Source organism: Hydra vulgaris, chromosome 01, assembly GCF_038396675.1.
Source record: "Hydra vulgaris chromosome 01, alternate assembly HydraT2T_AEP".
In the NCBI taxonomy this organism is placed as follows: domain Eukaryota; kingdom Metazoa; phylum Cnidaria; class Hydrozoa; order Anthoathecata; family Hydridae; genus Hydra; species Hydra vulgaris.
This window is the reverse complement of record NC_088920.1, coordinates 19522761-19666939: the sequence shown is the minus strand read 5'-3', so window position 1 is coordinate 19666939 and position 144179 is coordinate 19522761. Positions and strand designations below refer to the sequence as shown.

At 27.6% G+C, this 144179-nt stretch overlaps 5 protein-coding genes across 28 annotated transcripts; 2 read left to right on the top strand and 3 right to left on the bottom strand.

Annotated features, from left to right (window-relative positions):
- Positions 1 to 10272: 10272 nt before the first annotated feature.
- LOC136074186 (uncharacterized) lies at positions 10273 to 12182 on the top strand. Its single transcript, XM_065786490.1, has 3 exons — positions 10273 to 10554; positions 10675 to 11820; positions 11923 to 12182. Exons 1-3 carry the CDS (start codon positions 10284 to 10286, stop codon positions 12180 to 12182), a joined length of 1677 nt encoding a protein of 558 aa, XP_065642562.1. The 5' UTR covers positions 10273 to 10283.
- Positions 12183 to 39045: 26863 nt separating this feature from the next.
- On the bottom strand, positions 39046 to 80213 carry LOC136075178 (uncharacterized). Of its 24 annotated transcripts, none has more exons than XM_065787621.1 (5): positions 80088 to 80213; positions 57927 to 58036; positions 40688 to 42178; positions 39428 to 40057; positions 39046 to 39301 (listed from the first exon to the last, which is right to left on the bottom strand). In XM_065787621.1, the coding sequence occupies exons 2-5, from the start codon at positions 57961 to 57963 to the stop codon at positions 39207 to 39209; spliced, it is 2253 nt and encodes a 750-aa protein (XP_065643693.1). In that variant the 5' UTR covers positions 57964 to 58036; positions 80088 to 80213; the 3' UTR covers positions 39046 to 39206. The 24 variants fall into 24 exon arrangements, with proteins under 24 accessions (XP_065643693.1, XP_065643677.1, XP_065643688.1 ...); XM_065787605.1 differs by lacking the exon at positions 80088 to 80213 and adding exons at positions 60298 to 60365; positions 60455 to 60619 and having other exon boundaries at positions 39046 to 40183; positions 40310 to 42178; XM_065787616.1 differs by lacking the exon at positions 80088 to 80213 and adding exons at positions 60298 to 60365; positions 60455 to 60607 and having other exon boundaries at positions 39046 to 40057; positions 40562 to 42160.
- LOC136074992 (uncharacterized) lies at positions 70540 to 71857 on the bottom strand. The gene is made up of 3 exons (XM_065787174.1): positions 71532 to 71857; positions 71071 to 71347; positions 70540 to 70838 (listed from the first exon to the last, which is right to left on the bottom strand). The coding sequence occupies exons 1-3, from the start codon at positions 71775 to 71777 to the stop codon at positions 70540 to 70542; spliced, it is 822 nt and encodes a 273-aa protein (XP_065643246.1). The 5' UTR covers positions 71778 to 71857.
- On the top strand, positions 74786 to 94302 carry LOC136074185 (uncharacterized). The gene is made up of 13 exons (XM_065786489.1): positions 74786 to 74789; positions 75053 to 75151; positions 78438 to 78536; positions 78864 to 79204; positions 83130 to 83188; positions 87510 to 88179; positions 88343 to 88431; positions 89350 to 89494; positions 90315 to 90338; positions 90509 to 90757; positions 93041 to 93310; positions 93495 to 93771; positions 94004 to 94302. Exons 1-13 carry the CDS (start codon positions 74786 to 74788, stop codon positions 94300 to 94302), a joined length of 2625 nt encoding a protein of 874 aa, XP_065642561.1.
- A 9066-nt stretch (positions 94303 to 103368) lies between these two features.
- On the bottom strand, positions 103369 to 105043 carry LOC136074184 (uncharacterized). Its single transcript, XM_065786488.1, has 3 exons — positions 104361 to 105043; positions 103900 to 104176; positions 103369 to 103667 (listed from the first exon to the last, which is right to left on the bottom strand). Exons 1-3 carry the CDS (start codon positions 104604 to 104606, stop codon positions 103369 to 103371), a joined length of 822 nt encoding a protein of 273 aa, XP_065642560.1. The 5' UTR covers positions 104607 to 105043.
- Between the last annotated feature and the right edge of the window lie 39136 nt (positions 105044 to 144179).

Below are 144179 nucleotides of genomic sequence, written 5' to 3'. Positions count from 1 at the left end.
ACGATACTAATATCTTTCTATCTCATAAATGCATAACAAAATTGTTTCAAAATATGAATACTGAGTTAACAAAAAGTTTGTGACTGGCTTAAAATGAATAAATTGTCACTTAATATTTATGATATGAAATAGACACATTTTCATCCAACTTCGAAAAAAAAAATACTGCCTAATGAAATGATGTTCTTTTTATAGACAAAATGCAAATAAACCTTAGCTGGAAATATGACATAGAATATTTGCGTGACAAAGTTGCTAAAAGTATATAAATAATGTATAAAGCCATAAATACTTTAAATATACACACTTTAACACAACTATTTTTCTCTTTTATCAATTGCCATATAAATTATCCAAACATTTCCTGGGGTAATACTAATAAATCTAAATGATTACCACTTTATTGTCAGCAGAAGCAAGTTCCTCGTCTAACCAATTGTAAAGAGAGATTTGCTTATGCCAAGCCTCTATTATTTGAAATGAGCATTCTTAATATTTTTCAGCTGAATATTTTTAACATACTTTGTTTTATGTACAAACGTTAAATTAACGTATCTTCTATTCCTTTTCATAATCTATATATATCTTAAAAAAATAAAAGTAAATGCAACTTAAGAAATAATAATTTATTTCAACAACTTTTTTTAAACTAATTTTAGAAAGTCAAGTATTTGATTTCGAGTAGCTTTTCTTTGGAACAGAATAGTTTTGAAAAAACTTTGATTTTTTCTTCGAATCGAGTTACTCTTTATTCAAAAAATAAATAAATAAAAGAAATCATTTTATTATCGAAGACACATTTTTATATTTTTAACACTTTTATGTAAAATGAATTCATAAAACATATATTATACAACATATAAAAGTGTATTGGATTCTCATTCTATGTTTTTTTAAAAATGGTATTTTAAAAAGTATTTTGAGATAAACAAGTTTTTTTTATATACTTACGAGATTTTTTTCTTGATATTTTCCTGGTATTTTGTTTTTCTAGATAATTTGCTATTTCTTGATATTTTTCTTTGATATTTGTTTTTAATATTTTTTATATTTTTTCATTGCACATTATAAATACTTTATTTTTAAAACGTATATCGTGCTAAACAAATCGATGTTTTTAAAATACGATTATTTATGAGTTTAGAGTAAAGTTGTAAAACGAAAAATAAGTAAGAAAAGAAAAAAATAATAAATAATAATAAAATAATAAAAATATTTAAAAAATATATATAATAAATAAAAAAACTAAAATAAAAAAATAATAAATTAACTATGTGTTTGCCTGTATATGTATATATTTATGTATATGTGTGTATTTATGCATTTATTCATATATGTACATATATGTCAATGTGTAGGTGTATATGTATGTATATGAGCTTTAGTTTACTTGTACATAAAAGCGCATTTGTATCTTTGAATTTATGTATGTGTAGATATGTATACCTGTGTATGTATATAAACTTTTAACTAACCTGTTTTGCTGTCTTCATAAACAACCTGTTTATACATTTCACAACGTCGAAAAACGTTGACAAAAGAACTTTTATGATACACGAAGATCTGACAGACACTTTTTAAGAACTGGATGAAAAAAAATTAAAAGGGCAAAAATTACAATAACAATTTCAAGAAAAAATTATAATAATAATTTCAAGAAGCCTATTTATCCACGCGAAATCAAAATATCAAAAATGCTTAACCACAAACTGAATACAAAAATGTCTAATATATAAATAGAAAATTAAAACATGAAAATTAAAGTGCACCAACTTTAAAAAACGATTAAGTTTATATCTAAAAAATATAAAAATCTGACGAATTGACCGTTATTAATTAAAGGTATAAAAAATAAAAAAGAAGAAGCGATACTTGCTTGAAAACTATTGACATAAACATTTATGGACTGGAATCAACTTCTTTTAACTTAGTAAGAAATACTCAATCATAAGATTATTCTAAGCACCCCAAACACCATAAACTAAGTCTATTTTTTTAGATAATTGATTATGCGTATTATCGATGTATATCAATGATGTGGAAAAAAAAAAAAAAATTTAAGTTTAAATTTAAAGATATTTAAAGTAATGGATATATCAATTTAATTAAAACAATTTTAACCAGAGATAAGGTGCAGAATATTTAATAAAAAATTTGTTAAACTTTGTTCTGAAAATTTGTTCATATACAAAATTTTTATTTCTAAGTAAATATTTAATTAATTGGGTTTAAAAAAAAAGGTCTTTAAAGATGAGTAAAATTAAAGTGTTTTTCCAAATGTATGTAAAGCATAAATCGTAACAAACATTCAGTTCGAAAATATTAAGTATTTTTATCTCTATAAATAGGATAGATTAGGGTAATATGAGCACCTAGGTAAAATGAGCGTACTTAAAGATTTCTTAGATGTAAGCAGTGAAGTTAAAGTTGCTTTGTATTTTTTGAACTGACTTTATGTGTTCATAACAGGAATCAATACAATAAGCGTAAATTTATATGCAGAAATTAGCGGCTATCATCTAATTAATTTTTTTGCATTGTTAAAATAATATCATCTCGCATGAATGTATCTGTGGCACGAAATTTTGGTACTAATATTATGAAATTATTTTTTCATAAAGAAAAATATGTTAGCTAAAAATCCGTTTTATTTTTGTTTAAAAAACAAGCGTAGAAATGATTTTATGTAAAGATTTTTGTGTTATAAAATAACAGTCTTATACAATTTTGTGTATTAGACTTTGTTATTTTTAGATGCTTTTGAGCAACTATAGTCAATAAATAGTTTCTATGTAATTTTTGCCTCAAAAGTTTGCAACAAAATCTGTCTTTATTTTAATTTTATAAAAAAAATAATACAGGCTACTGTTGTGGTAAATATCGTATTTTAAAGAGCCATTGAAAAACAACCCATTTAGTTTTATTAATGCTTAGAGTTCATTAGTATGCTTTAAGTAAGAAAAATTTGACACCTAAAATACAGTAGGCAAACAGTCGCGCCTTTTTGAGTTTATTAAATCTAAATTCGACTAAAAATGATATCGCCAACTCCAAACTACTTTGATTTACATTTACACATAAATTTTTGCATACATATTATTGGTCACTTTTTGCATGTTCTGTAACATTTTATTCGTGTCTGATCTACACGAATATACCAAAGATACTTCTGCTGGTCATTTCAGCACACCAAATTAGGCTTCGACCTTTATAAAATATTTTTGCTTTTTTATATAAAAGTATTAATTACATTTATAAAAAAGAAATCAAAAACAGTTTTTTTTTTTTTATACCTAAAATTTGTCGAGATGTAAAAGTATGCATAAAAAACACTAATATTAATTTTTTATTATGTGATATCATTCACAGTTTTAACGATAATCATTTGTATATATTTTATTATTATTACCGGTCGTCACTTTTATAATCACTTTAAGTGCATATTAGTCATTAATAATTTCTTTATTAATAATCTTGAACAGCAGCTGTGCTAAATAAAAGTAATACAGTTCAACAAAAAACGTATAAACTAAAAACGATTGCCTCCACGAGTATTAAAGATGCCATTATAGCTGATGATTATTATAGCTGTATTTATATACACGCACTTTTTTAACATATTAGTTTATTTGAAATAAACGTTTTAAATTTTAAAAAATGAAATTAAATGAAGGATTTAATATCTGAAAGAAAAACCTTGTTTTTTTAGATGTTTTTGTTTGCCTAAAACACATAGTATGTTTGATTTTTCATAAAACAATGATGAACATATTAACTATTAAAGGTGAAAAACTTCTGATACGAAATAAGACACTTCAATTAAAAATTATGTAAATCACATTTTTTTAAATCACGTGTAAATGATATACTATATATTAAGGTTAAGAGTTTGATATTGACTTATTCTATGTAAAAGAATATGATAAAAATTTTCTATAGGGTAGATTTGGGTAATATTTACACCGAGGTAATATGAGCATATCAAAAGATTTCTAAGTTGCAAGCAGTGAAGTTCAAGTTGCATTGTATTTTTTTAACTGACTTTATGAGGTCATAAAAGAAAGCAATATAAATAGCGCAAATTTATACGCAATAATTCGTTTCGTTTCGGCTTTCGTCTTTTTTGTTTTTTTTTGTAGTTGTTTTAGGTGCTCCCAGAAGTCCTTACGGTCTAATCACAGAGCACCACAGGAGAACATTTAACAAGAGGTTCACGCCTCCTTCCGTACCAATGTCGCTTGTTGGGCTAGAGCTGGTCGTGAACGACGGACCTCAGGGTTCTGAGCCAGAACTCTAACCACTGCGCCACGGCTGCTCAATTAAAACCGGCTTTGTCAAAAGTTAAAATCGGCGTCATCTAATTAAAACGCAACTCAATTTTTTGTGATTTTAAATTTTTATAACTACACATAAAAAAATCAAAATTTTGATGTTGAAATATAGATTAATTTTTCTTCGTTAAGAAAACAATATTAGCTATAAATCCGTTCCATTTTTTTGACTTCATTTAACACCATTTTCGTGTAATATGAGGATGCTCAAATTACCCAGTAATTTTTTTTTTAAATATCTAGTTTAAAGTGTTTCAATAAAAGGTAGCTTAAAATTTGATCTTTTAATAAAAAAAATTTTTTATAACGAATCATTATATTTCAAAAATTAGTTCTAACCCAGCCGGCTTGTATCTTGTATTGTAAATAGCCAGAGTATTTATCACGTATTATATACCGCTGTTGATACCAGAATAATGCGCATTTAGTTTCAAGTTTTATATTAAAACGTATATATAATACGTACATATAATACCTACATAAAGTTATACGTATAATTCAATAATACGTATAATTGTTCCCGGTTTTTTATTTAAATAAGCAGAAAAATTAAAATTTGGGTGCAAAGCGCATGGGTACACTTGAATCGCAAGATCAAAATTAAATTATTCAAGAAGTTCAGTAAGAAGACTTTATTTAATTTATGTAACTTTTAAAATTGTCTAAAATTATTTTTTTGTTTTAATAAAAACTTTTACTCTATAACTATATTCTGTCAGGAATATTCAGGTATATAGGAGTAAAGTCTGTATATTGCTTTTGTGATATATGTGAAATGTTTTAGCAGAACAATATCGCTTCAGAAAAGATATTCTTCTAATAAAGTATTTCACATGTATCAATCCCTTCATTTAAATAATACTATACAATATATAAATAATATTATATAATTGTGTTATATATTTACAAGTTCATTTATATAATATTAAGTTATAAGAAAAAATTTCAGTTAAATCCTGTCTTATAACATAATCGTTCAGTTAAAGCACTATCACAGTTATTATTTTAATAAATGATGTTATCATTTAAATCTCATCAGTGCAAATCGTAACGCGAATTTATTTATTGTCACATAATATAAGTGATAATAGACAGAAGAAACAAAAAAAACAAAAAAAACAAAAAAAAGTAAAGATAGAATAAATCTATCTATACTTCAGGGTTTTGCATATTTGCAGTTGTTTAAGATAAACAATTTTTTGCCTAAATATATGTCTCTGTTAGACCTATTTGTTTATGGTTATTAAATTTTTTAATTTTAACTTATTTTAAAGAAAAAAATTAAAACACGGTGTTTTTAGTCATCCTGCAAATTGGGGTGAATAGTACTTTAATTTCATGTTTTTTTTATTGAAACAAAACGGGGGTTGTCTCAAATCAGAAATTTTTGATCAGTTTGTTTTTTCAGATATGGAAGAGCAACTGCCAGTACTCAATCTTCAAAGGAATCAAACCGGCTAGACTTTGTTCGATTGTACCTGGCGTTTTTTGGCCCACCCTCTGTCCAGCTTTGGTACAAGTGCATTGCCTGTACACAACGTAAGGGGGTAAAATAGTGCCATCAGCAGTGGCTGCAAACATCACAGACGTAGATGCCGTTGATAAGATATCACTCACTTATTTCAACTTAACTTACTCACTTTCTTTAAAATGTCACTGAAAAAAGCTGCATTCAAACAAGGCGATCCAGTCTCAACACTCAAAGATCGCAAAAATAAGAACAATATATTATATAAATTGCACTTATTCAAAAATGGAAAGCCTTGGCTCCAAATATTCAATTTTAAAATCAGGTTGACTGTGCACGATAAGTTTATTTAACAGCTGAAAGAAATATCTTTATCCAAAACTGAGCAAATTGGTGATATTATAGTACTAGATGGGCATACCACTCACATGAGTTTGGAAGCATTGTTACTGTGCAAAAAATACAAATTAATCTCGATTTGTCTCCTAGAGCATTCTTCTCATTTTCTAAAACCATTTGATAAAAGTGTCTATTGCCATTTCAAACAAGCGTGGAAGTAAAAACTTTCCCAGAAATACAAAGACTCAAAATGTAAGAATTTAGGTAAACAAAATTTTCCACCGTTGCTCAAACTGCTGTACGGGAGTAGTATATGTTTTATATGTTTACATGCAATCGCTTGCTTTCCTTACACTGCCTTATTTCCACTAAACAAAAACAGCATAAATCATAAGGCATTAGCAATCACACAAACGTTTAATCCATTATCATCATTTCTAACAGCAGCATTAGTAACATCTTCCTCAGTCACTGCATTATCATGATCAACCGCCGTCGCAGCGCCTACTCCATCTACACGCCAGTTATCATCTCTATTAACTACGCCAGATTCAAGTTTTAATAACAATCAAGCACGTGTTGACTCAACACGTGTCTAATTGCTAATAAAACTTGAAGCTGGCGTAGTTGGTAAAGATGATAACTTTAGTAATAACAAAAAAATACAAGAGGTTGTTAGATAAAAGTAAAGAAAAAAACAGCTAACTTTCTGGAGGGTTAAATTAAATAGTGGAGGAAGCGGCTTTTTCTTTGGTGTGCGTTATAGTTGTAAATCCTATATCCTCTAAAGTCTGCTTTTCTAAGGTTTTGAACGCATGAAGATTTCTTTCGAACCATTTTGTAGAAACATCTATATTTAATTGAATAGTTTTTTATAAAGGAAGGTAATTTAATTATCATATTTTAGAGTTTATACAAATCGAACGTGTTTTACTCGAGCAAAATTGTTTTTAATAGCTTTTTATTATTATAATTATTTTAGATAAAAGAAAATAAATTAATCATATTTTGTTTCAATTGCTATTTTGTATTATTTTATTTTTATTCAACGTTCTCAATTACAAGACCTAAAAGATAAAATAATTAAACCCTTTTTGGTTTAACTTATAAACATTAAAATGGCATTAAGGCTGCGACGTAGTGGTTAAAAGCTTGCTTCGGAAGCAAGAGATATAGGGTTTGAAGCGAGCTCTGGACATATTTTTCGCCATCGTTAAGGTAGGAGACGTAAACTTTCTAGATAAACGCTCTTCCGCGGTGCTCTGTTACAATGCCCTAAGTTCTTTTTGGGAAACCTAAATCAAAATAAATAAATAAATGAAACTTTAAGTAAACTTATCTCAGTTTAATTCCGCGAATTTTTGAAAAACATTTTATTTTGTTTAAACATCAAAAAAAAATCTGCCCCATTACTGGTTCAACTATTTCTAATAGTCTATTTGATACTTTTCCACAATTAATAACATTCGTATACCTGGTTCCAATAAAAAACAATAGGATTAGTGCTTAACAAAATATATTTCTGCTTTACTTATTTCCTAACTTTTACAATTACTTCAACACTTAAGTCTATCTACTCTTCGTGACATGGAAGATATTGACATTAGATCTTTAATTAAGCCGGTTACATTAAACAGTCAGTAATTCTGAGTAAAACAAATATTGGTGATTGTCTTGAATTTTTTTAAACTTTGTTTACTAAGAATACAGTCAAAATGGTTCGAATTATTTAAAATATTGTTGAAATTAAGTAATGCAAGTTAATATGTATAAAAAGCTATACCAACGCCATTCTAGCGTCTGGCCTGGAAACCAAGGCCAGGAGCTAGTATGACAAACCAACCAAGTTTTGATCGTTTTTGCCCCCTTCTCCCTTCCTTTACTACAAAATCGTAACACTTTAGTAGCAAGTCTCGTAGGAGCCGTCATAAAACCATTAACCCTCCCCCTCCCCTTACAGCGTCACGCAATCTATAAACGACCCCTAAATTCAAAAAATAGTTCTCAAAGTCTCCGATATGCCGAATAGAGATAGATAGTTTGAATCTCTTTTTTCCGACTATAAAAAGGTTCTAATTTGACGACTGAAGGTACAATAAAATTCATTTGCCGAATAATGGTGTATATAATGGTCTTTTAATAAAGGTGGCTGTCACACTCCCTACATACCCACTTCGTGCCAGCCTTTTTGGCAACGCGGAACAGCGGTAACCACCCAAAGTGCTGTTTATGAACTATTTCCTCTTGCCTTCCTCAACGGTGACGCTTTTATGGTTATAATACGAGAACAATGTATATTAAGTCCAGGTTGGCGAATGAAACTATCACTCAAATGTCGATCAAAGTCCACTTGTAATTATGCGTAATTTGCTTAAGGTATAATTATGCCAGTTAAAAAATTCTAATTGCGCGAATTGAAGAGGCTCTTAAAGGAACACAAAAATCGAAACGATTAAGAATGGATGTGGCAATGAAAAGGTAGTTGTAATAAGTTATATAGGGTTTCCATTAGTTAATTTAACAAAACATGAATAATAAAAAAAAAAAAACCAAATAGGCTAAATAGTATAATCAAATTGTTTACTATATATTACAATAATAATATAATAAAAGTATAGTTTTGGTAAAAAAAAAATTTTAATGAAAGTTTTGAAACATAATATTATTGTTATTATTATTATTGTTATTATTATTATTGTTATTATTATTATTATTATTATTAATACTATGTATTAGAACTTTCATTTTTTTAATGATAAGCCTATATATATATATAGGCTTATCAATAATAAGCCTATATATAGGCTTATCATTAAAAAAATGAAAGTTCTAATACATAGTATTAATAATAATAATATTAATAACAATAATAACAATAATAATAATAATGATAATAATAATAATGATAAGCCTATATATATATATATATATATATATATATATATATATATATATATATATATATATATATATATATATATATATATATATATATATATATATATATATAACTTATTATTTTAGTTCAGATTTATCAGATTATGATGACATAACTGACACGTCGAATGATGAAGCAGAAGATTTTATAAATGTGCAGGGTTATTTGATTTATTTTTTGTGATTTATATCATGTTGCATTATGTAAAAATATTAATGTATTTGGTACAAAATGCATGTTGGGTAAAAATATATGAAATCATCCAGACCATGACACCCTTACGTCTCAGAATTTGTTTATTTTTACACCACTTGCAGTCCATATCAAAAAAATAATAACTGCGAAAATTTTAGTTAAAAATACCAATGGGTTCCGGAGATATCGTCACTTGAAATAATGCTGACTCAGCATTTTAGTGATTTACTGAAGTGACTACAAAGCAACTTTGACATACAGTATCTTCATAATGGCTTGGGGAAATTTCCTAAAATTTGGTACTCTAATAGATTTTAACTTGAGGAATCCAAAAAAAGCACCCTCGAGACTCGATTATTTCAAGAAATGCCTCATTTATCCAATTTTGTTCAAAATTATTGGCTTGTAAATTAGTGATTTTTGGAGGTAAAATGAAGACTGTGGCCCAAAATTCCGAGTAAAAAGTTTAATTGTATATCAACATTTCATCTTAGGTCTACTGAAAAAAATTAGATTCAACAATTGTCTCTCTAATACGTGATCAAAATTTGCATTTAAAAATGGTGTCTTTTTAGAAAAATTTAAATTTTGTAACAAAAGCAATTAAAATATTTTTTAAAACATTTATTTGAATAAAACATCAAATAGTGTCATTTATTGACTAGTTTAGGACATTTATAGTCATGGGCAAAGGGAGATACCCTCCCCTCCCACGGGAGGCCCCTACGCCCCTCCCATAATCTCCCTAGATTTTTTTTTTTTTTTTTTTTTTTTTTTGCATAAAATGAATAAATAATGCAAAAACATACAATTTAATTTTAATTTTGAAAACAAAAAAAAATTTCATTATTTCAAATTGGTGACTTAAAACCTCCTTTTATATAAAAAACAAACAAGTTTTGTTTTGTTCTTTTTAAAGGTATATACTTGTTTGTATTTTCTTAAAGAATTACTTTTAATTTTATAGTTTTTATATTATTTTGTTAGGTAATAAATAATAAAAATAATTAATATGGAGAGATGTGACATTGGAAAAAGTCTTAACATTCATTGCCACAAAACTGGATTTTCAAGAAAACAAGGTTTTGTTCAATTTAAAGATCTTCCTTGTGAAAAACAAGAAGAAATAATATGGCGAGCAAATTTAAAGGAAAAATATAGTTCAATAAGAATTATATGTTGTTATCATGAGCAATTCTATGGAAAATATTTTGAGAGAAAAATTACAAAGTGTTGCAATCCTTTTGGAACACACAAGGAAAGTAAAAAAATTGCTATAAAAGGTAATCTTACCTTATTTACAACAGAATTGATATGGAAATTAAAAGAAAAAAATTTATTATTTATAAAATGTTTGATAATTTCAGTTATTTTAACCACGTAAAACTAAATTTGTTTTTTAGGTAATATAAAGATTTCCATAGACATGGCAAACTATTTGCAAAAAAATAATGTTTATGTAACCCCAGGTTGGAAATTCTGCAGTAAATGTTACAAAAAAGCAATAGAAACTGATGAAGATTTAAATTCACAGGAGGAATGGGAATCCAAAAGTAAGAAAAAAATTAAGTTAGATACCACTATAGAATTGCTTGGAATTTCACCAGTCAAACTAAAAAGTCTTTCAAAACACAGCAAATTGCCTGTAGCAAAACAAAAGTTTGAGAGCACTATTGATAGAGTTGCAAAAATGGTCTCATTAGCATATAATATTAAAAAAACTTTTTTAACAACAGAAATAAAAAACCCCATTTTAAACAACAACATTAACAATGACCATGATCTAGACATTTTAATGTATGAAATAAAAAATAAAATTTCAGAGACTGACTCTTATTGCCATAAGGTGCAAATGTTAACACTCGCACCAAAATCATGGACACGTAAAAAGATATCAAGCTACTTTGAAGTGTCTGAGTATCTTGTTCGAACAGCAAGAAAAGTTAAAAATGAGAATGGAATTCTATCATTACCCGGAAAAAAAACTGGAAACCCACTTTCACCAGAAATAGTTAATTTAGTGATTAACTTTTATCAAAGTGATGAACTTTCAAGAATGATGCCAGGAAAAAAAGATTATGTAAGTATTAAGAAAAACCAACATGTTCAAAAAAGATTATTGCTACTCAATCTTAATGAATTACATGTTGCATTTAAAAAAGACTACCCTAACGTCAAAGTCAGTTTGTCAAAATTTTGTACTCTTAAACCTAAATGGTTTATTACAACTAATGCGTTAGGTACCCAAAATGTATGTGTTTGCATACATCACCAAAATACAAAATTTCTCATTGATGCCATTAGGTGGAATAAAAGTTATAAAGATTTCATGGCATTGATTGTTTGCTCTCTTGAAAATGCAGAATGTATGTTGCATCGATGTAACCAATGCCCTGGTATTGAAGTGTTAAAAAGTTTTTTAGTGCAGGAGTTTATGGACCATGAGCATGAAAAAGATGTAGTATTTAAGCAATGGCAGAGTACCGATCGTACAACACTACTTTCACAGTCATTGCCACTAGATGAATTTAATGATTTATTATGTGACAGCATTGACAACCTTACCACTCATTCATAGATTGCAAAAACACAAAGTAGATACTTAAAAAACTGTAAAGAAAATCTTAACCAAAACGAATGCTTAATTTTAGGAGATTTTGCTGAAAACTATCAATATGTTGTTCAGGATGAGGTTCAAAGTTATCACTGGAGCAAAAGTCAATGCTCACTTTATACAATTGTACTTTATTTTATAGAGAACAAACTTCTCAAACATAAATCTTTTTGTTACCTTTCAGAAGATGTTGATCATGACACAGGATTTATTTACAAGACTCAGGAAGATATAACTAGATATATCAAAGAAAATCTACCTGATGTATCAAGTGTGAAATACTTTTCCGATGGTTAAGCAGCACAATTTAAAAATTTTAAAAATTTTATCAATCTTTGTCATCACAGTAAAGACTTTGATTTAAATGCTGAATGGGTATTTTTTGCTACCAGTCATGGTAAATCCCCCTGTGATGGTATTGGTGGGACTGTTAAAAGAGTAGTATGTCAAGAAAGTCTAAAACAAATAACTACTGGGCACATTTTAGATGTTAATTTAATGTACTCTTTTTGTAAAGCCAAGATAAATGTAATTTATTTTAAGTTATTTTCAAAAGAAGAAATTGATCATACACGAGCACAATTAGAAAAAAGATATTTAGGTGGAAGAACAGTTCCTGGCACAAGGATGTATCATAATTTTATTCCAATTGCTCCAAACACTATAAGTTATAAAAAAATAAGTACTGATGCATTGATGCATGCACTGAAATATTTGATATCATTCCAAAAAGCAAACATTATGTAGATATTTCATTAAATATTAAAATAATGGATTATATTGCATGTTTTTATGATGGATTTTGGTGGGTCGGGATTGCTGAAGATGTTAGTGAGCTTGATATAAAAGTCAGATTCATGCATCCACATGGACCAGGTAAAAACTTCTTTTGGCCAATGAGAACTGATGAGTGTTGGGTGCTCAATTCTGAAGTCGTACATAAAACATATCTGATTTAGATTTGAAGAATATAAACTGTTGGTTACAAAAAAAAATTAATTATGTTTAAAATAATTTTGTTTTTATTTTATTTACCTATTTTGCATTTAAAATGTCTTTTATTTTTTTCAAATTCTTGAATTGTAGGCTGAGAAGGAGGGGTGGGGGTTTAAATAAATCACAAATCACTCCAACCTTATTATGTCAATGACTATATTAGTCTAAAACTACATAAAGATATTGATTGTCAAAATGTTTTAAAAACGTTTTAATATCTTTGGTTTTAAAATTTATGACTTAAAATCGTAAAAAGATCTTTGAAATAAGAGGTAAGTATTTATCGATTTGAAGTAAAGCAAATAAACAAATTTCTCAAACTTAAACTGAAAAAATATGTTTTTAAAATGCATTTTAATAATCAACTATAATTTATTCATTTTATGTAAAAAAAAAAAAAAAAAAAAAATCTAGGGAGATGGGGGGCGACGTGGGGGCCTCCCGTGGGAGGGGAGGGCGTCTTCCTTGGCCCATGACTATAAATATTCTAAACTAGTCAATAAATAACACTATTTGATGTTTTATTCAAATAAATGTTTTACAAAACATTTTAATTGCTTTTGTTACAAAATTTAAATTTTTCTAAAAAGACACCATATTTAAATGCAAATTTTGATCATGTATTAGAGAGACAATTGATGAATCTTATGTTTTTCAGTAGACCTAAGATGAAATAATGATATACAATTAAACTTTTTACTCGGACGCACAGACCACATTTTGGGCCACAGTCTTTATTTTACCTCCAAAAATCACTAATTTACAAGTCAATAATTTTGAACAAAATTGGACAAATGAGGCATTTCTTGAGATAATCGAGTCTTGAGGGTGCTTTTTTTGGATTCCTCAAGTTAAAATCTATTAGAGTACCAAATTTTAGGAAACTTCCCCAAGCCATTATGAAGATACTGTATGTCAAAGTAGCTTTGTAGTCGCTTCAGAAAATCACTAAAATGCTGAGTCAGCATTATTTTAAGTGACGATATCTCTGGAACCCATTGGTATTTTAACTAAAATTTTCGCAGTTATTATTTTTTTGATATGGACTGCAAGTGGTGTAAAAATAAACAAATTCTGAGACGGAAGGGTGTCGAAAATTATTTTTTTTGGATAATTTTATATATTTTTACCCACATATAACTCCTGATAGTTAACTATATGTAAAACTAGTTATACTTAAAATTTATTATATTAACTTATTTTTTAAGGTTATGCTTGAACAAATTAGTACCAATATATTCAAATTCAAGATTTAGTTCAAGTTCTAGTTCTTATTTGTTCATTGTTTTTTCACTATTTTATATTTATTTGTTCAAATTTGTTAACTAGTACTAATTCTAACTACAGTAAGAATATTTATCATTGTTGAACATGATTTTATTAGTAACTTAATTTTACTTTTAACATATTTTGACAACACCCTTTACATTTTAAATGATGACAGCTTTACTTTTCTATTGATGTTAAATTTATTACGTTGCAATAACTCAGATTGAATTTTAACTGAATTTTTGTAAGCTTTGTAGGGGTTTGTTGTATATCAAATGGTGTTGTAAGTAAAGTAAAAATAATATATATATATATATATATATATATATATATATACATACAGTATTGGACAAAACATTTGCAACCAACATCGAACAATGCTGAAAAGTGGTCGTTATTTTACATGTCTTAAAAACGAAACGAACTATACTACCACAGCAAATAGTTCAGGAGTCTGGAGTCATAGCATGCCATGACATGAGCAATCAGGTGACAGGTGACAGCACCCAGGCAGAATTTCGTTGACAAGTGCCATTTTGCAGCGGACAAAACAAGTGCAACTTTTTTGGTTTGTTTCATTTTCTTAAGTCTGGTCCGTGTCAACGTCACGGAAGTTTTTTAATAATTAAAGGAAGTATCCAGAAGTTTGCAGATGTTTCCAGAAGCATGCAGAAGCTTCCAGAAGTTTACAGAAGAAGCATCTGGAAGCATCCAGTAGCATCCAGAAATATCCAGAAACATTCAGAAGCATCCAGACACATCCAGAAGCTTCCAGAAGCATCGAAAAGAAGCATCGAAAAGAAGCATCTAGAATCTTTGACATGTAATTCAGTCAGTATATGGAAGTCAATCAGTCAGTATTATCAAGACAGTTTATCGAAAGGAGTTTTATCAAAGTGTTTTATCGAAGAACATCAATACAAGAAGTGAAATACAACAAGTGTTTTATTACATCAATACAGTCCACATCCAACCAAAACGTTGTGTTCCACAAAGCATTATTGTATCATTACAAGTTAAATGTAAGACGGTAAGCCTTGAGAAGCGTGATTATTTTTATTATTTTTATGACTTCAAGTGCAAAAATGGCTCCCGACAGTCTTGGATTGGAACTAAGAAAGAAAATTATTGGCAATTACGTAAGTGGAATGTCACATAAAAATATTTGTGATAAATATCGCGTGAAAAAATGGACTGTGTCAAGACTATGTTCCAAATATCATTCTACGGGGAAGTTGGCAGCAGATAATAAAGGTGGAAGAGTGCGTTCCACCACTTCTAGAGAGGATTCTATGATCGTCAGATCTGTCAAGACGGATCCCTGGATATAATCAGTTGAGATACAAAAGCAATTAGAGCTGCCTGTATCGAATCGAACAATCAGACGACTTGCTGTTGAAGCCGGATTGTTTTCTCGACGCCCTGCAAAGAAACCGCTGATTTCACTAAAAAAAAACAGAAGAAAAGACTCCTCATTGCAACATCTCATATTGACTGAAATGTGCAGAAATGGCGAACTGTCCTGTTCAGTAATGAATCGAAGTTCAACATCATTGGGAGCGATGGCATTTGCCGTGTACGTCGACCGGCCGGAAAACGCATCGATTTACGTTACTGCCATAAGACCGTGAAGCATGGTGGAGGCAATGTAAAGGTCTGGGGGTGTTTATCTGCTAACGGTCTAGGTCCAATACATCGAAACGATGGAATAATGGACCGTTTCATGTATAAAAATATCCTGAAAGATGTTATGTTACCTCATGCTGAATGGATTATGCCAATAAAATGGGTTTTTCAGCAAGACAACGATCCGAAACACACTGCAAAAGTAGTCGAGCAGTGGTTTCAAGACAACCACCTATCGGTGATGGATTGGCCGCCTCAATCTCAGGATCTTAACCCTATCGAGAACCTGTGGGAGATCGTCAACCGCAGAATTAATCGTGAAGGTGTTCATAATAAGGATCAACTGTTTGAACAAATCCAAAAAGCCTGGGCAGCGATTCCACAAAGTTTCATTGATCACCTGATCGAATCTATGCCTTGAAGATGCAAGGCTGTGATCGACAACAAAGGATTCGCCACGAAATATTGATAGTGAAATACAGCTTGGTCAACATTTTGTCAAGTTGCACTTGTTTTGTCCAGAAGAAAATCAACTTTTTTTAATACTTTTGATTAATTTATTAATTTTCGTGTACAAATAATAAACTTTGTGATGAATAAAACTTGAAGAACTTTGTCTCTAAACAGTTACATAGTTATTTCTCTAAATTGAAAAAATGCAGCACTTTTATATAAAGAAACTAAATTAGCATTATTTAGTTGCACTCGTTTTGTCCGATACTGTATATATATATATATATATATATATATATATATATATATATATATATATATATATATATATATATATATAGCATTTAGGCTATGGGGTCATCTATAAATGATGCCAGTAGATAGAGGGGCAGTGTGAGTTTAACAATAATTGACAATGGGGAGGGGATGTTGAGACCAAAATAATGTCAATTAAAAAATTGAATTAAAAAAAAATTAAAATATTTTATTAAAAAAAAAAGTAAAAAAATTTATGCTAGCTATGAGCAGGTTTTAGAGGTATTTACACCAACAATGTGGTCTAAAAACTTCTTGCTTTTGTTGCTTAAAACTGTAGAGGATCAAAGAAATAACAATTTAAATTCAGAAATTAGCTTGCTTATCTGAAAGAACAATTTATGTTTGTTTTTTTACTTTTAGTACTGTTGAGAATAAATGTATAATTGAACCAGAAAAAAAATGATGGTATATGCATTTATTATATTATATTAGCAATTCAGATATACCATCATAATATGATAACAAAAACTGACATCATTTTCAATGGGAGATGGCAAAAAAATTGACTGAGTTTGATAAAGGGTGAAGGTGTTCAATAAACCGGGTCATCATCTGACATCATTATGCATAGATGACCCTATGATTTAGGTAAAATAAGTAATCAATTTGCCATATTTTTCTTTAGAAAGTGTAAGGAAAAAGCCTTGTTATGCTGAGAACCTACCTATTGAGCAAGCTTTGACCACCTATTTTATAAATTTGAGAGACAGAAGATGACGTGCGAATTGCAAAAGAACTAATAATAATACTCTAAATAGATTTTAACTTTGTAGACTAACATTAATATAGTATTTAGAAATAATAAATGAAGTTTACATGATTTTTATAATTTGTATTTATTTCCATTAATTATCAGTTGTCAGGCTCTATTTTATAAAATGAATTAAAAAACTATTTATTTATAGTATAATAATAATACATAAATACTAGTTTCCTAATGCTATTATCATCACAATGTTAATGGTATTCATATTAAAGTGAAATTTTGTATCAATGTTATTGTTTTAATGTTATATATATATATATATATATATATATATATATATATATATATATATATATATATATATATATATATATATATATATATATATATATATATATATATATATATATATATATATATACATATTTATATATATATATATATATGTATATATATATATATATATCAAATGGTGTTGTAAATATACTTTATTTACAACACCATTTGATATACAACAAACCCCTACAAAGCTTACAATAATTCAGTTAAGATTCAATCTGAGTTATTGAAACGTAATAAATTTAACATCAATAGAAAAGTAAAGCTGTCATCATTTAAAATGTAAAGGGTGTTGTCAAAATATGTTGAAAATAAAATTAAGTTACTAATAAAATCACGTTCAAAGTGATAAACATTCTTACTGTAGTAAGAAATAGTACTAATTGATAAATTTGAACAAATAAATACAAAATTAACAAAAACAATGAATAAATAAGAACTTTAACTTGAACTTTAACTTAATCTTGAATTTGAATTAATTGGTACTAATTTGTTCAAGCATAACCTTAAAAAATAAGTTTTTAAACAAATTATATGTATAACTAGTTATACATATAGTTAACTATCAGGAATATAACTCGGAGTAATACATATAACTTATATGTATAACTATATGCATTTTAAAGCATGTTATTTTATTTAAACAATATTTTTGATTATATTACTTTGAAAACTGGACCCAGAGGCTTTATTCCGAATAACACTGCGGTACTCCAGATTAAAAATTGAAAAGTTTCTGTAAATATCCTGTTTTTGTTCCTCAATGTAGTTCGTAAGTCCCCTAAGTCTTAAGGACCTTATTATATGATATAATAATTTTTTTATGCTCCAAAACTTTTAACTTTTTTTATGCTCCAAAACTTTGAACTTTAGATATAATATATCTAAAGTTAAAAGTTTTGGAGCATAAAAAAAGTTACAGAAACCCACTCCATCCTATTTTTTTCTTTATTGAATAAAAAAAATTGGGAATTTTTTGACTTTCAAACCTGCATGTCTTTGTGGGACACTGCAGTGTCCCATGCATACAAGATTGGTTTTTGACAACATTTTAACTTGCATCAGTTAATTGTTTGCAAATCATATACTCAAGATCTATATTCAAAAAACTATTATATAATCCTAATAATACGTCTATTTGCACAAATCTTAATCTTATTTCTATAAAGAAAGATAAACATTATTCGTGGTACTTACATACTTGCCTGCCATTCTCTATATTAATATAAAATATTTTCACGCAATATAAATGTAACGCAATGCAATTTAAAAATGTCGATTTAAAAATTTTTTTTTTAGTTTCCAGCCATCAAATTAATTCCCATGCAAATCCTACAAGAAACCCATGTGGGTAATCCCACATGTAACCCATGTGGGATTACCCACATGGGTTTAAGGTGACAAATTTCCATACGGATACCACATGGGAAAATCCGTCCCACGTAAATCCCATCAATCCCACACGGAACCCACGTGGAACCCATGTGGGACGCGGTTTTATTTTTTACTGGGATAAAGATATTATGTTTTGAAGTACAGCCTTTGTTGTTCTTTTTTCCGCCATTATGCATTTTTAATAAGTTTTAAAAATCTTTTTAAATAAAAATAATTATAACACTTTATTAAAACAAGTTTTCATCAAAAAGATACATTTTATATAATATTTCACAGATTCATTTTTTCCCTGGTGTACCACTTTAAACATTTTAGTAAATCGTTGTACAATAAAATCGTTAACATTAAAATAATAAAATTATATTATAAGAACTTAGTAAAAGATGATATGGTTATACAGGTATTTAATGTTATAAAAAGAACGTGGAGACTCGCAGAAGACAGTCAGGTCTTGTCATTGAGAACCGCTCTTAATTTACAATCTCAATAAATCATAATCAAATATAGCTGTATATCTCTATAAAAACTTGACAGCATAAATACATCAAATAATGCATGAAATTATTTAACGTTATTTAACGAGACAAAATTATTTCTTAAAGTTTTTTTAAACGAAAGGTAACTCTATTCCAAAAAACAGCCAAAATATTTTAAAACTATTTTATTTCAAAGACATAAACTGCATTACTTATCTCTTCGTAGAAACAAAGATCATTACAGAATAAGTTATTTTTGAACTTATATTTATGGAACTAGACTCTAAATTAGAGCTAAAACATTGAAAAGATAAACACGGTTGCTAAGGCCGTTGCTATGGAATCTAAAATTACTATTTTGCCTCTCAATACTAATTTAAGGACGTAATCTTTAAAGATGAAAATTATGGTGCTCGTGATCCAGATATTTTTTAATAATATTTTTATAGTACAACTGAAAATACAATTACTTTCTGCAATTTTATAGTAAATAAAAATTATTTTATTAATACGTATAAATTGTTATTTTTATTTATTTCCTCAATACGCTTCAATCTTATTGTGTTCGATCTTATAAGAAATCTCGGAATTAATATTAAGAAAATATTGAAACTGTTGAATTAGAATTTTGTGATTGTAAAAAAGCCTTTTTTTTCTGCTTGAAACCTAATTAGTTTGACCCATAGAGTTTCTTTGCATTGTGTCTAAATCTGAAAAATTTGGAGATAAGATTAAAAAGCTGCTTTTTTATTGAAAACTTCGGTACTACATGAATATTAAAGTTTACTTCATTCACAGTCACCTTTACTTTTTTCCAGAAGATTTTAAAGTTGTAAACAAGGAGTATTGTGAGCATTTTCATCAAAATTTTAAAATTATGAAAGTTACCAAGGACAATATAACAGTATTTTAATAGGTGATTACTGCTGGTCTCTAAAACAGCTTTTGTCATTGAAATAAAATAGTTTTAAAATATTCAGTTAGTTAAACATGCTCAAAAATCAAGCGTTTTTTCTATTTAAAATTCAAGCGTTTTTATTCCCGCCGAAGGCACCTCGGAAATTTCTTGAGTTTTAATTTTTTTGTTTTTCATTTTCTATTTGTTAAAAATTAGAAAAAAGAAATTACAATAATAGAAAACCCTGGCAAAAGCAATATAAAAACAGACTTGCCTTATTGCCAAGCCCCGTTACAATATTGCTTTCAAACGTATTTACATTAGGAATAAGTGATAAAATAAAACAGTATCCAATATAAATAAGTAATAAGGGCTGATTAATAAATATTAACAAAAGAAAAACTTTTAACAAGAAAGGAAAACAGTTAGTAAAAAAGAAAACCCAAATTAGATGACTTGTTAATTCAAAACTTTTATATTGTTTTTAAAAAAGACATTTGAAATCTTGTATATCGAAGTCCATATTCAGTAAATGCGTTTTAAATCAACCTTAAAACTTTTCAAAGTGCAAAAACAGTCTTGTTTTTTATTAAAAATGTGAAGAAAATTTTTCCAAACAAAAGGTCCCCGATATTGAACTTCGTACGAGCCTTATTTAAGATGGTTTAAGGGAATGACAAAGTTGTTCACTGAAAATTTGGTAGTATATTTATGAGAGATTTCGTTAAAGTTAGAGTGAAATGTTACAAGAGATAAACAGCATTTTGATTTAAACATAAATAACATTACTTGATAAATAATAATTTCATAAATATTTAAAGCTCCAAGCTGACCTAAGACAGGTTCGCAATGCGCATTCTTATTTGCCCATAAAAATTATCCTGCAAACATATTTTTATTTGCTATAAATTTTTTTGAATCTAGTTTGATTGATTAAGTGTGATTAGAGCTACCCCAGAGAACGTTACGGTAAGAAATATAGCCATGTATGGACAAAAAATATAAGTTTTTTCAAATTGTTTATTATGAAACGGTTTTTTCTGATATAACATGGAAATGCTTTTTGAAATCTTATTTTCTATATATATTTAATATGATATTTCCATGACAATTTTTCATTTAAAAGCACTCCTTGAAATTTTATAGTTAATTCCCTTTTAATTATTATGTTATTAATTAAAAACTCGGGCAATTTAAGAGATCTCTTAAAAGAAAGTTATCGGCTTTACTAGGTTTATGGAATAGGATAAACTTTGTTTTATCAACGTTTAATGAAAGTCGGTTACTTTTAAACCACTCGTTGATCTTATTTAATTCTTCGTTAAAAATCTTAAAAAGAACAATAATTTCTTTTTGAGAATAAAATAAAATAGTGTCATCTGCAAATAAGGTAGTGTTAGAGATCTATTACATTCATTAAATCACTACAAGCATTTAAAACACTACTAAATCCATTTAATATATGTTTAACCAATTTTATTATTAGGAGTCACTTTTTTACAAAATGAGGGCAGTACGAGTGTTTTTTTTGTTAATTTTAAGCATTTAGGTTGAAATTAACAAAGAAGTTTTTCAAATAAATTTTTTAGTTTTTGTATTTAATTTCATTTTTATAAGTTTTATGTTTTAAATACTTTTCACACAGTTTTAGTTTTTCTCCTTGATGATTTTATTTAATTTTCTAATTATTTTAAAAGTATCTCATGATTTACTGTGTCGAAAGCTTTGGATAAATCAATAAAAACCCCAATTATATCTATTATATACCCCAATCACTATTAGATCTATTTGATATTGATGTTTTTCCTATCCAATTAGTTCTTTAATAACATTCAACGTTTCTTAAGTGTTTCCTTTGTTAATTTCAAACAATTTGCCATAATAATTAATTTTTATTCGTATTTTAATTTTTTCAAATAAATTTTTATAGTTTTTGTAATTAATTTCATTTTTATAAATTTTATGTTTTAAATATTTTCACACGATTTTTGTTTTTTCCTTGATGATTTCGTTAGTCCTATGGTCTTCCATGGAGATAAAAATGACTTAAAATTTATTACTTTTACTTTTAAAGGTAATGCCTTATCATACATTTTACAAAATTAATTCAGAAATAAATCATGAACATTAATTACATGTGAGATTGTAAAATAAGATTTCAATCGACGGATTCATTTAATAATTTTTTAAATTGGCTTCTGGAACTTTCATCAATTTGTCTCATGAATACTATTGATTTGAGGGTAGTATTATTAGGAGTTACGTTATCAGTAATAAGGAATATAGAAAAATGATCAGTTTAGTTAGTCTTAATTATACCCGTTTTATAACGGCATTATAAAAATGTTATCTAGTAATGTTGATGATATTTTTACTTACTCTTGTTGCTTTGTTTATAGTTGGGATAAAAATTTATTCGAGAAGAGTATCAATAAAAGATTTTGCAACAATTATTTAAATTATTTAATTATTTAAATTAATTATTTAAAGCATGGTTGAGTAAGTCAGTGTTCATGTCTCCGACTACGTAAACATGTTTCCGCAATATACTTTTTTTGTATAAAAATATGCGCAGATAAATTTTGAATGCTTGAAAACTACCAGCTGGCTGTCTATAAATAGCATTGAGGGGCTGTCCATATACGATGTCACGCATCTAGGGGAGGGAAGGGATCCAGACTTTTGTAATGATCTATGACAAGGGGGAGGGAGGGGAGTTGAAAAAGTGTAACGCTAAAAAAATATTCAATATAATAAACTATTTTTTTGTATTAAAAATTGAACAGAAAAGAAAAAAAAAAGAACAAAGAAAATTTAGAACAGCAGTTGAGTAGAAAGAAAGCTGACCAGAAAAGAGCAATAAAAGCAAGAGAACTGAAGCAATAGAAAGAAAATTCAAATCTTTGTTTTAAACTACGCTTAACTGTGAATGCCAGGGACAAGCCTAGTAAGCAAAGAATTAAACAAAGTCAGCCTTTACTACTTGAAACTATTGTGAACATTGCTATGTATGGATCAGCATCTCATGAAAAACGAAATAGTGATGTTTATAGGTTTTAACATTTTGATGCTTCTATATTATAGTTGCAACAAAACGTTAGATCAACTGGCTGAACAGTTGAAAATGAATGGCTTCACAATCAGTAGAAGTGGGCTTTACCTTTGTCTCTTACCAAAACGCAGTTTAGTTCTTGAAAGCCAGCGTCATGTATCAACGTTACCAGTAATATTATTAGTGCACAGAGTGATCAGCACGCTAAACGAATCGACGGCTAATTTTTGCTGCTTCAATAAAGCACTTAGAATAGTTAGCGTCCAAGTTAGGAATGAATGAAGTGTATTTTTTAAAACAATATGACAAAGCTTGTGTTGGCAAATCGGGTTGGCGGCTGCCAAAAAACAAAGCCCATTACTTATGCACGTTGAGTTCAGAGTCAGCTTACCTGACCATGATTAGGTGGTGGCTGCAGGGCACAAATTGATTCAATCGGTGTATGCCGGAATCTCAATTCAGCCTAATGATCTTGGAACCCTAGAAGTAGTAGGATATATCGGACTAACCTTTATAGCAATCAGATCGGAATAACACTCAAAATCGAAGGCATTCAGCCATGTGCTTGACTTTCATTCAAGGCGTTTGAAATCATTACCAGACGTGGTATTGATCAATTGGTTAAACTAATTTTAGTTTTAAAAGTTGATGGTGGCCCTGATGAGAACCCAAGAAACCAAAAAGGAATATACGTTGCGGTAAACTACTTTATCCAGCATAATTTTGATGCTTTATATCTTACTTTAAACGCTCCAAGAAGAAGTGCATTTAATTGAAAGAAAAATAACACCACTTAGTTAAAAACTTCCGGGATTAATAATAATACATGACCACTATGGTAGCCTTCTGAAAGAGAGAGATGTTACAATTGATGTCAATGCAGAGAACAATCTTTCTGAAACATGGTCAAGCTTGATCGTAGATAATTTTCCAACAGTAGCAGAGTACATTGAGTCAACAGAGTCTGAGTTACAAAATAACTTCTTCAGAAATTTTATTATAGTCACATACAAACGAGTCAATACCTTACATAGATTGTAAAACGTAATGACAATAAGTGCTGTTTGAAACCAAGAAGTTCCTATTTCAGTGTGATAACAGACAGATTTCATCTTCTCCGTTGCTAGTTGTTCAAACAAGTGAAGGTCCTTTTTTTCTAGAAAAAACAATGAAACCAACGAGCCATCAATTTCTAACTCTGTTTGCACAAAGTGTAAAAGTTGACGACATCCTTCCCCGCCCTTCAAAACCGTTTTCCATATGACTTGCACTGTCCATCAATGCAACCCGTGATTAGTGATAGAATCTGCAAGAAATTTCACCAGTACTTTGCATCAATAGTTGTGTTGCGCACTCATGTTGTAACACACATCCAGGAATCAACCGTTCTTGTCATTACACGTCGACAATTAGAAATAATGGTTCTAATTGCTGATGTGGAAAACGGTGAAAGTGACGATTGGATTAATGAAACGGATTTTGATCTTAATGGAATGAGTTTTTCCCATGATACTGATTTCAACACCCTTCCAATTTATTTCATGAAGCAACATTTTTATTCATCACTGAAAAATAGTTTTTGCTGATTTTTTAATTTCAGCATTGTTTCATGATTTATTTGTTATAATTGGTTCAAATAAGATTCAATTACTATAAATATTTAACTTTGTTATGAGTATTTAAAAATGTATTTAAATGTTAAAATCATTTTGAGGTTCAATTTATTCAATTATTTCATTTAGAATGCGGTGTAGCTGCGAGATAATAGTTAATTTATGGTAAGAATATGCGGAATAGCTGCGAGATGATAACTATATAAAAGAATATAAAATTGCCCCTGATGACAACATTTTTTTGTAAATTTGCTTATTATCTCAACACGTAACGACTTACAACCTGTATTGTTTACATTAAGGTTGTTTCGTTTAATAAAATCACTGATCTCAAAATATAACTGGATAACGTATGCGGCAAATTTTTTGAAGCCAGTTATGGCCTCCCAAGATAGCGACGGTTTCGGTTGATTACAAATAAAGAAATTTTTGTTACGAACTTATATGTCATTTACATATATAAATATTATGAAATGTACATGCCTCAAATATAATTTTTGGTTTTACATAACAATAATTAAAAATAAAAAAGGGCAATTTACATATTTACGTAAATTTCTCTACTGTTTAACAAAATATATTCTAAACAATAAGTTTGTATAATATCTTGCTTTTTTAAAGATAAATAAATGTTATTAAATAAGATAAAAATTTTTAGTTTTTTTTAATTAAGAATTAGTTTATTTAACATTAGTAAAGAACAAATAAGGAACTAGTAGTTATACAAGTTAACAATTTCTAAACAACTTTCGAATAATTATTTTAAGTTTGAAAAACTGAAATAATTTTATTTATATTTTGTTTATTTTTCATTTAAGTACTTTCTTTTAATTTTAGTTTTACTCATTTTTTAATCATTTGTTTAATATTGTTTTTAATACAATTTATGCACCTTTTAGTTCTTAACTACCCAATGCTGTGTGCTAGAAGGTTAATAACATAACAGCATGGTAGGCAGCTAAATATCTTTATAAAATAAACTATTATGAAATTAGTTTTTCAAATAGATATCACAAATTTACAAATGCTGCATGAACTATTAGCTGAGCTCTGTGAGTACACACAACTCAGGGGTTCCTGCTAGAATTTTTTTATATAGTTATTTGTGTCATTATTTTTATTTATATATATATATATATATATATATATATATATATATATATATATATATATATATATATATATATATACATATTTATTTTTCTAGTTAATTTGGCAGCCAAACTGTCAAATGAGCTAAAACAAGGAAAATATATTGTTATCACTTATAGTTGAGTCAAACATGAGGAGCTAGATCAATTATTATTTTCAAGAAATCGACTGATCTCAAAGCAGCACTTGCTAATGCATTTTGAATTCCAATTTCATTTGGAAAGAGGCAATCTATTAAAACAACCAATTAATTTGGAAACACCTTTCTGTTTCTTTGCATATAACACTTATGGTTGGTTTAATCAAACCTCCTGTCTTTGAATTTTAAAAAGCTATTTTGTTTTAAATGAAAAGGGAGTACTAGTGCATTCTGACATTTAATGAGGATATTTTTTTTTGAAGTCATTTTATCTACGTATACAGCAATTTATGGGATCAAAGTTTTTTTGTATTTAAATAGATTGTTGCAATTTGGAATATCTGCATTATCGTGATCATTAACTGTTGGTTCTCTCTCCAACAAATCATATTTTCTTATTAATTCAATTCCAGTAAAAGATATTTTAGTTCTAAAATCACCAAAAGAATCGTCTAAAACATATATATGAGTTTTATCTCTAATGCTACAGTTTTCATTTGAAAATTGAACGGTAATTTGCATAAAAAGTTATTTATATGTGAATTGTTGGCAATTGATATTACTGTTAAACATTCCTGCAGATCTCACAGCACCAAAAAAGAGCTCTAGATGGTTTTGACTGAGCTTATATGATAATAAATAATTTAATGGTGAACCTTCTTTTTCAACCCAGTCAAGAAATACCTTGAGCAGATTTAATTGCTGCCAAATATCCAATGAAATCAGTTTTTCGATTATACAAGATCATTTGTGTTGCAGTAATCTCTTTAAGACTAACGATATTCTTTAGCAAATCATTTTCTTGAATTTAATGTCATATAATCAATCTATTATGCAAATAAACTCAACAACATATTTATAAAATTATTTAACAGCTATTTACAGTTCATTAATATAAAAAAAAGTCAGCAAGCTGTAATATATAACCATAATACTTAACAGCAGGTAAGCAGGATATTTAATTAAAGTTAAGGAGATATTTCAAAGAGGAGGAAATGTTTTGAACATTTCTATATAAAGATACAAATAAATTTTTTTCTAACAAATGTATTTTTATATACATTTCTTTCTTCAATTGTATTGAGTGATTATCCTTCAAACTATAAGAAACTATTATTTACTTTTTATTTTTATAAATTAACTAATTGTTATAAATAACTATAATTCAGACCTGGTTTTTTTTTACCAGTATAAGTGACACTTAATAATATTTTATTCAAATAATTTATGCAATAATAGAATTCAAGTATATTATAATTCTAGAAGGAACCCCTAAGTTTTTGTATACTCACAGCACTCAATTAACAATTCGTGTAGAATTTGTACAAAATGGATGGCATCTTACTACAAAAAAATAGAGAATATAGTAGTAGAGAATATAGAGGGTAGAAATAATTGCCGTTTATCATACTGTTATGTTATTAACCTTCTAGCATACAGCATTGGGAACTAAAAACTATAAGACTTATAGTTTTTAGTTCCCAATACTTATACATAAGACTTAACTAAATTTGTAAATGCCATTTAATAATAAATTCAATTATACAAAAAAATAATTTCTTTTTTTCTCTAATATTTATAAAATTCATTTGTTTTCTTTTATCTTTAACAAATTTATAAGCTTATTTATTTATTTTTTTTAGTAATTTGATATAGCGATTTAAATTGTATATCGGTTTCACCGCTAGGAACTAAAATCGCCGCCATCTTGGGAGGCCAATTTTAGCTTCAACTTTTTTCGGAAAAAACAATAGAACCAGCTATCCAGTTATATTTTGAGATCAGTGAATAAAATCAATAGAATTGTGGATGTAAATTTCTACGCCACCAACTACGCAAACATTGCGCATTTGATGAACTGATACATAATATGTTAACTCAAAATTAGAATTTTTTTAATCGCTTTTAAGCCAAGTTTCTGTGAAATAAATTATTTTAATTTCACGATTAAGTTCCTCCAATAAACATTTAAAGTTCTCGAAAATTTTATTCATACTTCGAATATTATTATGCAAATTAAAAGTCTATTCTTATTCTCACAGAGATATTGAGTGGATTCATATGTTGAATAGTGCTCAGTTTCTAAAAGATTTTTAATAAAGTTAAAAAGGTTTTAATCATTAGTGTTGGCATTTTTAGCATTTCATGTTATAAGAGTAATTGTTTCAAAAAAGTTTTTGTTCATTTCCAAAAGTTAAATTTGAACAAAAAAAAAGTTAAATAATCTATTATAAATAAAATTAAAGGGGGCCGTTAAGCTAAAAGAATATGACTTTACTTTCGGAGACCAATCACGAACGATCAACCTGTCGTGTGAAAGCAAACTTCTCACTTTCTCGAACTTTTTTCATTTTCATCCAAACTTTTTTCATTTTCAAATACCTTCCTAATTTGTACCACCTCTGCACAATAAACCTCGTTGATATAAATGTTTTTTCCTTTCAATTTTGGTGAGTTTTTTAAGTTGTTTATCTTATCTTTGTAATTAAGCAATTTTAATACTACAGAGCTGACCTTTTTTTCGTCTCTGATTCCAGTTCTATGAGCCCTTTCTGTTTTAATTTCTTTCAATCCATGTCTTTCTTCAATTAACTTTAATACTTTTGCTTCACTGTCACTCCAACTTTCATTTTCATTTTCTTTTAAGCCGTCCCCAGGTTAATCCTCAGGTTGTTCTGTTTCGACCTATCTTCAATTTCTCTCAGTTTGCTTTTTACCTTTAAAATTCACTGTTATCTTTTAACTTAGAGATTATCTCTTTAGTTTTCAATTTTACAAGCTCAAATTTTTCGAAAGCAATATGATCACTTGTCTTTATAAATTTCTTTACCTCCGAAAATTCAGTCTTAAGAGGAATGACTTTTTTAGTTGTTTTATCTAATTCGTTTTCAACTGTTATCGTTAATTTTTATTTGCTTATCAATATTAACTTTCTCGTACTCTTTCAGTCTTTCAGTGAACATTTTAAGGTTTGCAGCTGTTAACGACGCAAAGTTTTTTTCTTGTTTTTTCAAAAGTTTTTTAAAAGTTTCTTCTTCAAAGTTTGCATTACAATGGTTTTCGAGTATACGAGCAACAATTTTTGAATACTTTTAATATCTATATTATTATCAAAATTTTATTAAAATTTGATTATTATTCAATTGTTAATAATAAAAAACAAAACAATTTCTCGCTACAAATACACTTCAGAAGATGAGTAAAAGAAATGAGAAGAATAATAAAAATAAAAAGAATGCCCCGCCAAGGCCGAATTTTTCCACTTTTCCTCAAAAGTATGTCTTTGATGTTGGCAAATACGTGTCGATACCTTGAGCTTTGTTTCAGCTACATAAAAGTTTCCACATGAACTTAACAAAATTCGTTCTATTTTGTTTGGAAAATAATGCATAGAAACGTTTATTTTCGACTTAAGTTGTGGTGACTGTAATCCTGTACTTATAATTATGTACTATCAGAGGATATTGAGAATATGAAATTTCTTTGGTTTGTTTACTATCAGTAAATTAAAAAATGATAAAATCAGGAATGGGATTCTGATCTGAATGAGGAATTGTTCTAATAATGGAGGATAAATTTGTATACTTAATTGATAATTTTGTTTTTTAAATTTGTCTGGCTACTTGATTCAAACAAAATAAACAATCACTTATAGTAATTTATCGGCCCTCCAAATGTTTGGAATACCAAAAGTTAATCCTTTACTTTTCCAACTTTCCACTGTCTTAGATATTTAACTTATGGTCCACAAACTGATTGCGGATGCCCTATACTTTTATTGATCTCCTATTTTTTACTGCAAAATACGCCTGGTACGCCTTTTTAGTAAACTCTAAGATTGTTGAACGTTGCTTTGGTGTTGTAAATGAGACACATGTGTAATAAAAGTAATTTGGATCAGTCATATCACATATCCAGCAGTAACAAAGGCGCGTTTTGATGGCGCTGAAGCTGCTAGTATGCATATGTACTTGCGTTACCTGCTTTGATGATTTCAGAATTGATATATTGGATTGCGCAAGCATCGATTTTTCATCTGTCATTTGCAGAGTTTATTGTTTGATTTATATTTGAGTTTTTCTTATGGACTGTAGCAGTAATTTCTTTAACACAAATTTCTTAGTCGTTTGTAGAACCCTAAAAATTACTACTTATATTTTCACTAGCTTGCGGTTCGTAACAATCTCATATCTGAAAAATTGAGGAATCCAGCTCCCATTGTTGCGCTAATCAAACTGTCAGAATGTAAATCGTTTGGATTGGCTGATTGTATAAAACTATTAATACCCCCCTTGGGAACTTGTATAAATAGCGTGTCTATCAAGCCTCGCTCACTTGGAGTAACCTATTAAACAACAACGGACTCGAGCAACTCTTCTACTACTAGCTGTGATCTACGATATCTTCTTTGTGTTTATCGCATATTTGTATAATATTGTAGTATATTAATAAAGTGAACTCGTTTTACAATGTAACTCTTACGTAAAACAACACCCACCCGGTCGTGCCAAATTCGCATATACGCACATATACGCAATGTTTTGAGTACTATTCCAAATGTGAATTGTAAACGCTACGAACTGCGCCATCTCTAATTTTAGTCTTGGAAACTTAACTGCCTGGTCGTATTTTTTCTTTATCAAGATTAAAGTAGTTTCCGTAGAACTTTCCGTCTTCCAAGTTTTGATAAAGTTTGGTCTCAGAGACATGTTTATAAACGAGTTGGATGAGTTCCGATGTAAATAAAGAAAAATATTATACATAATTTGAGGTTTATTGTACTTAACACTGTACATGTGGGTTTCTAAACAAAAATGTGGGTTTCTAAATAAAAATCTCAAATAACTTTCCAAACGTTAACTTTTTTAAGAAGTTCTAATTATGAAAAAAAATCGTAATTATTGAAACTTTGAACAACAAGATCCTCAAGATCTTCTTTTACATACCAAATTAACATTTTAAAATTGTTTTAAAATAATTTTCAACTCAAAAAATGGATGAAAAGAATTTTAAACTTATTAAATGACGGGTACCAGATAATTGAAAATTCTACCCGGGCAGTAACATGCCCGGGTTGAATTTTCAATTGATAGGTTCTTGCTAAAGTTTCAAATTTGATAGGTTCTTGCTGATTGACATTGTACAACCAGAGTTTTTACTTTTGCTAAAACATTTACAACATGAAACCAACAATTGTCTTCTCTGTGGCATAAATTTTATATAACTAATCGAATCATCTGCAATTTTTTTTTACAATTTCAATTTACCATGCATTAGCATAAACACATGCAAGATATATTCCAGCATGCAAATCACCCGTGCGTTCCGAAGTCCGACCTTCGTTATTAGTTCCATTAACTGTTATAAAACATGTATCACCTGATATACGTTTCATTTCTAGCTTCCTATCATAACATGGTATAAAACAGTGATGTGAACGCATTCCTGGAAATCTTTTAGAACTAGAGTAGCGGTCATCAAGCATAGCATTTTCTATATGATCTTTTATATTCGTTTTTAGAAATACTAATAAATCTAATACCTGTTATATTTTAAGTACACCATTTAAACGTTTTAGTAACAGGCAATATTTGGCTATTTTTCAGACTAGTCTATGCAACAAGTCATTTTACGGTCCCATCAATGCCATCACATGAAGTTTTCCATGACTCGTTGCAAAAAAAAGCCACTCTGCACGAATTTCATGGTCTTGAAAATGATGACATAGATTGCTAAGAGTTTTATAGTTTTTGTATGGGCAAGCTGCTCCATCACTAAAGTAAGAACATAAGGACAAATTTTGCCAGACAATTTTTATATCTTCTAAAAACTAGCTAAAAGTTTATTAAAAGCATTAGCATCATTTTGCATACAGTCAGATATTATGCAATAGTTTATTGGTTTGAGCTTATTTTTAAAATCTTTGTAGTATATAAGCAATGAATGTAGTGCATTTTTCTAAGGAAATCCTTGGACCGCACCTTGTGCTATAAAACTTTAAATTTCTGCAATATCAAGGAAAGTAATAATTTAAAGGAATAAGGACTGCACCTTTGAAACAAAATGGTGTGTTTTCAATTATAGAAACAGTTTCTTCAAGAAACTCCTTTATTGTAAGTTCTATAGTTATCACACTAATAGCATTCTCTTTTTTTTAACCACTGTTTGTACGGCACTATATCCTCCTATTTAAAACTATGTTGAAGATATCACTTATATACTGTTTTAAGTTTTCTACATTAGGACAGTTATCACAAATATGAAGCATACATCTGCGATTCTAAATGTCAAGAGTTGTTTTTAATAAAAGTCCTTTATATTTTATGTTACCGGGCACTGCATAAGTAATCAACTTTGAATTTTGATTTACTTGACTGTTACACACCATTTTGGACGAAGCTTACAAAACTTTGAATATTTTTTATCTCCTATTCTATATTCTCTCCTGTTTTTGGAAATTCTAAATATAGTTCTTTTAGATTTACATTAAATAATCGCTTTTAGATTTGTTGTTTTTGAACATCGATTATAACTGAAACAAATTCTTTCTTACCAGAACAAATTCAAGAATATTCTTCACACTGAAAAATAATCTTGATATTTGTTTTAATTGCTTGTGATATCTTGTTTCTAGTAATTTTTTTTTCCACTCTTCTAAAATACCTTTAAACGCCTTTAGTTTACACGCTTTTTTAACCATTGGCTTTGGTACAAAAAAGTATTCTGTTGTTTATTGAATTGTCCAACTATTTGGTGTTAATGTTGACAGATTTATTTTTTCATTTCTGCTTGATTTAGTATTTTTTTGCTTAATGGTTTCACAAAATAAATCTTGGTCTGTCAATTTTTTCAAATATTCATTGTTTATTGAGCAACGAATGGAAATTTTATCATTGGAAATTCCCAAATAATTTGAAATTAATGTTTGGCAAGAGCTTGAAACTTCCTTTAACTTTTTTTTTTTTTCGTAACTGGGTTTGTCTCGAATAGACACTGACTTTAACGGAGAACAAACCAGCATCCTAAATGTTTTATTTTCAATTTCAGAACCAGTCGGAATGTATGATGTATTGGTTTCATCATTGATTCTATTTTTTTAAATAGTTTAACCTTTTTTACGACAAGTTCTGCAGAGTTTTTGACCCGGGTATAACTTCATTCTTAAAGCGGATTTTTCATTGATTGACCAAAGAAATTCTATGAAAAAAAAAAGAAAATCAATTTATACAATTATTAGAATTTTTACCAAAAATATAAAATCTTGTATAAACATAAAACTTATTAAATACGTCCATCACAATTTTTTTTTTGCTGTTAACATAAAGCAATGACAAAAAAAATAACTAAGTAGTTTTTAACTTTAAAAATATTTGCAAAAAAATTTTTTTTTTGTAAGATTTTCAACAATTACTTACTAAATGCTTTAGTTTTATGAGCATTTTATTGGTCACAACAATACCTTTATGTAGTTTCATATTATGTAAGGAACATTTTTTCATGATGAAAACATATAGAACTACAGATCAAATTTTTATCAATGAATTTCTTACATCAAAAATAAAAACAAGAATATTTAAAACGAATATTTCGGATCACTTTCCGATTTTTATTATTTCAAATAAATGCAATAAGTCTTTTTGTCACAAAAGGAATGTAACAAAACGACTAACAAACGACAGCTATATTAAATCTTATCATGATAATATACCATTTGAAAAATTGGACAAAACTCCATTAAATTTAAATGCTGATAAAGCCTATGATATCTTCTTAGCTAAGTTTCTTAAATATTATAATAAAGCATTTTCCAAAGTTAAAAAATTATTAAAAGAAAAAAAAAACCTTAAAAAAATTAAGATGAAATATATAGACATATCGTTTTTAATATTAAATAAAAAAGGAGTGGTGTGGTGTGGTGGTCACACAAAAGAAAAAATATCAAGGATCTCATTTATATCAGTATAATTTAAACTATTTTTAGTCATTATTTAAAATTGACATGTAAACGGTTTGAATTATTAACTTGAGAAATTATTCGCATTTCAAAGATAAATTTAAATTTTTGACAACCAAATCATTCAAAATTGTTTATGAACTCTTATGTGGGTCACTCGTCACGAAATAAATTTCATAATCCACCATATGAGTCACTCGTCACGAAAGGGTTAAAAATTCCAAGCGGGATGCAATGACGGGAGCCGACCAATAAGCTCCATACCGTAAAGTTTCTATTTATATAAACAATTATTTATTTCCCAGTTATATAAATAGTAAAATTGTTATTGTGAGAATTTAATACTGACCACGATGAAATTCGGTTAAACATGAAAAAATTAACGGTTGAACACGATGAAATTTGGCACTTTTTTGTAAATATTTACTTGAAAACTACTCATTATACTTTTTGTAATTTTTTGACATAATAAAGCTAATTGAATTACCTATTTGTTTCATTAACTTTTTACACTTTTTAATAAGCGTTTTGATAGAAACTAACTGTTTTTGCATACACAAGGTTGTGTATTCGCAAGACCTGCTTGATCAAAATCTAGCAGATGCATTTGCTAGATCTTGCTTTGAACTACTTTTTTGAAGCTGCTATTCGTGTTTTCCGAAAGACATTTTTTCCTAAAATCTAATTTCTTGTTTTTTCAAATAAGATTCCGTTTGTAATTGATCATTAACTTTTAATAACTCGCTGCTCCGAAAATTTGAGAGGATTTGTTTCTTTAGGTACAAATTTAACGATATTTTGTTGATACCATTTTGTTGAGACTTCTTGGCGTAATGGAGTATGTAAACTAGACCAAAATATGCTTTTTGATAAATGATAAAAGACGTTTCTTTATGCATTTTTTAATAAACAAACGTGAGTTCAAAGTTTTACGAGTAATGTACTTTTCAAAACATAGGAACAGATTGCTTGCCATAAAAGGACTTTGGAAGCAAATTTTTCAGTTTGAGTAAACCTGAAATTTAGGCGACATATCTACCGTTCTACTGATCTAGTAATTTCAAAAAGTCATTTATGCAATAGGTATTATTGTCTTCAGTTATGCACAAGCTTTTTTAGTTTATTAGTTTTTATAGCTTTTTGAACAACAAAATTCATCAATTTCTCCATCAATTGGTCGCTTTGGAATTTTGTTTTTATATTACATTTTATTATATTTTTTTATATTTTTTTATGTTTTTGAGATCCTAGTACTTTGTGTGCTTTATTTTTTATTTTATGTTAAATATAATTTTACTGTAAAAGCTTCTTTTTTTTTCTGATTCCAGCTTCTCTATTGATATATTAACATTGCTTATATCGTCAAAAATTAAATCTAACCGAGGGCCGTAAAGCACCGGATCATTCTAAAATATCAACATGTGACAATAAAGGATTTTGACAAAAAGTTTCTAAAACATTTTTTATATTTAATATTTATTTACTTATTTTAATTCCAAGAAAAACTGTTCTCTATTTCGCCGACTCAGAATTGATTCGATGTGGACCTGGTAAAAAATTATTATTATTAAACCTTTTTATTGACAATCAATTAATAAAGAGAGAGCAATCAACAAAGTTTTTAGGCGTGTTTCTAGACAAAAATGTAACCTGGAGGGAACATATAGGTGTAGTTGAAGATAAAATATCAAAAAATTTAGGTATAATGTACCAAGCAAAGCAGTTATTACATCGATCTTGTTTAAAAAACATTTACTTTTCTTTTATTCATTGCTACTTAAGTTATGCGAACATTGCTTGGAGTAGCACTAACGCAACGAAAATAAAAAAATTGCTTAGCAAACAAAAACAGGCTATAAGGATAATTTCAAACGTAGATCGCTTCTCACACACACAAACACTATTTAATGAACTCAATATCCTAAATGTATATAAACTAAACCTCTATCAAGTTCTTATTTTCATGTTCAAACTTGATAAAAATATATTACCAATCTTATTTTATTCAATTTTTGAAAAAATAAATCACATATACCCTACTAGATTTTCAAAATACAACTACATTCAATCCAAAACTTATTATTCCGCTACTAAATTCTCTATTGTAAACCGAGGACCAAAGTTGTGGAATATAATATTAAATAATGAAATGAAAACTAATTATTCTCTAAACCAATTCAAAACAAAACTTAAGCAATTACTTTTGTTAACTGAAAATGAATTAAATTTTTTCTAATAAAACTTCTTTATATTAGAAATCAATAATTAATAGTTAATTAATTAATTACTTTAGATTATTAATACATAATTAATCAATAATTGTACATATATTTTTATCATTTTAAATGATAATCTTCTTTTTGAAAAATTTATTTTTTATTTTTGCGTTATTTATTAATCTTTTACTTTTATTTTATACTGTTTATTTGCTTTTACTTAATTGGCAATGAAAAGTATTATAAATATAATTAAATAAGTTAAACTATAAAATGCTCTACCAATAAAATGTTTTTATATAAAATCATATCTTCTTATTTTTCAAACCAATTCTTATATGTTATTTTTGTCATTTAATATTTTAACAAATTTTGTTTCTTTTATTTTACAAAGCAATTGTTATATCTTATTTTTTGAAAAACTATAAATTTTAAACGATATGCGATATATTTAAATTTTCTTTTATATCAGGTAACCAAAAAAGTTTGTGCGGTTTTTCCGTATATAATAAAAACACACAAAACAACAAAAGTAAGTACATTTATTCATCAAAATAGTCACCATTAGCATCTAAAACCTTTTCCCAACGTAAAACAAGCTTATTTATTCGACTTCTAAAAAATTCTCGGTCCTTTGAGTCTATAAAAGCTTTCAACTCCATTTCAACCGCGTCCTGGTCTCGGAACTGCTGTCCTTTTAAATGATTTCCCAGGGAAAGGAAAAAATGGAAATCAGTAGGGGAGAGGTCTGGCGAGTATGGTGGATGAGGCAAACTCTCCCAACCAAGGCTTTGGAGCTTGTCCTGAGTCACGCGAGCGGTGTGCGGTCTCGCGTTGTCGTGGAGAAGCAGAACTCCTCTCCTGTGCACCAGTGCAGGCTGCTTTACAAGCAACAGGTCGTGAACTCGTTGCAGCTGTGCTGAGTAGACCAGTCCAGTAATGGTTTGGCCTGTTGGGAGCAGCTCGTAATGCACCACACCCGCTGTAGTCCACCAAATGCAGAGCAAAACCTTCCGCTCGTGGAGATTGGGCTTGGGTGTCTTTGGGATGGGGTCATCGGGGGACAACCAATGGTAGCAACGCTTGGTATTGTTGTACACAATTTTTTGTCGCATGTCAATAAACGATCAAGTAAAGGCTCAACATTGTGGCGTGATAAGAGTGATATGCAGATCGTAAGCCGTTGCTTCTTGTTGTCGATCGACAATTTGTGCGGAACCCACCGACTCAGCTACCACGCTTTCCCAATCGCATGCAAATGCAGGCGGATGGTTTCAACACTCACAGCAAACCTCACTGCAAGTTCTTGGCAAGTTTGGCTGGAGTCAGACTCAACAGCGTCCTTCAGTTCATCCTCATCAACCAACAATGGGCGTCCAGAACGCGGCAGGTCTTCGATGGACTCATCTCCCGAAGAGAATCGCTGAAACCACTTCTGTGCTGTGCGTTCACTTACTGTACCTTCTCCAAATGCTGTGCAGATGTTTTTGGCCGCTTGTGTTGCATTCCTTCCAAGTTTGAACTCGTAAAGTAAGCAAGATCGAATAATCGTTGGTTGGGTTGCCATCCTTTCTTTACACAAAACCTTTCCTGTAAGCTCGTTACAAGCCTACACTATATATGCAGCAACTGCGCGTGACACACGCGTTCTATTACGCAACAAAGCTACTTGCCTTGTGCGATGTGGGTGTTGTAAAAAATGCTAAAAACAATTCAATTACCAAAAACCGCACGAACTTTTTTGGTTACCTAATAATATATATCAGAGATATATACATTGAAACTATATTTTATTGTCTAACTATATTTTGTCTAGTAATGACGCATTTTTTGGGGCTTAATGATAAGACTAAATTTGTCTTCTTCTAGCCCCGGTCATGAAATTATTTTTTTTTAGAAGTTACGACTGTATATTTTTTTTATCGGCAAAAGTGTAAATAAAAAAAAAAAAAAAAAATACAGCCGTTTTAATAATTCTCTTTATGCTTTATGATGACTTTTTTTATCTGTGTAAACAATCAATTTAAATTACTATAATATTTTTTTATTTATTTTAACAAAATTAAGTTAATACATTTCAATTTTCTTTATTTATAATTATTTTTCTAATTTAAATTAATAAGAATAAAAGCATAAATCGTCATCACTAGTAATTTAGTAGTAAATTAATAATCTAAATTAGTAATTTAGTAAGTTAATAATTTAATAGAAAATTACTATCGTGAGATTCAAAAATTAATAATAAAAAATCAAAAACGTTTACCTAATATTCCATACTATAATTCCTGAGGGAGTCGTATTAATTGGTTCATCTTTCAAATATACTTTAACCAGTTAAGTAAATATATATATATATATATATATATATATATATATATATATATATATATATATATATATATATCGCAATAACAAAATCTTAGCTTTTAAATAACATAGACTTAAAAAATTAAGTTTAAACTATAAACTGCTTTTACCCCTTTTTAATTTTAAAATATAAATATATAATAATATTATATTATATATAATAAATAATAATATATAATAAAGGCTATAAATACTGAAATAAACAATCATTTTTTCTTTAAAAATTTATTAAAAATTTAGATTTTAATTTATTAGAATAAAATACGGAATTCTCTAACTTTTAAAGAAAAACGTTTGTCAATAATATTTTATGAACAGATAAACTTTATATATATTAAAAATAATATAATAATCAAATAATTAAACAACTCGCTCGCTTTGTTTCTAAATTATTCAAACAGATTGCAATATTACGTTTTGTTGCCATTGTAGACGGATGGTTGATACCTAAAATTTCAGTTTGTAATTTATCAACAGAATAATAAATTTCTAAAGCTTCGTTATATTTTCCCATATTGTCCAAACAGAATGCGATATTATTTTTTGTTGTCATTGTAGACGGATGGTTGATACCTAAAATTTCAGTTTTTATTTTATCAACAGAATAATAAATTTCTAAAGCTTCGTTATATTTTCCCATATTGTTCAAACAGCTTGCGATACTATGTTTTGTTATCATTGTATCCGGATGGTTGATACCTAAAATTTCAGTTTGTATTTTATCAACAGAATAATAAATTTCTAAAGCGTCGTTATATTTTCCCATATCGTCCAAACAGCTTGCGATATTATGTTTTGTTGTCATTGTAGACGGATGGTTGATACCTAAAATTTCAGTTTCTATTTTATCAACAGAATAATAAATTTCTAAAGCTTCGTTATATTTTCCCATATTGTCCAAACAGAATGCGATATTATTTTTTGTTGTCATTGTAGACGGATGGTTGATACCTAAAATTTCAGTTTTTATTTTATCAACAGAATAATAAATTTCTAAAGCTTCGTTATATTTTCCCATATTGTTCAAACAGAGTGCGATATTATGTTTTGTTGCCATTGTAGACGGATGGTTGATACCTAAAATTTCAGTTTGTATTTTATCAACAGAATAATAAATTTCTAAAGCTTCGTTATATTTTCCCATTCTGTTCAAACAGCTTGCGATATTATGTTTTGTTGTCATTGTAGACGGATGGTTGATACCTAAAATTTCAGTTTGTATTTTATCAACAGAATAATAAATTTCTAAAGCTTCGTTATATTTTCCCATATTGTCCAAACAGCTTGCGATATTATGTTTTGTTGTCATTGTATCCGGATGGTTGATACCTAAAATTTCAGTTCGTATTTTATCAACAGAATAATAAATTTCTAAAGCGTCGTTATATTTTCCCATATCGTCCAAACAGCTTGCGATACTATGTTTTGTTATCATTGTATCCGGATGGTTGATACCTAAAATTTCAGTTTTTATTTTATCAACAGAATAATAAATTTCTAAAGCTTCGTTATATTTTCCCATATTGTTCAAACAGAGTGCGATATTATGTTTTGTTGTCATTGTAGACGGATGGTTGATACCTAAAATTTCAGTTTGTATTTTATCAACAGAATAATAAATTTCTAAAGCTTCGTTATATTTTCCCATTCTGTTCAAACAGAGTGCGATATTATGTTTTGTTATCATTGTATCCGGATGGTTGATACCTAAAATTTCAGTTTTTATTTTATCAACAGAATAATAAATTTCTAAAGCTTCGTTATATTTTCCCATATTGTTCAAACAGAGTGCGATATTATGTTTTGTTGCCATTGTAGACGGATGGTTGATACCTAAAATTTCAGTTTGTATTTTATCAACAGAATAATAAATTTCTAAAGCTTCGTTATATTTTCCCATTCTGTTCAAACAGTTTGCGATATTATGTTTTGTTGTCATTGTAGACGGATGGTTGATACCTAAAATTTCAGTTTGTATTTTATCAACAGAATAATAAATTTCTAAAGCTTCGTTATATTTTCCCATGTCGTCCAAGCAACTTGCGATATTATGTTTTGTAAGAAGCGTGATTTTATTATTTTCACCATAAGTTTCTGTATTAAAATTTTTAACAATTTTTAATATTTCGATTGCTTCTTCAAATAAACCTTTACATACTAATAATTTTTTAATAGAAGTTGTCAAATGATGGAAGGTTTCCGAAAATCTTTTTCCGTTAGTACGAAACATAAAGATAAAATGAAAAACAAAATCATTTCCGTAATCTATGTGATCTTTTACATTATTCAATTCAACTTTAAAATAATTTTCGATTAAATCAAGATATGTATTTGTATTTGAGTTTCTTTTTTGAAAACATTTACATGTTAACTGTGTAAGTTCGTGCATTGTATATTTTTTATCATCAAAACAGTTTAGTAAAGAATAACTTATTAGTAATCCAATAGCTTCATCGATTAAAGATTCGTCGTTTGTTTCCATTTGATTTGAGATTTGTGTTATAAACTGTTTACTGATGTTTTGACCGTCACAATGAGATAAACAGTTTAATAATTTAAATAGAAAAGGTTGAGTTTTTTCTAATTTTATTAAAACTAAGTTAATTGCTTTTATTGCAGACTTTGATTCTTCTTCTGTTGGAAAGTTATTATTGTCTAATATTTCTGCTGGTTTAGATCTATATCGATCTATGTATTTCTCTATCGAAACTTTATATATATTTATATATTTTATTGCCTGACTAATTGCAAACGGATGATAACCAAGTTCTTTAATTAAGTTTCTTATGTTTTCATCGCTACTTTCTCTAGTATTATTTTTTACATAAGCGAATGCTTCTTCAGAAGAAAAAACATCAACAAACATTTGATTTACATTATTTGACCACGTTCTCCATTGGGAGGTAATCAACGTGAATGAATTCGGTTTTTTTGAAATGTACATTGATAAGTTTTTAACACTTTCATCGTCAACATTGTCAAAAACATACAAAGTTTTTTCATTTTTATAATAGTTGTGAATTTTTCCAACAATCACTTTTATATCAAAATAATCTCCTTTTGAATCTTGAACCTCGAATCCTAATATTTGACAATGGTTTCTCATTGAAGTTTGCAACATTGCAAATGCTGCGTCAATCCAAACAACGTTTTTATAGAAGTTATACGATATTTCACAATATTTTCTGGCAATATGTGTCTTTCCGACACCCGACATTCCATATAATACTAAAGCTGGCTCGTTTGCATCTTGTAAAAAATAATCTTGAATTTCACAAAGTAGTTTCTTGCGTGAAAATAAATTTTCTGAAAAAGATTGAATACCTAAAAATAGACGAACGGTTAGATGTATTATAAAAAGTTCTTTTTTTAATTAAAATAAATTTAATATCATTTATTAAGTAAAAAGTTTCAACTTCTTATTAAACTTATCTCTTTTTTTTAAATGCAGCGCGTTATTATTAAATTTAAAAAGTTTTTATGTATAAAATTAAACTAATTTGAAAAAAATTTCGAATATAGTTTTATCTTATACTATAACAATTACATATAGTATAAAAAGGTTTCGTAAACAAAACTTAGCTTGAAAAACATCAAATAATTATATTACTCTAGAGAATACAAGTAAAAATACAATTTTAATTTTAAGCTGAGTTTTTGAGTTTAAAATCGTGAATAGGCCTATTAATAAACATTTTTTATAGCGTGTTTTCTACCAACCTGTAATGCAAATGTTAGGATTTCATAAAACTATTTTTTTAATCTTTTTTTTTATTTGCATTACGAATTCTAAAGACTGTATAAATTTTTAAATTAACAAACATAATACATATGCAGTTTTCAACGTTTTGGAAAACGTTGAAAACTGATATGTTGGCCAATCTTGTCAAAAAATCAAGGTTACCTCATCGAGTTGACCTGGAAAAATGGCATAAGGAGTTTGAAATGAGATATGGGGTTTGAAAGCCTATGCTATCTGGATCATAAAAAATGTAAAAATTGATATCAAAACATTATATTCAAAAAAGTTATTCAACATTTAGTTTATTATTATTAAAAAAATTGCATTTCCACGGTACAAATAAATAAGTAATTCTTTAATTCACTATCAAGAACAAAATATACATGATTTTTCATTCAAGAGGGACTGTTTTAAAAGTCTTAACTCAGTTTTACAAATTTTTGCTGTTAAAATCAACAACACATTTTTTAAGTTGAGTTTGATATTCTGGATGTGAAATGAGACGTTTATACCGTCGCCAATTATTATGAAACTAGTAATGTAAAGCTTTAGTTTTTTGCTCACTATTAATTTCTAATGAAGTGTTCTTTCTCATGATGAAATCCTTGATATGAAAAATGTTTAGTATGAACTTTTGCAGTCATACTTCCTGCAGAAAGTGCCAATAAAAAGTGCTAGAAAAGAAATTTTTTTTAATCAAAATTATGTTCCAAAACGTTCCCAGCATGTCTTTATAACAGCATTGAACTTTCGTAAGGCATCAATAAAGGGGTAAATGTGAAATGCTGCTTTCTTTTCAAACCCAAAACACGGACAGTGTCATCTGCTTCAAGAATGGATTCACGAATGACATTTACAAATATTGTTGCATTTTTTACATCATTGCCAGAAAATATAAATGCTTAAAACGAAGCTTTAAGAGAACCAGATGTTTGCAGTTCTCCACATTTAATTTATAACTTTATTTTGTTCCATATTTGATGATATGGTCAGAAAATATCTTTCTTTCCAAAAGAACATAGTCAAGCAATACATTAAAGTCTTTACAGTGGATGATTGCTTTTTCCATTTTTGACCCTTTCTCTTCTACTGTTCCAAGTTTTGAATGAGTAAAAAAAATTTGCAAGGTGGTTACATTATTCAAAAATTTTTTGTGTAGTTGTATAGAATCATTGTATAGTTCCGTGACTTTGATCTTTAAAACTTGGTTGAGAGTGGAAATATTTTTGCTCAAATCAAATCAATACAGGAATATCCAACCTTGGCGGGCATTCTTGTATTGATTTGAATTGGAGCAAGATCTTGTGCAGTCACTTTTATGGGAGCTTCAATAGTTGTCTAGCACTTGATGGACCTGAATATAGGAAAACTAAAATAAATAAAATCTCATTATTTTAAACCTCATGTTTTTTAAAGTGAAATTTTAGAAGGAGAATCAAAGTAACCTGGTGTTAATGGTAAAGGTCTACAACTTTTAGCCTGACCAACACGAATAGTCCCATTTGGAGATGATACTATTTGGCAAATAACTGTGGCAGTTATTTAATCAAAAACTTTACTGACGTTTGCAGCAAGTATTCTCATATTTTATTTGATTTTTTACTCATTTCAACGATGGGGAATACTTTTGCCAAGAATTGAAATGCATTTAGAGCATCTGTGGAGATTTTTTTCACTTTCAAATTTTTAGCAGATATCGAATGGATGTTTTTGACTGAGCTTAAGCTGACCAATTTGACAGATGAGACAATAGCATGATTGCTCTCTTGTGAACACATTTAAATAAATTCCTTCAAAATTGAATAGAGATTAATTACGTGTTTTTCTTCATTTATTCTCCTCATTGCTGAACGACATCCAAGTACTGTGTTTACTTTTTGAATTATGAACAGTGTTACCCAGCTTTGTTTATACAAAGCAAAAAAACAGTTTTGCGGTATATATATTTTAATATTATCATTATTTATTTTTGTAACTATTATATATATATATATATATATATATATATATATATATATATATATATATATATATATATATATATATATATATATATATATATATATATATATATATATATATATATATATATATATATATATATATATACAGGCCCTTTCAGAGACTGAGTGAGGCCCGGGCCATTTACATATTTTGAGGCCCTTACCATAAAATAACTGCCATTGCATAATAAATAAAAAAACAGCAAATTAGTAATAATTTTTATTTTAAAAATGCTTTTCTTGCTTTTGCTTTTGCAAATGCACTGACAACTGTTGAAAAATCGAGTTTTCTTGCAATATCACAGTTAATATTCAACATTGCAAGTCCATTCAAGCGTTCTTGTCCCATGGTTGAACGGTGATAGTTCTTTACTTGTTTCAACACATTGAAAGACCTTTCTCCTGAAGCCACTGAGACAGGCAAACTGATAAAAATTCGTAAAGCAATTGATATGTTAGGAAAAACACCAGACAGTCCAAGTTCTAATATTTCTTGAAACAATTCTTTTGGTTTGCAATCTGATGTAAAGTTTGTGGAGTAAATTTGTTTCAGAAAGATTATCTCATCAGAAATATCAGACAGTATTTCCTTGTGGTACTTTTTTTGAAAGTTTGTTGTGGCACTGAGTAGTTCTTCATTGCTCATCTTGTTGAAGTGCCAAAGAAATCCAAAAACACTACAAATTTGTTGTTGTGACTCAAATCGACGTTTAAGACCTGCTAGAATAGAGCCGATTATTACATAAAATACATTGATTTTATAGTGCTGTTCTGAATCAAATTGTGTTTTCAACTTTCGAGTGGTAGAAAATTCTGGTGAAATGTCAATATTCATTGCAATTAATTTTGACTCACTCAGAACAGCATCCCATTTTTCAGGAATCTGTTGAATGCTGTCCATGAGATTTTTAATGTTTTCCATTTCAACATCTAGAGTTGCATTTCTTGCCTCAATTATAAGATTGGTTTGGTGAATCAATGTGAGGAGCTTCATCCACAAAGATGACATTACAATGCATTCAAATTTTGACAAATACTTTTGAATGGACTGAAGGTCTGACTGAGCTGATACTGTGAGATTGAGAGATTGCAGCTCTTTTAAAGCTGTTCTCAGTGAATTCAAGTGACGGGCAACTGGTTTTACTGCTTCAATCCTTGCTGACCATCGGGTCTTGGAAATACCATGTAGTGAAGCAGGTACATGTTGTTTGATAATTTTCCACCTTTGTGGACTACTGCTGAAGAAATTGTACATTTGCTGCCCAATTCCAAAGTAAAGAATTGCTTCTTTGCATGATTCAGCACAGTCAACACCAACAAGGTTTAAAGTGTGATTTCCACAGCTGGCAAACATACAGTTTGGGTTTTCTTCTTGCAAAACTGCTTGAACACCTTTGTATTTTCCAGCCATGTTTGGACCATTGTCGTATGCCTGACCAGTACACAGTTTAAAATCTATGTTCAACAAAGTTAGAACGTGAAGAATCCTTGCTGCAATTTCTTTTCCAGTTTTTTTTGAGTAATCGTCAAAATAGAGAAACCGTTCTTCAATGGAAAATTTAGATCCATCAATTTTTATATAACGGATAATGAAAGTTGTTTGCTCCTTGTGAGACCAGTCTGGTGTTGCATCAACAACAATTGAAAAATATTTGGTGTTTTGAATCTCTTCAATAATTTTGGTTTGAACAAAAGATCCACAGAGTTCAATAAATTCATTTTGAATCAGGGTGGACAGATAATGAACTTGTAAGCGCTTTTTGTTCAGTTGAGATTCATGGACCTTTTTCACATGCTCTGATAAAATTGGATCATATTTGCTGAGGAGCTCAATTATTCCGAGAAAGTTTCCATTGTCAGGGTCATAAATGTGTTGACTGGAACCAAATAAAGCAAGCCCACGTTCAGAAAGAAAAAGAATGACGTTCAAAAGGCGCTCAAGAAGTTTTGTCCAATTACTGGTTTCAGTTGACAATTCTGTTATTAGTAAATTATCAATAGAACTTTTTCTGATGGCTGCTCTACTGGCTGATTTCCATTTGACATAGTTTTGTTTGTGTAATACAGACATTTCATGTGCTGGTATTCGGTCTTTCAACTTTCTCCAACCCCTGGTGATATTCCAACCTAACTGTTCTGAAAAGGTGGATACCTTGGAATCACTTTTGTTCAAAAGAAAGCAGGGTGCACAATAGAATGACTGTTGCACATCACTCCAGCAAAGCCAATCTCTTGTGCATATCTCACCATTGGGAAGAATTTTTGATCTCAGACGAGTAGGAAAGGCGTGATTATAAGAACCTCGTGGAATATTGTTTGGAATTAAAAAGTTTGTTTGGAAACTTTCTTGCATTTGAGTAATATTTCGTTTGTCAACAGTGCCAATGTCAGAGACAATCAATTTTGATATATTAGAACAATCTGATTCACATTTTTGGTCCAAACTTTCTGAATATGAAATTTCAGAATCAGAGATGCAATTATCATTTGAGATGGCTTGCAAATTTGTTTCCCTCTGCTGACTGTTGCTTTGGTGAATCAATGAATTTTCACAATTTGATTCCAAGCTTTCTAAATCTGTAATTCCAGATTCAGAGACACAAGTTGTATTTGAGATGTCTTGCACATTTGTATCTATCTGGGGATTTTTGTTTTGTTGTAACATTGATTTTTCAGAAGATGTAGTTCCGGATATTTCAATATCTGATTTACCGTGTGTTGGGTTGGCTTGATTTTTCAGTGGTCTTAGAAATGATGTTATTGACTTTAGGCTCTTTTTCTTCTCTGTTGTTTCTTCTTCAATTTTTTGTCTTTTTCGCCTTTTGGATGCACCACTTTCAAATTTTCTCTTCATGTTTAAATTTAGCAATGACATTAGTTTTAAAAGTTTTCGATCTTGCTGCAATCAACAATTATTAATGACTGAATTAAAATAAATATCAGAACAAACTTAATACAACACAAATAATTTAATTAAAGTAATAATTATGTGTATTAATAACCAACTAATTAAGTATATTAAAATATTGTCTCAACATTGATTTAAATTTTATGTAATTGCTCATGTTATCACAATTTAATAAAAATATATTAAATTTCCGATAAAATTTGGAGGCCTCTATTTAGGTCGAGGCCTAGGCCAAATGGCCTGTGTGGCCCCCCCTTTGATAGGGCCTATATATATATATATATATATATATATATATATATATATATATATATATATATATATATATATATATATATATATATATATATATATATATATATATATATATATATATATAGAGAGAGAGAGAGAGAGAGAGAGAGAGAGAGAGAGAGAGAGAGAGAGAGAGAGAGAGAAAGAGCCCGAAAAACAAAAACAGCGGCAACACGCGTGTTTCCTATGTCCAACTCCCACGTTTTTGAACTTTCCCCAGTGTTCACCTTAATTTTTTTCTTTAACTATATGTTATTTTGGTCGTTTTTTGATGTTAGTGTTTTAAAAGTTTATCAAAAAATATTGTTTTCATTTGTATGCTTTACAAATAAAAGTTTGGTTTTGGTCCTTACTCATGTGGTTTGACCTGCTCTATTTGCGTTGCATCTGCTCAATAATGTCCTATCATCTGAAAAATAAAGATAAACTTAATTGACATATTGTGTATCAATAATGCAATTGAATTAATAGGCTTGGCCGAAAGCTCCAAATATTTTTACGTTAGGTTATAAATATTTTTACGTTACGTTATAAATATTTTTACGTTAGGTTATAAATATTTTTACGTTACGTTATAAAAGAACACTTAGATAGTTAAACTTTAGACTTAAGTTATTTTTAAGATGTTCTTACCAAAATCAGAAGTATATTTCACAAATGACTATTTCTTTTTAGGTTTATTCTTAGGTTTAGGTGATAAAAATAGCTTCTTTTTTGCTATCTTTGGTTTGCTTTCTATGCTGTTTCAGCCATTTTATTATTAGTTTAATTTGTAGAGAGTTCGATATATCTTCTTTAGCCATATCCATCTCTATTGGCCATTATAGATGTATTAATAAAAGTCTGCAAATAGAAAATTAACATGTATAATTAGGGACTGTGGCTGAAAGAATATTCAGCTTCAACTTGAAGCTGATCAGTTTAATCAGTTTATAACAGTAAAACGCGAAAAAATTTATAAATTTTCTTAAATTCCTAGGAAAATATTATTTTGCAACCGTCAATAATTGTGCAAATAGAATTTTACAAAGCGTAATTAATAACTGTTCAAAGAGATTAGTTGTGTTGCAATTACAATGGCGAAATTAGCACAATTTTTTAAACATATCTCAAATCAAAAATCAAAATATGTTTCTAGAAAAATAGATTTGATTAAAAAAATATTATAATGATATTTTAAAAAATAAAACTTATTTAGCATAATAAAGCATATAACATATGCTTTAACTTTTTCCCTAATTAATATTAAAACAAAAACTAGGGTTATTTGATTTTATAATCATTGTCTGTGAATGATTTATAAAAATTGAAATTATCAACTACGTATTGACTACTAACAAGATACTACTAGCAAAGGTTATTAAGATTTAACTGCTTACTACATGGCTCTTTTTAAATAAAAATAAGCCATACACCTTAAAGTGTACTTACATATATTTCAGAGTTTACTTTTTATAACAAGGACAAAAAAATTCAATTTAAAAAAAAAACCTTTTTATAGCAATTACTAGAAAGGTTTTTTAACTTAAATTACAGGAAGTCGTAAATGTCTTTACTGGTGTAACTTTTTATACCTTTGCTGACACTATTATAAAAAGAATTCTTTAAACTTAATAGCTTTTGCTATTTTTTAGAATTTTTTAAAAGGGAAGGTGGGGGGGGGGGAGTGATGAAATGTAATTATTATTTTAGCTCATTAATTTTTATAGTATTTTAGTAAAAACTTATTTTTGTGCCTACATATAGAAATCAATTCAAATTTTTTGTTTAATAAACATTTTTGATTCGCATGTGCAATAATTTCAAATTTTTTTTGAAGGCATAGTATGCATTTTTTGGAAATATTGTTATATGCAATTGATGTTTTAAGAATGGACCAATTTACTATTAAATCTTCAATATTTTTTTTTCTTTTATTTCCCATATGTGTTTTTACAGCATGATGTCTTTTAAATATTTTTAATTTTCAAAGGACTGCTTATGATTGGCAATTTATTTTTTTCACCCTCTGTTAAGCCAATATTGTTTATGAGGTACATTCTTAGAAAGAACAACACATTTATATACCACGTTTTTTGATAAGCATATTCCACTCATAAAAAAATTGTTTTTTGTTTACAATTACACTTTTCTGTCGTTTTTTTATTCAGGGTTACTTATTTGTTTAATAAAGCATTTTTATGACCTCTTATAGTTCTTCCCATATTTTTTGTGCACCTGTAGCTTACTTTAATTGTATTTTGATTAAAAATTTTATGTAACTAATTTTAGGGCGGAAAATGTTTATTGACCAATTTTAATCTAATTAATTAACTATCTAATGAAATAAAAAGAAAATTAATTTTTGGTATAAATTGAAGTTTTGTCAATTTGATCATTCATTTATGATGAGACTCTATTGAAAAAAAAACAGTTTAAAAAAGTTAAATGAATAATTTTTGATAAGCTATTTTCTACCGATTTAAATACATGCGTATATTGTATGTTAAAAATGAAATATAAGGATTTGAAAGAAGATAAGATTAAACAAGCAAAATAAAGACAATTATAATATATATATTTAAAAAAAAAAAAAAGAAACGATTTTCATTACATTAGAAGTTTCTGAGTGTAATTAAGGGGTTGATTAGTAATTGCTTTATAGTTATTGTTATAAATATAATTGTAATTGTTATGTGTATTAGGGTAGATTAGGGTAATATGAGCACCTTAAGCAAAAATTGGAATAATTTCAAACATAATTAGGCTGGATCCAAAATTTTTGCAAATAAATAATATTTAGGGATCCCTTCTCATGATCCACTTATATATTTGGGCATCCGAAATTTTTTCTTAAAAACACAGAGGTTTTAAAAAAGTAACAAAAATGCTCATATTACCCAGACCACTTGGTAATATGAGCACTTTAAATTAGCTTACAAAAAAACATTAATTTTGTAAAAAAAGTACCAACCTGACAATTAGAACTAATTTTTGAAATATGATGATTTGTTATTAACAAAACTTATCATTAAAAGATCAAGATTTAAGCCACTTTTTGTTAAACAATACTACTAAGTTTTCCTCAAGAAAAGAAAAAAAAATTAGTTCGTTATTTTTTCAATTTTATCAACTCAAACCTTTGAACCATAAAAATTCAATTTTTTTGAATTTAAATTAAAGAAAAATATTTAGTATTGTTAAAATAATAAAAAGTTTTGCTATATTTTATTTTTATTCAAAAAACCAATTAAAACCACTGCTTTTTTAGGACTTTAAACTAGGTAATTCCAATGAAAATCACTGGGTAAATTGAGCATGCTCATATTACACAAAAATGGCATCTTTAAATAAAGTCAAAACTAAATAGTTCTATGCATTGTTTTTCAAGCCGAAAAGGATTGAATTTTTAGCTAACATATTTTTCTTTATGAAAAAATTAATTTCATTATTTTAGCACCAAAATTTCGCGCCACAGATTTATTCATGCGTGATGATATTATTTTAAAAACGCAAAATATTTAACAGCGTTTTAATTAGATGATACCCGCTAATTATTGCATATAGATTTACGCTAATTGTACTGATTCCTGTTATCACCATATAAAGTTGATTCAAAAAATACATAGAAACTTTAACTTCACTGCTTACATCTAAGAAATCTTTAAGTATGCTCATATTACCAAGGTGCTCATATTACCCTAATCTACCCTATTATAATAACTCTTAATGCTAATATTAACTTTTTTTATCATGCTTATTAATATATAATTGTTAATACTATCATTATTTATTAGTGATTATTTTATTTTAATTTGCTCTTCAATGTTTTTGTTTTAGCTTTTTTTGTTTATCTTTTTTATTATTATAATTTTTTTATTTATATTTTAATTCTCTATATGTTTTTTAAACATTTTTTTTTAGGTGTCACTGCATTGACTAGATTATTTAATTAACACCTAATCTTAATTATGTAAGTTTATAATTCATTCTTGTAAATTTTCATGTTTTATGGTGAAATAAATGGATAAAAAAAATATCTTAAATAAAAGAATACATTGTCTAAGCAAGGCCGTAGACAACTTTTTTTGATGTTTGAGCAAAGCAACTTTAAAACATGAAGAGAACTCCATATTTAAGTATGACCTTATAAAGTTTACAGTCCCCCTCAAATTTAGGGGGATGTAAACTATATAAGGTCATAAAAGCCGATCAACAAAAAGTTATTGAATCAAATTTGAAATTCATTATTAAATGTAGATTAAGTTTAAGATTGAAAAAAAAATAACAAAATTGACTCATTGCCCTCCTCTTTGGGGGCTGCGGGGGGAGGGAGGTGGTCTAACGTTTTGGGGTTTTTGTTGCTCCCAGTCTCCAATCACGGCATTTTTTTGCATAGCATCCTCTTTTCTCATATATATAAACATACTTAAGTATAGAGTTTTCTCCAAGTTTCAAAGTTGCTTAGCTCAAACATCAAAAAAAGTTGTGTACGGCCTCGTTAAGGTTGAGTTTGAAAAGTTACAAACGGAAGATCAATTTTTCTTGATTTACGTTAATGACTTGAATAAAGCCATAAATTTACTTATTATTATGTTTGCGGACAACGCTAACCTATTTCTTTCTAAAAAAGATATTTAAATTTTTTCCTACAAAGAATGACGAGCTTAAAAACATTTCTACCTGGTTCAAATGTAACAAGTTAACTATAAATACTAATAAAACAAAATATGCTACTTTTTATCCACTTAAAAAAAAAGTATTATTTACCCATAATTATGGCTCCAATCTTTATTGATCAAATTGAGATTAAAAGAGTTTACTTAAATAGTGATTAAAAGTGTAAAGTTTGTAACTTACAACGTTTTTAAGAGTTTTTCCTGGATGAACTTACTACATGGAAACATCACATTAATTACATCAAATAAATAAGATTACTTAATACATCTAAATTACATGTATTCAACACAGCCGACGAAACCAGGGAATGAGGATGAGTGCCCCAACTTTTTTTCTAAAAGACCTTGTTACGTTTTTTTTTTTTTTTTCAAGACAATTCTAGATACAGAATACTTTTTTTAGAATTGACACTCCCAATTCGAAACCCGTGTCGTCGGTCCTGTTCAATGTTTAAAATTTTTCTTTATTTATGTTGTTTTAGGTGAATTTACCATACAATATTACAGCTAATATTACAGAAGATGAAAAACCGTATTAAATACTGATACAGTATTACTCCATGGAAGATGACTACAATCGAAGATTAAGTACAACATTTTTGTGATTTAATATCAAGAAAATATCTCGAGATGAAAGTTTTAGAGTTCATAGTTTCAAACAGAGTATTTGAGTTGGAGTGATCAAACACGGTTAGTACGGATAATGCCAACCTAAAGCTTTAAGCAGACCTAAAAACACCACTTATATGCGGGTTATAATAGCATATGGTTAGACCAAACTCTGGATAAAATTTAAGTTAGATTAGTTTGCTGGTTGAGAATTAATGGCAGTTTGAGTTTATATTTTGTTTCTGTGATAATCGATCACAATTTTCAAAATAAAGTTTTTTTTTTCACTAAAGAAACCCTTGGGGAGATACTTTGCAACTGATGAAATCTTTGACATGACAAAAGACGATGTGAATTTTATATGTTCCGTTTGCATTAGTTTTCATTAAGGAACACATTTTAAAGTTTTCAATTATTTTAGAAAACCTGGTTGAAAGATAAATCTCAAGCAGGCTTTTACAACTAAATTGAAACTTTTGAATGCTTCAATTATGTAAAGAATGTTGGGAACTGAGTTTGAATCTGCAAGTTGCTGGAGCACATCCACACTTTTAAAAAATTTTCTGCATTCATTTTCACTTGAACTGGCCATTAAGATATGGGTTCAGTAAAATGTGGAAGGTAGCTGGCTTGTTGAAATGATGATTAACAACTCCTATAAGGAGATACAATTCCATCGGTCGGATTATTTTCAAAATTATTTGGCACAAACAACAATCCTGCCAAATTGCTGGAAAGACTTAAAGCAAGATTCTAGTAAGTCCAGTGTTCGCAAGCTTTAAATTTGGCAAGACACTTGGATTTGACGTCACACCATGTACATGGGTGGTTACATTAATGGGATTCAAGACCACAAATTATATTTGCAACTTTTATATCGGAAGCCAAAATTAGTTTAACTTCCTTTGCATTAATCAGTGACCAGATTTCTTCAATGTTCGAGTAAGTTTCTGCCAAATCTTCTGATACTGCAACAAGAATTGTTTTTTTTGCAATTTGCAACAAGAAAATTTGTCTCTTAACTTCGGTCTCTTTGCCAGTCCTTTAAGTAGGAGGTTGTTTTTGAGGCGATAAGCTGGAATCAATCCTTAACGCAGTATTACTAATCTTTTTACAAAACTTGAGAAAATCTTTAACACGATCAATTCAGCGCTCACCAAAATATCCACCATAAATTTTGCAAGATTTAATAACTTGATTCACAAGACTTGGTAATTCATTGCATTGAGTAACAACCCGATCTGTGCCAGAATCTTCTTTTCCGTCGGTACTTTTAAAGTCACTGCAGGAGAAAAAATCACGCAATTAATTGAGAGTTTCTAACAAAAATTTGGCTCTACCATTTTGCTGCTTGATGTTTGATTTACAGTTCAATCAATTTCTTTAATCAGCTGTTTGATAGTCCCGTATTTAATTGTACACTTACAAGAGCAAGAGAGGTCAATTTTGACGCACTTGATAGTGGCTTGGCACTACTTTGACCTGAAACCAAAACATACATATTTTACCTTTATATTAAACTTGGTTCAGAAAGTTTGCATTAAACTTTTAAAGTGTTTTTTATTCAAAGTGATTCGAAACTTGTTAAAAATATATTTCCAGAACCTAACTTTTCTCTTTTTTTTTTCATAATTTTGGCTGAATATATAATTAAATATTATTTAAGTATAATTACTTACCGCGGGCATTTGTATTTGGAGACCCTGCTGATTCTTTAGTTGTATAGTTCGTTCAGGGGATATTTCTTTATTAAACAAAAATCTCGAGATGCAATTTCTTTGGCTGCGCAAGCGTCTTTAGCTGCTAAAAATTAAATTTTTTTCCTGAACTTTATTTGAGGGCATTGCTGGGCAAACCTTTTCCTAAATGTTAGAAGTTTGTGCTGCAACGTGTATTTAGTTCCTTTTCAATGGTGGTTGTTCTTCGAAAGTATTTTTTTTTACAGCTTTGCACAACCTATTTTGCAGATTAGGCATTAACACATCGTGCCTTTTGTTTCAGGTCTTACTTGCATTGAATTGAAATTAAACAAATGAGAGAGTAAAATATTTTTCTCCTCATATTTCCTGCGAAAAATTGTTTTACCTGATTCGGAGAGTCCCTGCGGTACCCGAGAATCGCTAATATTGATCTTTATCTTGTACAATTGGCATATTTGATTTACTTGGAAAATAGTAGTCTGTCAACTTTTCAGACAAAGCAAGCACATTAGTTATCAATTTTTATCATCCACCTTTGCTTCATTTGGCATTGTTGCATTTCACTAAATCCAACTGTACTAAATAAAATTAGGCTTTTACAAAGTTTACAAACTTTACTTGAACTTATTAGGGATAAAAATCTACAAATATTATTAATTATAAATAATTAAAATCAAGGAAATAATTACTTAAATTACAAGAAAATATTTCTTTAAGAAGAAAATATTTCTTACATAATTCTTTCCATTAAAAGATAATAGTTATAAAAATAAATGATTTGTCATTTATTTTAATAACTTAATGTTGACTATTTCGATGGTAACTTTGACAATTTCGATGAGATTTTATTTGATGACACATTCTTACAAAAGATTTTTACAGCTCTTCAAAGAACTATTCTCTTTTTCATACGGTTTTTCTCTGACTGGCTCTTCAACCTTTTTATTTCTTAATTATTTTTGTTTTCTTACCTAAATTTTTTTCATGTAGGTATCTTTATTTCAACATTTTTGAACATTTTTATGCATTTTGGTAGTATTTTATATCTTAATTGCATATATTTTCACGCAATGCATGAGCCAAGTTAAACGACACTTTAATTAGCAAACTACTATTTTAGTTAATAAAATGTAAATGTTAGTTGAAGCAATAACGCAATTATAACAAAAACTATTGATATTACATAGTAGAACACTCAGGTAACCATTATTTTGAAAATAGTGACCGTATATCACAGTAATCGGTAACGTTTTGACGTATTAGTAGCGATACTCTAAATTACTCTTAGTATTGCCAAAATTACATGCAGTATTGACAAAGTTACCCGCAGTATTGACGAAATTACCCGCAGTATTGACGAAATCACCCGCAGTATTGCCGAATTATTTAAGAAATCCCAATTTTTGTAATGAGTTTTCATTGACTTATCAAAGTCTTTGAATCAATTGATCACTAAATTCTATTTTAAAAATTAGAGTATTATGGAATCGAAGAAAACGTTTTAATGCTACTTAAAAGTTGTTTTTGCATTTATAAACAGTTCTTTGATATTAATTCAACTGTTTCTTCCGATTTATTAGATTTAACTTGTGGAGTCTTTCAGGGCTCTACATTAGGACCCCTTCTCTTTCTTATTTACATTATAAATCTCCCTAAAGCCACTAATTTAATGACCCTCTTGTTCACTGACGATACAAAATATTTTCTATCTCATAAATGCATAACAACATTGTTTCAAAATATGAACACTGAGTTAACAATTTGTGACTGGTTTAAAATGAATAAATTGTCACTTAATATTTGTGATATGAAATAGACACGTTTGTATCTAACTTCTAAAAAGAAAATACTGCCTAATGAAATGCCCGTTCTTTTTATAGACAAAATGCAAATAAACCTTAGCTGGAAATATCACATAGAATTTTTGCGTGACAAAGTTGCTAAAAGTATATAAAAAATGTATAAAGCCATAAATACTTTGAATAAACACATTTTAACACAATTATATTTCTCTTTTATCAGTTGCCATATAAATTATCCAAACATTTCCTGGGGTAATACTAATAAATCTAAATGATTACCACTTTATTGTTAGCAGAAGGAAGTTTCTCGTCTTACCAATTGTAAAGATAGATTTGCTTATGCCAAGCCTCTATTATTTGAAATGAGCATTCTTAATATTTTTCAGCTGAATATTTTAACATACTTTGTTTTATGTACAAACGTTAAATTAACGCATCTTCTATTCCTTTTCATAATCTATATATATATATCTTATAAAAATAAAAGTAAATACAACTTAAGAAATGATAATTTATGTTTACAACTTTTTTTAAACTAATTTTGGGAAGTCAAGTATTTGATTTCGAGGAGCTTTTCTTTGGATCAGAATAGTTTTAAAAAACTTTGATTTTTTCTTCGATTAGAGTTACCCATTATTCAAAAAATAAATAAATAAAAGAAATCATTTTATTATCCAAAACACATTTTTATATTTTAACACTATAATGTCAAATGAATTCTTAAAACATATATTATACAACATGTAAAAGTGTATTGGATTCTCCTTCTATGTTTTTATAAAAATAGTATTTTAGAAAGTATTTTGAGATAAACAAGTTTTTTTTATATATACTTACGAGATTTTGTTCTTGATATTTTCTTGGTATTTTGTTTTTCTAGATAATTTGCTATTTCTTGATATTTTTCTTTGATATTTGTTTTTAATATTTTTTATATTTTTTCATTGCACATTATATATACTTTATTTTTAAAACGTATATCGTGCTAAACAAATAATGTTTTTATAATACGATTATTTATGAGTTTAGAGTAAAGTTGTAAAACGAAAAATAAGTAAGAAAAGAAAAAAATAATAAATAATAATAAAATAATTAAAATATTTAAAGAATATATATAATAAATAAAAAAACTAAAATGAAAAATAAATAAACTATGTGTTTGCCTGTATATGTATATATTTATGTATATGTGTGTATTTATGCATTTATTCATATATGTACGTATATGTCAATGTGTAGTTGTATATGTACGTATATGAGCTTTAGTTTACTTGTACATATAAGCGCATTTGTATCTTTGAATTTATGTATGTGTAGATATGTATACCTGTGTATGTATATAAACTTTTAACTAGCCTGTTTTGCTGTCTTCATAACCAACCTGTTTATACATTTCACAACATCGAAAAACGTTGACAAAAAGAACTTTTATGATACACGAAGATCTGACGGACACTTTTTAAGAACTGGATGGAAAAAAATTAAAAGGGCAAAAATTACAATAACAATTTCAAGAAAAAATTATAAAAATAATTTCAAGAAGTCTATTTATCCACGCGAAATCATAATATCAAAAATGCTTAACCACAAAGTAGAACAACTGAATACAAAAATGTCTAATATATATAAAGAAAATTAAAACATGAAAATTAAAGTGCACCAACTTTAAAAAACGATTAAGTTTATATCCAAAAAATATAAAAATCTGACGAATTGACCTTTATTAATTAAAAGTATAAAAAATAAAAAAGAAGAAGCGATACTTGCTTGAAAATTATTGATATAAACATTTATTGACTGGAATCAACTTCTTGTAACTAAGATAAGATAATTGATTAAGCGTATCATCGATGTATATCAATGATGTGAAAAAAAAAAAAAAAAATTTTAAGTTTAAATTTAAAGATATTTAAAGTAATGGATATATCAAATTAGTTAAAACAATTTTAACCAGAGATAAGGTGCAGAATATTTAATAAAAAATTTGTTAAACTTTGTTCTGAAAATTTGTTCGTATACAAAATTTTTATTTCTAAGTAAATATTTAATTAATTGGGTTTAAAAAAAAAGGTCTTTAAAGATGAGTAAAATTAAAGTGTTTTTCCAAATGTATGTAAAGCATAAATCGTAACAAACATTGAGTTCGAAAATATTAAGTATTTTTATCTCCATAAATAGGATAGATTAGGGTAATATGAGCCCCTAGGTAAAATGAGCGTACTTAAAGATTTCTTAGATGTAAGCAGTGAAGTTAAAGTTGCTTTGTATTTTTTGAACTGACTTTATGTGGTCATAACAGGAATCAATACAATAAGCGTAAATTTATATGCAGAAATTAGCGGCTATCATCTAAATAAAGAGCTCTAAAATTTTTTGTGTTGTTAAAATATCATCACGCATGAATGTAACTGTGGCACGAAATTTTGGTGCTATTATTATGAAATTATTTTTTCATAAAGAAAAATATGTTAGCTAAAAATCCGTTTTATTTTTGTTTGAAAAACAAGCATAGAAATGATTTTATGTAAATATTTTTGTGTAATAAAATAACAGAGTCTTATACAATTTTGTGTATTAGACTGTTATTTTTAGATGTTTTTGAGCAACTATAGTCAATATGTAGTTTCTATGTAATTTTTGCCTCAAAAGTTTGCAACAAAATCTGTCTTTATTTCAATTTTATAAAAAAAATAATACATGCTACTGTTGTGGTAAATATCATTTTTTAATTTTGAGTCATTGAGCCATTGGAAAAGAATCCATTTAGTTTTATTAATGATTAGAGTTCAATAGTATGTTTTAAGTAAGAAAAATTTGACACCTAAAATACAGTAGGGAAACAGTCGCGCCTTTTAGAGTTTATTAAATCTAAATTTGACTAAAAATGATATCGTCAACTCCAAACTACCAATACTTTGATTTACATTTACACATAAACTTTTGCATACATATTATTGCTCACTTTTTGCATGTTCTGTAACATTTTATTCGTGTCTGATCTACACGAATATACCAAAGATACTTCTGCTGGTCATTTCAGCACACCAAATTAGGCTTCGACTTTTATAAAATATTTTTGCTTTTTTATATAAAAGTATTAATTACATTTATAAAAAAGAAATCAAAAACATTTTTTTCTTTTTTTTTTCTTTTTTATACCTAAAATTTGTCGAGATGTAAAAGTATGCATAAAAAACACTAATATTAATTTTTTATTATGTGATATCATACATTCACAGTTTTAACGATAATCATTTGTATATATTTTATTATTATTACCGGTCGCCACTTTTATAATCACTTTAAGTGCATATTAGTCATTAATAATTTTTTTATTAATAATCTTGAACAACAGCTGTGCTAAATAAAAGTAAAACATCTCAACAAAAAACGTATAAACTAAAAACGATTGCTTCCACGAGTATTAAAGATGCCGGCTACAACAACAACAACAACAATAACAACAACAATAACAACAACAACAACAACAACTACTACTACTACTACTACTACTACTACTACTACTACTACTGCTACTACTACTACTACTACTACTACTACTACTACTACTACTACTACTACTACTACTACTACTACTACTACTACTACTACTACTACTACTACTACTACTACTACTACTACTACTACTACTGCTACTGCTATTGATAAATGAAAGCATCATTGAAACATTGAATTAAAAATAACGGGCGTTTATATAAAAAATTACCCGTAAAACAACTAAATTTATGGCAATCTTCTTGATTTGATGTCATGTAGCTTTGAAAAGCAGTTGTGCTAAAAAAGGATATAAAGTTTTATTAAATGTTATAAACATGGCTTGAAAAAACTAACAACAATAAAAATGTTACATAATATTAACTCACACGAAATAAACGATACTTCTTATAAAAAAATTTTCACATATAATTATGAAAGCATACAAAACATTATTATAGCTGTATTTATATACACGCACTTTTTTAACATATTAGTTTATTTGAAATAAACGTTTTAAATTTTAAAAAATGAAATTAAATGAAGCATTTAATATCTGAAAGAAAAACCTTGTTTTTTTAGATGTTTTTGTTTGCATAAACACATAGTATGTTTGATTTTTCATAAAACAATGATGATTCTGATACGAAATATGACACTTCAATTAAAAATTATGTAAATCACATTTTTTTAAATCACGTGTAAATGATATACTATATATTAAGGTTAAGAGTTTGTTACTGACTTATTCTATGTAAAAGAATATGATAAAAATCTTTTATAGGGTAGATTTGGGTAATATTTACACCGAGGTAATATGAGCATATCAAAAGATTTCTAAGTTGCAAGCAGTGAAGTTTAAGTTGCATTGTATTTTTTGAACTGACTTTATGAGGTCATAAAAGAAAGCAATAATAATAGTGCAAATTTATACGCAATAATTCACGCTTCCATCTTTTTTTTTTTTTTTTTTGTAGTTATTTTAGGTGCTCCTAGAAGTCTTTACGGTCTTATCATAGAGCACCACATGAGAGCATTTAGCAAGAGGTTCACGCCTCCTTCCGTACCAATGTCGCTTGTTGGGCTAAAGCTGGTCGTGAACCACGGACCTCTGGGTTCTGAGCCAGAACTCTAACCACTGCGCCACGGCTGCTCAATTAAAACCGGCTTTGTCAAAAATTAAAATCGGCGTCATCTAATTAAAACGCAACTCAATTATTTGTGATTTTAAATTGTTATAACTACACATAAAAGAATCTGTGGTTCAAAATTTTGATGTTGAAATATAGATTAATTTTTTTTCGTAAAGATATCAATATTAGCTATAAATCCGTTCCATTTTTTTGACTTCATTTAAAAACACCATTTTCGTGTAATTTGAGGATGCTCAAATTACCCAATATATTTTTTTTTTACCTATCTAGTTTAAAGTCTTAAAAGTAATATTGTTTCAATAAAAGGTAGCTTAAAGTTTGATCTTTTAATAAAGAAATTTGTTTATAACGAATCATTATATTTCACAAATTAGTTCTAACCCAGCCGACATCTTGTATTGTAAATAGCCAGAGTATTTATCACGTATTATATACCGCTGATGATACCAGATTAATGCGCATTTAGTTTTAAGTTTTTAATTAATACGTATAGATAATACGTATATATAATATGTACATAAAGTAATACGTATAATTGTGCCCGGTTTTTTTAAATAAACAGAAAAATGAATATTTGGGTGCAAAGCGCATGGGTACACTTGAATCGCAAGATCAAAATTAAAATAACCAAGAAGTTTAGTGAGAAGTCCTTATTAAGTTTATGTAACTTTTAAAATTGTCTAAAATTATTATCTTGTTTTAATAAAAATTCTATAACTATATTCTGTCAGGAATATTCAGGTATATACGAGTAAAGTCTGTATATTGCATTTGTGATATAACGGGTGATTCGGAAGTTATCGGACAAAATAAAAACGTCAATAACTTATTTATAAATAAAAAAAAAAAACTACTATTATATTTTTTTTAAATAAAGCACTTATCTTTTAATAAAATATATTGTTTTTTATATAAAAAAAAACCATCTGCAATTGATCTCAATTTTGCTCTGACGCCTTTCATATGCGACTGTAAAAAGTTTAAATCAATTTCTTGTAGTTTTAGTTTAATGCGATCAATCAAAACTTGCTCTGTTGAAGCTTGCCAATCTCCCTCGAAAACCTTCTGTGCCAAATGTCCCCAAAAATTTTCAATTGGTTGTGCTTGAGGCACATCAGGGGGATTGGATTCTTTACCAACGTAATAGACATATTAGTCCATCCAATTTAGAGAATCTTTAGAATAATGAGAACTTGCTAAATCTGGCCAAAATAAATAGTTAAAGTCTCCATGATACTTGTGAATAAATGGAAGAAGTCGTTTTTCTAAACATTCATTAATATAGATGGATGAATTGATCGCTACAGCCTTGGAAGTACGAAAAAATGACTCGGACATACCACGGTCAGATATGACTATCCACATTAATAATTTTTTTGGAAATTTCTCTTTTCCTATAAAACGAACACTTTCTGGGCATGTCTTTTTGTTGTTTGTTTAGTATTCAGAATTTACAGGCATGTTGTCCCCTGCAAAACAAAAGTGTTTTTCGTCATCGATGACTAGAAGCGATTTTGTATTATAGAGTTGGTTAACTAGTTTCCTGCTTCTTTTCTTTGCCTTTCTTTGTTGTTCTATAATGTATTTTGGAGTCGTTTCACGTTTTCTATATTTATAATTCATTTTTTTTAACTGACGACCAATTGTCGATTGATTTACACCGAATTTAATACCTATTTTTCTCTGACTGACCCCTTTTCGATTGTTGACAAGTATCATATATTGTACTTCGAGCAAATCTTTCCTTTTCAAAATGATTTACGATTTTTTTTATTTTTAGATTAGGTTTATTTACAAAAAACCTTTTTAGTCGCTTTCGAAAAGATTCTCATTCAGCTGCATCTGACCTCATTTTAAATAATTGTGTTTCAAATAAAAAAGTTTATATTTTAACGTTTATGCCTACGCATAAAACCACAAAAACTAATTATTATGCTCAAATAATGAAATTAGGATTTATCCGATAACTTTCGCATCACCCGTTATGTGAAATGTTTTAGCAGAACAATATCTCTTCTGAAGAGATATTCTTCTAATAAAGTATTTCACATGTATCAATGCTTTCATTTATATAATACTATATAATATATAAATAATATTATATAATTGTGTTATATATTTACAAGTTCATTAATATAATATTAAGTTATAAGAAAAGATTTCAGTTAAATCCTGTCTTATAACATAATCGTTCAGTTAAAGCACTATCACAGTTATTATTTTAATAAATGATGTTATCATTTAAAACTCATCAGTGCAAATTGTAACGGGAATTTATTTATAGTCACTTAATATAAGTCATAATAGACAGAAGACACAAAAAAAATCTGAAGTATAGATAGAATAAATCTATCTGTACAGTAAAACAGGGTGAGTAGAAACAATTTTCAACTTTGGTTTGAAGTTTTGCATATTTGCAGTTGTTCTAGATAAACAAGTTTTTGCCCAAACAAATGTCTCTGTTAGACCTATTTGTTTATGGTTATTTAACTTTTAATTTTAACTTATTTTAAAGAAAAAAATTAAAACACGGTGTTTCTAGTCACCCCGCAAATTGGGGTGAATAGTGCATTAATTTCATGTTTTTTCTTTTGAAACGAAACGGGGGTTGTCCCAAATCAGAAATTTTTGATCAGTTTGTTTTTTCAGATATGGAAGAGCAAATGTCAGTACCCAATCTTCAAAGCAAAAGGAATCAAACCAGCTAGACTTTCTTCCATTGTTCCTGGCGTTTTTTGGCCCACCCTCTGTTCAGCTTTGGTACAAGTGCATTGCCTGTACACAACGTAAGGGGGTAAAATAGTGCCATCAGCAGTGGCTGCAAACATCACAGACGTAGATGCCTTTAATGAGGTATTACTCACTTATTTCAACTTAACTTTCTTTAAAATGTTACTGAAAAAAGCTGCATTCAAACAAGGCGATCCAGTCTCAACACTCAAAGATCGCAAAAATAAGAATAATAAAAGTTTCAAAAGACACAGCAAAGGTACTCTCTGATGAAACAGAAAGAATGATGGTGCATGCATTCCACTCACTTAGTGCCTAGTGTTATGGTTAAATCCAAAATGAGCTCATTTGTAACTGACTACCTTAAACGTGAAGATAAATTGCACTTATTCAAAAATGGAAAGCCTTGGCTCCAAATATTCAATTTTAAAATCAGGTTGGACTGAGCACGATAAAATTATTGAACAGCTGAAAGAAATATCTTTATCCAAAACTGAGCAAATTGGTGATATTATAGTACTAGATGGGCATACCACTCACATGAGTTTGGAAGCATTGTTACTGTGCAAAAAATACAAAATAATCTCGATTTGTCTCCTAGAGCATTCTTAACATTTTCTAAAACCATTGGATAGAAGTGTCTATTGCCATTTCAAACAAGCGTGGAAGTAAAAATTTCTAACAGCAGCACCAGTAACATCTTCCTCAGTCACTGCATTATCATCATCAACTGCCGTCGCAGCGCCTACTCCATCTACACGCCAGTTATCATCTCTATTAACTACACCAGATTTAAGTTTTAATAGGAATCAAGCACGTGTTGACTCAACACGTGTCTAATTGCTATTAAAACTTGAAGCTGGCGTAGTTGGTAATCACTGGCGTGATTAGTTGATAAAGATGATAACTTGTCATTACTATAATCTTTAAGAAGGAAGAGGACTCATTGATTCATTCTTTATGGCCCTCATGGTCTTACTTGGAACCTTAGTCATTATTACAGGGATCTTTACGGTAAAAATTAGTAATAACAAAAAAAAAAAAAAAAAAATACAAGAGGTTGTTAGATAAAAGAAAAGAAAAAAACAGCTAACTTTCTGGAGGGTTCAATTGAATTGTGGAGAAAGCGGCATTTTCTTTGGTGTGCGTTATATATATCAAAGGTCATTAAAAGTTTGTCGTTTGACGTTTATAAACAACACTAAAAAAAAACTTTGAAAGAGAGAAATATTATTGTATAAGTAATATTAAACTTAGGATAAAATTTATTATATTGCGGAAATTTACAAACGTTTATAGTTTAGTAAACTAATTAAACAGCATAACCAAGGTAAATAAGTTTTAAGTACATAATACTTGTGTAAAATATTTTAAATCTAATTTTTAAAAATAATTTTATTAATTATTTATAGGTATATAATAAATTATTTGTAAACAATTTATAAATAAATTACTTGTAAATTTTTAAAAATAAATTACTTTTAAATAGAGACTGTTAAAGACTTATTGTTTAAATAATATTACTAATATTATTATTTATACTATTCTAACAATGTAAATCTATAAATCTATTTAAAATCTGTAAATCTATTTAAATGTAAATGTATTTAAATGTAAATGTATTTAAATCTATGTAAATCTATTTATCTGTAAATCTATTTAAAAAAAAAATTGTTTCTTAAATTTATTAATGATTATAAAAATTATAACAATGAATTTGTTTAAAATTGCTTTGGTATTCTTTAGTTTTTAAATTCATAAATATAGTCGTTAGTGGTAAATGTTTAATATTCATATTATTACTGTTAACATGATAATAATAACAGCATCAATAACAATATTGATAACAATGATCATAACAATAACAGCAGCAACAACAATGATAAAAATAATCAAATATACTTGTAAGAATAGTAAAATAACAATACTAGTAGTATTTATTAACAAATAGTTTTTTATTAACAATTTTTTTATTAACTATTTATTTAAAATTACTAGTATTTAGTTACAATACTAGTAGTAGTATTTGTATAAATAATAACAGTAGTAACAATGATAACTGATTTTTTTATTAATAATAATATAAAAATAAATATTTAGAGTATAGTGTTGTAAAAAAAGAACATATTTATTATTAGAGTAATTAAAATGTTAAAAATATTTGGTATGAATTTATTCTAGCACAAAATATGAGCAGCAAAAAGTTGGCAACTCAATTATCTGCTGCTGTTTCTGCAGTTATTATTCCAACTTTTTTAAATTCAGATTCAGAGGTATATATTTAGCTTAATTGAGTTTTTATTATATGTTTCGATGTTTTTGTTTCAATTTAACTAACAAGCAGTTTTAAAAAAGTTTAAATACAGTTTTAAATGGTGTTATATTTTCAAAATGGTTCCACAGTGGTGTTTGATTATGATATAATGAATAATTATTTGACAGAAGCTATTTTTGATGGATGAGAATTTAAGTTTATAATGCCAATTGTTTATCAACATTTAAAATGTTTGTTATAAAAATAAACATATGTTACTATGTAATTTATGAAGAGCAATTGAGAGTAAGTATAAACAATGGATTATTCAGTGTATTAACTACTTTTTTTTATTCAAAACAAATAACTCAAAAAATCGATATTAATCTGCCACACATGAGTGATGTAAAACTGCTAATATATTTTTACCCATCTGATAAAGATTATCAATGTTTTGGCCTATAGCAATATTGTAGTAATTTTGAATTTTGTTAATTTTGTTTTCAGTCAGCCTACCTTTGCCACCAAGTGACTTTTTATCTTCAAGATCATTTTTGTTGGTACATTTTTTTAAGTTTTATAGTCTAGTGCCCATACATTTCTGGACATGACTTACACATTCACCTTTTTTAACTGTCTGTCCTGGATAGGGATTAGCTGCAAGTATTGCTGGATGCAAGTAAGTTTCACCATCACCAATGTATCAAAGATATCTTAATTTTCTTGCCTCAATGTAGAACTGAAAACATTCATCAATACCCTTTGCCTCCAATGATCCAGCTGATCCTTTGTGATTTTTTGAGCAGACATGATTGTCTTTAAACATCATATCTTTTGATGAACCTTTGTGTGGATTCAATACTCACAAGATTTGCACTTCTTAGAAAGTCTGCAATAATCTATACATTTTTCATTTGTTTTGGTAATTATGGTAACAAGTTTATTGAGTGATGAGCATCCTCTCTTTTGCCAAGCTCCGTCCCCTGAAATGTCCTCATCGACTACTATATGATCATTATAATTTTTTTCAAACTTATTATTCTTACTTCTTTAACTGCAGCATTCATGCTAGCTTCGGCAATGTAATTGTAAGAGTTAGCAATTTCTTCACTTAAAGAATTAAAAGAAGATTTGTTTATAGGATCAGGTATATTCATTAAACTACAGAATTTTTAAACTAGAGTATCCTTTACCTATTTCTCAAAAAGCTAATATAATTCTTAAATTAATGTCAAAACTTTTCGGACCGGCTGTAACTGGTTTGCTTATAGTTTTACTAGAATGAAACATTTGCTCCTATTGGCAAGATGCACAGGAAATAAATATACAGTGTGATAAAACATTTTTAAGTTTAGCATCATGGTTATAAGTCACATTGGCAGAACATTTTAGACAGCAGCCAATAACAGTTATTATTTCTTCTAAAATGTTTGTGTTTATAAAAATATAGCAGTTATTGAGTGATCATCATTAGCAGAAAAATTATTTTTATTTACAAAATCATTATTTATAATATCTATGAAGATTTACTACTAGAACTGGATGACAATATGTTCATTTTTTTTGCTGAGCTACATTTGAATTGTAATTCTTGTAAATTAGATTTTCTTCAGCTACAATGTTTGATGATTTATGTTGGTTTTTTCTGAAGAGTCTACGTTTACGCTATACCTTATTTCTTTTATCTTTGTTTTCCATTATTTTAGTAATTATTTAACCAAGGTATGAACTAAGGTAAGAACACAGAAAATTAGCCAAAGATAGATGTGGTTGTTGTATAGTAAATAGATATATAGCAAAGAAATGCATTAAAAACAGGCTTGGTCGGGAAAGGCGTGCGATCGCACTCTGATCTTGACCACGCATACAATATTTAGTTGCGACAACTTGCCCACGGCTTCATAGATGTTTTGAGAACATTTCAAAAAATAATCAAGCGCAAAAAAGTTCAACTGGACCGATGAGAGACAATTACAAAAATTAAAAGCTTCCTGATTAAATTGTTATAAAATAAGTTTAGAATAATTAATAAACTTCGTCTTTTATAATTAAGCGACACTCTTTTATATAAAGTAAAAACTTACTATTAATAATTGTTTAATAAAGAAACAATTGTTATTCAATTTATCAAAGAGTTTAGTATAATTTCTTTTATTTGAGTACTTCTGATTTATTTCAACAAGATTCTAATAAACAAATGTTTGTTGATTTATTTAATAAATAAAAAAGTCAATCTTTTTTTAACCATTTCGCGCTTTACGTAGTTGGCCTGAGTTTTGTTTTTACAAATTACATACGATTCTTTGTAGTACGACGAACAAAAGAAACAATTAAATCATTCAGTTACTATGACATCTTCATAGATGTTTTGAGAACATTCAAGTATGTTTCCATGTTTGTCCGCATAACAATAAGTTTTAAAAATACACGCAAAAAAATTAAATTCATAACTTTAATCTTTACTAATTAAATGATTTTATATTGACGAATGCTTTAAAAAGATTCGCTAATATAAATTTGTTTTGTTTTAATACGTTGACTTATTGTTGGAGCCACACACACACAGATGTTTAAAAGATTTAATAAAATGGCAGAGTATAAACTTTTTAATAACATATTTTGATCTATATTATTAAAAAGTTTTATATATACAGCATATAATATATACATATATTAGCTTATACGCTGCCTTTTTATTAAATTCAACTTATTTATGCAATCGTATAACAAGAATATGACAATCAAAGATATCATATATATAATGCTAAATATATTTTCGTCCTTCAGGACTCTTAAGTAATGTACATAAATATAAAATTATGTGGGATAAAATTTATATTACAAATTTTTTATCCGTCCGATTCAGATATAGAACTTATATCTTCACTGGTGCAGCTTTCTTCGCTACTATAATCAGTGGCAATACTAGCATTAGCTGAATCAAGGAAAAAAACTCTTTGCCTATCTAAGAAAATATCCACAGCACGACTTAAAATATCATCGCGTTCTTGTTGAGTGAAATTCGTGTCATTCCCTGCTATGATTATTGAGTCTTCCATTGTTGAGTGGTTCATCTTTAAACGCCTATCAGTCAAAATCACAGTCAAAATACTGAAAACGCGTTCGACAGCTGAATTAGAACCAGCAATACACATCAGAAGTTCAACTAAAAGACTCAAGTTTGGAAACTTAATTTTATAATAAAGAAAAATATTCTGCCATATTTGCAATGGTGTGAGTGCAGTGGTGTACTGCGCATTTATTAATAGTTTTGCAGCTCTCCATTCCGAAAGAACCATTTTAAAATCCATTCCTAATTTTTCTAGAGGGTAAAAAAATTCGTTTAGCAATAAAGATATGCTGGCATCACCATACATGCTGACTGCTGTCCATACTTGCGGATCTAACCAATCCATTGATTCGAATATGGGATTTAACAGCGAACTAAATCATACTTGCGGATCTAACCAATCCATTGATTCGAATATGGGATTTAACAGCGAACTAAATCTATCGTTTATTAATGGCAGAATGATTTCAATTGCTAATTTTCTTACTTTAATGGCAGAATGAATACATTCAAAGTTAAGATTAGCCGTATTGTTGAGTTCAATCTCAACAAACTCAGGGTTTGATTTTTTCAATTCGTTACCTTCTTTGAAATACGAAGAAAGAAGATTGGTTGAACCATCTTTTTCATTGATTATAAACTTGAGTAAATATGAATCAATAATATTATCAATATCTTCATGGCTTAATTCCGCTAAGCTAGCCTTTGTTATATCCACCGCTGGTTTTAACTCATTCACCATTAACATTTGTTTTTCAAAAACCAATGATAATGGTGATAACTTTTCTAAGATGTCCAAATAACTACAAACCATACATAATAGTCTGTAGTCATGCAACCGTTTGGACAATCCAGAAAGTTTAGCACGCATATCTGCTTTAGTGTCGCGATCAGCAAGAGTATTATCGAAACCCACAATAAGCGAAGGCCAATTATGTAAAAGTTTTGTAAAGCCGCGTCTCCTGTGACTTATAAAGCGCGTTCCAAATATTTTAGGCAACGTGTAATATGTAATGTTCAAAGCCTCAGCAGCTTTTTTAACTGCGCATTTTAGCTTTCCAGAATTGCGAAATAAATTAAATATGGAAATGTAAAAACGTTCACACTCTTTATACTGGGAAATATCTTTCACAGCATCTTTTATTGCTAATTCTAAACGATGGTTTACGCAGTGAATTTTTATCAGCCACATTCTATCTTTTTTTAATTGTGTTAACACGCCATTATAAATTCCAAAATTAACGCAAGCTCCGTTGGCCGTAGCGCTTACAAGTTTGTATTTGACGCAGTTAAAGGAACACTACCGGTTTCAATAAAAATGCTATCAATAGCCTTTTTAATGGTATTGGCATTCATACCACCCAAACTGTTCATATCAAGTAAAGAAACTACAAAACAGGCAGGGGTCCCTTCGCGTTCAACGCGCACAAGAATCAACTCTTTTTCATCCTTTGTTTTTCTAGCCTGAGAACCATCGGAAAGAATGGAGAAAAAGTTTGTTTCATTGACAATTTTAGCAACTTTTTCTTTAATGGCACTGGCAATGCATGAGATATATTCACGTGCTAAAAAAGAAATTAAAAACAATAAAATAAAAAAATAATAATAAAACTAATATTTTTCAAATTAAAAAATAAAATGGATAAATCAAAAGGATAAGACCATTCGAATGTAAAATCTTAAAAAAAAAAAAAAATTAAACTTTCATTATAATAGTAACGTAACTTTAATTTGATTTTTTCATTTGAATTATTTTATTAAATTACGAAAAAGAAACTGAACCTAAAAATCAATAACCTGCTTTATTGTTGTCTTTTCCTTGTAAAAGGAGTGCACCATTAAGTCTTTGGCATTTGATCAGTGTCTTGAAATGGCTATGTGGCATGCTTGGTTTTAGAGCCATTTCATAGGCTGTTCTAATCATCTTTAATAACGCTTCGCGGTTGTCTTGTGTAATAGTTAACAAGTTTTCCATATCGAGGTTAGCAATACAACTACTTCCAGGATCTTCTGAGTTACCATTATCAATCAGCACCGCTAATCTATGGCTTTGCCCTCTAAGATGGCGATCAACCTTTATTATTATCAAAGAAAAAATCACGGTTCAAATTAAGCAATTTTCTAAAAAATTTATTCACTTAGTAATATAGTAAATTATAAGATAACTACAGTTATAAGTTATATAATGGTAGAAAAATTATGTTTAAATTAATTCCTGGAGTCACAAATTAAGAACAAGCTAATTATTTTAATTTTACCTGATACTTTGTCACCACACAAGTTCCCTCCGTAAACGCTGTCAAAGAATGATTTGATACTCCTTTAACTAAAGCATCCGTTAAAATTTCAGTTTTGTTCCTAGCACAAATCTTACACCATATTTTGACAACTAAGCAATTTTCTTCCGTGTATCCAATAACTGATTCTTTCCCCCACGAAAGAAAAGTTTTTAAGTTCTTAGATATTGGTTTACTATCTTGAATTTTTTTTGCTTCAGATGTCATTCTTACAAATTTGTTATACTTAAACTTAAATTTACTTATTTCTGTTTTAAATACTTATTAAAATGAAAAATAAAAAAAAAGCCCACTTACTATTCATAATCAGTGGTAAAGCAGTTCCGCTTCCTCCTCGTAATTTATTTTTACCTTTTGAGTTTAATCATAAAAAAATGCTTTCAGATAGTTTGACGTATTTAAAATTTGGTTTTGGTTAGTAAAATAAAAAATAAAAATATAATTCATTTGGAATGTAATTTTTTTGGATACTGATCATTATAGACCGCTAATTCAGGGGTCTAGCACATTGCGGAATTGTTTTTAACATTTTTAAAGATACTGCTAAAAACAACGTTCTAACATTGTCATAGTAACTGAATGATTTAATTGTTTCTTTTGTTCGTCGTACTACAAAGAATCGTATGTAATTTGTAAAAACAAAACTCAGGCCAACTACGTAAAGCGCGAAATGGTTAAAAACAGATTGACTTTTTTATTTATTAAATAAATCAACAAACGTTTGTTTATTAGAATCTTGTTGAAATAAATCAGAAGTACTCAAATAAAAGAAATTATACTAAACTCTTTGATAAATTGAATAACAATTGTTTCTTTATTAAACAATTATTAATAGTAAGTTTTTACTTTATATAAAAGAGTGTCGCTTAATTATAAAAGACGAAGTTTATTAATTATTCTAAACTTATTTTATAACAATTTAATCAGGCAGCTTTTAATTTTTGTAATTGTCTCTCATCGGTCCAGTTGAACTTTTTTGCGCTTGATTATTTTTTGAAATGTTCTCAAAACATCTATGAAGCCGTGGGCAAGTTGTCGCAACTAAATATTGTATGCGTGGTCAAGATCAGAGTGCGATCGCACGCCTTTCCCGACCAAGCCTGATTAAAAACCATGTAACTTACTGCAACAAAAGCATTTATTATTTAACAAAAAGTAGTTTTAGAGTAGCAGTCACCACGCAGTTTTTTTCTGAATTTTAATGGTATTTTGTAAGATAACTTGCTTTTTAGCTACATAAAAATGAAACAATCCCTTGCTGTGGGAAAAATTAAAAATAGCCTAACCCGCATTATTAAAAAACTGGTTTTTAAAAGGGTTAGCTTTATTTTTATATAAAACTAACTCAAAATTTGTAATTTACGATAATTATTTACTTAAAAACTTTAAAATTGAAAATATGATTTTTTTGATTTTTAATAGTCGTCTACCACCTTAAGGGAACTAGTAATGACTTGTTATACTGAGTGATTATGATTTTGCTGATCATGGCTTTTGTAAAACTGGTGAACTAAATTAAGTAAACTCTTTTTATATCTGCACTCATTTTTTATAAATTGAATTATTAAGTTGGTACTTATTGTTTTATGAATTCTGAAGTTAAGATAAGGTCACATTGATATAATCAAAAACAAAAAAAATAAAATGAAATATATAAAAGCAGTAACACTAGTAAATGACATGTTTCCTAGATTTGCGTAGTTCAAAAAGAAGCAAAGAAACAAGAAGTTTTTTTATTTTAGCGTCAGCAGTGTTTATTTTGCACAAAATTCTATCTAATGAAACTCATCATAAAATGATAAAAAAAATTTATATATAAATAAATTTTTTTTAGTCAATTTTGACTAGTCAGCTTTAAAGCTTTATGCTAATGATATCATATTATACAGTTTATACTGGGATATAGGTTCAGCCATAGCTGATTTGTTGTTTTAGATGGAGTTATACTTCTGCCAGAAACAGGACCAAGTAGTCTAAAGTAATAAGACTTAGCTCAATGCTTAAAATGCTAAGGACTATGTTTAAGTCAAGTACTCTTTAATAATTTACCTGACTATAAATGACTATGAATATAAAAATTATTTTGTATTACCAAGTTGTTGTAATATATATTTTACAAATATGTATAGTCTTTGGAATAACTTTTTAACTTTAGAATTCCTCTTTATCTTGTGGGTTATCAGATGCCTAAATATAACAGTTTTTTTTCACATCATCATCATCCACGCCATTTCATGCCATCAAGTTGAAAATGAGCTTCATTGCTGACAATGATATTTGAAGCAAAATCAAAATCAACTTTCAGTTGCTTATGAATCCAATCACTGAATATTTAACTCTTGTGATGGATAGTCTGTTTTGAGAAGTTCTTGAGAAACCAGGTTCCTTTTTAAAAAACCATCTTATTAAAGTTGCAGTTAAGCCAAGTTGCCGACGTCCAACCAACTTTTTCACATAGCTGTTGACTTTATCAACACTTTCATGTGAAAAAGGTTGAAAAAAAATTAAATTTTTGAAAAATTTTTCTGAACGCCATTTTTCTGACAAAATAACAAGGTCTCAATTATAAAATTTAACAAAACTTTTCTGACTAAAAAAACAAGATTCAATTTGTAAAATTTTGACAACTTGTTTTTATTTTAAAGCTTTTAAATCAATCATGACATTTCATATGCTATTTCATAACTATTTTTTTAAGGGAGTTAAAAATTTGCAAGTTAGAGTTGACAAATTAGCAGTGGAACAGGATAATCCAAAACTATATTAAGTCTTTTCAGAAAAGGCGTGCAGTGACCTTATGACTAAGCATATAGTATTTTGTTTTGACAACTTGGTCATGGCTCTTTGCAAGTTGGGATACTTAGCTGAATATTAAAATGTGTTGAACAAACAAATGTAAACTTGAACTAAAATCAAAAATAAACAAACCATAAATTCAATAAGAAATAAAAAAATAAAAAACTTAACAAAAAAAAATCTTAACTCTTGATAAAATAAATAAAAGATAAACCAGAAAAAGAAAAAGCATATTTTTTTTTTAATTTGAAAGTGTTTCACTTCATGGAGTTTAAAAAAGTTAACTTTGAAAACTTCATTGAAGTTTATTAATCCAAGGTTATTTAATCCAAGAGTTATTTAATCCAAGGGTTATCACAAGAGTATTACAATATTACAATTAATATTACAAGAAACTTTAGAACAAGAAGGTGAAAACTATGGGTTAGAGTAATACTTCAGTTGAAATCGACCAGAAGTAGTTAAAGTTTCTATGATTTCATGATTTATATATATATATATATATATATATATATATATATATATATATATATATATATATATATATATATATATATATATATATATATATATATATATATATATATATATATATATATATATATATATATATATATATATATTTATTTATTTATTTATTAACATATACATATACACTAATATTTTATATATTATTACATATTTAGATATTAAAACACCAGAAGAAATTAAAGAATATAATTTTAATGCAAATAAGGATAGTGTGATACTTGTTGATAATTGTTATAAATTCAATGAAGACCAAGGTAAAAATAATTTTAATAGTTTTTATAATAAATTTAATGTAAAATTTATATTGTATAAGAAAGTGTGGCACCATAAATTATATATAAATTTTTTTGTTTTGTATTTATTTTCTTTGTATATTTCATAGTCAACTGAAATAATCCTGGTCTGGAAATGCTGTTGTTTAAACTATTTTTTTGAACTGCATCTTGAATTGTGCTTGATCTAATTTAATCTAATCCAAAAGTCACTTGATCGGACCTGCCCAAAACATATCGGAAAACTGTGTCTTCCGATGTGTTTTGGGCAGGCGATACGGTTGGATATATACATATACAATATATATATATATATATATATATATATATATATATATATATATATATATATATATATATATACATATATATATGTATATATATATATATATATGTTTATGTATATGTATTGTGTTTTTTGTGCCAAAAATGTAACTTTTGAAACATTGTTTTTTTTTCTTTGCGAAGATAGTGGTAGGTCCTATGAGTAAAAATTATTGTAAAGATTCAAATCATGAATATTTTTTATTTTTTAAACTTTATTTTCTTCTGTAGTTGCGGTTTTTACAGGATCTGTAGGCTATTTATTTGAAAAAAGGTGTTTTGGGTTTGTTGACAAAATTTTTGCTGTGATAATTTGCTTATGGTATTTACTACAGAAAGTAACAAAATTGATAAAATATTATTTTTAGTTCATTGTTTGTAACAATATTGAAATTTTTTGTTTGTATTTTACTTGATAAACATAAAATAACGTTAACAGGGTTTTATACCTGGAAAATAGCTGAATATAGTTTTGGCTTTATATACGAACTTATATATATATATATATATATATATATATATATATATATATATACATATATATATATATATATATATATATATATATATATATATATGTATATATATATATATATATAAATATTTTATATATTTATATATATATATATATACATATATATATATATATATATATATATATATATATATATATATATATATATATATATATATATATATATATATATATACATATATATATATATATACATATATATATATATATATATATATATATATATATATATATATATATATATATATATATATATACAAAAAATAATAAATAGCGTTTTGATTAAAATATTGAACTAATTTTAATTAAACTTTTTTATAATAAAGTAATTATTTCATAATTCTTATAATTATAATACATTGTTTCCAGTTTCGGATGTTGAATGCTGGATCTTCCTGGGGGGCGAAACCTTGTTTTCTGAGTCACACAGTATAAAAGTTGTCCTCAATGGACTGCACTCTTCTTCATTCCCTTTAACTTCAGGGGTTTCTTAAGGTTCTATCATTGGCCTTATACTTTTTTAAATTTACATTAACAATCTCCCAGAAATTCTTAAATCACAAGTGGCATTGTCTGCTGATGATACTACTGTTTACTCTTGTTTCCATATGTAGTCAGCACTCTCTGGTTGCTTGGAAGGGAACATTTGACTTTGAAAAGGATCTCACTTCTGCTACAACATGGGGCTCTCAGTGGCTGGTAAACTTTAAATCAGATAAAACTCAATATTTTTGGCTAATTGTTATCGTAACAATCTAGATCTTCTCTTCACTTACTCATCATTTTCTAGAATTAACTCTTTTTGCGATCATACTTGGAAGTAATATATCAAATCTGTTGCAGAATTAGTATTTTCTAAGGTTGCAACTCTTTATTGTGCTAGCCACTTTCTTACTCTGGATTATATTCTTTATCTTTATAAGTCTCTCTTCCGTATTTGTAAGGAATACTTTTGTCATATCTGAATCAGATCTTCGAATGAAGCCCTTTCTCATTTAGATAAAGTGCAAAAAGGCATTGTAAACATAGTTGGACCTGGTCTTGCAGCCAACTTTCAACCTTAGTCACATCATTGTCATATTGCTTCTCTTTCTCTTTTCTATAAATGCTATAATGGGCACTGCTCTTGTGATATCTACTAAACTTCATTCTCATGTTACTCATTGCTTTGTTAAGTCTCATACTTTTACTATGATTGTTCCTAAGTGCCCCAAAAATTCTTTTTTGTCTAATCTTTTATTTCAAACATCAGCTTTTAGCAATTTGCTCCCTTTATCTTGTTTTCCTGTTTCATTCAGTTTGTGATCTTTTAAGTTGTCTCTTAATCGTTTTCTCTATTCTTAAACTTCATCTTTCCTCTTCCAGTAACTTTCAACTCTAATAGTGATTACTTGCAGTCTTATTGGTGAATATGTTTAAAAAAAATTAATTAACTAAGTTTTTATCTAGATTTGTTTAAGTGACTATATAAAAAGTGAATAATAAGATTTAACAAAATGTTTTACAGACAAGGGCTTCTTCTATTGACTATGTATATTTTATAAAAAATGATTTGAAAACTCTCAAAAAATTAGATCAAAAAGAATTAGACCATCCAAGGTTTTTCTACCTCTTTATGACTACCTACAATTAAATTTGGTGTTTTATCCTAAATCACTGTTATCAAGCTCTCACCCAGCTCAACGCTTGTGTAAGTTAATGTGGGTTAAAAAAGGCCTGCACAAAACATAGTTTTTTTTTTTGAAAGTTATTTTAAAAACCAAAAATCTTAACAAATTAAAGTAAAACTTTTACCTCAGTGAAATTTTGGTATTTGATAAAACAGTATCAAATGTATTTTACTATAATCAAAAGTGAGATATTTATAGTGTTTAATTTATGCTTGTAATACAAACACAATGCAACACTTTTAATGTTCACATAGCACTACAATTGTATATGTTATATAAATATATTTAATTTATTTAATATAAATATATTTAATTTATTTATTATAAATATATTTACTTTATTTAACATAAACATATTTAATACATTTGTTGGACCCTCCCCTATATGCACGCTTATGCAAAATCTCAACTAAGGACACCCCCTTTCCCTGGGTGCTTTCATAATATATAGATGTCCCCTTAGTTAAAAAAAGTTGTTTTAATTTTAATTGACATTATTATTGCTTGCTTAATATTTTAAGTTTTGAAAATTTGATTTAATCAGATGGTTCTTTTTAAGAATGTTCTAAAATGGTGTAAGGGGTTACATGCAATGGCTGATAGTGAAGACCTAAAACCCCGAAAAATATATTTTATGGATAATTCATTAATTCCTGTATTAATTTATTATTTTGAATATAGATATGTTATATATAAACACATTTTGAGTATATGCAAAAACATATAAATATATATTTAGACTGGAAAATACAAAATGAACATCATAAAAGTAACTTTTATTCAAATAAAGATAATGGAATATTGATCAATGATTGCTTTGAATTCGATGAAGAAAATGGTAGTTATAATTTAATGTTTTAAATTACTTTTAAAAAAAAAGAAAAGTAAAGATTTCATATTTTTTCTTTTATTTTATTTTCATTTCACAATTTATATAACATAAATAAATATACCACTCAAGTAGCCAATCAAAAGGAATTAAAAGTAGTTGATACTTTAAGTCAAATTATTAGTTGCTAGCCCATTCATTTGACTTTTTGGTTAGTCTACATTGGCTAAGGGTTTTGTTTAAGGAAGACTATCTTTTATTTGTCTTGTTTAAGAAAGAGAGTCTTTTTAAAAGCAAGTACATAAAAAAGTCTTTTTTTTCCCCTTTCTTTTATAGAAGCTCTTTCCACTCAAACTTCAAAGAATTTTGATTCTTTTATATACGGAGATGTTTCTTCTATATATGGTGATTTAAAGTTCAAAGACTGTTTGAAAAATTTAGACATTCCAACAGAATCAGAGCTTGATAAAATAATTGAACAACTTCCGAATTCATTGAAAAAGAATGAAAGCTCATTTGATGATTCTGATAATCTTTATGAATCTAATAGTAGCGCTTCATCTCTTCTCGAAAAACTTGAATCGACAATGGTTCAGTTAAAAAAAGAAAACAAGAACAAGTTGGAATTTTTAGGCGCTGCAGAAAATTATTTTTTAATGGAATCCAATTTTTTACCAGTAAGATTTTTTCATTTACAAAAAATAATATTATGCTTTCCTGAGTGAAAAATCTAGAGATAAAAAATATTTTTTTTTTGTGGTCAAATCTCATAAAGGTGTTATTGATGTTTTATAGCATGCATATAGCAGATTATATTGCATGAGAACAACAACAGAGTAAATACAGTAATTGGTTTGTGATTATTGAACAGAAGCTTTTTTTGTTAACATTTAGAAGTAAGTTCGAATTTTAGTAGTCGGGGTTATTGGAAACTAGTCATGTTTTATGGGGGATGGGGTCATAGATTTTGTGATACTTTGCGACATGGAAAGGGGTGCTTGTTAAATTTGTGATGTCACAGTTGATTTGATCTTGGTCATTAATATTTTAGCGCTTTAAGTTATTGTTATTTTAAATTTATAAATGTATTTTAAAATGTAAATTTTTATAAAAGTTATTGTTAATTAAATTTATAAATGCATTACCAATATATTAGTCGCATGCATAAAGACATTAGACTTTTTTAAAATCAAAATCAAAATTTTTTGAAAATTAAAGAACTTTCTTGATGGAAGTAAAATGCTCAAAATACCCAATTCTGGTCTTCAAAACAGGTTAAAGCCTAAACGGGCATTGGGTTGTAAAAAAATTTAGCAAACAATGTCATTTAAGATAAAAAACTGACCCTTGTCAGGGTTAAACACTCGGACTTTTGGTCGCTCACCAGAAGGGTTACTGAAAGTAACCAGTTTATTAATTTTGAGTCAATTTTTTTATTAAAATTTTTGCATTCAGCGGAGTTCTTGCATATTCTAGTGATTTTTTCTTAAAGGGCTAAGTGTAGGCTAGGAAATATTTGCGTAAATAAAACGAAAATTGTAAACGATTGATAACATTTACTTTTTTACTTTCAGATAAAGCACATGCTGATATATACGCCATTAGTTTTTTCACTTCAATTAAACGCTTATTTTATAAAAAAAACAGGCTCTTTTTTTTGTAACAACAGTGTATTGATAAATATAAAAAAACAATTTACAAATACTTTAAAATCCTTTGCTTTTAATGTGTTGTAATTATTAAGATCTTATTTGTTACAGGAGCCTGAAAACAATTGATCATTTGAAAGTATTTGAAAGTATTGTGTTGTCATTGAATTTAATATTTCATTTAATTCCGCGTTATAAATCTTTTAAACTAATATAAGAATAATAAGTTATTGATAGAATCTGAATTCAGTATTTGAAAAAGATTGTATTTCCTTATTATTTATTTCTTAAAACTTAAATTAAACATAATCTTTTGTTTATCACAATTTATTTATTTTAATTTTTTATGTATTTAATGTAGCATTTTTAATAAAGATTATAAATAACTTTTTCAGTTGCCAATTAGATATTTGTAAATGTAACTTATGTTTGTAAATGTGTTATGTCAAAAGAACTTTACACGGTATTGAATTAATAAGAAAGAAAAACACTTTTTACTTTTTATAAGAAAAAGAAAGTTTTTAATCAATTTTTGCATATTATAATTTATGATAATCTATGATGGAGAGAGTTATGTTTTATGTAATGAATTTGTTAGCAGAAAATAAGAAAAAAATTTCTTTAATAAAAATTGCAAAACTATTTTACATTCTTTTAAACTAAATTTTACATTTCAATGTTGTACTATTTTACATTCCTTCAAAAGTAAATTAAAATTTTTCAAATCATATACAAATTCTTTTAATAAAAAAAAAATTTATTAAATTAATTTGCTTCTTAAAAAAATACACAGTTGCAGTTAAATGCTTTTTTTACGACCTAACATTTTCTGAATAAACGTCACATAAATGATATTAAAAGATAATTTATTTTCATAAATGATATTAAGATAATATTTCATAATAAAAAACTTTTCTCTTAACATAAAACTATTGAATGTACAGATTAAAAAGCGAGCATATATAATCTGATATATATCCTGATATATACACTCGCATAAGATTGTTTTAAGTGTTCCTCTTTTTATTTTGTATAAACTTAAAGTGTTTTAAGTTATGTTTTATATACTTAAAGCGTGATAGTTATTTGCTTTTTACTTTTTTGATAGCTTCTTGCAACATTTTAACTTCATAAGAAGTATAGATTTGACTGTTAAATTTTTACTTGTGAATTCTAGGCATTTTTGTTGTACTTAAAAATTTATATATCATAAAATTATTAAAATTTGCATGAATGTTTATATTACAGTTAATTCCCGTCATGTAAAATTCTGGTAAACCTGAATTTTTGTTATCTTGAACTGAATCATTTGGTCCTTTAAAAATATATATATTATAGTATAATATATATATTTTTAGAAAAATAAAACTAGAACTGTGGATATAAATCAATAGTTGCCCTCTGCAACTAAAAATATTTCTTTGATGCAAAAAAGTTGCCCTTCTGGCAACTTTTTTGCATCAAAGAAATATTTTTAGTTGCCTTTCACAAAATTTGAAACATGAATGTTGAACATAATCATGAATGGAAACATAAATGTTGAACATATTTTTTATAAAAAAAAAGTTCTCTATTTTTGTTCAAAATTTTGTACTTTTGTGTAAAAAAATTCTCTAAATTAGATGCAAAATCTGCTCTTAAATACATTAATATACTCTTTTTCTTATAAAAAAGTTTTATGTGCCCCCCCTGCTTATGAATATTTTTGTATATATTTGCTCAGGCTGTTTCTTGTTTTTGCCAATAATTTAATGCTATGAATTTAACTTATATAAAATTAATATATCTTTTGTTGAATATAAATTAGTAAATGTTTTAATATATCTTTTAATAGTTTCCCCTATAACATTTTAAAGTTACCTTACGTCTTAATTGGTTACAATTGGTAACAAGGTTACATTCTCTAACTTTTAATTAAATATTAGGTATATAAATTTGATAATGCAGTAAATGTTTGTTTATCGTTGCCGTATTGCTAAATACTATCTTATATTTTATTTTTATTGTAAAATAGCTTCGTCTCAATTGAATACTTTGTCACGAAAAAAAATAAAGTTTCAATACGCAACGTTATGTCTCAAATTTTTTGTTTTTTAACTTTATAAAGTGTTAACAAATACTTAAATAATATTGTAAATAAAACAATTTTTTTAAATACCATATTTAACAATGCGTTTGTCGAAACATTTGTAACTAAAAAGTATTTTTTTAAAAACTGCTAACTATTATCATTTATTTTAATTGTAAAATAGATTTGTCTTAATTAGTTCATTTTTTTTTTTTGTAACTTGTTTGTTGCGAAAAAAAAAAGTTTCAATTCGCAAAGTTACGTTTCAATTATTTTATTTTAACTTATAAAAGTGCAACTTTTAAAAAGTGTAGACTGAAACGTAATTAACGTTTAAATCTATTTTTTAGATGTATTTTAACTACATCTCATATCTATATTTTGTTACGTTACATTACGTTGTTTTTTTTTGTCAATAATAAAAGTGTAATACTTAATGAGTTTTTATAAACCCACAAGCAAAAATGTATATAAAATTTCAATCTTTCTTATGATGTCAAATGAATTATTATGTACATTAATTTGCTAAAGGCAAATGTGTGTATAGTAGCACTTTCTGTGCAAATTGTCTACACTCTCTCTGACTTGACTTCACTTTTAGAAATTATGTAGATAGATACTATAGATTACAATGTTATATATCATTAGGTCAAAATGTTACTTGTTGTTACGTAACACTTTTCACATAGCGTTACGTTACAATTACAATGTTACTTTTGATGTTATGTTTACAATGTTAAGTACAATGTTACGTCTTGGTTATGTAAAAATAACGGACATTTTGCATGTCAATTAACGAATCCCGTTTTTGTTACAATACATAACGTAACTTTAAAATGTTATAGGGGTTTTCTAATATATTTTTATTTGCAATTGTTTTTATAGACAATTGCACAAAAAAAAAAAGTTAACCTGACTGTTATGGCTCGCTACGGAAACAATTGGTTAGATTTTTTTTTTCTAAAATTTATGTATTAATATAATGTTTCAATAAGTAAAACTTCTACACTTGTAGTAATTAGTTAAAACGATAACGATTTCTTAAAATAAATTATTTTGGTGCAGTTATCCTACATTTGGAAGATACTCTTTTACAATTACCTTACCTTTAGAAGTTACTCTGTTAAAATGTATTTTACATGGTGCTTAATAGTATTTATTTAGAAACTTTAAAAAAAGTTACTTTAAATTCTTTTTTTCTTAAAAATAATATAAATTAATGTGATCTCGTATTAAAATTTTTTTTAATTTTAAATTTTTGAAATTAAAATAATAAACAGTAAAAATAAATTATAAGTATATAAATTATTTTGAGTAACAAAAAAATAGAGTTTTAGCAAAAGTAACCTAAATAACTTGGTTATTAGTAATTAATTAGTAACACATACACAAATCACATCCCAGTGGAAGTAGTTTCAAACCAAAAAATATATTCCAGGATCATGTTTATACTTTTTTAGATCCATACTGACCTCTACTTTTAGAAAATAACACCACGGAAAAAAAATTTCAAGGTCCAATAATAAATTGAAATAAGTTTTTGTAAACACTAAAAGGCCAGTACTTTTCCTTACATGTACAATAAATATTTTATTTGATCATGAATTATGCCAAGACTTTTTTTTAATATTTAGAGCTTTTATTTGATGATTAATTTGTTCTCATATCAATTATGATTACTAATTTATTGAATGAAATTTAAAAATAAATATTTTAATATGGGTTTTCTTTTGTGCCAACATTTATGAAGAATATATATGTTATGTTTTGTATTCTTGTTTATAGTAAAGATAATTAGTGTTAGTTTTTGTTTGACACTTATTTATACATATTTATTTAATTTATTACAACTAATTATATTATGTTAAACTGTGTGTAGTATTCTTGTATCGTTATTCCAACTTTATTGATATATTAGCTCTATTCATATAGAGCTATGGCTTATATTTTATTCAAGGAAGAATTCCTTGTGTAGAATTAATCTCCAAGGGAATAGTTTAACAATCATTATAGAGAGTTTTTCTTATAGTTTTCAAAAGGTAATTGCTTTTGTTGCAATCATTAATCATTTTAAACCAGTATTAGAAATTATTGTCAAGTCGAATCGATTTTGTAACGTTACTGTTATAACAATCATCATATTGCCATAACATCATATAAATCAATAAGCAAACAAATTGTTTAGTTTACTGTACCAATGTGTCTGAGCTTAATGGAAAAAATAAATATCCCCAGAATATATTTTAAAGATTGGAATGGATAGAGAAGAAAGATTTCTAAAGGTTTGTTTAAATATTATTGATTGTGAAGTGAATGAACTTAAGACCAAGTCCTTATACAGAGAGGGAATGAAGCAGGATAAGTTCAAGCATTTTTTAGCGTTCGACTTGAAAGCTTACAAACATTTATCTTGGCAGCTTCTTCTACTCATCCCTGCAATTGGTATGAACTGTCAAAGCAAGGCATGCAGCATTTCACAATGTGTAGCCACATAAGGTAATTAAGAGTTGGTTTGGCATTATAAAATATTTTTTTTGTACAGATAAAGCCTCATTTTGGATATTTTTTTTAATAAAGGATTTTAGTCCACTTATTTTTAGAACACTTCGTATGATTAGTAAGACTCACAGACAAAAAAGTCTCTGCTGCTCTATTCAAGAATTGTATTCAAACTCCTTTTCTAGACCTACCCAGATCGTACACTTGTTGCAGAAATCCTTACTTCAATATAGCTTTATTTATTTTCTAGAAATACAAACGATTTGTATAGCATAGGTGACAATATACTGTCAAAAACAAAAGCATCTATTTCCATGGGTATGTGGAATAAGGTAATTGGATTTATTACACAGCGGCCAGTTCAAGAGAAGACTGTGTTTAAAGGTATTGGATAACATTCAAACATTAGACAATATTCTTATATCCATGTTTGAAATTGTACCTGATGAATTGAAAAAGCTTGTGTGCAATGAAAGCACTTAATAATATCAAGAAAACTTGCTTTGGTCTATGTTTGGACATATCTTACAATCACATCAATGCCAACAAGGAAGCATATATGGAATTGAATGAAAAAGTATTACTGAAATAACATGCTCTAGTCATCCATGTACCAGCTTTTTTGGAATCAATGGCAGACAAATACTCTGGAACAAATCTTGGCTTTTTGTGAGAACAGGCTTTTGAATCTGTTCATTACAACTTCAAACAGTTTTATGAGCAAAGAAAATAGTTCCAAGTTGTCACAAACGGTATCAATCAAAACTCCTAAAATCGGTTATAGTTTATAATAGTAGACATCCACATTTCAAGATTTAATTTTATAGAAGACATTAATTGTTTTTAGAAGATTTATACATATTTTAATACACAGTTCATTTTAAGTCCATTTTAAGTCCATTTTGCTGTTCTGAGAAAAAGGCATTTAATGTTTTTAATTCGTCATTGCGTTTGATCTTCTTAATTAAACCAAATTGTTTTTAAAGTACTTATAGAATAAGTTATTATTTTTCACAATATAACAAATAAAAAATGAATATTTAAGTTGATGGAAAGTAACAATGCAAACAAACTTAAGAAAATCTTAAAACTATATAAAATATGACAAAATTCTAGGAATTAAATTGCCGCTGCAAAATAAGACAATCTTGAGTCAGTTTTGATTTTCTGAGAAAATCAAAATGGACTTAAGATTGGATAAGACATTTAAAGTTTTAAATTTAATCACTAATTCTGCTTTTTTTTGATTAAATCTACTTGTTTTTAGTTATTTATTATATGTGAAAAGTATTTTAAACTAAAAAAGTTTTTTTTTGCTAAAAAATAGACTTAAGATTTATTTTGCATCAACAATGTCTCTTAATTATTTTTTTTAGGACATAAGATATTTGAATTTTACTCATAGTTGCAAAAGTTGAATCAATTTTGGTTCCATACTTTGTGAGTTTTTGTGCACCTAAGGAGTATTTTAAACCAAAAAAGTCAATTTTGCCAAAAATGAACTAAAGATATTTTTGCTTTGCAGCGACCATTTTTATTCTTTTATTTGTAATTTATTTATATGTAAATATAGTACATTCAAATACCAAGTCTGAATATGGTTTCATTTGCCATTGGAAATAATTAAACAACTATTTAAAGTATAAGTATTCCCTTATTTTTAAACCTCCTTATAAAGATATTGAGCTTGACCATTTCATTGGTATAATTTTTTTTAACTTGAAGAATAAAGTTATTTGAAATTGTTTGTTCAGTAACTTAGTAACCATAATTGTTATGAGAACATATTACCTATCAAATAAAACCTCTGTCTATTGTGATAATTCTAAAGATTTTAAAATATCTTATAGTTATGGAATAATTCATCATTAAATAAAATATTTATTTTACATGTAAGGAAAAGTACTGGCCTTTCTGTGTGTTTACAGAAATGTATTTTTTTTTCTTGGACCCCAAAATTTTTTTTTTCTTGGTGTTATGTTCTAAGTGTAGAGGTCAGTACAAATCCAAAGTATGACATGACCCTGGGACATTTGAACATACTTCCACTAGGGTGGTAATATTTTTTTATATTTCATGTTTAATTTTTGGTTAATGTTTTAAATTTTAAGGTAAATGCATTTTTTATGAAACTAGCAAATAAAACTATTACTAGAATTCTAGTTTGCAAAGAAAAAAATGTTTGCTAATTAGATATTTAGCATAACAACTTAAATTTTCAATAAAATGTCTATTCAACCTTATCAATTTAAAATGTAAAACAATTTAAGCAAGAAAAATAAAATTCAGAAAAAAATTTAAATAGTTGATTTAATGAGCTAAATAGTAATTAAATAACAAGTCATATAAATAAGTTGTTATTAAAAAAGTATTAAAAAAGCTAAATAGTTTAAAAATTATTAAAATAACACACATACACACACACGCACACACCCACACATATTTTTCTGATCTCTTTAAATTTGAATTAGATGTTTGAGTTAAAAACCAAACTTGCTTGTGTGTAAGACCAAATGAATCTCCTTAATTATTTTTTTTTCATAAATATATTTAAAAATGTTTTTGTGACTTTATGATGGTATCTTTTTACTCCATTGTCATTTCATTAATGTTAGTTACACTGGTAATTAATTACTAATTTTTTTATTAAATCTTTTATATCTTAAATTGTTATATTTAATATTATTTCCCTCCCCCTTCCTCCCCCGAAGCTATAATTTTTAATTTATTTATTTTTTATGTTTTTGTTTAATGTTTTTTTTTCAGTTCTACAAATACCGATGATTTTGATTTGGACGAAGAAGATATTGAAAAAATGCGCCAAGAATTAAAACAAAAAAGTCAAAGCATCATTAATTTAGGAAAAAAACAAGAATCTTTAATGCCTTGCCGTTACATCGAAGAATCTCAACAAAAAAAAATAGCAAGTGAAAATGAAATTGATTTTAGGAATTGCATTAGAGTTTCTGTACATGAATTTTTGGTAGGTGATATTGTGGATAGTACAGTCGAAAAAAAAGAAGATGCAAAATTGAACATTACTGTTGATAGCATGCTAGATGAGATGAATCGTATTATGTGTGGATTCGATGATCATGTTTTCTTGAATAACCATTGTGATGATAAAAACAGTCAGTTTATAAAAACTTCTAAAGATATATCCAATGAGATTTGTGACATTGTTTCTAAGAAAACAATGGATTCTAATAAAGTCAATGATAATAGTATAAACAATGTTATTAACAATAAAAATAATGAATATAAATTTAGGCAACAGAAAATGTGTAGCCCTATTATAGAAATAAAAGATAACAATGAAGCTGGAAATCAAAGTAGATTTTTATTTTCATTTATTTTCTCTATTTTTGTTTTGAAAATACACATGTTACGCATTGTGCTTAGTTTATGGTTAAAGACCTATTGTGAACAAGTACAGGTTTATTCGCATTAAATTAGGCAACTTATAAAAATAATAAATTTAAATGCTTTACTGCAAGATAACACTTACAAAGTATGTTATTTTATTACTAAAAGGACCTTAGTTTAATTAACATAATTTAACACAAAATGCATGTAGTCAGTTTAAAAGTTTAATTTAGATTAATTTTTGTTTGCATTGTGGCAGTGTTTTTGAGTGTCCTTTGTTTTTAGAAAAAGATATATCTGCTATCAATACAGTATATTATATGTACACATGACCTATTGTAGACATATCTATTTGGACTTGAAAACTTTTAGCCATGGCCTAGTTGACTTTGTTTGCTTAAACTTTTACTGTGTGCACCTTATTTATAAGCATTGTATATAAAAAAAAGTATTACGAATACAAAATTATTATGCCTCAAGTCTCTAATATATCAAAAAAATAAATAAATATTTAATTGTGCATGTAATATAACTGCTCTGGTGGACTTTAGCAAACTTTTTAGATTTTAGGATTTAGCAGGTAGTTAGGTTTAACAAGTATCTAAGGCATTTATTAGAGCCATAAATGACAGGTTCACAGCTATCATTAATTGCTGTAATATAAATGTATTTGTCTTTTATATAGCTGCATTAAAGGCATTTATAACTATTAAAAAAAAATTTAGTTTTTGTAATATCCTTTTTTTTCTCTTGATATTAGTCTCAAAAAGATATTATTTAAGACTATATTTGTTTTATGCCAACTTTAACCTGCAATAGATGTTAAACTGATCTTATATCAAAGGCAAGTGAAGTTTCTCAGTTGTGGTGTAGCTAACGTAGGAGAAGGATACTTTGATATAAAACTCCTAATTTAATTGTGAGCAAGGAGGAGCTTGTAAACAATTGGTTGTAGAACTTCATGTGGTGTTATTGCAATAAAAGAAATCCTAGTTCTGATCTGCAAAGCTAGAAGATGGAAGCTAGAATTGCGATATAAATTTAAAAACCGTTTCTATTTTTCACTTTGATTTACTTTTTAACGTTTTTTATTTAAGAGACTAGCCACCAAGTGTAAAACTAAACTATAAATCGCAATAAACAAGCAGACTTTCTATAAGAATTATAATTACATTTTCAAAACTTGTTCAAAATGTAATGAATTATAATTACATTTTCAAAAAATTCTTTTTTTTGGTAGTTACATAATTGTAATTAGGGCTCTATTAGGTCCTCCTCTTAGTAGTGTATTTGAAATAATGGTTAAGGCAGCAGAATGTGCTGTAACTGCAATACTTGAAAAGGTTGATACTACTGATGAAGTATTCTATATGGCATTTACTGGTGTGATTCTGTTCCACAATTAAAAATAACCTGATAGGGCAATTTTTATTAACAGATAAGTAAACTATTTTCTTTCTAAAGTAAAAAGCAAGTTCCAAAATTTATGTTTTTGTGCATAAAACACATAAATCTAAATATATCCTATGCGCATGGGTTAATCCTAGCAACACTACAATGAAATGGTTAATGAGAAAATATATGTATTTATATGTAAAATATGTAATTTTTGGCACTTTCCAATGAAAGACTCTAAGGATAAACACAGTTTGTCAATTTATCTCTGCTGCCAACTAGCCTCGTTCTCCCTATACATAATGATATTTATTAATATCATTATTTATTTCAGAATTAGATGTTATTGCAGGAGATAATTAAAAAAAAAAATTTTAATTTTAATCTCCTCCCCAATACCCAGAGTGCTGCTACAGTTGAGTAGGTTACTTTAATGTTGTTACAACTCTCTCTAAACTATCTCTGAAACAAATACTTTGATGAACCAAAAAAAATACCAGGGTTGTGGTGGAAATACACTTATTATTACTAACTGCTTATAAAGCGAGTGCTCTACCACTATACGACTACCACATTTTTTTAAAATCACATAATTAAAATTGTTAACTAAATAGATAATGGCTAAAATAGAAGAATTTGTTCTTATCATTGCAAGCTTGTATCCATGTCCTGTTTACATAGATTGTAGTTGCTCAAACCCAAACTTTTAGTTGTTTGCATGAAGTCCCTGCAGTATTTTAATATAGATGTGTATGAGTTGTTTGTATGTTCATATAGTTTATATATTAATTTTGCTAGTATTTTTTTTAGGACACTGAAATAAATGCAACAAGGGTAATTAAGACTTTGAATCATCTTAAAGTTTCAAACCATCTGGAGACTTCAAACCATCTAGAGAAACCAAATTATCTAGAGTCCTCTAGCTATTTGAAATTTCTAACAATCTTAATAATTCAAATCATATAGCAACTTTAATACATCTAGTGAATTTAAACCATCTGCAGACTTTAAAGAATCAAGAGAATTCAAACTATCTAGAGATTTCAAACAATTCAAATATTTCAAAGCTAAAACATTATACTGCAAACACTATTTCCAACAATATAGATGAAAGCAAGTGTTTGGATCCAAGCAAGAGTTTAAGCCCACCAATAGGAACCAATAACTCTGTTCAGCTTAACAAAAATGATAATTCTAATCTACTAATTGAAAACAATAAAAAAGAAAAAAAAAGAAGAAAAAGAAGAAAAAAAGTATTTTGTCAGCAAATGGTTTACATACAAGCCAGCACATTCTTAAAGAAGTTTCAGAGCTCAATAGTTTTCTATATGATCAGGTCTCATGTTTATTTATTTTTACTTATTATATATTTTTATGATTATTTTTAATAAAATAGTTTTTCAAACCCTTTGCATATATTATTATGTATGTTGTTTTTTGCTAATTAGAAATTGTTTCATTTTATGGCATTATTGTGTATGGAATCTGTGGAAACACTGCTCCAAACTTTTTTTTGCTTGATTTTTAAAACTTATATGATAATTTATTTGAGTTTTGGTCAAATTCAAATTTATATTACTGATGTATGTAGGAATTAATAATTCCTTTATTCCATAAATAGTTAATACTGCATTTGTTGTTGCATAATAATTGTGCAAATGTTTTATTTTAGACATAATCTCCCAAATATTTGTTTAATAATAAAGACAGGTTGATGAAAGTATATAAATTTTTCATTTGCATAATTTTTGTTCTTTATAATCAAGATCTTAGAAAGGAGGAACTTTGACACTACCTAGCCTTCAAAATGTAATTTGGATGTCTTGACCTCTTGTGTCTTGGTATTGGTGCAGTTAAGCTTGTTAACTGCAAAATTTACCTCTAATTTTTGTTTTTAAAATAAATAATTGAACAACTTTAGTATTAAGTAATATAACTGCAACAGTGGCATTAAAATATTGTTCACTTGGTATAAGCCATATTGTTAATCTTTAATATACTGCAATTGATTACATATTTTTTTTGGTCCATAAAGTAGCTTTTAATCCAACTAAATATTTTGTTTGTTACAGTATGGCTATATTTTTTCTAAAATTATAGATTCACATATTGTGTCAATTACTTTTGACAGGTTTTTAAATAAACTGACTTACTTTTAATCTGTTCGTTATTTGATTAACTAAGTTAATAATTGCATGCTCTGTAAGAGTTTTTTAGAAATCAAACTGTTTAGGGTTTAACCATAGATTTTCATAATATTTTTTTGTTTTTTATTTATTTTTTAGACCAGATTTTTAGTCTTTATTTACTCCGCAAGTAAATAGAATATATATACAGCCCTCTGATTTAGGGTTGGCATTCAGAAATGTAGACCTAGCTGCTGACCTCGAAGCAACCTCTTACAGTTTGAGGTCAGCAATTTATTTCTTACCTCATTTTTCCTAATTCCAACGGTTGTATTTATATATATATATATATATATATATATATATATATATATATATATATATATATATATATATATATATATATATATATTTATATATATATATATATATATCCTAATTCCAACGGTTGTATTTATATATATATATATATATATATATATATATATATATATATATATATATATATATATATATACACATATACATATACATATATCAGGCTTGGTCGGGAAAGGCGTGCGATCGCACTCTGATCTTGACCACGCATACAATATTTAGTTGCGACAACTTGCCCACGGCTTCATAGATGTTTTGAGAACATTTCAAAAAATAATCAAGCGCAAAAAAGTTCAACTGGACCGATGAGAGACAATTACAAAAGTTAAAAGCTTCCTGATTAAATTGTTATAAAATAAGTTTAGAATAATTAATAAGCTTCGTCTTTTATAATTAAGCGACACTCTTTTATATAAAGTAAAAACTTACTATTAATAATTGTTTAACAAAGAAACAATTGTTATTCAATTTATCAAAGAGTTTAGTATAATTTCTTTTATTTGAGTACTTCTGATTTATTTCAACAAGATTCTAATAAACAAATGTTTGTTGATTTATTTAATAAATAAAAAAGTCAATCTTTTTTTAACCATTTCGCGCTTTACGTAGTTGGCCTGAGTTTTGTTTTTACAAATTACATACGATTCTTTGTAGTACGACGAACAAAAGAAACAATTAAATCATTCAGTTACTATGACAATGTTAGAACGTTGTTTTTAGCAGTATCTTTAAAAATGTTAAAAACAATTCCGCAATGTGCTAGACCCCTGAATTAGCGGTCTATAATGATCAGTATCTAAAAAAATTACATTCCAAATGAATTATATTTTTATTTTTTATTTTACTAACCAAAACCAAATTTTAAATACGTCAAACTATCTGAAAGCATTTTTTTATGATTAAACTCAAAAGGTAAAAATAAATTACGAGGAGGAAGCGGAACTGCTTTACCACTGATTATGAATAGTGAGTGGGCTTTTTTTTTATTTTTCATTTTAATAAGTATTTAAAACAGAAATAAGTAAATTTAAGTTTAAGTATAACAAATTTGTAAGAATGACATCTGAAGCAAAAAAAATTCAAGATAGTAAACCAATATCTAAGAACTTAAAAACTTTTCTTTCGTGGGGGAAAGAATCAGTTATTGGATACACGGAAGAAAATGGCTTTGTTGTCAAAATATGGTGTAAGATTTGTGCTAGGAACAAAACTGAAATTTTAACGGATGCTTTAGTTAAAGGAGTATCAAATCATTCTTTGACAGCGTTTACGGAGGGAACTTGTGTGGTGACAAAGTATCAGGTAAAATTAAAATAATTAGCTTGTTCTTAATTTTTGACTCCAGGAATTAATTTAAACATAATTTTTCTACCATTATATAACTTATAACTGTAGTTATCTTATAATTTACTATATTACTAAGTGAATAAATTTTTTAGAAAATTGCTTAATTTGAACCGTGATTTTTTCTTTGATAATAATAAAGGTTGATCGCCATCTTAGAGGGCAAAGCCATAGATTAGCGGTGCTGATTGATAATGGTAACTCAGAAGATCCTGGAAGTAGTTGTATTGCTAACCTCGATATGGAAAACTTGTTAACTATTACACAAGACAACCGCGAAGCGTTATTAAAGATGATTAGAACAGCCTATGAAATGGCTCTAAAACCAAGCATGCCACATAGCCATTTCAAGACACTGATCAAATGCCAAAGACTTAATGGTGCACTCCTTTTACAAGGAAAAGACAACAATAAAGCAGGTTATTGATTTTTAGGTTCAGTTTCTTTTTCGTAATTTAATAAAATAATTCAAATGAAAAAATCAAATTAAAGTTACGTTACTATTATAATGAAAGTTTAATTTTTTTTTTTTTTTAAGATTTTACATTCGAATGGTCTTATCCTTTTGATTTATCCATTTTATTTTTTAATTTGAAAAATATTAGTTTTATTATTATTTTTTTATTTTATTGTTTTTAATTTCTTTTTTAGCACGTGAATATATCTCATGCATTGCCAGTGCCATTAAAGAAAAAGTTGCTAAAATTGTCAATGAAACAAACTTTTTCTCCATTCTTTCCGATGGTTCTCAGGCTAGAAAAACAAAGGATGAAAAAGAGTTGATTCTTGTGCGCGTTGAACGCGAAGGGACCCCTGCCTGTTTTGTAGTTTCTTTACTTGATATGAACAGTTTGGGTGGTATGAATGCCAATACCATTAAAAAGGCTATTGATAGCATTTTTATTGAAACCGGTAGTGTTCCTTTAACTGCGTCAAATACAAACTTGTAAGCGCTACGGCCGACGGAGCTTGCGTTAATTTTGGAATTTATAATGGCGTGTTAACACAATTAAAAAAAGATAGAATGTGGCTGATAAAAATTCACTGCGTAAACCATCGTTTAGAATTAGCAATAAAAGATGCTGTGAAAGATATTTCCCAGTATAAAGAGTGTGAACGTTTTTACATTTCCATATTTAATTTATTTCGCAATTCTGGAAAGCTAAAATGCGCAGTTAAAAAAGCTGCTGAGGCTTTGAACATTACATATTACACGTTGCCTAAAATATTTGGAACGCGCTTTATAAGTCACAGGAGACGCGGCTTTACAAAACTTTTACATAATTGGCCTTCGCTTATTGTGGGTTTCGATAATACTCTTGCTGATCGCGACACTAAAGCAGATATGCGTGCTAAACTTTCTGGATTGTCCAAACGGTTGCATGACTACAGACTATTATGTATGGTTTGTAGTTATTTGGACATCTTAGAAAAGTTATCACCATTATCATTGGTTTTTGAAAAACAAATGTTAATGGTGAATGAGTTAAAACCAGCGGTGGATATAACAAAGGCTAGCTTAGCGGAATTAAGCCATGAAGATATTGATAATATTATTGATTCATATTTACTCAAGTTTATAATCAATGAAAAAGATGGTTCAACCAATCTTCTTTCTTCGTATTTCAAAGAAGGTAACGAATTGAAAAAATCAAACCCTGAGTTTGTTGAGATTGAACTCAACAATACGGCTAATCTTAACTTTGAATGTATTCATTCTGCCATTAAAGTAAGAAAATTAGCAATTGAAATCATTCTGCCATTAATAAACGATAGATTTAGTTCGCTGTTAAATCCCATATTCGAATCAATGGATTGGTTAGATCCGCAAGTATGATTTAGTTCGCTGTTAAATCCCATATTCGAATCAATGGATTGGTTAGATCCGCAAGTATGGACAGCAGTCAGCATGTATGGTGATGCCAGCATATCTTTATTGCTAAACGAATTTTTTTACCCTCTAGAAAAATTAGGAATGGATTTTAAAATGGTTCTTTCGGAATGGAGAGCTGCAAAACTATTAATAAATGCGCAGTACACCACTGCACTCACACCATTGCAAATATGGCAGAATATTTTTCTTTATTATAAAATTAAGTTTCCAAACTTGAGTCTTTTAGTTGAACTTCTGATGTGTATTGCTGGTTCTAATTCAGCTGTCGAACGCGTTTTCAGTATTTTGACTGTGATTTTGACTGATAGGCGTTTAAAGATGAACCACTCAACAATGGAAGACTCAATAATCATAGCAGGGAATGACACGAATTTCACTCAACAAGAACGCGATGATATTTTAAGTCGTGCTGTGGATATTTTCTTAGATAGGCAAAGAGTTTTTTTCCTTGATTCAGCTAATGCTAGTATTGCCACTGATTATAGTAGCGAAGAAAGCTGCACCAGTGAAGATATAAGTTCTATATCTGAATCGGACGGATAAAAAATTTGTAATATAAATTTTATCCCACATAATTTTATATTTATGTACATTACTTAAGAGTCCTGAAGGACGAAAATATATTTAGCATTATATATATGATATCTTTGATTGTCATATTCTTGTTATACGATTGCATAAATAAGTTGAATTTAATAAAAAGGCAGCGTATAAGCTAATATATGTATATATTATATGCTGTATATATAAAACTTTTTAATAATATAGATCAAAATATGTTATTAAAAAGTTTATACTCTGCCATTTTATTAAATCTTTTAAACATCTGTGTGTGTGTGGCTCCAACAATAAGTCAACGTATTAAAACAAAACAAATTTATATTAGCGAATCTTTTTAAAGCATTCGTCAATATAAAATCATTTAATTAGTAAAGATTAAAGTTATGAATTTAATTTTTTTGCGTGTATTTTTAAAACTTATTGTTATGCGGACAAACATGGAAACATACTTGAATGTTCTCAAAACATCTATGAAGATGTCATAGTAACTGAATGATTTAATTGTTTCTTTTGTTCGTCGTACTACAAAGAATCGTATGTAATTTGTAAAAACAAAACTCAGGCCAACTACGTAAAGCGCGAAATGGTTAAAAAAAGATTGACTTTTTTATTTATTAAATAAATCAACAAACATTTGTTTATTAGAATCTTGTTGAAATAAATCAGAAGTACTCAAATAAAAGAAATTATACTAAACTCTTTGATAAATTGAATAACAATTGTTTCTTTATTAAACAATTATTAATAGTAAGTTTTTACTTTATATAAAAGAGTGTCGCTTAATTATAAAAGACGAAGTTTATTAATTATTCTAAACTTATTTTATAACAATTTAATCAGGAAGCTTTTAATTTTTGTAATTGTCTCTCATCGGTCCAGTTGAACTTTTTTGCGCTTGATTATTTTTTGAAATGTTCTCAAAACATCTATGAAGCCGTGGGCAAGTTGTCGCAACTAAATATTGTATGCGTGGTCAAGATCAGAGTGCGATCGCACGCCTTTCCCGACCAAGCCTGATATATATATATATAAATTTATATATATATATATATATATATGTATATATATGTATATATGTATATATATATATATATGTATATATATATATATATATGTGTATATATATATATATGTATATATATATATGTATATATATATATATATGTATATTTGTATATATATATGTATATATATATATATATGTATATATATATATATATACATATATATATATATATATATATATATATATATATATATATGTATATATATATATGTATATATATATATATATATATATATATATATATATATATATATATGTATATATATAAGTATATGTATATATATAAGTATATGTATATATATATATATATATATATATATATATATATATAAATATATATATATATGTATATATAAGTATATGTATATATATAAGTATATGTATATATATATATATATGTATATATATATATATATATATATATATATGTATATATATATATGTATATATATGTATATGTATATATATATATATATATATATATAAATATATATATATATATATATATATAAATATATATAAAAATATATACAGTACTGTGAATTAGTTTTAAACCACTTACATTTTTTTCAAAAAATCCTGGAGAGTACTTCTCCGGAATATTTATGTTTGTAGTTCTAAATTATAAACTTATTAAAACGCATGTATTTCACACAAAATATGGAACATTTACAAACTTTTTAATGTCAAACTTCATAAAAAACTCTTAATATTTACTATGTCCTCCTTTTGCCTCAATCCTAGCCAATATTCGCCAGGAAATAGATACATATAAGTTAGTTATAAAATCCTGGGGTATGTTGTGCCATTCTCTTTGAAGTACTTCAAAATATTTTTTAGCATTTCAGAGAGCATGTTCGACTTTCTTTCTGTCCAGGTAATCCCAAATATACTCAATTATATTCAAAACTGGACTCTGGGGAGGCCAGGTCATCAATTCCAGTACTCCTTCCTCTGCCATTTCATTTAAATAATTTTTTGCCACTCGGGAACAATGTTTTGGGTCATTGTCCTGGTGCAGAATAAAATTATGACCTATTAGTCTCATTCCGGATGGTGCCTGTGGATATCCACATAATGTTCCCCAGTGAGTCGCTCCCCTATTTTGATCAAATCACCTACTCCAGATGAAGATAAACAGCCCCAAACTTGTAAAGAGCCTCCTCTGTGTTTAACAGTAGGGTTTAAACACTCGTGCTGATAAGCTTCTTCAATTCTTCTTCAAACATATTGGCGTCCATTCATTCCAAAATTTAAATATTGGAACGAATGGACGCCAATATGTTTGCCAATATGACATCGGTTCTGTACACAGATGAGTCCAAAATTTGGACTCATCGGTGTACAAAACCCAATTAAACATATCCTGGGCCCAATCTTTGTGTTGTTTTGCATATTTAAGTCGTTTTTATTTATGCCACACCGTAATAATGGTTTTTGAATTGCAACACATCCTCTTAATCCCAATTTAAGTAGGTGTCGTCAAATAAAAGAAGAGCTGACATTTTTCCGAGTTGCTGTGTTAATGTCTTTTGCCAGTTCGGTTAATGCTTTTTTTGTATTTTTTAATAATAGGGTTTTTAAATATTTATTGTCATCTTTTGTTAGCTTAGGAGGTCTACCACTTTTCTTTCTATCTTCAAGGAAGCCAGTTTCTCTAATTTCTGTAACAGCATTCTTCAAATATCCTGCTTTGGATGTAGTTGTTATGACACATCGTTTTAATAAATAAACAAACAAATCCCTCATTTTTCCTCATTAATTTTGTTTATTTATACAAAATAATATATTCTTTCAACTTTTCTTACATATTATTTAACTTAAGTACGCTTTAAAAATTTTACATAGGAATTATACAAGTGGTCTAAAACTTATTCACAGTACTGCATATGCATAGAGAGAGAGAGAGAGAGAGAGAGAGAGAGAGAGAGAGAGAGAGAGAGAGAGAGAGAGAGAGAGAGAGAGAGAGAGAGAGAGAGAGAGAGAGTTTAGAAGGATATAGTGATTTAATTTAAATGGATGAATATTAGTTTTTATTTTAAAGAGAAACCTTGAGATTATTTTAATTTAAAAAATAATTTTGAAGAGTCTTTTTTATTTATAGTTTTTGTCCGTGGTTTCTACATAATATTTTTTATATTTCTTGAGAAGTATATTTTTTGTTTCTTAGAGTGTGTCACATCAAGAAGGTTATCCATTTATTCCAAATACAAATAAACAGATTTTAACTTTGAAAATTAGCTTAGATTCACCTGGTGTCATAAAAATGAATTGCCCTGATTTGATTTCCCCTGTTATTAATTTATTAGCAAGTGATATTTATATTGGATTGGTCACTTTGTTTCTCCTTTTGTTACAAGGTAGTAAGTGGGAGATTACTTCACAATTAACAGAAATACTGTTTGATGTTGTATCTTTGTTTCAAGTAAATTTAGATGGTGAACTTATGCTGGTGGTTGGTATAACAAAAAATCAAAAAAAAAAAAAAAAATTAAAAAAAAAAAAATTTGGATCAACTTTTTTTCATGCAACATCTCATTTTTTAAATGTAACAGACTTGGAACAAATTTTAAAAAATATATGGGACAAAATAGAAATTGAAAGATTAAAGTCGGTTTGTAGTCAAACTATTATTTTTTAACAGTTAGAAATGCAAAAAAAAGAAAAATGTGAAATACCTGGCACTGGTAAGCTCTCCTCTTTTATTAGTATTAGTCCAGATACAAACATTTTAAATCGCATTTTAGCCATGAAGTCATCTTTATCTATCCACACTACTAATGACTCTCCAAGTTTCTATTCCTTTCAATATGATTCGCAGATTCCAGAGCAAGAGTTAACATGCCTAACAATTCAAACCATTTTATCTATGTCTCCTAAACAAATATGTGCTTTTTTAAAGACATTGCGGGATAACTCAGTTGAGATAATTGGTTTAAGAACAGGATTCATAATAAATGGTAAGACTGTAAATTTTTAGTTAGTAGCATTTATTTTATTATATCTTTTACAAATTACATTTCTCTCTTTTTCTCCCTTGATATTGGTTTGTGCTGACTTTAACTAATCTGCAGCAGTAATTTACTCTACTAGTTGATAAAAATACTTTTTGCCCAAATATTTCCATTGTTAGCATGCTATTATGGCTAGTGATATATTTGTCAAAACGTTTTGATTGAATGATAGAATTGGTTTCATATAATATTCAGTAAAACCCTTAACTTACATATAAATGTAAATGCTGTTTTTTTTTAATAATTTTTTATATTTACTAGAGATAAAATTTGCAAACAAAAGTTTATTTATATTTTCGAGATTTTTTTTGTAAAAAATTTGATAAGGACTTTTGAAAAGTGTTAATATTCCCTAGAACTCAAGGTCTCAGCTTGGAATAAAAATAAATTACATAAATTGTTAAAACATATATAGCTTTTATATAAATTTTTTAAAAAGTAAAAAAAAATTTTTTTAATTAAAACATTAAAATCTCGATAGTAAAAATAAACTCTTGTTTGCAATTTTTATCTCTTGTAAATATAAAAATTTATTTAAAAAAAACAGCATTTATATTTATATATGTAAGTTATTGGTTTTACTGAATATTATATGAAACCAAATCTATCATTCAATCAATACATGTTTTGACAAATATTTTTCAGGCAGGTTTGCTTACCCCAGACATTTTTAGGTTAGCAGTTAAGTTGGCATTGGTGAATGCATACCTGAATTCCAAGGGCTGCTTATGCAAGAAATGTACATACATCAGGGTTCAGGTTAGGGTTAAATAGCGTCAGTTACATTATGGTCCACAAAAAAAGTCCAGCTGTTATTACTATATTTCTTATTTATTATCAATAACTATTATTAGTATTATTATTATTATTATTATTATTATTATCATTATATATTATTAATATTTATTATTTATTATTAATATCATGGTAACAATAATGATAAAAGTGATGATAATTATACAAGCTTGGTCGGGAAAGGCGTGCGATCGCACTCTGATCTTGACCACGCATACAATATTTAGTTGCGACAACTTGCCCACGGCTTCATAGATGTTTTGAGAACATTTCAAAAAATAATCAAGCGCAAAAAAGTTCAACTGGACCGATGAGAGACAATTACAAAAATTAAAAGCTTCCTGATTAAATTGTTATAAAATAAGTTTAGAATAATTAATAAACTTCGTCTTTTATAATTAAGCGACACTCTTTTATATAAAGTAAAAACTTACTATTAATAATTGTTTAATAAAGAAACAATTGTTATTCAATTTATCAAAGAGTTTAGTATAATTTCTTTTATTTGAGTACTTCTGATTTATTTCAACAAGATTCTAATAAACAAATGTTTGTTGATTTATTTAATAAATAAAAAAGTCAATCTTTTTTTAACCATTTCGCGCTTTACGTAGTTGGCCTGAGTTTTGTTTTTACAAATTACATACGATTCTTTGTAGTACGACGAACAAAAGAAACAATTAAATCATTCAGTTACTATGACATCTTCATAGATGTTTTGAGAACATTCAAGTATGTTTCCATGTTTGTCCGCATAACAATAAGTTTTAAAAATACACGCAAAAAAATTAAATTCATAACTTTAATCTTTACTAATTAAATGATTTTATATTGACGAATGCTTTAAAAAGATTCGCTAATATAAATTTGTTTTGTTTTAATACGTTGACTTATTGTTGGAGCCACACACACACAGATGTTTAAAAGATTTAATAAAATGGCAGAGTATAAACTTTTTAATAACATATTTTGATCTATATTATTAAAAAGTTTTATATATACAGCATATAATATATACATATATTAGCTTATACGCTGCCTTTTTATTAAATTCAACTTATTTATGCAATCGTATAACAAGAATATGACAATCAAAGATATCATATATATAATGCTAAATATATTTTCGTCCTTCAGGACTCTTAAGTAATGTACATAAATATAAAATTATGTGGGATAAAATTTATATTACAAATTTTTTATCCGTCCGATTCAGATATAGAACTTATATCTTCACTGGTGCAGCTTTCTTCGCTACTATAATCAGTGGCAATACTAGCATTAGCTGAATCAAGGAAAAAAACTCTTTGCCTATCTAAGAAAATATCCACAGCACGACTTAAAATATCATCGCGTTCTTGTTGAGTGAAATTCGTGTCATTCCCTGCTATGATTATTGAGTCTTCCATTGTTGAGTGGTTCATCTTTAAACGCCTATCAGTCAAAATCACAGTCAAAATACTGAAAACGCGTTCGACAGCTGAATTAGAACCAGCAATACACATCAGAAGTTCAACTAAAAGACTCAAGTTTGGAAACTTAATTTTATAATAAAGAAAAATATTCTGCCATATTTGCAATGGTGTGAGTGCAGTGGTGTACTGCGCATTTATTAATAGTTTTGCAGCTCTCCATTCCGAAAGAACCATTTTAAAATCCATTCCTAATTTTTCTAGAGGGTAAAAAAATTCGTTTAGCAATAAAGATATGCTGGCATCACCATACATGCTGACTGCTGTCCATACTTGCGGATCTAACCAATCCATTGATTCGAATATGGGATTTAACAGCGAACTAAATCATACTTGCGGATCTAACCAATCCATTGATTCGAATATGGGATTTAACAGCGAACTAAATCTATCGTTTATTAATGGCAGAATGATTTCAATTGCTAATTTTCTTACTTTAATGGCAGAATGAATACATTCAAAGTTAAGATTAGCCGTATTGTTGAGTTCAATCTCAACAAACTCAGGGTTTGATTTTTTCAATTCGTTACCTTCTTTGAAATACGAAGAAAGAAGATTGGTTGAACCATCTTTTTCATTGATTATAAACTTGAGTAAATATGAATCAATAATATTATCAATATCTTCATGGCTTAATTCCGCTAAGCTAGCCTTTGTTATATCCACCGCTGGTTTTAACTCATTCACCATTAACATTTGTTTTTCAAAAACCAATGATAATGGTGATAACTTTTCTAAGATGTCCAAATAACTACAAACCATACATAATAGTCTGTAGTCATGCAACCGTTTGGACAATCCAGAAAGTTTAGCACGCATATCTGCTTTAGTGTCGCGATCAGCAAGAGTATTATCGAAACCCACAATAAGCGAAGGCCAATTATGTAAAAGTTTTGTAAAGCCGCGTCTCCTGTGACTTATAAAGCGCGTTCCAAATATTTTAGGCAACGTGTAATATGTAATGTTCAAAGCCTCAGCAGCTTTTTTAACTGCGCATTTTAGCTTTCCAGAATTGCGAAATAAATTAAATATGGAAATGTAAAAACGTTCACACTCTTTATACTGGGAAATATCTTTCACAGCATCTTTTATTGCTAATTCTAAACGATGGTTTACGCAGTGAATTTTTATCAGCCACATTCTATCTTTTTTTAATTGTGTTAACACGCCATTATAAATTCCAAAATTAACGCAAGCTCCGTCGGCCGTAGCGCTTACAAGTTTGTATTTGACGCAGTTAAAGGAACACTACCGGTTTCAATAAAAATGCTATCAATAGCCTTTTTAATGGTATTGGCATTCATACCACCCAAACTGTTCATATCAAGTAAAGAAACTACAAAACAGGCAGGGGTCCCTTCGCGTTCAACGCGCACAAGAATCAACTCTTTTTCATCCTTTGTTTTTCTAGCCTGAGAACCATCGGAAAGAATGGAGAAAAAGTTTGTTTCATTGACAATTTTAGCAACTTTTTCTTTAATGGCACTGGCAATGCATGAGATATATTCACGTGCTAAAAAAGAAATTAAAAACAATAAAATAAAAAAATAATAATAAAACTAATATTTTTCAAATTAAAAAATAAAATGGATAAATCAAAAGGATAAGACCATTCGAATGTAAAATCTTAAAAAAAAAAAAAAATTAAACTTTCATTATAATAGTAACGTAACTTTAATTTGATTTTTTCATTTGAATTATTTTATTAAATTACGAAAAAGAAACTGAACCTAAAAATCAATAACCTGCTTTATTGTTGTCTTTTCCTTGTAAAAGGAGTGCACCATTAAGTCTTTGGCATTTGATCAGTGTCTTGAAATGGCTATGTGGCATGCTTGGTTTTAGAGCCATTTCATAGGCTGTTCTAATCATCTTTAATAACGCTTCGCGGTTGTCTTGTGTAATAGTTAACAAGTTTTCCATATCGAGGTTAGCAATACAACTACTTCCAGGATCTTCTGAGTTACCATTATCAATCAGCACCGCTAATCTATGGCTTTGCCCTCTAAGATGGCGATCAACCTTTATTATTATCAAAGAAAAAATCACGGTTCAAATTAAGCAATTTTCTAAAAAATTTATTCACTTAGTAATATAGTAAATTATAAGATAACTACAGTTATAAGTTATATAATGGTAGAAAAATTATGTTTAAATTAATTCCTGGAGTCAAAAATTAAGAACAAGCTAATTATTTTAATTTTACCTGATACTTTGTCACCACACAAGTTCCCTCCGTAAACGCTGTCAAAGAATGATTTGATACTCCTTTAACTAAAGCATCCGTTAAAATTTCAGTTTTGTTCCTAGCACAAATCTTACACCATATTTTGACAACAAAGCCATTTTCTTCCGTGTATCCAATAACTGATTCTTTCCCCCACGAAAGAAAAGTTTTTAAGTTCTTAGATATTGGTTTACTATCTTGAATTTTTTTTGCTTCAGATGTCATTCTTACAAATTTGTTATACTTAAACTTAAATTTACTTATTTCTGTTTTAAATACTTATTAAAATGAAAAATAAAAAAAAAGCCCACTCACTATTCATAATCAGTGGTAAAGCAGTTCCGCTTCCTCCTCGTAATTTATTTTTACCTTTTGAGTTTAATCATAAAAAAATGCTTTCAGATAGTTTGACGTATTTAAAATTTGGTTTTGGTTAGTAAAATAAAAAATAAAAATATAATTCATTTGGAATGTAATTTTTTTAGATACTGATCATTATAGACCGCTAATTCAGGGGTCTAGCACATTGCGGAATTGTTTTTAACATTTTTAAAGATACTGCTAAAAACAACGTTCTAACATTGTCATAGTAACTGAATGATTTAATTGTTTCTTTTGTTCGTCGTACTACAAAGAATCGTATGTAATTTGTAAAAACAAAACTCAGGCCAACTACGTAAAGCGCGAAATGGTTAAAAAAAGATTGACTTTTTTATTTATTAAATAAATCAACAAACATTTGTTTATTAGAATCTTGTTGAAATAAATCAGAAGTACTCAAATAAAAGAAATTATACTAAACTCTTTGATAAATTGAATAACAATTGTTTCTTTGTTAAACAATTATTAATAGTAAGTTTTTACTTTATATAAAAGAGTGTCGCTTAATTATAAAAGACGAAGCTTATTAATTATTCTAAACTTATTTTATAACAATTTAATCAGGAAGCTTTTAACTTTTGTAATTGTCTCTCATCGGTCCAGTTGAACTTTTTTGCGCTTGATTATTTTTTGAAATGTTCTCAAAACATCTATGAAGCCGTGGGCAAGTTGTCGCAACTAAATATTGTATGCGTGGTCAAGATCAGAGTGCGATCGCACGCCTTTCCCGACCAAGCCTGATTATATGTAATTATACAATGAAGATAATTATAAATCAACAATTGAATTTCTTTAAAAACTTAACAAATAAGTTGCATCAAAGTTAAGTTTGTTATATATATGAATGAAATAAAATTTAATTATTCGAATTTTAATAAATCTTTAATGTTTGCTTATTCAAAGTATTTTAAAAAACCTTTAATTACAAATCATTTATAAATAGCTCTTCATAAACTTCTTTAAATCCATTAATTTTTTAATTTTCAGTGGTAATACTTAGGTTTTTAGGTAATTATTAGGCTGTTTTAATTAATTACCAGAATGCGTAATCTTAAGAAAACATTGTAAACTATATATGGTAGTAGAACCTTGTAAACTATATATGCTAGTAAAACCTTGTAAACAATGTATGATAGTCTTCCTGGTTGAATTATCAAAACTTCCTGTCCTGATTTGCAAAACATGTTAATGTCAAGAGCATCTACTTATAAAAAGTTGCTTTAACTCTTTCATGTCATATTTAAATTAGAAAGTAGCATTATGGATAGTTTTCTAAACCCCACAAGTGGAAATCATGGATCTTAAATTGCTTTTTTGTTGTTTCATAAATAGATTTTAAAAAATGATTAAAAATACTACATCTTAAGTTTTTTTATTTAGTTATTTAAGTGTCACATGATCTATGATGTCAAGTTTGAGAGTTAATATCACGTACTTATATGGCATATTTCTTTAAAATATATGAAGTAAATGTTTCAATTTATAATTAATTATAATTAATTGCAATTTATATTTGATTATAAGTTTATTACAAATCAGTTTAAACACTTGATAGTAAAACTTTTTACTGATCAAAAAAAATGTTTTTATGTTTTTATTATTTAAATCATTTATATAATAAAAAGTGTTTACAAAAAAATTTATAAACTCTTGTAAGTAAATATTTTAAGCAGGGTTGGTGACAAATATGTATTTGTATTTGGTGAAAATAGGCTGATTTGGCGTATTTGAATTTGTAATGTATTTGATTAAAATTTCTTAAATATTTTTATTTGATTGAAATGTACTTATAATTTCATAAACTAAATTACCTGGTGTTTTTTTTTTAAGGAAAAATTTTAAGGTACATTGTTTTTTTTCAATTTTAACACTGAAATTAATAAAAAGTTTATTGTTAAGAGATATTTGTTAAAACATTTTATTCCTCTCTTTTAGTATACCATTTTATAAGTCCTGTCCTGAAAAAACGTTTATACTTTTGCTTAACTTAAAGTACAATTGTATTTATTTAAAGTAATAGTATTGTATTTAGAATAACCCGATTGCATCGGAAATCTAGAATTAACTTATTTGTATTGAACAAATATGTATGACCCTAACCCTAATTGTCAATGTATGTTTTAAATTTTTTCATGTAGATTTTTAAAAAGCCAATATGAAAAAAAAATATTTTTTGCAAGAGAAAAAATCATTTTGGTATCTTAATTATTTTTTTTTTTTTTTTTTTCTGTTTAATCAATTAAAATAAATCAATTAATTCAGTTTAAATAAATTTCGATTTTTAAAGATAAAGTTTACTCGTAATTTGTAAAGGCTTTTTGTAAAAGATTTTCTTAATAGATAGAAATATTTTTAGTTGTTAATATTTAATAATGATACTAATAAATACAATTAATGTTATAGTTACTTAATAATAATTGTTTTTAGGAACTTTATTGAATATCATATCAATAAATATAATACCCTAATTTGTGATATTGTTAAATTTAAATTTTATTTTTCATTACAGATATGAAATTGCAGCTCATGCTTTCTATTTGTATAAATGAAGTCAGTTCATTTAAACAAATTGAAAGCAGTTCAATTGTGAAGAACTTAAAAGAATTAGTTTTAATTTTTATGCTGATCTTTCCCTGTTTAATAATAATGAAGACCCTATAATTAATTTTCCTGTTGGCAGTAAGATGGCTTTTCAACTGGTTGTTCAATGGTTTGGACCACATTATAAAGATCATGATGAAGCTTATTTAGCCATTAAAGAATATAAAATGGTTTCTTCTCAAATTAAAGATAAAAAATGGAATTTGGAAACATCAAGTCTTTCTCTTTTAGCAACCTGCTTCAGTTTTTCTTGTTTGCTTGTTTCGTCTAGTGTTCCCACTTCATTTTTAGCATTTATTATTAGTTTCTCAGAGAGGAGGGGACTGCAACTTAAACCAATGTGTAAACTTTGTATTTCACTAAAAGAGCAGGGTGCATGGAAAATAATTCCTGATCTAAACAATAAAACTTACTCAAGCATTAATGAGAAACATACTTTATTAGTTTTCTATGGAAGTAGCTGCTCATACCGTTTACTTGGAATTGTTAAGAAGCTATGCAATATATTAATGAAACCCACAACTGGAGAAAGTCTGCAACTGCTGTGCACTGACAAGTTTTTTTAAATATAATGAATTAAGTAAAAGATGTAAATCTTATTTACTGTCCCACTCAACTAATGACATAATTATGCCTTTATACTTTAATGAACATATCGTTGCTTTATTGAAAACGTCAGAACTGCTACCTAATCCATCTTTACTTGTTGACTTTAGAGATATTGTGTTCAAAGCTAGATTGAATCTATATACTCCAGAACTCAATCTAATTGCTTTATTAGTTTATGGTACAAGCCTTGTTAGACAAATGTCTGTTTTTTTCAGAATTGTTTTCAAAGATTTATTTTTTGATTGCATAAACGCATGGTGCCAAGCCTCTCAATTCTGCTCAATGAAAGTTTTATATGCTCCTACTTTAGAATGGCTTGGAGTCAAATATATTTCCAAACTTTCAGCAACCCAAGTCAATGATTTTATCATTCACGAACCATTTAGCACTAAATGGAAAACAGAAACAACGAGAATGATAGGAAAAGAATCTTGTGATATTTAGAGCTGTTGACAAGCGTGAAGTTACGGGGTTAATCGCAAAACTAGAAGATTTTATGATTGAATCAAAATCAGATAACAACCATTCTGATATTATTCTACATTCTGGTGCAGAATATGTGACTCAAATAATGTATAAATATTTTAATGACCATGAAATTTATGGTGATAGTTTAGCCTGCTAATCGTATAATTATTACATACCAATAGATAAGAATTTATTTAGTTTGTCAAAAATTTTCAATTCTAATGCTGAATATAGTTTTGTTTTTTTAGAGTATGTTCCCAAACTAGAATTTAACAAATTGTATAATTTTTTTCCAAATTGTGACAAAGTATATAAAGTAGAGTTTAACAGAGCTCCCTTACTTGCCCAATTAGTTTTACAAAATGAACAGTCCTATGTTGGTTTTTCTGTGTTGTATAATACTGAACAAATTTTAGCCATCTCTAAATCCCTTACAAGAATTGTCAATATATGTTTTCAAATGTGCGCATTAAAATTTCCTATTTTAATGTTTTTTTTTTAATGTTGTTAAGTACTGTTTGAACTATTTATCTTCTTTTTTTTTTATTTCATACATAAACATTTGAAATAAAATGTGTTCCATCTGTGTTTTATGCTATTTTGTTAAGTTTTTATTTAGTTTGATCACAGAGACTTCTGAATGCATTTAGTTTTCTAGGCAATCTACTGCATTTTTTTATTAAGCAAGTTTTTACTTGAACTGAGGAGTTCCTACCAAAGCTTGGTGTAAAATAGTATATATATGATTATTTTGACATCTGGTTTATAATTTTTAAATTTTTTGCAGTTTTTCAATAATAATTTTCCTAACAATATTGTTATTAATTAATTATTTTCAAATTATTTTTCAAATATTTTTTTAGTTACAGAAACTGAAGAGGATTTGATGTTTTATTGAAAATAACTTTAAGCAGAATTCGAACACAGGAGGGATATTTTGTTCCAACTATTTTTCATATGTCCATGGAGTGAGTTTTTTAAAGACTTTTTTTTTTTAATTTCATTTCACCTTTCCAAGTTCATGAAGCCACTACAATTGAGAATGCTACTTTTAGTTATGGTTACAAACCTCTTTCAACTCTATAAATCTGAAACACAAACCTTGTCAAACAAGGCCCCTGCGTGGAGAAACAAGTTGAGCACAGTACTACCAGGGACTTGGGGTGGGGATCAAATTTGGAACTTCTCGCTTATGTGCCGAGCGCTCTACTACTACATCACTACTGTTATTTAAAAACTTGCTCTATGATACTATCTACTATATAATGATGTGAAATAGAAAATTATTTCTAGCAGTTCATTTGAATGAATTATGAGTTAATTATGACTAGTTATGAACAATTATGACTATTTTGAACTAAGTGAAACTACAAGATTTTTTTTTTTTTTTTTGAAAATAATTTTTTAATTGGTTGTCAATAAGGTCGCAACATATTGTTTGGAAATACAATTTAAATGATTACAAAGCAGTATATATATAAGGTTATAAGGTCTGTGGTAGAATTTTAAGGACCACCTATGATATAATTTAAAGCATATCTGTTCAAAAAGGATATATATTATAACATTTTTGTGTTAATTGTATTACATAATTGTTATGGTTAAGCTACACTGCCAAAATATTCTATTAGGCAATATAGTAATACTCCATAAATAAACATAACATAATTAGCTTAAACATAAATAACAAATAAAACCACCAAATTTGCCTAGAACTATAGTTTACATTTTCATATACTTTTATTAAAACCCTAAATGTTAAAAGCGCAAGGAATATCAAACTTTGATATTCTTTAATGAACTGCAATCATTCCAACATCCAATGAGTTTTTACAATTTTGGATTACTTTTTTTTACCTGTATTATTTTTTAAATATTTGGTTATCCAAGAATTCAATTCTGAGCATTACACAACATGCTTGTAAATAAACAGTAAAAGTTTAAAATATTACTTTTAGTGAGTTAATGATCAATTATTTGATAAGTTATCAAAATGTATATGTTCATACTTTTAGTTGCATTTTGAGTATTTTTTGTATTTTAAAAATTAATAGTATTTTAATTTTAAATTTAAGCATTATTTATAGAGTTTGGAAGGATTTAAATTTGGGACTTAGACACAAAATATAGGCTATGATAAGTAATTCTAATTTTTTTAAGCTGCTGACTAATAAGTATTATATATATATATATATATATATATATATATATATATATATATATATATATATATATATATATATATATATATATATATATATAAACAACTTTAAAAAGTATTCTACACAATAGAGTGCTCAATGTTCTTAAAAGAACAGAGCAATTATATATTAGTAGAAAATCACTTAACTAAATTTTTTTTTATTTGACACTGTGTTTCATCAACAAAGATTCATCAGAAGTGCATTTCTGATGAATCTTTGTTGATGAAACACAGTGTCAAATGGAAAAAAATTTAGTTTGAAGTGATTTTCTACTAATATATATATATATATATATATATATATATATATATATATATATATATATATATATATATATATATATATATATATATATATATATATATATATATATATATATATATAGAGCCCTCAAAATTAGAGTTGGCATTCGGCAATTTTGACCTAACTGCCACTCATAAAAGTGTTTGAGGTTGGAAAAAAATAGATGACCTCATTGCTATGTTTTATGATAACCCCTTTGTGTTAAGTTTTTTTTGCCGACTTGATGCCGACCTCATTTTTCCTAATTGCGATATATATATATATATTTTATATATATACATATTTTATATATATACATATTTTATATATATACATATTTTATATATATATATATATATATATCACATATTTTTTTAAAAATCATTTTAATGGATAAACAACACCTTATCTTGGCTGTTGTAATGGTTGGGTCTTGTATTTTATCAAATTTCTTCATAACTTTGCAAAGGTAAAATGCTATTGTAAATTTTCTTTATTAAATATATTCATTCTGATTTTGATGCTGCTATTTCATCTCAAAAATTATATTTTTATTGCTATGACAGGGCTTGTGATGAAGAAAATTGTCAAGCGTGTTATATCGTGCTTGTATAATTAGAATATGTCTTTATCGAGCGTGATTATGTGCGCTCGAGATAACATCGGCGAGCGCGATCATGAAAATTGCTGAAGGCGATGCTCACGAAAAGCTTTTTTATATCTTTTTACATCTTTTTTTTTATTTGTTACATAATTTTTTCGTTAAAAAATGTTTGAATTAGTATTTTCACACTCATGAAACTACTTCAACGAAGTAGATATTTGTACTTCCAAACTTCTTGTATTTTGTCAGATCGCGATTTTATTTTTAACTATTTATGTTTTAAAAAAATAATATCAAACAAAAACGCAACTTTTTATTGATTTAGTATTGAAGTATAATTTAGTTACTTAGTTTTGCTTCGTTGTTTTGATATATGTATTTTAAAATGTTACGCTGTTAACTTAATTAACGGTTAATCGTTTTTATATTTCTATATATTTTTTCAAATTAATTATTTAATTTTTTTAGATAGCAATGTATCTAACTTATAGCTATATTCAATCAATTTTTTATTTAATAAATATTGACATCATTACTTTTTTTTCTTTTCGAATGTCCTTAATTGCGAACATTCTAAACAACAGAATCGTTTTAAATTTGAGTTAAAATAAATAATAGTTAATAAAAAACCTATACTATGAACAAGAACTAATTTTAAAAACTACTCTATTATTAATATTAATTTTTATTATAAACGATGTGCGGAATATTACAAACAATAAATCAGATAAATCTTACTTGATATTTTCGCAAGATTAAAAATACTCAGCAGTTTCTATTTTCTTATAATGGTTTTCTAATTTTCTATTCTTATTTTATTTGCGCACTTTTGTATTCACATTGTGTTTCCACGTGCACAATCCATTATTGAAATTAGTGACTATTAATGACTTCAAACTGCTCATTCATTACATTAGCGCAAAAGTGAACGACGTAGTGCTTTTTATATTTTATATCAGTGCTTTGATAATAGAATATCTTTAATAAAAATCTTTTTTAAATATTTTATGAAAATAAAAAAATAATCCTGAACTATTGCACGAGCGTTATTTTATACGCTCGTTATAAGCTGAACGAGGGTTGTTTATCGCGCCTAGAACGTTTGAAAATACCGTTTACGGGCACGTTTTACGAGCCGAGCGCGATCGCGCTCGCTTCATTACAAGCCCTGCTATGATGAAACTGTTGGAAGCAGATGTTCTGATGATATATGTTCTATGCTGCATGATTTTGAATTATTAATTATTCGAATGTAAAGGATATCAAATTGATTTCCAATTTATATGCTCGGCAAAATATAAAATGAAAAATTTTAGATTGATTTTATTATCTAGTTCATAAAACTGAAAAACTTGACAGCATTACTGTTTCATTACCAACTCTGTAATGTTCTGTATAGGTATGACACCTCTATAGAATGTGACAGAAACATAGCCGTTTCGAATCAAGTTTCTTGCAGAAACACTAGTTGACCTCACAAAAAACCAGAACAATTTATTATTATATACAAACATGATACAAAAAAAATTGGTCCTGTTTATAACAACCACTCTAACAGAAATGAAAATTAAATAATTTTTATTTGTTTATTTATTGATAGCTATTCATATAACTGTTGTCTGGAATAAACTAATTTCGATTAGTCTATTCCAGACAACAATTTTTCCAGTTAGTCATTTTCAGAAAGAACTTTCATTTTGGTTAGATTGGTTTTTGACAAAACCATGCTGAATGAAAGAAGCCAAAATATAAAACTTAAAATAAAATTGCAAAATAAAGAGCCATTTCCAAAGCAAGAACAATATACCAGGCAGTCTTTTAAAAAATTTTTTTTAATAACTGATGTAAATAATAAGATTAATTGAAAATAAAAAAATTAAAACTAAAAGTAAAAGTAATTAACTTAAAAAATTTTTAAATTTTAAAATAACTTTTTTTAACCACATCAATATATTTATATATTTTAATTTATTTAATATACCAAATTTAGTAGTAGGGTTCAAAAAAGCACACATTTAAATTTAAAATTATATGGTCGATTGTGAAGTATCTTGGTGTTATTTCATTATATAGATGAAATAAGATCAAGTTCTTTTTTTTAGAAACTTTGGTTAATTTATTTACTTTAAATTTTCAAAAGTTTAAATTAAAAAAGTTAACAAAAGTGCAAATCACAATATTTAAACAACCAGATGTCAATCACACATTTAAAATCAGGCCCGTAGCAAGCCTTTTGTTTTTGTTTGAGAATTTAACTTTATGTAACTACATGGAGCAAAATCCAAACATTTATATATTTTTGTTTATGTAAAGCCTCTCAAAAGTTTGGAGTCTGTTAACAATAAACCCCCAAATTGTTTATAACATTTATATATACATTTTTTTTACATTTTAAACTTAAGTTTAAATTTAAGTTCATTAGCAAGTCTCTTATGTCATGAATGATCTCTTAGTGTCCAAAAATTATCCCCATATAAATTGTGAGTTTAATGATTTTGTTTTAGTTGACAATTATAGTTTTGTATTTTTTAGAAATATGCCTGAAAAACTAATATATAAGTAGCTGAAATACCAAATTTTGCTGTTTTAGTATGTTGTTTTAGAAAAAGAAAAATATTTTTCTAAAATAACATACTAAAACAGAAGAAATATTGCATAAACAACAGAAGTTTTAAATAATTTTTTTTTTTTTTAAATATAAATAAAATGGATTTAAAAAATATTATCCATGAAAATATAAATTAAACAAAATACAAGATTTAGTTTTAAATTGATTTAAATACGAGTGGTAATGCGTAGTACTATCAAAAGTAATATAAAAAAGTTTTATAATTTGAAAATGCAGCAATTCCTTTATCACTAAACCGATTAGAATTACTTACTACAGCATTCTTAACCTGATAGTATTATTATATAGTTATGTACAAATGAGGTCTTTTAATGTGTTGTTAAAAACCATTTTAAAATCATTTAAATACTTTATGAATAACCAATAATATAATGAAGTCTACTAGCGTAAATTTTGAGATATTAATATAATTATGAAAAACCGATGGGTAATATATATACTTTTGGTAAATGAAATATATCTAAGTGCCAAACTTAAGTATGTTTCTGTTTATATCACATTAGAGTGTTTAGGAAAAAATTGAAACATTTTAAAAAGATTTGGTTAGGGTGTAAACTTATATTATCATAACTTTTGAAATTTGAATTTTATAACCTGTTGTCTTAAATTTAGTGTAAGAAAATAAAAAAATAAAAGTTACTCATTTGTTGCCCTCACATTTTGAGTAGGGATGGTAGATGTTTTAGGGTATTTTTGTTTCCAGGCTCTAATCACCACAAGTTTTAATTCTTAATCTACATATAAATCATTGCATAGATACAGCTCAGGTTATTTGTAGATTACACAGTGACATATCAAAATATTTTTGGTCAGTAGACAGACATGGCCCAGGTGCATAACTTCTGTTCTCTGGAACAATATTTTTTACTAAATAAAATCAAAACACTTTAAATACATCTTGAGGCTCCTAAATCTTGCGACCCTGAGCCTACTTGCTTAAGGGACCATAAGTTTTGCTTACATTGCCCTTGCTGTAGTTAGGTCACTAATACTACACTCAGATAATGATATTTAAATAAATAGTTCTAAATTTTACATGCCCATTTAAAAAACCGTAGTTCTTAAAACTAGGTTTAAGACTTGCAGGGTTTAGGGATTTTTTTTGAGGAGGTGGACATTTTTCTCATTAAAGTGGCAAAAAAAATCTTACAAAAATAAAGCATCCTCTTAAAAATTTCGGGGCTCCTAAATCTGCAGAACATGGGGTTGTAGCCCCCCTAATCTAGGACTGCTTTAAACTTTCCTTCCTTAGTTTTTAAATAATAAAAACTTTTATGTAAAAAACCTGTAAAAAGAACTAACAATTAGGCCAAATATGCCTTTCAAATAGTCAACCTTTTTTGAGTATCACATCGGTATATGCGCCTACTGCTCGCTACCATGCTTCAGCTTTATCTGAATTCTAGACTTTACGTTGGTAATGAACTGGGGTTGGATGTTGTTGGTAACTGGAGGAAATGTGGAAGAAAACTGATAGAAAAGTAGATATGCTGGAAAACATCCTTGAATAAGAAATATATTTTTTTGTTTTTATCGTTGATACTTATGATTAAGAAGACACAAAAGTAGCAGTCATTTACATGGTCATATTGCTCTCGCCATATCAAGGAATAGCAAAAGGAATTCAATGTTCACTTGTCAAACAAGTATCCATTCTGATGAACATCTCATACAGCAAATACGTGGTACCCATGTTTTATCCTCATCTCCAACAGCATAATCAAATAACAGTTTGTAGAGCTTTTTGAGTAGATACCATCGCATATGTAACAAAAGCCATCATGATGATCCATCCCGTCTGGAGAAGCCATAAAAACACACAAATAATAATGATGAGATGAATGACCTTAAATTTTTTCTACTATCTCAATAAGAAGAACAATAGATGATTATTTTTATGGGAGAAACTTTTTTGATTTTGTGGTTTTTTAATTTGGTAGATCTAGTCCTTTTTGTAAAGAGGACGGTTTTTAGACTTTATGATTTATGAACAGACTAGTCCTCATATCATAATGCTTTTTGAGTTAATTTTTTTTTAATATGAGTGTTATTTATGTAACTATGGAATGATGTAATACGTTGATTTCCCAAAATTCCAATGTAAATTCGTATCTTACAATTTTATTAAAATTTCATATTGTTTTTAAACAGTCAGCCTATTAGACCTAATTTACTTCCTTTTTTTTTAAACAACATGCTGAGTTAAATATATAGATGTTTAAAAATGTACAGATATACAAAAATATTCTCACAAAATCTATATGAAATGGACAATTGCCTTTCCCACCTCCCACCTCATCCATGAAACCGCCCCTGCATACATAGGTTGTTTTTTATTTTGATAATTTTATTATTCCTGGTGTAATGCAGTTTTGGTGTAGCGGTAGAGCGCTCGCTTCATAAGCGGGAGGTTTCAAGTTTGATCCCCACAACGTCCCTGGTAGTACTGCGCTCAACTCCTTTCTCTGCGCAGCAGCCTTGTTCGTTAAGGTTTGTTTTTCAGAGTTATAGAGTTGAGAGAGGGTTATACCACAAATAAGTAGCCTCCTTGTCTTTAATGGCCTTCTCGGCCAAAAAAAAAAATCCAGAAATTTAATAATGTTTTAGTTTTAATAATTATTGTTATCACCCACAACGCTTTATCAGAGTGTTTTCGAAGTATATGAAGAAAAATTTTTGTTTATTGAACAGTGCCTTCAACACATTTTTGAGCTAATATGAATTTTAGTAAATGATCTAATGCATTGATATAAATAATCTAGTTTTAATTTTTATACTTGCAAATTCGTTAATTTGATCAATTGAAGATTAGATTAGATTAAAATTTATTAGAACAGCGATACATGTTCCATAGGACACGCAGGTCCGTAAAATGTGAAGGACTCTGACAATGTTTCCTACAATCACATAATACATATGCTAGACAATTTACAAAATACATATTACAAATATATATAAGACCACAGTTATAAAACAAAAACTAGTTACCAGTATTTTTCAAAGTCGATAGAGTTAATTTTAATTTTGAAGCTCTTGATATATTTTTGGCATTCACAACGTGAGACAGCAAGTTATTCCAAATATTAACAACCCTTAGTGAGAAAGAATATTTACGGACATTGAGTTACATTTTAGTTTGCGTAATTTGAAATTATGACCTCAAGCATAAATATAGTTGTTAAATAAAAAGAAACTTGATTTATTTAGGCAAACTGAGTTGTTCAGATTTTTGTAACATGTAATCATGTCTTGCTTTAGGCAACGAATTTCTAGTAGTTCCAAACCAAGAATTCTAAGTCTATTTAAAAATGTTATTTAGGTTAGCAATTCTTTTGGTAAAATGTCTTTGCCTTGTTTTGTTCAATTAAGTGCGGTTTGGCAACCAAGCCAGAGAGCAATATTCTAAGATCAGTCTTATGTAGGTATTGTAGGCTTTTATGATAACATGTGGATTGTGACTTTGAAGTTAAGCTATTCCTAGTAATTCAAGTTGGTTTATTTATAATAAATAATACTAATAATATTTATAATGTCGTTTTATGTGGTTTTATTTATAATTTCAATCGTTAATGGTTCACACTCCTTACTCATTATACTAAATTCCGTTAGCGGTTTAAAATATAAAGAGTTGTGGATAAAAATACACTCCTCAACAAATTAATTTTATTGTTTTTTGGTTAAAACCTTGTTTTTATTTGTAAATGCAATGCATTCTAGTGAAGCTGCATCGAGCAGTGAATGCCTTAGAGATGAATAATAAGTACAAAAAGATGTCCAGTGGAAAACAAAGAGCCTCAAAGTAGAAAAATACTAAAAAAGTGATAAGTAAAATGTTGTAAAAATAAACAATAACAATAAACAATAGTCGAGATAAGTAAGAGTCATTAATTGTTGTTCTACTAAATTGTCGATAGTGTCAAGCATAAGTGTGATGTATAGACAGTATTAGTGATGGAGCAGAATTATTCTTTTTATAAGTAGTTATCATGTAGTCTGAATTATTAGGGTGGTAAACATACATTATCGATATAAGTGTGTCATGGGTGTCTTGAGTACAGTATGGATTTGCATCTACAGTATGAACACAAGAAGACCTACAAATTTCACCCAAGACTGGTATCCCAAAAGAAGTTCCGCTCTGGGTCTACACCAGGGTATCTTTTCAAGGTATCCCATTGTGTTATCCCAAAAGGACTATTCTCAGAGTGTCCCGTCAGGACGATTGCCACAGACTTCAGAACTGACACTGGGACCAGAGGTTACTTAGTGGGGCTCAGTACAACTTGCATACAATTGTAAGTTACTTTGTTGACATGAGTGTCGATAAGTGCAGTGCTTTGTCGCAGTATAACATGGGTTAGTGAGAGTTGTGAACTGTTTTGAGTTCTTATAGCTGTTTTTGTAATAAAAATAGTCAATGCAGTGTATGTGGCTATTGTAATAGCCTGTCTTGATAGTATCAGTAATCAGTACAAAAATAGTTGAAAGTCATTTAAATTTGTATAATGTAAACTAGACGTGAATGGAGCACTATCAGTGATGGAGCAGAATTATTTGTTTCATAAGTAGTTATCATGTAGTTTGAATTATTAGGGTGGTAAACATACATTATTGATATAAGTGTGTCATGGGTGTCTCAAGTACAGTATAAATTCGCGCCTTATGGTACAGTATTACCATTTTAGACCGTCGGAAGTACTTTTTTCGAAAGCAATGAGTTGGACAACTGATGGGACAGAGACCCATCCACTTCTATGGTATTTTATTTTATTGACTAGAAAGTTCGAAATTAAATGAAGAATTTATTTAAAAAAATGCTATATAAGATGATAATTTCTTAGTTTATTTTTAGCGCTTTAATTTAATTAATGCGCTTTAATTGAAGAAAAATGAAAATAACTTATTGCTGCCTATTGAGGTTCAACTTTGATGAGATTTGACTGAGATTTTTTTGCAACTTTTCTTTCGTGCTAATTAGTTGCTGGATGAATTAAACCCTCATAACTCCCTAAATCAGTATTACATCATCAGTTCCAACTAATGCTAAAATTGAAGCATATATATATATATATATATATATATATATATATATATATATATATATATATAAATATATATATATATATATATATATATATATATATATATATGTATATATATATACATATATATATATATATACATCAGGCCTTGTTAAGAAGCGTTACGCAGCTCGCATTTTGCTTGCGAAAAGGCGATTTGCCTACGCGTTCAGCAGTTTTGCGCTACGCAAAAACTTATATCTTTTAGAATATTTAAATTACCTTTTTATTTGTCGTTAACGTGACGTTTATTCAGAAGAAATAAAGTCGTAAGTAAAAGCATTTAACCGCAATTGTAAACTTATAGATTTTTTGTTAAAGAAACAGTTTGTTAAATACTTTTTTTGTTGATGTTAAAAATTAGTTAAAAAAATTAAGTGCTTTAAGTTTTATCTTAAGGAATTAAATATATAAGTTTCTTTCAAATATAAAATTTATTTTTAGTCATAATAGTTTAAAAAATGCACGGTTTATTTTGATGTAAATATTTTATTAATAAGATATTTTGTTTATTGTTAATTCAATAACGTAAAGTTTTAATGACATTCGTTTAGTTTATGAAAGTAAATTATGATCACGAATATGTTATCGGTAACTGATAAACAACAAAAAAAAACTCTTTCTTGTTTAAAAATATTATTAAAATGAGTTCACAAATTAAATAAGAAAAAATGTATTAACAGTTAATAAAATAACCAAAAACCAACTGTAAAATCATAAGAAAATAAACAAACATTATTTTACGTTTCATGAAAAAATATTTTTTTCAAAATAAAATTTAGTTCATATTTGAAAAAAATAAGAAAAATGATTTTTTAAATAAGAACTTAGATTTTATTTGTAACTTTTGTAATAGTGAGAAAAAAACAAACTGTTTGTATGATTTTTAACGCGTTAATAAAATAACTTTAATTACAATGCGGTACTTGAAAAGACGCGAGTGACGCAATATAACTTCTAACGATGCAAAATATATTTGATGAGTTGAGTTACTTAGAAATGCGTTACGCGTTTTCGCTACGCAGCGAAATCTCGTAACAAGGCCTGATACATACATACATATATATATATATATATATATATATATATATATATATATATATATATATATATATATATATATATATATATATATATATATATATATATGTATGTATGTGTATATATATACACATGTCTTAAAAACAAAACAAACTATACTACCACAGCAAACAGTTCAGGAGTCTGGAGTCATAGCATGCCATGACATGAGCAATCAGCTGACAGGTGATAGCACACAGGCAGAATTTCGTTGACAAGTGCCTTTTTGCAGCGGACAAAACAAGTGCAACTTTTTTGGTTTGTTTCATTTTCTTAAGTCTGGTCCGTGTCAACGTCACGGAAGCTTTTTAATAATTAAAGGAAGTATCCAGAAGTTTCCAGAAGTTTCCAGAAGCATGCAGAAGCTTCCAGAAATTTCCAGAAGAAGCATCCAGTAGCATCCAGAAATATCCAGAAACATTCACAGCATCCAGACGCATCCAGAAGCTTCAAAAAGAAGCATCTAGAATCTTCCAGAACAGGTTCACACAGGTTCATTTTACTATATAAGAGACATCAGTAATTCAGTCAGTATATGGAAGTCAATCAGTCAGTATTATCAAGACAGTTTATCGAAGTGAGTTTTATCAAAGTGTTTTATCGAAGAACATCATAACAAGAAGTGAAATACAACAAGTGTTTCATTACATCAATACAATCCACATCCAACCAAGACATTGTGTTCCACAGAGCATTATTGAAACATCACAAGGTAAATGTAACACAGTAAGCCTTGAGAAGCGTAACGCATTTCTAAGTAGTCAAATCATCAAATATATTTTGCATCGTTAGAGGTTATATTGCGTTACTCGCGTCTTTTCAAGTATCGCATTGTAATTAAAGTTATTTTATTAACGTGTTAAAAAGCAGTGTGATTTTTTTTCACTATAACAAAAGTTACAAATGAAATCTAAGTTCTTATTTGAAAAATCATTTTTATTATTTTTTTCAAATATGAACTAAATTTTATTTTGAAAAAATATTTTTTTCATGAAACGTAAAATAATGTTTGTTTATTTTCTTATGATTTTACAGTTGGTTTTTGGTTATTTTATTAACTGTTAATAAATTTTTTCTTATTTAATATGTGAACTCATTTTAATAATGTTTAAAACAAGAAAGAGTTTTTTTTTGTTGTTTATCAGTTACCGATGCTTTTACTTACGACTTTATTTCTTCTGAATGAACGTCACGTTTACGACAATCAAAAGATAATTTCAATATTTTAAAAGAATATTTAAAGAAAAAGTTTTTGCGTAGCGCAAAACTGCTGAACGCCTAGGCAAATCGCCTTTTCGCAAGCAAAATGCGAGCTGCGTAACGCTTCTTAACAAGGCCTGTTATTAGCGATTGCATAAGTGGAATGTCACAAAAATGTATTTGTGATAAATATTGCGTGAAAAAATGTACTGTATCAAGACTATGTTCCAAATATCCTTCTATGGGGAAGTTGGCAGCAGATAACAAAGGTGGAAGACCGCATTCCACCACTTCTAGAGAGGATTCTATGATCGTCAGATCCGTCAAGAAGGATCCCTGGATATCGTCAGTCGAGATACAAAAGCAATTAGAGCTGCCTGTATCGAACCGAACAATCAGACGACGTGCTGTTGAAGCCAGATTGTTTTCTCGATGCCCTGCAAAGAAACCGCTGATTTCACTAAAAACCAGAAGAAAACACTCCTATTTGCTACATCTCATAATGACTGGAATGTGCAGAAATGGCGATCTGTCCTGTTCAGTGATGAATCGAAGTTCAACATTAATGGGAGCGATGGCATTTGCCGTTTACGTTGACCGGCCGGAAAACACCTCGATTTACGTTACTGCCACAAGACTGTGAAGCATGGTGGAGGCAATGTAATGGTCTGGGGGTGTTTTTCTGCTAACGGTCTAGGTCCAATACATCGAAACAATGGAATAATGGACTGTTTCATGTATAAAAATATACTGAAAGATGTTATGTTACCTCATGCTGAATGGAATATGCCAATAAAATGGGTTTTTCAGCTAGACAACGATCCGAAACACACTGCAAAAGTAGCCAAGCAGTGGTTTCAAGACAACCACCTTTCGGTGATGGATTGGCCGCCTCAATCTCTGGATCTCAACCCTATCGAGAACCTGTGGGAGATCGTCAACTGCAGAATTAATCGTGAAGGTGTTTGTAAGAAGGATCAACTGATTGAAGAAATCCAAAAGGCCTGGGCAGCGATTCCACAAAGTTTCATTGATCACCTGATCGAATCTATGCCCCGAAGATGCAAGGCTGTGATCGACAAGGATTCGCCACGAAATATTGATAGCGAAATACAGCTTGGTCAACATTTTGTCGAGTTGCACTTGTTTTGTCCAGAAGGAAATCAACTTTTTTTAATATATTTGATTAATTTATTAATTTTCGTGTACAAATAATGAACTTTGTGATGAATAAAACTGAAGTACTTTGTCTCTTAACAGTTACATAGTTATTTCTCTAAATTAAAAAAATGCAGCACTTTAATATAAAGAAATTAAATTAGCATTATTTGTTTGCACTCGTTTTGTCCAATACTGTATGTATATATATATGCATTTAAATACATGCGAACCTATAGTTAAACCGAATTTAACTGTTTCATTCTTATTTCAGTTTTTGAGATCTTAAGTGACATCCAATGTATGTTCATCTGTGAGATGGTTTCTTGCTGATTTGAGCAAAAGCGCACCTTATTCACTGGTTAGTAGTATTCTTACAATTTATAATGCTATATATTTTTCATATGTTTATATGCTTTTTTTATAATACTCAGTTTCTTATTCTAACTTTTTTTAAATGTTGTATTTTAAAAAAATTTTATTTAAAGTTTTTACAGCAGTTGAAAGTATTTCTATTTAGTATTTACAGTATAAAATAAGTGTTTTACAATCAATAAAATTAAATAAACATAAAATTGTTTAGTTCTGCAACTTTTCTATTAAATTTGAAAGCAATGATGGTTATTGTGTATAATATCTACTTAAATTTTAGAGCAGGAAATTAGCATCCAAAGGTGACTAGAATATTAGGAAGATTGTTTGGAAAATGATTCCAATGGCGATAGGCACCAATATAGAGAAGAAAATTGATTGGTCAGGAGCAAACAATAAGCTTGCTTTAGAAGCAATGTCAATAAAATTATTGGGTTAGAAGAAATTTCATTCTATATTTAACATTTGTATATATGTATATTAGGTTGATTGAAAAAGCAGCTTTTCAAATAGTCTGCTGCTTAATCCTAAATGTATTCTATATAATAAAATAATACAAGATAAAAATTTTGATACTAGTACTCGAAAGATGCAATATTAAATAAAGTTTTCAAAAATAGTAATCATTTTATATAAAAATTATTATTTCAATAAAAACTATGGTTTTTTGACTAAAAATGAAAGTCAATATTTAGTTAGTTAATAATAATTTTTTTTAAATGTTTTTTATATAAAATTGTTATTATTTTTAAAATTTTTATTTTTTTGCAATAATATTATGAACTTGTCTTATGTTAAAGGGTCTTATGAAAAATATTCTTTTAAATTTTATATCTACTGTTATTTTATTATATAGAATAGGGTTGGGGTGCGGAGTATTAAAAAAAAATGCTTTTTTAATTACCCTACACGGTGATTCAAGCATAGGATTTTATTGTGAGCATGCGCATTAAATTAGCTTTTTAAAAATATGGCGAAGCAGTTTTCCATAAAAACTAAAAACTTTAGTGATTGATTTCCTTTTTAAATATGTAATTAGTCTTTGCAATCAAAAAAAGAAAAAAAATTTTTAAGTTATATAATTGAAAAGCTCTTCATTAAATTAAAAAAAAAAAAAGAAAAACTTAAGTCATAAAGAAAGAAAATTTTTTGTTTGAAATAATTAGATTTTTAGGTAAAATAAAGTACAGCATCACCTCGTTTATTTAAAGAATATTTCGCGAATAAAAATTTTTTGGATAAAAAGAAAAATATATACTTACTCTAGATATTTTAAGTAAAAATTATAAGTTAATCATTTTTATCTGTCATTTTTTTAAATCAAGATAAGGTAGAGCGGGGCATATCAGAACAGTGGGGTATAGCGGTACAATTATGCCTGAAGGCTTGTATCTCAGCCGAAAATTTTTTTTTTGTCAAAGATTATTTTTGATAAAATATTTTAAATTATTGTGCCTTATTATTATGAAAAACATTAGTTTTAGAAATTCCAAAATACATTAAAAGTACTAAATCACATCAATAAGTTTGCGATAAACCAAATTTGCGTATTTTTATAAGCGATACAACAACAAAAGATCTTGAACTATTGCTAATTTCCTTTATTTATAAAAAGTTTATTTATTCAGAGATTATTTTTTATCCTCTATTTGAATCTAGTTTTAAAAAAATATCTGGAATTAAACTTTTTGAATTGTATTAATTTCAGTAAAGTGACTTTTGTGGAGCATATTGAGAAGATTTTTACATAATTGACTATACTACTACCATTACGTCATGCTGTTTACAGTTTGATAATTTTATTAATAATCTAAAGTATTATTTCCCTTATTTAGAAAAGCAATATTAGTATTAAATCTTATTTTTATAACTTAACCTGATTATTAATAGTTTTTAATATAAACAAAGATGGTAAGAAATTATATAAGAAAGATCAATATCTAAAATGGGATGAAATGCAGTTTTAGCTGTGAGAAAAAAGGGACTTAAAAATAGAAAAGCTGCTGATAAATATGGTATTTTTAAATTTGCTCTACATTGGCATATTGCTAATAAATAAGCCAGCTCAACAAAAATGTTGCCAAATTGTTTCAGGATATTTTTTGTGTGATTCATGTGATTCATAATATTTTTTGTTTAATTTTGAATATAATAGTAGTTACCAATTTAATAATATATAGGTTAGAACATTGAGGGGGTATTTTATAATAATTTTTCAACAATTAACTTTAGCAACATTTTAAGCTTAGTAACAGTTTAAAACTTAAAATACCAAATAAAGCAAAAAAAATGTATAATCTAAATTCTAGCAATGATCATCTGCATCATATAAGAATTAAATTTTGATTTTGAATTAAAAGGCCATACTCCTAATAAGTTATAAAAATTTTATGTATTTTATTTATTTTAGCTTTCAAATTATATAGACATTTTCATTCGATATTAAAAAGTCCCCTTATATTAACTTTTAAATTTACATTGCTTAAGGGCTAAAATCAAAAAGGTCTTAAAATGAAAGTTAAAAAAGAAGCTAAGATTTTGTTTATGATTTATATTTTTCAAAATTTATAATAAATCTAATTTCAAAATTCTTTTACAAAAAACACTTTGTAAAAAATTTCTATAAATTTATTTTTATTATTTTTTTACATTAAGCTTTATATATTTTGCTTTTGTGTGATTTTATATAAAATGTTCTTTAATAATGCTTACAAGCTGACTACAACCTATATGCCAGAATAATCTATTAAAATTGGTGAATTTGGCGTGTTAACCCTCACCATAAACACCTATTCCTAATCTCCATTTTTAACCATAAACACCTGTATCTAATCGCCATTTTTCAATGAATTGATATACATGATTTTCAAGTAAATGCATTTTTGGTGTTACAGAAGCATCTGATCATGCGAATCTATAAAATTCAATAAGTTGTTTGATTGCTAAATCTAAAAATCGATAAGATTTTCCATTGTACAATACATGATGACAAAATAATACTCAATAATATCAAATTATAAAAATAATATAAATATAGTAAAAATAATAAAAATATAGTAAAATCAAAAAAGTTAGTTAAGTTCCTGAATATCATGATCTTAGAAATAGTATGAACTATTTACAATATTATGAAAAAAACTTTTAAATTTCTGGCTCACTTTGGTAGAAAGTAAACAACTATAAATTCAAGGTCTATAATTAGCTTAGGAATCGAATCGCATAATTCAAGCAATGATTGATGCTATAAACTGATTAAAGAATATCAAAATAAGTCATATCAATTCATAAATCCAGGCATTATAAAAATTGGGCCTCTATTATATACAATAATAAAATTTTTTTCTTTAACACTTTTATTAAACACTTTGTTGTATATATATACACACACATATATATATATACATATACATATAAAATTATTCATAACTTAAAATAAAAAAAACTTCAGCTTCTTTATTAAACTCTATCAGCCTATTTTGTACAAAATTTAAAAGCAAGTTTTATGTATTAATTTTAATTACGAGTAAATTTAATGAATAATATTTTTATTTCAATACATTACCTCCTTTTTTTTTCTTAATTCATAATAAAGTATTCTTGGTTTATACACTTTTAAAACATTTTCAAAGCACTTTCTGGCTCACACAAAACTTGATTCCAACACTACCTTGCAGAAGAGCAATTTTTTTTTAAAGATAATCTGTAATAATGCTATTCAAAAAACATGATTGGACATGCTTGAAATTGCATTTGTCAAATTCGGCTTTACCAATATTTTTACTTTTTAATTCAAATTCTCAAGCAAGTTTTATATCAATTAAATTACATTCATCATCGTAATAAAACATAATAAAAAATTAAACTGTAAATAAACTGTCCACACAGCAAAATCGTAATCTTATTAAGAAAAATTTTTCTTATTATTTTCTTAAAATAAGAAAAATAAATCTTAAAACAAGAACTTATGCGCTTAAAAAATAATTTAGAAAAAATTATCTTTCTTCAAGATTCTATTTTTGCCGTTGCATGTTTAAATTAAGCAAATTTGTTCTAATATTTTTATCATAATGAAGTTAAACTTAAAACAAGAAGTGAAATTCTTATTTTCAATACAAAATAATTCAGAAGTAATTATTTTCTTGTTTCAAGACAATTTTCATGAAATAAATTTCTAAAATTTATCTAGAAACAAGATAATAGTTTCTTATTTATAATAAGAGTAGAAAGTAAAATAAGTAAGAAAAAAATTTATTAAAACAAGAATTAATAGATCTAAAAAAATCTTTAAGAGAAAAATATCTTGTTTTGAGTTTCTATTTTTATCTTTAGTTTGGTTCAAATTAAGATAATTTGTTTTAATATAATTATCATTATGAAGGTTAAAGCAAGGAATTTTAATTTTAAATATGGAGTAACACTCAAGCAATTATTTTTTTGTTTTAAGCTAATTCAAGTGCAATATATTTCTGAAGTTTTATGGTATTATAATTTAATATTATTATCTATAAAATAATTGCTACAGAAACGTTTAATATCATTTCATTAGTTACTAGGCTTTGAAAGAGTGCGTTCTCAAAATGCACACGGTCATCAGAGAAAGATCTCTCAAGCGAGTTAAAATTTTTTACCTTTTGCAATTTAATTATTATTTATTAGTTTGGAAATATTACATGAAGAATCATATTAAGATAAATAGTTATTGTTAAGATCATATTATAATTGAAGTAAGTATAGAAAATAGTTAAGCAATTTATATATAACATTTTTATTAGATATAAAGTAGAAAGGATTACTTCTTTTAATTTTTTAAATTGTTTTTATTTTGCTTGTTTTAGTTTTTATTTTAGCTTTATTTTTTTTAGCAGTTTTGTGTTTATTTAGCTTATATTTTATTTTTTAGAAGGAAAATAGGGGTATGGATGAGGCCTAATTATTTTGTATGCAACAAAAAAGTTATTCTAATGCTATTTCCATAAAATTGGTTATTACTACTTTGAAACTTCTGTGATGCTATTAACTATTTTTGTTCTTTTTTAGAAAATTTAGAAAAGTAAATTAAAATTTTGTGCCAACACTGACATGACATGTCAGATGTTATTGTATGTAAAGGTTAAATTTTGTTATGAGGATTACAGTTCTTATGAAATAAAAAAAAATGAAGGTAAAGAGTATTGTTTGTATATATATACTTTGTTTACTTTGAATCTTTTTAAATTTTCTTGTGTCATATTTATAATTTTTGTTTGCACTTGTTTATTGTTTGCATATATGCTTTTTTGATAACTATGTCTATGTGGTAATAAGTGCTTTATAATTGTTTTAACAATGTGTTTTTATAATAATGTAAAGTGTTTTTTCATTGTTTGTGTATGTGTTAATAGGTGTTATATAATTGTTTTATAAATTTGTTTAATTATGTTTTTATAAGGTTACACACATTTATTGTGTTTATAGTTGGTACATATGTTTATATTATGTTGTTTCCATGTTTTCAAAGTACTATGACATGGTAAACGTGCAGAGCAAGATTTTTCAACCTTGATGTACTTGTAGCAGAGGGATATACAACAGTGTTTAGTATCAAACTGTTACTGCTTTAGGTCTAGGTGTTTTCAAGCCTTTATTCTGATTATTCTGAAAATACATAATAATGTATTTTAATGACATTTTGCGTAATGATGTTACTTATGCTCTGTTATATATGAATGTTATGTTACTTAAGGTATGTTATATGCATATTATATTAACTTATGGTGTGTGCTATTGTTGTGTGTTGTTGTTGTGATGTTGTTTTTTTTTGTAATCTTTTGAGTTATTAGACATTTATCTTACTTTTACATTGGTGTTTATTGTTAATAATGATAAATAGGTAATTTCATTATTAGATCTCACTGCTTTTAATCATTCACTAAAAGCCAAGACAAATTATTTTGCCATATATACAATTTGTTTTATAAAACTAAAAATTTAAAGCCTATACAAATTATTTTGTTACAAATTATTTTATAAACTAAAAGCCAAGACAAACTGTTTTGTCATATATACTATTTGTTATATCTAAATTTGATTTTTTGTCTTTAGTGCTATTCATTACATGATTTTGCTATAAATACTTTATAATCATGATGTACAGCATAAATTATTTTCTAAAAGCTAACATGAAATAATAATATTAAACAACTACTACTCTGGTAAATCACAACAGCTTTTCTCTATAAGGTACATTGGTTTCCATTTTTGTATGTAATGTTTTTCTTATTTACTTATTCATTACATTTTTTATTTTAGATATTTTGTTTTAGATTATTTTTTATTTTATCAGATGATGTAGTATAGAAGAACAAAATATTGTATAGTTTTGTGAAGTTTTTAAAAACTTTTACTAATAATTTAAAGAAATAATATTGAAGTTTGCAAAAAAAGGTTTACAACGTTTTTTTTTTAATTTTTTTGTATTAGCAGTATTTTTATTATTAGAATTGCAGGTTTTTACAATTTTTTTTTTCAATATTATTTGGTAATTAATTTATTTAGATTAATTTTTTTAAATAAAAAATTTTAAAGTTATTTGTTTTTTTTAAACATCTCCTAGCTGATTTTTTTTTTTTTAGTCGTAAGGTTATTGAATAATTTATTTTGAATTACAATAAATTATTTTGAAAAACAGTTTTTTACATATAAAAATTATTTGTGTGTGCTATTTAGAAAAGAAAAAAAGATTATATAGAAAAGATTTTTTGTTACTTTCAATTAAAAGTGAAGTTTAAATGAAGTTTTAGGCTAGAAGCAGATATTAGTTTAGAAAATGGAAATGTTAATTTGCAAGTTAATCGTCACAGAAATGAAAGAGATAGGCTTAAGCGAGATGAAATTAATAATCAACAAAACGCTAGAAATGCTGCTTGGCAAGTAGCAAATAATTCGAACCCAAATGAGGAGAGGTTGGTTTGGCGAGTTGAAAATAATCGTCACAGAAATGAAAGAGATAGGCTTAGGCAAGATTAAATTATTAATTGACAATATGCTAAAAATGCTGCTCGGCAAGCAGCAAATAATTCGAACCTAAATGAGGTGAGCTTGGTTAGGCAAATCATGTTACATTATCTTAGAACTACAATTATAAACTTTCATTTAGACAAATTTTTTTCTTCACTCTTTTATGGCAAAAAACTGTTTCAACAATATGCTGTTGATGCGTATGTTAAAATTGAAGGCCAGCACCTTGCTTTTATCAGAAATAACCAAAACAAACTGAAAAGCGAGCAGTATGATGCCTTATGCGAACATGTAAACAACCTTGGAAATGATCATAATGTTAGGCCTGGGCGTGTTTTAGTTTTGCCCTCAACTTATTTAGGAAGTCCTAGAGCTTTAAAAGAAAACTTTGAAGATGCTATAGCTATAATTAAAAAGTATGGAAAACCTGATCTTTTTATTATTTTCACTTGCAAGCCAAAATGGTGCGAGATAACTGATAATTTATATCCAGGTCAGTCAACAAATGATAGACCAGATTTGGTTACTTGAGTATTTAAACTCAAATTATTAAATATCCTTCTTATGGACATTTTTAAACACGGTGTATTAGGGAAAGTTGTAACACATGTTTAGGTTATTGAGTTTCAAAAACGTGGTTTGCCACATGTTTATAATTTACTTCACTGTGCAAATGATGATAAGCTTAAAACAGCACATGATATCAATAATTTAATATTTGCAGAAATTTCAGATCCGATTGTTAATCGTGATCTTTATGGCATTGTTACAACTTGCATGTTTCATGGCCCATGTGACATACTCAATCCAAATTTTCCCTGCAAGAAAGATGGGGTGTGCAGCAAAAACTATCCTAAAGAATTTAATGCTAAAACAGTAGCAGTTCGTAATGGTTATCCACGCTATAGACGTCGTGATAATGGTTTGGTTATCAATATTGAAGGTAACAATGTAGATAACCGCTGGATGGTACCTTACAATCCATGTTTAGCATAGAAATATCAAGCTTGCATTAATGTTAAAGCTTGCATGTCTGTTAAGGCTGTTAAATATTTGTACAAATACATTTACAAGGGTCAAGACTGTGCCAATATTTTAATAATTAAACAAATTAATCACGATGAAGTAAACACTGTTGGAACAAAAACTAAGTATAAATTATATGATTAGTATAGTTTTATAAATGAAGCATTTATATTTGTACCTCAGAAGTCAAAGTCGGTTGTCACATTTTAGAAATTGTTCAGGATAGAGGAAATAGTAAAATAATTAGTTTTTATTGGCTTATTCTTGATGGTTAAATTTATGTAATATTTTTTGTGTTTTATTTAATTTGTCTTTAGGCACATGAAATATAATTTTGACAAAAAAAAAGTTAAATAAAAAAGTAAAAAGTTGTTTCTGGACAACGGACGTTTTTCCTTTGAACATTGTAAGACACCAGACCTTTTATATTGACTTATCTTTGTTTCAAATTGTCGTAGGACAACAGTCTTAATACCTCTGTGTAGATACTGAAAAAACTAAAAAGTTCTCATACATAACTCATTTTCACAAAAAACTGGACAACCGACCTTTGTCTTTTGAGGTACAAATATTAAGATTTAAAGTTTATTTTAGTTTATAGTTTTGGTTTAGTTTATAGTAATTTTTAGTTACTTTTAGCTTCAATTATCTTTTTTCTTACTTTAGACAACTTTATGGAGGAAATGAGGGGAATAGGTAAAAAAATTATAATTTTACATTTATATATAAATATTATTTTATCGATTATTCTTAGGTATATTTTTTTGTCTTTAGTGTCTGGTAGAAGCTGATAGGGCTGTGTTTTATATTTTATATATTTTGCATAGAGAAATATGTGCAATATGTGAAAGAATTTTTTAATAAATATGACATTTTTTAACTGTTCGCGTTTTATATTTTTATTAAAATAAAATTTTTCATATATTTCAACCCTTTTTAATTTACTCTCTTTTTTTTTTTTTTTTTTAATATTTTTAGCATCGTTTTCTGTTACCAGTGAGGTTATACTTTATATTTTAATGGTGAGGTTATACTTTATATTTTAATTAAATAAAATTGCAAATATTTTAATTTTTAATAAACATGACATTTTTTAACTGGTCGCGTTAGACTTATATTTTTATTAAAATAAATTTTTTTACATGTTTAACCCTATTTAATTTACTCTTTTTTTTTTTAAATATCTTTAGCATCGTCCTCTGTTACCTGTAAAAATGGTGAGGTTATGCTTTATATTTTGATTAAATAAAATTGCAAACATTTATAATTTTTATTATATTCTTCTATTTGTAATTTTAGAGTCGTTAACATTTGAGAACTTTTGTAATTTTAGATTCGTTAACATTAACATAACATAACATACTACAGAAATTACCGCTCCCAACACCCAGGGCCTCTCTCGAAGAGGTTCTTTAAAAAGTGGTGTAGTAGTGGCATGGGTCCCTCCATTTGGGCTTATGGATGACCCCAAATGGAGGGCTCATCCATACTGGGGTGTTGGGAGACACCGAAGTAAAAACAGCAACCAAAAGGTTGTAAATATCTTCTATCAGTGAAGATATTTATAACTTTTTTGTTGCCGCTTTTTCTTTGGTGATTTTTTTTTTAGTTTAGTAATTTTTTTGAATAATATATGTTGTATATTTGATTTGAATTTACTTAAGACATTTAAGTAAAATCAAATTAACTTAAGAACAAATCTAAGTATGAATTTCACTATTTATAATAACAATTAGTAAGTCTTAAATTTGAATGATTTTAATCTTTTTTATAAATTCAAACATATAATTTTGTCCTTTTTTTAGTTGCATTTGTCATCACTTGATTAGCTTGCTTACTGTTGTAACATGGTTTTAATTTAGTAAATTTATATGATGTAAAGTTTACTCTATTAATCATTAGTCAACAGTTAAGGAGAAGCTGGTATTTTACATAATAAGGTAAAAATAATTTTGTTTACTTGATAAAACCAGTTTTTATGTTTATTTGTGTTTTAGCTATTTTGTGCTACGATGTTGTTTTTGTCGTTTGTACCTAGTAGCCACGGCGCTGCTTATAATTACATTTTGTATGCAATATTGATATTGTATGCAAATATATAAATCAATCTTATCCATACACATATACACTAGTGGCCATTGAAATAAAGCCAGCAGCAAATTTTTGGAAAATACACAGTTTACTCTAGCAACAAGGTCTAGCAGGCATATTATCAAATGCAATTTTAACCTTACAATACACTGAATAAAGTTCTAGCGCAAACGATGAATAAAAGTCAGTAATTCACAGGATATCCTTTATTTTTAAGCACCACATTAATGCGATCAGGCATGCTATGAACAAGTGTTCTACAGTATTCCGGTGTTATTTCTGTCGTCCACACACGCTTCAAAACCTCTTTCAGGTCTTTTTCTGATGTAGGACGATGTGCAGCAACTTTCCTTTTCATAATTTGCCAACAATTTTCAATCACATTTAGATCAGGTGAATTTGATGGCCAATTGGAAAGAAGTTCAATGTTGTTGTCTGAAAACCACTTTTGGACAATCTTTGCGGTGTGACAAGGGGCTGAGTCTTGTTGCATAATTGTTGCTCCTGAGATGTTCATGTGGATTTGAAGCTTACTTTCAAGAACCTCCAAGTACTTTTTGGCATTGACCTTTTCCCCTTTATCGAAGATGTGCAGTCCACACCGACCACTTGCTGTGATGCCACCCCAGATCATGACGCTTGGTGGATGTTTGACAGTTTTGATGGTGTATTTGGGATTGAATCGCTGAGAGGCAGGACGTCTGACATAGTTGTAAGCAGGGCCTCGTAGCTGCTGAAAGGTACTTTCATCTGTGAACATGACTCTCTCCCACCACTCCCTTGACTTGTCTTTCATCGCACGGCAAAACTTCAATCGCTGGAGGAGTTGTTGTTTCGTGATTAGAGATTTCTTCGCTGGTCTGCGAGCTACAAGACCAAAGTCATTTGAGTCCTAGGAATCACTTGAATACCCCTGTCACTAGCTAGGCTTGCAACGCGTGCAGAAGAAGTATGCGGACTAGACACAACAATGCTCTTCAAATAACGATCATCACGATGATTTGTTTTTCGTACTCCCTTGCAGTTGGAACGTCGTGAAACACCTCCAGATCTTAAAACATTCTCAACGGCACCTCTAGAAATCTTCAGTTTCTTTGCAATATCACGCTGAGAATAACGCACAGCATTCAATGTTACAATTTGCCCCTTGACAAAATCATTAATATCTGGCTTTTTCCCCATTATCACACTAAAATAAGCAATAACAACATTATAGTTTTTCAGCAAGAAATGATGAAATTTAATTAAATACTAAGCCAAACACGTGTATAATATGCAGAACATAAATAATAATGACGTCATATAACCGAACGGCATACAATACAAACCGAACGGCATGACGTTGTTCTTACTTTTTTATACATATTTCATTTTACAGCAAAATCATCAAGTGGCTTTAATTCAATGGCCACTAGTGTATACTACCAGTCAAAAGATTTTGATTACCATTCAATACAAGTTGATTACTAACAATACTTTATTTTCTAAAACCACTCTCGCGTACGACGGAAGTGGGAATGAAGGAAGAGGGATTTTAGTTCAGATTGGCATATATGTACATTTGACATTTGAATTGGCAAGTATAAAACTTTGGTTGGCAAATATCAAATATCAAAAGATCTATTTCAGCGTCCAGTTTTCAACTTTGCAATTGCAAAAGGAAAAACTGAAGAAAAAAAAACATTTTATTTACTGCAAAAATATATAGGATTCAAGTAACAAGGTACTAATAGAGATCACTGCTATAAGCAATTGCAAAACTTAAAATTAATGGCGGAGAAACATCTTTGAAAATGAAGTTGGCTGTTATTAAGGTTAGTGACAAGAGTGAAAAAACAAGTAGCGCTCAACAAAAAAAAACTTATTATGTTAACTTATATAGCTCAAGACGGAGTTGTTAAACGTCAACTTATTGATGCCATTGATTGAAAATCTACCTAAAACATACGAGAATGTCAAAGCGTTGAATATTATTCAAGTGAATAATGTGAAATTTTAAATTTCATTTGACCTAAAAATGGGTAGTATCATTTTTGGATTTCAATCCCATTCAAGCAAGCATTGTTGCTGCTGGTGCAATTTTAGTTTTAACATTCTATTAGAATGTGGAGCTTTAAGATCTTTGACACATTGAAGGAAAGATAGGTCAAGTTTGTTACTAATGGCTAAGTTTTAAACTTTGCAAAAAATTTGCAAACTTAAACACTGTTGATCAATATGGACAGTGCTCGTTTTAGATGTTATTCCCCCAATCGAACATCATCTTCTTCGTGGAATTGTTAATCATCTTTTCAAAAATCTTTTCTACTTGTGGCCTTGAGCCAAAGAATAACCAGCTGAGTTGTACATTCACCTCCAGCTGTCCCATGGTGGACACTTCAGAGGCAATGATTATTATAAATTTTTTTAAAAACATTCTTAAACAAATGGTTGAAAAACCTTGCGCCTATGAAGTCTTTAGTTGTACTGAAACTTTCTAAGAAAATCTTTATTCATGTTTTAAAACAACGCTTTCTTTTAGTGTTGTTCCAAAATATAAAGAAAAATTGATATTCCAAAATAATTTTAAATTCTAGTTATAATTCAAATAATAATTTATTTTAGCAGGTAAATCAAAGGGTCTGTTATAAAGACAAACTGACTTGACTGGCGTCAACATTAATTAACTTCAATTGTAGATCAACGTAACTTTTTTGCAGTTTCTGTGTTCACTAATAAAAGCATTTTTTTTTTCAGCTTCCTCTTCTTCGTCTGTCTTTTTGTTCTTTTTTATCGGTCCTTCCTTTTTCATCTACCGTTTCTTACCTATCGGTCACTTCTTCTTTATTGCTCTTTTCTCTTCCAATTTGTTTTTTTTTTTTTTGTTAGGTATTTCCTCGTTTTTGTATTCGCAAACACTTGGAGATCATTTTGTGTGCTACCTTTAGATTGAGATTAACACTTTAGATTGAGATTAAAAAAATCACTTTTTTCTAATTATTTATTAAGCATATATTGGTTTGTTATTATTCGTTTCATTTTTCTTAAAATTTTATTTCCATATTTCCTTTTCTCTTCAATTTATTTTTCAGCTGGATCTTCTGACAAAACTCTACAAAAAACTGTCTTGTCATTGAAAACCATGATGCATTTCACAAAAATACACATAAATATTTTGGTTCTTAATAAGAAAAATATTTATGTGTATTTATAAATATATATTTTGGTTCTTATACAAAATATTTTAACTATTATTGCAGTAATTTGTTTTTTCAATCACAATATGTGGTATGCGTGTAAAAGTGTGTTTGTGTTTGTGTGTTAAAAACGGTATCATGTTTTATAAAAAATACATTTTTTATATCAGACTGTTAATTGATCAATTGTAAACTTAAGTTTTAATTTTACCTAAATTAATCTCGAAAATATTTTCATCTAAATGTCTATATGCAGAGCATGGTTATTATGTATCAGTTCATCAAATGCGCAATGTTTGCGTAGTTGGTGGCGTAGAAATTTACATCCACAATTCTATTGATTTTATTCACTGATCTCAAAATATAACTGGATAGCTGGTTCTATTGTTTTTTCCGAAAAAAGTTGAAGCTAAAATTGGCCTCCCAAGATGGCGGCGATTTTCATTTCCTAAGCTCGGTGAAACCGATATACAATTTAAATCGCTATATCAAATTACTAAAAAAAATAAATAAATAAGCTTATAAATTTGTTAAAGATAAAAGAAAACAAATGAATTTTATAAATATTAGAGAAAAAAAGAAATTATTTTTTTGTATAATTGAATTTATTATTAAATGGCATTTACAAATTTAGTTAAGTCTTATGTATAAGTATTGGGAACTAAAAACTATAAGTCTTATAGTTTTTAGTTCCCAATGCTGTATGCTAGAAGGTTAATAACATAACAGTATGATAAACGGCAATTATTTCTACCCTCTATATTCTCTACTACTATATTCTCTATTTTTTTGTAGTAAGATGCCATCCATTTTGTACAAATTCTACACGAATTGTTAATTGAGTGCTATAGGTATACAAAAACTTAGGGGTTCCTTCTAGAATTATAATATACTTGAATTCTATTATTGCATAAATTATTTGAATAAAATATTATTAAGTGTCACTTATACTGGTAAAAAAAAACCAGTTCTGAATTATAGTTATTTATAACAATTAGTTAATTTATAAAAATAAAAAGTAAATAATAGTTTCTTATAGTTTGAAGGATAATCACTCAATACAATTGAAGAAAGAAATGTATATAAAAATACATTTGTTAGAAAAAAATTTATTTGTATCTTTATATAGAAATGTTCAAAACATTTCCTCCTCTTTGAAATATCTCCTTAACTTTAATTAAATATCCTGCTTACCTGCTGTTAAGTATTATGGTTATATATTACAGCTTGCTGACTTTTTTTTATATTAATGAACTGTAAATAGCTGTTAAATAATTTTATAAATATGTTGTTGAGTTTATTTGCATAATAGATTGATTATATGACATTAAATTCAAGAAAATGATTTGCTAAAGAATATCGTTAGTCTTAAAGAGATTACTGCAACACAAATGATCTTGTATAATCGAAAAACTGATTTCATTGGATATTTGGCAGCAATTAAATCTGCTCAAGGTATTTCTTGACTGGGTTGAAAAAGGAAGGTTCACCATTAAATTATTTATTATCATATAAGCTCAGTCAAAACCATCTAGAGCTCTTTTTTGGTGCTGTGAGATCTGCAGGAATGTTTAACAGTAATATCAATTGCCAACAATTCACATATAAATAACTTTTTATGCAAATTACCGTTCAATTTTCAAATGAAAACTGTAGCATTGAGGATAGAAAACTCATATATATGTTTTAGACGATTCTTTTGGTGATTTTAGAACTAAAATATCTTTTACTGGAATTGAATTAATAAGAAAATATGATTTGTTGGAGAGAGAACCAACAGTTAATGATCACGATAATGCAGATATTCCAAATTGCAACAATCTATTTAAATACAAAAAAACTTTGATCCCATAAATTGCTGTATACGTAGATAAAATGACTTCAAAAAAAAATATCCTCATTAAATGTCAGAATGCACTAGTACTCCCTTTTCATTTAAAACAAAATAGCTTTTTAAAATTCAAAGACAGGAGGTTTGATTAAACCAACCATAAGTGTTATATGCAAAGAAACAGAAAGGTGTTTCCAAATTAATTGGTTGTTTTAATAGATTGCCTCTTTCCAAATGAAATTGGAATTCAAAATGCATTAGCAAGTGCTGCTTTGAGATCAGTCGATTTCTTGAAAATAATAATTGATCTAGCTCCTCATGTTTGACTCAACTATAAGTGATAACAATATATTTTCCTTGTTTTAGCTCATTTGGCAGTTTGGTTGCAAATTAACTAGAAAAATAAATATGTATATATATATATATATATATATATATATATATATATATATATATATATATATATATATAAATAAAAATAATGACACAAATAACTATATAAAAAAATTCTAGCAGGAACCCCTGAGTTGTGTGTACTCACAGAGCTCAGCTAATAGTTCATGCAGCATTTGTAAATTTGTGATATCTATTTGAAAAACTAATTTCATAATAGTTTATTTTATAAAGATATTTAGCTGCCTACCATGCTGTTATGTTATTAACCTTCTAGCACACAGCATTGGGTAGTTAAGAACTAAAAGGTGCATAAATTGTATTAAAAACAATATTAAACAAATGATTAAAAAATGAGTAAAACTAAAATTAAAAGAAAGTACTTAAATGAAAAATAAACAAAATATAAATAAAATTATTTCAGTTTTTCAAACTTAAAATAATTATTCGAAAGTTGTTTAGAAATTGTTAACTTGTATAACTACTAGTTCCTTATTTGTTCTTTACTAATGTTAAATAAACTAATTCTTAATTAAAAAAAACTAAAAATTTTTATCTTATTTAATAACATTTATTTATCTTTAAAAAAGCAAGATATTATACAAACTTATTGTTTAGAATATATTTTGTTAAACAGTAGAGAAATTTACGTAAATATGTAAATTGCCCTTTTTTATTTTTAATTATTGTTATGTAAAACCAAAAATTATATTTGAGGCATGTACATTTCATAATATTTATATATGTAAATGACATATAAGTTCGTAACAAAAATTTCTTTATTTGTAATCAACCGAAACCGTCGCTATCTTGGGAGGCCATAACTGGCTTCAAAAAATTTTCCGCATACGTTATCCAGTTATATTTTGAGATCAGTGATTTTATTAAACGAAACAACCTTAATGTAAACAATACAGGTTGTAAGTCGTTACGTGTTGAGATAATAAGCAAATTTACAAAAAAATGTTGTCATCAGGGGCAATTTTATATTCTTTTATATAGTTATCATCTCGCAGCTATTCCGCATATTCTTACCATAAATTAACTATTATCTCGCAGCTACACCGCATTCTAAATGAAATAATTGAATAAATTGAACCTCAAAATGATTTTAACATTTAAATACATTTTTAAATACTCATAACAAAGTTAAATATTTATAGTAATTGAATCTTATTTGAACCAATTATAACAAATAAATCATGAAACAATGCTGAAATTAAAAAATCAGCAAAAACTATTTTTCAGTGATGAATAAAAATGTTGCTTCATGAAATAAATTGGAAGGGTGTTGAAATCAGTATCATGGGAAAAACTCATTCCATTAAGATCAAAATCCGTTTCATTAATCCAATCGTCACTTTCACCGTTTTCCACATCAGCAATTAGAACCATTATTTCTAATTGTCGCCTAAATGATAAACTTGAAAAAATAAACAGTTGGTTAAAATCTAACAAATTATCGCTAAACACAGAAAAAACCAAATACATTCTTTTTCATTCTAATCTTAAAAAAACTTACCCAACTTACCTTCGCTAAATCTAGATACTAAAGAAATAGAGAGAACCCAAGCAACTAAATTTCTAGGGATACTTATTGATGAGAACATCTCATGGAAATCACATATAGATATATTAAATACCAAAATATCAAAAAACATTGGTATCCTCTACAAAGCTAGTGCTATACTGTCTCCTGATAATTTAAAGTTTCTATACTTCTCGTTTATACAAAGCTACTACATATACGCTATGTTTGCATGGGCGAGCACTCATAGATGCAAACTAACCACACTATATCGAAAACAAAAACATGCTGCAAGAATAGTTTTTTATAAAGGATAGACTCTTGCATTTTTAAAAAATTTGAAAGCATTATATGTATATCAAATCAATATATTCTAAAATTTGTTATTTATGCTCAAATATAAACTTGGACTTGTTCCTTTTTACTTTTCAAAGAATTTTTTCCAAAATAGCAAAAATAGATACCATACCAGAGGAACGGGAAACTTCAACGTACCTTTTAAAAAAACTAATCTCTCGCACTTTTTCATTTCGTACCGTGGTCCTTATCTATATAGCAAATTAATATCAAAAAATACTCAACTGGAAAATCGAATAACTTAAATACTCTGAAAACGTTATTAAAAGATCTCATTTTAAACACTAACAACTTTATGAATTTTTATTAACCCAAAAACATTTAAAATTATGTATAAAACTAACTTTGTTCCGAAACCAATGTAAACTCTAATAACTCAAAAAACTCTAAATAACTCAAAAACAACAGCAATAACAAAAACACAAAAACAAATAATAGGCTTATTTATCAACACTTAAACGACTATATATTACCTATATAGCAAATCGTGTACCTACTTATATCTATGTGTATTGAAATAAAATTAAAAAGTTAAAAACTTCTTTTTGTCTGCATTCTTTGTTTTTAGCATTTTGGAACTTTTTTTTCTCAGTCTGCCGAAAACCGATAACATTTTTTTTTTTTTTTAAATATAAACTTATTTTAAATAAAAGCATCCAAAAATATTAGTAACGCATAGCGGTTTCTTGATGACAAGACTGTCGGTCTTCTGCAAGTTTTCCGCGTTCTTTGAAGTAATTTATATATACTTTACAGTTTTACTTTGTTTATTTTTTTGTATAACGTAACTTTGTAATTTTTTTTTTTTTAAGTTATACTTACTCTGTAAAGATTCTATTATATTTTACGAATTTGTAAGAATTAAAGAACAAAAAAAAAAAATTGAGGGGGGTTCAATTTTTGTATTTTTTAAGTATTTTGTTTTTGGCGTTTTAGAAAAAAACATATATATATTTAAAAATTAAAATATATAAAAATCTAAAAAATTAACATAAATATATTTATTTAAAATTTTCGCATGGTAACAAACAGGTAACTTTGCATTGCTTAAGAAAAAATGCTTAAGAAACATAAAACTCTATTTCATACAGGGTTTTGTACCTACATAACAACATAATTTCCGAAAATATATATATTGAAACATTACTTAACATTACTTAACAATAATTATTCCTGTCAACTGAAATTAAAATCATAACTAAAAAAAAAAAAATCATAAAGTGATTTTATCACTGTAAATGGCTATCTATACGTTACTATAGAAAACTCTCTACCAAAAAATTTATATATATCACTGACTTTTTTGCCATTTATGACTATATATTATTATATCTGTAGTATATTAATATATAATAGATTATATATATATATATATATATATATATATATATATATATATATATATATATATATATATATATATATATATATATATATATATATATATATATATATACATATATAACTATAAAAACTAAATTTTATTTAACATTTCAATGGGTACTCAATGACAAGTCTCCCTAGTCATCTACGAGTTTTCTTTACAATATTATATTTATATTTAAAGATACATAATTATATTTTGAAATAAGCATTTTTAATTTTCATGATAAGAAAGTATTGTTACAATGTTATGTTATATATTTTTTATATCGTATTATTTATCGTGTCATGAAATAGTAACTTAGTGATCTGTAAATATAATAAAGTTGAATAGAAAAAAATACGCGAACAAAACACTAGAAACAAGAAAAAAGCTAATGGAATATGTCATAAGATTTAGCAAGGTATGTGAGTACGTTATAATTAAGTATGGCTAAGTATTATAAAAAGAGTTTTACAAATAAGGAAAGGAGTAAGCAGGAGATAATTTTATTAATAAATGAGGGGGAATGGGAAAATCTGTAAAAAATACCGATTGCATTCTTAAAATTAAAAAAGCTTCTCAAATCTATAATTCTACCAATTTGAAATGTGTCAAATGTACAATGAAGTACGATGACTAGAAATGTACTATGACTAGCCGTCTAGTACAAGTAGTTACTTTTATGATAGTAAATTTTAAAAAAGTCATACTTATTTAAAACAAGTACGACTTTTACTACCATAAAAGTAACTACTTGTTTTAAACCACTAGGTGACAATATTAATGAATTTTCTAACTATTTGAAACAGATTTTTATGAAAAATTACATTAAAAAAAAAATGTTCCCGTCGTTTTTACAAGGGGATGTGAAAATGGACAGTTCGAAATATAATGAACTCGCCAACACAAACTCTTCTTTGAAAATTTATTTCAGCTTGGTATACTCATATTTATAAATAAACCTTCCTTAGTCACTTCAACTTCATTTACTTCCACAGACAATATCCTGACAAACTCACATCTATATATATTTCTTAAAACAAGAACAGTGAAAGCAGTTATTCCTTATTCTTTTCTCCCATATTTTTCACTTGTTAAAAATTCGACATCAGTTAAACAATTTAGAAATCAAAAAATAAAGACAAACCAAAAAACTTTTCATTTGCGAATTTAAAGAAATGTCCTCTAAAACAATTTTGTAAATTATTTTGTTTGGGGAAAAGTTTGTATTAAGAGCCTTTTTTGACCTTGTATAAGCTTTCGATACCTTCTACTATTAAATTTTAATTAAAGAAATAAAAAAAATTTGTATTAAAAAACCAATCTTTTGAATGATTCAATATGAAGATAATGGACAACAGTTTGTCATAATTGACGGTGATACTAATACAAATAGTAAAACATTCAAAAGCCTTATATTTTTGAATGTTTGCAGATGATACGAATTTATTTTATTCATCTACCTCTTTTAACGATCATTTTGATGACCTTTACCTCTATCAATGATCTTTAGATGAGTCTACTTTGAGCTTTTTAAAACTTATTATCACAACAAAACTGAAAGGCGAGTTTCCAATTATCCGTTTTTCTACTGGAACAGGAAAAGAAAGGTAAAAAAAAACAAATGAACAAATTGGACAGGAAATGAAAGGTAAAAAAAAAAAAAAACAAGGAAAACTGCGCATGCTCGTGTGATTTTTTTTCCGTTCTCATTCCCATTCCCGAATTAAAATGGATGAGTGGAAACTCACCTTGAAACTACTTTAGTTTAAGGTGAGTTTCCTAAATACGCAAACGTAACCTTGGAAAGTACGCAAAAATCTAAATTAATTCTAGAATAGCATTTCATAAAAACAAACTTATCCGTGAAATACCCATACAGAAATAAATAAATACATTAAAAGTTTACCAAATTAATATCTATGCAAACATACTATTCATGTTAAAATAGAAAATGAGTTCTCACACGATTTACAGAAAACTTCTTTCATACTATAAATTAAACTCAAGGCAACTAGTAGCTTTATCGTATCCTGGAAATATTTAATTCTCTATCTTTTATGTTTGAAAATAATTTGAACTATAAATAAAAGCCGCCTTATTTATGTTACAAATAAAATACGAAATACATCTTATTTACAGTTCAGGCTATATAATATCTTTAAAAGTTGAACTTAAAAACATTGCTCTGCATAAAAACATTTAAATAAAAATATTTTCGAGATTAATTTAGGTAAAAATCAAAACTTAAGCCTACAGTTAAATAATTAACAGTCTGATATGAAAAATGCATTTTTTATAAAACATAATATCGTTTTTAACACAAAAACATACACAATCACACAAACAAACACACACTTATACA

What these genes read in the sequence shown, in the direction of transcription:
- LOC136074186 (XM_065786490.1), top strand. Translation starts at nt 10,284, where the DNA reads ATGGAGAGATGTGACATTGGAAAAAGTCTTAACATTCATTGCCACAAA. An exon ending in TAAAAAAATTGCTATAAAAG is followed by an intron (nt 10,555 to 10,674) that starts GTAATCTTACCT and finishes TTTGTTTTTTAG; the next exon opens with GTAATATAAAGATTTCCATA. An exon ending in TAATGATTTATTATGTGACA is followed by an intron (nt 11,821 to 11,922) that starts GCATTGACAACC and finishes GCTTAATTTTAG; the next exon opens with GAGATTTTGCTGAAAACTAT.
- LOC136075178 (XM_065787602.1), bottom strand. Translation starts at nt 60,343, where the DNA reads ATGACATCAAATCAAGAAGATTGCCATAAATTTAGTTGTTTTACGG. An exon ending in TAAATTTAGTTGTTTTACGG is followed by an intron (nt 42,179 to 60,297) that starts GTAATTTTTTAT and finishes GTCTATTTTTAG; the next exon opens with GTATTCAATCTTTTTCAGAA.
- LOC136074992 (XM_065787174.1), bottom strand. Translation starts at nt 71,777, where the DNA reads ATGACATCTGAAGCAAAAAAAATTCAAGATAGTAAACCAATATCTAAG. An exon ending in GTGTGGTGACAAAGTATCAG is followed by an intron (nt 71,348 to 71,531) that starts GTAAAATTAAAA and finishes ATAATAATAAAG; the next exon opens with GTTGATCGCCATCTTAGAGG. An exon ending in AAAAGACAACAATAAAGCAG is followed by an intron (nt 70,839 to 71,070) that starts GTTATTGATTTT and finishes TTTCTTTTTTAG; the next exon opens with CACGTGAATATATCTCATGC.
- LOC136074185 (XM_065786489.1), top strand. An exon ending in TGGAATCCAATTTTTTACCA is followed by an intron (nt 79,205 to 83,129) that starts GTAAGATTTTTT and finishes TTGTTTTTATAG; the next exon opens with ACAATTGCACAAAAAAAAAA. An exon ending in AAAAGACAACAATAAAGCAG is followed by an intron (nt 93,772 to 94,003) that starts GTTATTGATTTT and finishes TTTCTTTTTTAG; the next exon opens with CACGTGAATATATCTCATGC.
- LOC136074184 (XM_065786488.1), bottom strand. Translation starts at nt 104,606, where the DNA reads ATGACATCTGAAGCAAAAAAAATTCAAGATAGTAAACCAATATCTAAG. An exon ending in GTGTGGTGACAAAGTATCAG is followed by an intron (nt 104,177 to 104,360) that starts GTAAAATTAAAA and finishes ATAATAATAAAG; the next exon opens with GTTGATCGCCATCTTAGAGG. An exon ending in AAAAGACAACAATAAAGCAG is followed by an intron (nt 103,668 to 103,899) that starts GTTATTGATTTT and finishes TTTCTTTTTTAG; the next exon opens with CACGTGAATATATCTCATGC.